The sequence below is a fragment of the Lissotriton vulgaris genome, chromosome 5 (assembly GCF_964263255.1).
Source record: "Lissotriton vulgaris chromosome 5, aLisVul1.2, whole genome shotgun sequence".
Classification (NCBI taxonomy): Eukaryota; Metazoa; Chordata; class Amphibia; order Caudata; family Salamandridae; genus Lissotriton; species Lissotriton vulgaris.
This window is the reverse complement of record NC_141693.1, coordinates 1,804,730,607-1,804,874,785: the sequence shown is the minus strand read 5'-3', so window position 1 is coordinate 1,804,874,785 and position 144,179 is coordinate 1,804,730,607. Positions and strand designations below refer to the sequence as shown.

At 43.8% G+C, this 144,179-nt stretch overlaps 2 pseudogenes across 1 annotated transcript; one reads left to right on the top strand and one right to left on the bottom strand.

Annotated features, from left to right (window-relative positions):
* Window positions 1-5,647: 5,647 nt before the first annotated feature.
* On the top strand, window positions 5,648-6,365 carry LOC147717231 (uncharacterized; annotated as a pseudogene).
* Window positions 6,366-35,298: 28,933 nt separating this feature from the next.
* LOC147717230 (keratin, type I cytoskeletal 19-like) lies at window positions 35,299-140,765 on the bottom strand (annotated as a pseudogene). The gene is made up of 8 exons (XR_015296067.1): window positions 139,973-140,765; window positions 60,917-60,999; window positions 53,585-53,741; window positions 48,920-49,081; window positions 48,684-48,809; window positions 42,521-42,741; window positions 37,382-37,416; window positions 35,299-36,038 (listed from the first exon to the last, which is right to left on the bottom strand). The product of XR_015296067.1 is annotated as a keratin, type I cytoskeletal 19-like (transcript).
* Between the last annotated feature and the right edge of the window lie 3,414 nt (window positions 140,766-144,179).

Here is a 144,179-nt window from a genome sequence, read left to right as displayed (position 1 = left end):
GATAGTTCACCATTAACAAGTAAGGATGCTGATGGGTTCTTATACAAGAGTTTGATTGTGCGTCTAAATTTGCTACCTAAATTGAATTTTTCCAATACTTCTGATAGATAAACCCAATTTACTCTATCAAATGCCTTAGTGGCATCCAAGGTCATTACAGCTAGAGGTAGTGATGTCACCGTCGCCATATCAATAGCACCTATATGGTCATATGTCAGTTCATATAACTGACGTCCCCTTACAAATCCTTTTTGATCTGTGTGCAAGATGTTTGTTGCAGCTACACCCAACCTATTCGCAAGTACAGAAGTAAATATTTTGTAGTCTGTATTAAGAATGGAAATTGGTCTATAAGACCCACAGTTCAGCGCTGATTTGCCTGGTTTTAATATCAATGTAATTGATGCACTATCCCATGATTTAGGGGGGGGCATCCCTTCAAGGAGGATTTTATTGAAAAGCTCAGTCAAAAAAGGAATAATGACTGAAGATAGGGCTTTATAGATTTCAGATGGCAAACCATCAGGGCCTGAGGCTTTACCCTTTTTACTACTGGCCACAACACGCTTAACTTCCTCTTGTGAGATCGAGCATCTAGTTTATTGCTTTGTTCTGATGTCAGAGTGGGGAGAGAGACTTCCGCTAGCCAATCTTCAACCTGCTTTGGCTCCACCTGAATATCCTCACAATAAATGTTACAAAAAAAGTCACGGAGCGTTCTCCTAATATCCACATCAGTAGAAACTGTGATGCCGTCAGTCATGATAGAATTAATGTTATTACGGACTAGCTCAGTCTTTGATTTACATGCAAGCAATTTACTGGCACCTTCGCCATATTCGAAGTGTGCCAGTTTGCTGGCTTCCCATCTCTCCTGAACCCTAGTATTTAATATCAAGCTTAATTCTCCTTTCAAGATGGTCATTTTATTCTGCTTTTCTTGGGCCGTAGGAGAGCTGGGATCAGAGTGTCTTATTATATCTGCTTGAAGATTAGCTAACTCTGATTCCAGTGAGTTTACTGCTACTCTATAGATTTTGTTCTTATAGGATACTTTGTTCTTTATCTGGCCCCTTAAGAACGCCTTAAGTGCATCCCATATAACGTCTGGAGAGGCTTATCTTATATTATCATCCAGAAAAAACTGGACCTCAATCTTAAGGGCATCGATGATATTAGATGATGAGAGTAGTGAACGGTCAAACGACCAATTGCTTGGTCGCTTCTTTGGAAACCCTTCCAGGTCTAAGAGAATTGCTGCATGATCTGAAAGATGAAAGGGTAAATGGGATACTGATTTAACCTGGTGTACTAAAGATTGACTGATCAGGATAAAATCGATACGAGATTGATGATGATACCTGTAATTCCGAAAAGTGACTCCTCTTTGTTGACCATGCATTGTTCTCCAGATATCATTATAACCTAACTGCTTCATATTGTCCTGCAAGTATGCCCTTGTTTTGGACAGGACTTTGGCTCTATTGGATGGAGATTTATCCATTACAGGATCTAGTACTATATTAAAGTCTCCTGCTAGGATAACTGGATCGGGGTATGAATATAGATGTGAAAAAAGAACTTTCAATGCTGATGGATCATCCTGATTAGGACCATAGTATCCTGTAATAGTTATTGGAGCACCATATATTATGGCTGACACTATTGCCCATCGTCCTCTTGGGTCTACTAGTTTCGAAATCAGTCTTGCTTTAATTGACTTTCTAAATAAGATTGCTACACCTCTAGTATGTGTTGTTTGTGTTGTGTTTATGCAGGCATCAATCCATCTATTTCTCTTAACCCATATCTGTATTTCTGGATCGGTCAAATGTGTCTCCTGAAGTACTATGATCTGTGCGGTTGAATCTCGAAGATATTGCATGATGTTATTTTTCCTGGGGCAAGTCCGTAGACCATTAGTATTCCAGGAGAGAATAGATAATTTACTCATAATTGCTTATTAATATAGTAATTCCATTTCTTCAGTCCTACCACTCCCCCCCAACAAGAAGGCTCTGTCGTGCATATACCCCTACTAGAAACAGTTATAGCTAAGACAGCTCTTGTTAGTGACCATATTAAACAAAAAACCAAAATACCACGAAAAAAAGGACTCTTTTTTTATTTTCTCCTCTGCAACCCCCCCCCCCCCCCCCAGTGCCCCTGACTACCTCCCCCCACCCCCTGGGAAACCCTTGTTTTATCTATCTGGAAAAATCCAGAAGATCGCACTCTGTTGTGAACTCCCTGTCTAGTGATGGTCGGAAAAAAAAAACAATAGGATGGATAGAATGGATAGAGTAGTCACCCCTAAGGAATATGTCCAAACTAACAATGTGCTCTTTACCAGAACCTTTCGTTATATTCATATGTGTAGTGCACTACTTTATTATGTGTTTTAGCAACCGAACTTAGATTTTTTTTTTTCCTTTTCTACTTATTATAGCTTATACACTTTTTTTTTTCTTTTTTTCTTCTTTTTGGAACTATTTCTTTATTTATGTGTATAGACTTTTTTTTTCCCTTCACCTCTCTCTTTTCTTGACTTTTCTATGTCTATTGAGATTCCATTTTTCTGTTATCCTACCTCTAATTTCTTGCCCCCCTTTCTCCTTTTTCTCTACCTATAGTGAGCAGTAGCTCATCCGCTGCTTGCACTGATCTTATATTGTGCATAGTATTGTTATACATTACTCTCAATGCGGAGGGAAAAACCAATTGAGCAGTTGCACCGTAGCTTCTGAAAGCCTCCAACCTTTTTCCAAACTCCCATTGTTTGTCTAATGTTGTTCTAGACAGATCCGATCTTACTTGAAAATTGAAACCTTTTGCCGTGACAGTTTTCTGTTTTAAGGCCAGATTAAGAATAGTTTCTTTAAGGGAGTATGTCTGGAAATTGACCAGAATTTTTCTGGCCTTGGTTCTTTGAGGATTTTTCCTAAAAGGCTCTCTGTGTATGCGCTGAATATCTAACGATAGTTCTTCTTCAGATTGATCAAGTCTTAGCGCCTCCTTCAGTAGCGAGATAACAAACTGCTTGATATTTGAGCCTTCTTTATCCTCTGGAACATTCATTAGACGAAGGTTATTTCTGCGAGCATTATTCTCAAGCGTCTCCATCTGCTCTGAAAGAATTTGGTCTTCTTTTCTAAGCGTGACGATATTGGATTTAGCCTCATCTAAATGTATGGACAGGCCTGTCACTCTATCCTCCAATGTCTCTGTTCTCATTGATAGTTCACTTAATTTCTTGTCTAAGCTTTCACAAAAGCACCTAATGTCTGCTTGGTTAGCTGCTGAGGTTTCAAATCCCTTTTTAATATCCACTGATAGAGAAGTAAACATCTCCTGAAAAGACGCCTGCAAAGTAGTGATCAATTCTGCATTAGTGGCTGTAATTCCTTGTGTGGGATCCTGTGTGGAATCCTGCACACCTGTGGAATCCTGTAGACTTAAGCCAGCTAATGAGGTCAGCGCAAGAGGGGGAGCCAATGGGGGTGCCAAAACCAAGGCCAGAGGTGGCAGTTGTCTTGATGGATTCTCTGAATTACAGCCATCCATCACTCCTGCTCCAGGGTTCGTGGACATATCAGAGCCCCCCGTCGCCATCTCTAATGGAGAGTCGTTTTTATTAATCAAATCCTCGGAGTTTATTGGACCCTTAAATTCCATCTTGCCTTCCGGGATCTTTTCTGAACTGTCTGACAGTAGTACTACTTGTGGTACTACTTTAAAGTAAGACCTCAATGATGGTGTAATTCTAGAGACTGAGGTAGCGTTCTGACTCTTGGATGCTTTCAACCCTTTGGCTGATTTGCGCGTGTATACACGTTTTGCTTTAACCTGCCCGGTTAGATATGAGGAGGACTCTTTTTTGTCACTGAAAAAATGACCTGCAGTAGAACTGTGCACTCTCTTAGTTTCCCCTGTTTTAATTACCGATCCAACATCACATCCTAGACCGGCTTCAAGATCCGCTGTAGGTAAGCTCGAGTCGCACAATGTAGCAATGGTATCCCGCGACAGCGTTATTTTATTTTTATTTTTATCTCTGCTTTTACATTTACTTAATGCCCCCTTGCTGACCATGGCTTTACACAGATCACCTTTCGAGTGATTAGCTGTTACTTTCTCGGCATCGCTACCACTACCTCCGCTTTCCCTTAGCTCCCTCTGCCCCTGGAAATACACTGCTTCTCCTACCTTCGTCGTTTTCTCGCCCGGTAATATGGGCGTCTCCACTTCAGTGACTGCAACTATCCCCCGGCGTCCGGGAAGCAAGCCACGGATTCGGCACCCCCGTCTTAGCTCCAGGGCGGCCAAGCTCCACAGCAGGTCGCTTCTCGACGGTAGGATATGCTCACAGCCTGCGGAGCTTGCAGAGACAGGCTTCTTGTAACAAACCAGGTGAGCCGGGTAAGCGCTCTCCACCGCCGCAGCACTCGCGCTCGCCTTTGCTAAGGAACACGTCCACTCGAATCCCATCGGTAATATGTATAGCGCTGATACCGCTTGCAAGATTCACCCGAGGTGTCGGGGGCTCGTAGTGTAGATTTACCACCTAGTAAACCGCATTAAAGCCGACCAGATTCAGCGCGAACACGACGATCCGGGAGAACACACACGGAGCGCTGCAGCGGCTCAAGCGGCCGCCGCCATGTTTCCCCAAGCCTTGGATAGCTTGCATCATTACATCAGCTTCCCTGCAACGCACGCAGAACTACTCAGGACCAAGACAGACTTTTATCACATGGCACATTTCCCCAACGTAATTGGCTGTATTGATGGCACCCACATACCAATATGTCCACCTGCTACCACAGAGTACATTTATAGGAACAAGAAGTCCACCCACACCATAAATGTACAGGTAATCTGTGATGCAAAGTACATCATCACGGACATAGTTGCCAAGTTTCCTGGAAGTACCCACGACTCATACATCTTCCTAAACAGTGGGATCTACACACGCCTGACAGCGGGGGAATTTGGCAAAGGATACCTGCTAGGTAAAACACTGTGTGACACTCTCTTGATACATATTGCAGATGTATGTGTATGTGTGGATGAGTAATGTCTTTTTCTGTTAGGTATAGGGGATAGTGCATATCATCTTTCATCCTTACTCCCTACCTCAACCCTTCAAACCCCAGCCAGAGGAGATACAACAGGGCACACAAATCTACCAGGAACATTGTGGAGCGCACCTTTGTGCTGTGAAAAAGCAGCTTCCGCTGCCTCCACAAAAGTGGAGGGGCACGCCAGTATACACCAGTGACCTGCTGCAAGATGATTGCAACCTGTGCAATGTTGCACAACCTTGCCATGAAGAAGGGCACCGAGGTGGAATTATCTGATTATGAGGACCATGATAAAGAACAAGCACTACCTGAACCCAACACTGCTGGAGTACCAACACCAACAGATGGCAGACACAGATGGAAGAGATCACACACAACTACTTTTAAGTAAGTAAAGAGACACATACAGGTGGAGTATGCACCAACGTACTTTAATTCTGTCACTACACAGGTTTCTAAAGCACAATGGTGCAACACAATTTATATACATTCAATGATGTTAGTCCTGGGTCACTTCCCCATTAACTGAACTACTCATTTGCGTCCATGCCTACCACTGCCAGATGTTTGTGGCTGGCTGTCTTCACTTGGCATTTGGGCTGTTGCCTCACCGTGGCGCCTGCTGCTCCTCCGTGTCTCTACGACAAGGGGGCTTGCCATGCTGCTCCTACTTGTGCTCCCTTCACTCTCTGGCACATCCAGAGCAGCAGTTTGTGCTGTTTGTGCATTTATCAGCACCTCAACAGCACTGGTCATCCTAGCAATGCCCCTAGACACCTCATTACTATTTTGCGTGAGCCCCTCCTGCATGTTTATGCATCTCCTGCATAGCAGGGAAGTGGCTGTGGTCAGGCGGTTGATGGCTTTATTTTGTTGCTACGCACGCTGCTTCTCCTTGCCCCTTGATGACATTTCCTGATCTAGTTTGGTGCACAGAAGCTGCACCGATTGTGACATATCACACATCCCTGCAGCCGTCTCCATGTTGACATCAACTAGTTCTCTGATGCCCTTCCCTATGTCTTCCATATTGTTGTTTAGGTTCCTCATTTGGCGTTGGACAGACATGATGGCCTTTTCCTACATCCTTTGGATTTTGACCATGTTCCCCTCCAGGCCACAGAACACACTGGGACCCTCCACACATGCAGCTACACTGCTTTCTCGGAGCCTGCGGCGTCTGGTACCAGTATGGGCCACCTCTGCACTGGACTGCAGTGTGGCAGAGCTACCTTCCCCAGGCAAGGTGTGTGTGTCTTCCCCCTCCATGTCACCTGCTGATGATTCCATTTCCAATAGTGGGGCAACAACATGCCTCCTGCTCTGTTGTGATGCAGGTGTTGTCACAGGCAGTGATGCAGGCATTTCTGGAGATGACAGTAACAGAGGGGATTGTGTATGTTCAGGGGACCCCTGCAACTCTGGAGCCATTTCTGTGTCTTGGGATGGTTACTGTGCACTTGGTGCACCTGTGTCCTCTGATACATTCTGTGCACTTGGACCTGGCTCCTGACTCTCATCCCTCTCTGGTGCTGTGCCTTCAGTCTCCCGGGAACGCCTGTGAGATGTCTCATCTGTGGACATATGAGGGTACATTAGCTAAGCGCTACTGCCTCACAGCCACTACAATTAAATAATTTTCACTTGAACAATGTACATGTTGCCTGCGCTTCATTCTGTCTGGAATCATTTCCCTAACTTGGTACTTGCTGTGCTGTATGACATTGTCTTTCATTTACTGACTACATGTCCCATAATGTATTGCTCCTGTATAGTGCTAGCTTTACTGGACTGGGGTTCACTTAGCCACTTAGGGTAAAGGGAAGGATGGTGGTGTGCTGTGCATGCGTCTTACCTTTTCTGCTGGCAGCTCTGGCTGAGCTGTCTACATCTCCCACTCCGCAGACGCTTTCAGGTTCTATTGTTGAGCCCACCATCTCCTCCAGGTCAGTAAGGGGGGTTGCTGGGTTCTTCCCTCCACTAGTTTTGCTTGCCTGCTTGTGGTGTTCAGCAATTTTTTTTGTCAGGCTCCTGAGGTCGTACCACCTCTTTGTAAGGTCCTCTATATCTCTAGGAGTCACTCCAACTGCATTCACTTTTTTTTTAATGTCCAGCCAAATTTTCCTTTTGGCAGATTCAGCCACAGTGAGGGACTGCCTGCCAAACAGCTTTTGCTGCTCCTTCACCACCTCCTCAACAAGGACCTGCAGCTCCATGCTGCTGAATTTTAGTTTCCTCTTCCTCTCTGGCTGATCTTTGTCTGTGCTGCTTGCCATTTTTCCAATTTAAAAGTGCACAACACTCTTTATGCTGCTCAGGGACTCAGCTCAGCCCCAACTGCCTCTCCAGAAGCTTCTAATTAGTTGCAGCTGCCTGTGTAGCCACTTCCTGGTAGGGAGGGGGAGGGTGGTAGCACCTGATTGGCTGCCTGATTCAGTTTCACTTTTCTTTGCTTTCCGATTCGATATTTACCGAATCAGTATTTACCGAATCGGTATTTCCAATTTCCAATTCATTTCTATGGGCCAAAAGGCCCATAGGAATGAATGGGGAATACCGATTCGCTAAATACCGATTCTGTAAATACCGAACCGGTAAATACCGAATAGCCAATTCCGAATTGTACAGATTCGGTACAAAATACCAATTTTTTACCTACATTGCATTTACCGACTCATAGATACCGTATCGGTAAAATTTGGTATTTAAGAGTCGGTAAATTGCAATTACCTACATCTAGCCCCAAATGCTATAAAATTCAGAAATTGTAAATCACTAGAGCAGAGTCTCCTAAACTGTTAATTTAAAACTTCATGCGGGCAAGAATAGATTAACGTCATATGGAAATAACAAAATAGTTGATATTGACAGATTTGCACTGTGTATGGAAAACTAAATCTAGTGATCCATTTCAATTGATACACAAATATCAGCGTGTAAATGTCAGGAAGGGCGATAACTGATGCAAGTTTGATACTGCCCCTTTCCCAAAGGCTAATGTAGACCATAATTAGGAGTAACCCGAAATTTGTGGAAAGGCCAAAGCAAGGTGTAGCCATAACCCGTATAAGTTCCTAAATATTGAAATGTAAAGAGGTATGGCCCGCATGCTGGGAATAGTAGTCCAATCAAGCAAAATTAAAACTTGGAACCCTATTAGTTTCCACGCTCGAAAATTGTACGAGCAGGATGAAAAAGGTGTTGAAATATAAAGGGAGATTTATAATAATTTAAACAGACACATATTGTAGCATAAAGGGTGAGAGTTCAAATGACGTGACCAAACACATAGGAGCCAATTATGATGTCGGGCGGATTGCCTCCGCCAGGCTGGCGGTGGGCTCAACCGGCGGCCTGGCGGAGGCAATCCGCCTGACATCCATGTCCTTATTCCCCCCCGCCAGATTAGGATGGCGGGGGCCATCTGTACTGCCCCTCTGGTAGCGCAGAAAATATCACACCACATCCCTTCAGTTGAAGAAATCAGAGGCCAGAGGGGATTTCAAGGTAGGTAACTTGCTTTATTTAAAATGTCACAGCATGATGCCAGCAAAAGTCTGGGTCGCTTCATATATATATATATATATATATATATATATATATATATATATATATATATATATATATATATATTTAAAGTTATTTTCACCCCAAGTGCTCGAAGTGGATTATTGTTATATTTTGTTTCTGTTTGTGCATTTAAATGTCTATCGATTTTGTGTTATGTATTATTATACATGTGTGTCGTGGTTTGCTAAGGTCATGTTATTAATGTATGTATATTCAGTTGGTTTGTCCTGTGACTCACTTTTGGATTGTAATGTTTGTATTGTTTGCCATTCTTTGAGCCCTGGTTAAGTTCCCAGTGTGGGAATGAAATGCGTTGGCTGAGCATCTCAATTTACTGAATTTTAAATCTTGAAATATAAAGAACTTTATATATTTTCATACTACTATTTGTCTATTGGACTTCTTTGATCTGCGCACCCCCACCTCACTTTTAACAATTCTTTATCTGGAACACAGAAACGCTAAACAACGGCTGGCTTTGGGGTTGACAGCGCAGAAACATCACCTATTGGAAATGGCATGAGGTGCTGAACTACAGGTCCGCCGTTGTTTCTTAGGACTTTCGTTTAACTGGGCCTTCTAGCACTCATTGCTATCCTTGAAATTATTGGTACCATGTCACGCTTTGATGATAAAAGGGAGGAAATGGCACAGGACATCTTTGGGAAAAATGCCACAATACCGCAGTCAGAACAAAACATGCAAAGCACATCAGGATTACATGCCCTATTTGTTAACACCTTCCGAGCGTCGAACGTTCAGCGCCCAGTGCTGAACGTTCGAATAACGAATGCTGGCCCGTCGGCCAACGGTCGTGCGCAGCACTGGCAAGGTAGTGCTTGTGACGACCGTTGGCCGACGGCAGCACTTAAAGGGTTAAGTTAGAGCACCTCAAAAAGCAAGAACTATCCCGATGGTGGGATGGGGTAACCCTCCAACAATACATTGACAACAAGAAGACACCTAGAGGGTGCTGCATTTTAATCTTTCCCACCTTTGAGGACCTTAGTGATGGCCTCCTGAAAGAATGGGAGGCGAATCTTGAGGGAGCATCCTTGGTGATGATGCAAATATTGATCAGGCATGCCATAAAGAAAGGAGCAAAACTTCTATCTGAGATTGAGGCAATAGAAAACGAGTTTGAAGCCTTTGAGAATAAGGACCTAATTGACAAGAACTATGATATCTTGAAGAATGTCATTGAGGGGCTTCAGAAATATCTAAAACAGAGAATGATGCATAAACGGTAAGATCAAGGGCGATGACAAGGACTACAGGGAGAGACACATCTATACATTTGCAAAAAAGTTCAACAATATTACAGGCAATAGGAAAAGGGTGGGAGAGGAGAGCGAGGAATTGAGATCAGCTAACAGCATATCAATATCCTCAACAAGCAGTGTATCTTCTAACAATTCCCCTGGTGAGCGCCCTTTAGGGGAAGGTACAACCGGTTTCCAGAGGGAGTTGGCCAGACTAAGAATCAGTGGAAACCAGGCAAAGACGTTACCACCAAAAAAAACAAGGAGAGGGGGCCCAGGGCAAAGGGAAGCGGCAGAAGAAACTACTGAGGACAGCCTCAGAAGTCAGTGAGAACGAGGACCAAACAGAGATAAGATCTAGTTCAGGCAATCACGTCCCCCAGGGATACTTCATGGGTTGTTTGGATTTAGAAATTGTCAACCTTTCAAGTAAAATTCTTGACTTTGATGAAAAGATTTTACTGTGTAAGGGGTTGAGCTTTTGTCCCACCTAGGATGGTGAATTTGTTAATATTCATGTAGATTTCTTTAAATTCTCAAGAGCTCTGAAATCAAAAGATTTTTTTAATGACAAAATGACGTTTAGAAATACATCTGTTGACAATGCTGAACAAACTGAATACACCATATCAGAAGTCAAAAATGTACACTGTCTGTTATCGTTGGGAGATGGGGAGGAAGTGGACATACAATCAATCCTAGAGGAGTTGAATATAAGTGAAAATCTTATGGATGATAGTGGTCTACGACCAAAATCCAGATTTACACCCACTATTTACCATCGTAACATTGATCTTTTTACTGTGAGAGTAAGTGAAGGTCTTTTCAAAATGGAGAAACTCAACCGATCCAGATTCAAGCCCAAATACAATTTGACATCAGGGAAGAGAAAGGCACTTACTAGGCTTAGGTAGGACAAGGAAATAGTCATCACAGAGGCAGATGAGGGTGGTAACGTTGCTGTCATGAATTCAGTTGACTACATTGGAGAAATTGAACGACAACTGAGTGATGCCCAGTGCTATGAAAAAATAGGCTTCAAACCTATTTGGCAGCTGACCTCGGATATTAAAATTAAACTGACAGAGTATAGGGATATATGCTTACTTAATGAACAGGAGTACAGGTATCTTAGCGTGGACAATACTAGGTTCCCTTGTATATACATCCTCCCCAAAGTACACAAGAAAGGTGATTTCCCCCCCCCGGGAGACCATACATCTCTGCGGTGGGCTCACCTACGGAGAGACTCTTTGAGTTCATTGACCTCAAACTACAAAGACATGTTCTTAACCTGCCGTCCTACATTCAGGACAGCAAGGACATATTGTCCAAATTTAAAGACTTCACTTGGTATGATAAAAGTATGTTTGTGACCCTTGATGTCACAAGTCTGTATACCTGCATCCAGCATATATTTGGACTCATGGCTTCCAGATTCTACTTGGACATAGAGGGGACGGATTGCTATGAGCATAACAAAATGATCATGGAAATGATGTAGTGGTCCTCTCCAGGAACTACTTCCTACATGATGGCACTTGGTACCACCAGAGGAGGGGTACGGCCATGGGCTCCAGGTTTGCTCCCTCTTATGCCTGCCTCTTTATGGGGTGGTACGAGCGGGGGCATGCCTGGACTAGATGTGCCTCCCCCTGGACAGAGCACATTGCATTCTGGGGGAGGTACATTGATGATATGATCTGGCTGTGGTCAGGGACAGAGGTCTCTCTCTTGGAATATTTTCAGTATTTGAACACCAATCCCTACATCGCGAACTGACTATCGAATGCCACAGAGAGAGTATCAACTTTCTAGACTTGCACTTCTATGTTAAGGATGGTACAGTACAAAGCACACTCTACCACAAAGAAACCGCCAGCAATGCTGTTCTCCATGCCAGTAGTGCACATGCCAGCTCCACAATTAAGAGCATCCCTTATGGAGAAATGATCCATATCCAACGTAACTGTAGTGAAGAATGCAGCTTTAGGAGCAATATCTGGCATGCTCTTGGCAAGGCGATATAACAAGAGGACCCTTGACACTGCTGAGAGTAGAGCTCTGGCTATCACCAGAGAATAGACACTGGAGATAGACAGAAGGACCAATGACAGGAGAAGAACGAATGACATCAGATTTATTACACAATACATCACTCACAGTGATGTGATTTTCAGATTACTAGCAAACAATTGCCATTTGCTGCAGGAGAACCTTAGCCTCTGTGACACAATCAGACGAAATACATCAGTAACATATAGAAGAGGCAACACACTTAGGGATGAACTATGCCCAAGCTATGTTACATCAGGAAGGAAGAAAGGGGCCAACTGACTACCTGCTAAACCAAAAGGATTCTACACATGCAGCTCCTGCAATATCTGTGAGTTTAGTGTGAACAAAATTAAGAACTTTAGCTACAATGGATCAGCCAATTACTATATCACCAAATGTGTGAACTGTAACACCACAGTCGTGGTATATGTGATTGGTTTGTAGTGTAGTTCCTATATTCCCAATAGGCTCTGCGCATTGGAATAATATATCCTATAGATTAGACGTAGGACTGAGGTGGAGTAGGTCTCTATCGAATATACTAGACTTAATTGTGTGTGCCAGCCAAATCGGAGGTCACTAGAAACTTTCTCGAATTCACAAGAAAGGATTAGTCTCTGACAACAGCATAAACATGAGAACTTTGTTTCCCCAAGATAAAACGTATCTTCAGAGTCGTGGAAACAATAGATATTTCACTCAGTCAATCGTGCATGCTTCGTTTCACTAGAGGTGCAGAGAAAGTAGAAAGACAGGTGTTTTCAATAAAAGGTTTTATTGAACAATCTTATTTCTCAAGCATAAGAAATGAACTGCTACAATAGTAAAACTGTTTATAAAATATAATGCGTACAGTATAAATAGTAGAACAAAATAATGCTGTAAGAGCATTGTATGGTTCCTAAACTATAGATAGATACATACATAAATAACAGAGGCTAAAAAGTACTCAACTAGTGCTTCTAAAATACGCCTACCCCGGTGTACCTAACCTAAGCTTAGTACGAGGGAGGAAGTAAGTGAGGTGTAGCATAAATGTAGTATTCTTTTGCCAAGACTTAGTTTAGAATGGAGAAGGTCGGTCTTGAGACTCAATTTCCCAACAACCCGCAAGGGTAGCTTGGAAACACTGGAGCTGGATTTCTCGGAAGGAGAAAAGACAGTGTCTCTCTCAGTGCGTCTGCTGGAGGGTCGGCTTCCTTCGGCACTTGCTGTAGCAGGGCGCGTCCGGCAAGTAGATAGTCGAACTGCTCCAAACCACCATGTGTTTGCTTGGGCGAGTGTGGGCATATTTATACCTTGAAGGTGCCGAGTTTGACGTAAAGGTGGACATAATAACGTCACCAAAGAGTCTCAGTTCTTTGAAAACTCCATGAGTTCTTCGATAAATCAATATTCAAGCAAGGGGAAGTCCCTGACTGCTGAAGGTGGGTTTTTCCAAGAAATCGTTGTGGATTTTCGGAACTAGTGGAAGTACCCTGCCGTATTTGGACTGCATGAGCTATGCCTAAATATGGTTCTGATTTCTATTCCTATATGGTGATTTATACCTATATAAGGGCATGATTTGGGAAACTTACAATAGGGTCCTAAAATGATACATAACACCCACTCTAGGTTATTATGTTCATCTACATTTAAGCACTAAAACATATAATCTAGAGCATGTGTTTACAACCCCCAAAATATCATATAAAATGCATTTGAAATGGTTGTACACGAAAATTTTAGCATTTTGTACAGTAAACATTTAAGGGAAATTACTTCATTGTAAGCATATGATATGATATTAGCAATGCTAACTGAATGAATCATGAAAATTACATTTATGAAATGGCTCTTAGTTACAGAAGAAAAAGTCGAGACCATCCCTTAGCAGAATATACAAGCTGTTTTGGTTTGTGGATTAGGCTAATATTGTTTCTTAGAAAGTGTTCAAGGAATTCTTGTTCTCTAAGAATAGTTCTACTTTAAGCAGATTACTTTGTGCCAAAGTTCAGTCTGTTTTGGAAAAAATTAAATCAAATTGTAGTGAAGTAGAGTTCCAAATATGGAAGCTTTTATCTTGAAAAAGTGAAGGTCGAATTTCAGAGTTCGAAAGAACGCTGTGTGCTAATTTCAAAAGTTATTCTCGGTGTCAGGAGAAAACATTAAGTCATCAAGGCTGGCAAAGAAATTGTCTACCACAGTAGATGAAAGTTAGACTACGTAATTAAGAAGGTCAATTGTGCACAGATGCAAAGCATCGCCGTCAGCCGCGTTAGCAATGTTCATATCAGATGGTACCTGTGTGCCTGTTGGTCCGCGTATCTCATCTCCAGTTGGATTTGCCGGTGAGATCTCAATGAATGCCGTCATCAGGATTGGTAGCCGTTGGGGGCAACACAACACATGAGCCATTACCGGACCCAGTAATGCGTCAGCATCCGTTAGCATAACCAATGGTAGTGTTAGACAGACATCTAACACGCATTCCTCTCCACAAAGCAGGCATCGTAGAACAAGTAAGATGCAATGTTGCCAGATTGGTCTGAACGACAGGAACCATGTGGTATTCAGATCTCTCAAACGAGCCAAGCCAAGGATCTGTGTTATTCTGTCACGGTACCTCATAGCCTACAGCGCATTTTCCATGCTGGCTTGGGTATCGCTGGTGGCCGGATTTGCCATAACGGAGCAGGAGGAATAAAAATAAGATCCCTGCTACGAGTCCCAAAATGAGAGGCAGTCCGCCGAACACAGAGTGGACGAAGTTAGGAAAAATGCCCAGGACTGCTTCAAAGGGTGCTAACAGTCCAGAAAAAATCATCTTAAATACATGTGCAATACTGCTGGTATCAGACATGTTAAGATACGACCTAACATTTCTGCGAAATGTACTGGGCAGTTTGTTGATAATAATGCATGTATCTCTGCAGAAGTCCTTGCAACTTGCAGATCATATGTCTCTCTGGACGAGGTCAGTGGCACAGTTTTTTGCAAAAGAATGGCTTTCATTCTGCTTAAAGTATCAATTCATATAGAATAGATGTTCAGTGAAGGCCATAGCGGCGACTCCCCGTCTGTCTTGGTTTTAGGAAACAATACTTGCATACAGCAAGTGACCCTGGCTGACACAGTAATGAGATAGCTTATTCCTGGCATCATTCCACAACAGCTGTGATCATTTAACATAACATAGCTACCATTGAAAAGCTGCCTGAAAATTGGATCTATCACCGCTATGGGTGAACCCTGCAGGTGGTAGGAAAGGTTATTGGAAGAACCTTCGCAGGCTCCGTGTAAATTAATACTTTGACACAATAGATACCGCTTAGTGAGTTTTCACAATTTTTACCACTAATAAATACTTCCTTTCCCCCACTCCAACATTTGTGTGTGTATGGTAAATCCCAGGTCGACTTAATGTATTCTTTACCCAACCTTTCATACAGGCCTGCTGGTATGTGTCTTAAGCAATACTGAAACTGGAAAGTCGTCACTGGTATCGTGATGGTGCCATGTATTATCCATTCAACTGATGGTTTCTCAGAAACGGTCAATGGTAATCTCTCCAGTTTTTCAATGCTCAGCACCGTATAGTCTGCTCCCCTCTGTGCCAACGAGATTGGTTTATCTGTAAGGTTAAATACAGCAAATAATGACGTAGTGTTGATTAAACGCCAGGGCATGTAGCTTGAAAGAAGGTTTTGTAACGTCCAGCCTAATAGCATTATAGAACGTAATTAAGACTGGCCATGTTGTAGCATTAGCAAGTCCTGTTCCATTATGTCTATGGCAGATGATACAATGCTGTCCAAAGAATATATTCTGGACGACAGAGTTGTTAACCCATTGTCAACTACAGAGAGTGATTTCTCTAAATAAATACGATCAATTTCTCGTATTCTTTCAGCTGATTCCATTTGCGTGACTTTCCAAGCTTCATTGTAAGCAGCGTATATACCGGCGAATATGAAACGTTTATGACGTGGATTACGAGGTCCGAGTAAGAATTCTCGTAAATCAACGCCATCTTTGAGCAAAGATAAGTGTTGTTTTAGGTCTGCAAGTTTGGATCTTTGTAGCCATTCAAGGCACAGTTTTCCTGCACTGTAAGTTGTTATTATCCCTGGATGTTGTCTTTGGATATATCTTGGATCTGGATGAGTTACTGTGAACCTTCGGGTCTTGTTCAGGAATCTATCTTGACAGTTATTTGTGTCTGTGGGCCAGAATAACTTTTTTTCCATTCAGGATTTGTTCTGTTCTGTTGTAAAATATAATTTACGTCTACCTCCGCATCTGAAGTTAAATTACTATCAGGTGTGGGCTTAAGTATGGACTGTATGTTTAAATCTTTTATCTTAGCAATGCCAAGACAAGATGTCTGTTGAACAGTGTCATTTAAAAACATCATTTGTTCTGGGATGATGCAGGCTCTGAACAATGCTTCTCAACCTTGAACCTGCCAGTCTTTTGTGCACCAAACAGATTTTGTCTCAATGTTGTCTTTCCAAAAGTCAAAGGCTAAATTGGACAATTGAGCATAAAAGGCAGCAGAATAAATGTGTTTAGTATTTGTCAACATACTTTTCATGCCTGTCTTATTCAAATTTTTAAAGAAAAAACTTTCTGGGTTTGTAATATTAAAACCTGTGAAATATGTACATTTTCGAAGAAACGTTTTAGAACTACCTTTTGGAGGTGTTGGACAATGTTCCTATTGATTATAAGTTAAAACATTTCTAGGGTTTGCAGATTTATGCGAGTAATGATGGCCAAAATGATTAAAACAATACATTTCTTCATAATTTGTTGAACCTTCTAAGTGTTCATGTTTTGTAAATTTTGCTGACATTTCTAAGTCTGCCATCATGTTATTAACAGTCTAAAAATGCCAATCATCAGAAAATGTGCTTGGTGAGACAAAATCACTCAAGGAAACCTTAAATTGATGAGGAATCTTTAGCAGCTCAACAGGGCCATAAATGGCATAATCATTTGTATCCCATGCTATTCCACCAGGAAGTGAGACCGCTGTGATGTTCACTGATGACAGGTCTCGTTGTTCACGATGAGATGATTTGTGTGGCTTCAGGAGCAAGTTGATATTCTTACTTGCTGTGTCCTTTTAATGTGCTTTCTATCTATCAGCTTTCCCAGACTAAAAACAAGAATGAGCCTTAGCAGGAGATAAAGTACACCTAACACAATCCAAAGTTCAACCCATGGTAAAACCAGATATGTATTTGTAAGCTCTTGACCAAGTTCCTTTACTTTTTCCTTGAAAGATTTCTTTGCTGGCGTAGTTTCAGGTTCACTAGGATCCTCAGAAAAGTTATCGAAGTTGATAAAATAGCCAGAGGCAGTTCTGTTAATTGTTGTATTGCGTCCGGATTCTTTGAAATTGCTGGAGTTGCTTGTTCCCTTGACATGTTTGTATAGTCAGATGCTGCATCATTGTAGACGGGAGTTTCTTGACGAACTGTTATTTGGGTATCAAAAGGCACAAGTTCCATGGCTTTGTTGCATAGTCCTTCTTTTCTCAATGCAGGTTAATCAAAGGTGATAAGTCTTTCAGTTTGAACCTCTTGGATTGTAGCAAGATTTGGTCGTCTTGGGAGTTCACTCGGCCTACTACTTATTATCGGCCACATGGTGTGGTTGGACCCGGTCGAGGGACACGACACGATTCTCCTTTTTTCCAGCAAGGGGCGGCAGTAACACTGATCTTGTTCCGTAGATTGCTAAGACAGGAACTGGTTTTCTGTAAGAAGGCCCAAATTCCTTCTTATCCGCTATTTTCTCCCTGACCAGATCCCCAATCTTTGGAATCCAGACAGGTCTTGCTGGGACAGGTGGTTTTCCTTCAGTGGTCATTTGTTTGTCGCTGGTATTGCTTAGACTTCTTCTTGTTTCATTTAAGTCCTGTAAAACCGCCAAACGATCTTTGATATCAATGGGTTTTTGTTCCACCACTGAAGTTTGACGATCGATGTCTTTAACCAACATTCTAGTACCAAAAAGGATTTCATATGGAGTGATTCCACCCAGAGAATTTCTTGGCAGGTTATCAAGACTATGTTGGACATTTATTAGATGTTTGACCCACCCATCACCCGAACCTAATACCCTAACTGTTATAGATTGCTTTATGTCACGCTTTTTTCTCTCCACTACCAAATTTTCCCTCAGGATGGAATGAACTCGAAAATCGCAATGCAACGCCCAAGCTGGCCATGGCCTCCTTGTAAGCCCTAGAGCTAAACGCAGGACCCTGGTCAGAATGTAGTGTGCCGATTGCGTGTGTGCCGATAAAGACTCGCAAATCTTTTATAACAGTTCGAGAGTCAGCTGAGTGCTGAGGCCACATCCAAATGAATCTCGTCTTAATTTTTGTGGGACCGCATTCGTCCATGGTGACGTCTGCGTGTAGAAAGCCTAATGCTGTCTAACAGCGGTGTCTGTACTGGGCTGGCTACGTTGTAGTCAGGAATCTGATGGTGTGCAAAGCTGTGGTCTTTGTAGCAGACATCACAATTAATTCCGAATTCGGAAATGTGGAGACTCATCCCAGGCCACCAGTACACCTTTTCTAGTTCTACTAGAGATTTTCAGATCCCTTGATGTATCAGACCCTCTCCCATATGTGCTTCAAAAACGAGAGCACCTCTCCGGTTCCTGTTTGGAATTACCCTATCCCCTACTCCAGGAATTAGAGCAAAAGGAACATAGGGGCATATTATCAAGGGGGTTTATCTCCGCTTTTTTGGCTTTAAAAGCCAAGAAAGCGGAGATAAAATGATCTCCCTATTACCTAGCTGCCGCTAACACCAGTTAGCGACAGCTAGTAGGAGATAGCGACCATCTTGGGCCCCACTTTGCATGTCAGTGATATTTATCACTAATGAGATGCAAAGTGGGCGTGCCAAGATGCTAGAGACTGAAAACAGTCGCTAACATCGCTATCTCCTATTACCAACTTTTGGAGATATTCGCGCTAAGCGGGAATATCTCCAAAAGCTAACACCTGCCCTGAGCAGTTCTTAGCCATGTTATCCAATGGGAGGTGGATAACATGGCTAAGAGCATTAGCTCGCTAATGCATGAATATCGCTGACTTTTCAGCGATATTCATGCTTTGCGGCGATTTTTACCGCATTTGCGTTAAACCTTGGTAATACCAAGGTTTATTTGCGGTAAAAATCGCCGCAGCGCTGCGGTAAATTTTTGTCTCTAACCAAGCAATAGCGATAATTATCGCTATTGCTTGGTAATATGCCCCAGAGTTTGCATCAATTATGTATGTATACTCGAGTGGATAATTTAGAGGTAACGTGGCTCCACTGCCTTTGCTCGTGGCATTGACAGCGAGCATGGTTTCACCGTCTATCGTTGTTTTCAAAGGATTGATTGTAGCTACGGAAGCCGTTTTCACAGCTTCATTAGCCAATGAATTCCTTTCAACGTGAACGCCATCATGGTGATGAATCAGTGTATGAATCACGTGAGTATTTTGTAGTTCTTTCTGTAAAAGAACTACTTGTTCCCAAAGCATTTTATACTTGATTGTGCCACCTTTTCCATATTTAAAACCATTTTGAACCCAGTTCTGCAGATATTCATTGTAAGATTGAACGCAGTAATACAAGTCGCACACTATGACTGTGGGGAATTCGCGATCGATATTTTCAAGTGCCATCTTGAATGCCTGTAGTTCAGCTCGCTGAGCTGTACAGTCTCCGAGAGATTGCGTTTTTGTGACCATAGGTCTGAATTTACCATCGTGCCAGCGATCTTTAACAATCGCGCACGCAGCACTGTAAGCTTGTTAACCCCCAATCGCGGGCTGTACTGATCCATCTGTATATATTATACAGCCGTAATGTTCTAAAGGTAGAATTTCAGTAGGCAGAGGACATTCTTGTTCGTATTGGAGAAATTCCTGTGTCTGCAAGTAAGGGTCAAAAACGTATTCAACATCTGTTGCATCAAGAGAATTAACCCATTGTATCCATCTCGGATGTAGAGCTTTTGCATTTGGAATGCTTTCCTTCATCACTGCCTCTAAGGCAGGTACAGGTGTAACGATTTTAATGCGTTTACCCTATGCGAGGGCTCTCTCCTTTGCTACAGCAGTCTGAACCCCTGTCAGATTTTTTTCTGTTGAAGTGAGTTTCATTTCAGCTTGTGTGTACAAGTGTGATTTGTAAGCTATTGGTACCTTTTCACCATCATTAAAGGTTAGGTATGTGAATCCGCATCATCCAGGGATGATTCAGAATAACAAGGTTACGTGCATTGTTGCATGTTTGTAAGTGTGTTGTTGCCAACATGTCTGTTTGTACTGAACTCAAAATTTCTGTGTGTTTTTGAGTCCAATTAGTTGGTTTGAAATCAGGTTTGATTAGATCGTAGAGAGGTTTCCCTTTCTGCGTAATTCAGAATGTAAGTTCTTCCGAAGTTTAGGAATCCTAGAATTGACTATAGGTTTTTCAGCGTTTTTGGAGTTTGGAGCAGCGCACATTTTTCTAAAATGTTTGCTGCCAGGCTTTTGCCTTCACTCGAAAGTTCGTATACCAAGAATAGGAGATTGAGGTGGGCAATTCTGGACTTTTTAAAGTTTAATTTATACCCTTCTGAGGCGAACCCAAGTATTATGGTGTTCACCCTGTTCAAGTGCCTGTCCAAATCATCACCTGTAAGATAGATGTCATCGACATAAGATAATGCCTCATCATCAAACATTTGTAGTCACTCTGTTACTCTGGCTGAAAATAATCCTGGACTATTCTTGAATCCCTGGGGGAGACAACAAAATTGTCGCTGTGTCCCCATGATTGAGAAAACGGTCAAGTACCTGCTTTATTATTATTATTATTAAAAGAGATTTGGTACCGTGCACATACACCAATTGGTTTCTTGGCGCTCAAGACCAGGCAGGAGAAGAACATTCAGGGTCAGGGCAGCTAACCGTACACCAGACGGAACAGGTGGGTTTTCAAAGAACTGCGAAAACAACAATAGTCGGTGGACAGACGAATAACAAGAGGGAGGGAGTTCCAGGTAGCGGGAGCAAGAAAAGAGAAACAAGCACCCCCATGTTTTTTACGATTGAACCTGGGAGTAATCAGAAGATTATGAGCCGAAGATCTGAGGAGACGGGGAGGAACATAGGCGTGCAAACAAGAGGAGATAAAGGCAGGGGCACAGGTAAGCAGGGATTTAAAAATGGTACAGGCCATTTTAAAAACACACCGTTGCGCAACTGGGAGCCAGTGTAGAGTCTTCAGCAGAGGGGTGACATGCTGATGTTTAGGTTGCTGAAAGATTAGTCTGGCTGCCTGGTTCTGAACCAGTTGGAGTCGGGAAAGGTGACAGGCAGGAACCCCCACGTATAGACAGTTGGCATAGTCTAGACGTGAGGTGATGAGGGTGAGGATAACAAGAATAAGGGCCTCTTGGGATAAAAACCTGTGAATCTTCCCGATTCGGCGGAGATGGAAAAAACAGGCCGAAGTGACGGTGTTGATGTGTGGCCGCATCGAGAGGTCACTAGAAATGGTAACCCCCAAGCTCTTCACGGTGTTCACTGGACAAGGAGGGGAACCCAGAGCGGTAGGCCAAAAGTTGGGAGACCAGGGAGTGAGAGGACCGCCGGTCACCACCAGCTTCGTTTTGCTTGGATTGAGCTTTAATTGGCTAAGGTTCATCCACTCATAGATGAAGAGCATGGCATTTTGAAAATTGGAACAAGAAGAAGGAGAAGAATTGATAGGAAAAATAAGCTGCAGATCGTCTGCGTAATTGAAAGCAGTAACTGAAAACTGACGAAGAGAGACAAGAAGGGGCTGCATATAAAGATTGAACAAAAGCGGGGACAAAGCAGAACCCTGGGGGACACCACAAGAAAGAGAAGATAGAGGGGCAGAGAAAGAGGAAAGGCTTTCTGGTGCAATGTTTTGACAGAAGAAACCGTTTGAAATGTCTAATGTCGTTTTGTAATTTTTGCGCACAATGTTATTCATCAGTGCTGCACTGTGTGCATTTTGTACTGCAAAAGTTTTGCTACAAGAGTTTAAATGTCTGTAGTCCAAAACTAGACGATATGTATTGTCTGGTTTGGAGACAGGAAACAAAGCATTGTTCATTGATGAGGTGCATGTTTCAATCACTCCCTGATATTCAAGTTGATCTAAGATCTCCCTGACTTGCTTTTTAGCTTCCTGCTTTACTGGATACTGCCTCCGAGCAGTAGGTTGATTTTTTAACTGGATTTTGTGGTGTGGAGAGTCGTCATCCCATCCCACATGATTTTTATATAATGCTGGAGCCTGGGCAACAGCCCATTTTCTGGCATAGGTGTATTTTTTATGAACAGGAATATGATTAGAGAAGGCTGGCATAATGATCTCTTCGCCATGTGGGCACTCCCTGACAAATTCAGGTGGCCAGTCTTTTTCAGCTAGAAGGATGTCATAACCCTTAGATAATTTTTCCCAAAATAGTGCTTTTATTTTTCTAGTTATATCACCCTCTATTCGAAGTGTTACTTCATATAACTTATGGGGTACACTAACCCTATTGTCGGCAGTTTCAACCTCAATGTATTCATTCAGATCCACTGTCTCCAGATGATCTTTCAGGATTCTGTGAGCTATGGTGACCTCTGCTGCGCTGTCCAACATTGTCTGGGCCCACTCCCCGTTCTTAAGTTGTGTCCTCAAGATCCTTGGCATGTTTGATTTTTAGACTTGCTACTTTCTTTTTGGAGAATTGGCTTTTCTTATTTTTTGGAACGTGTTGTTCGTCTTTGGACTTCACGCATTCTTCTTTGTGTTCTGATCGTCCTCTTCTCTCGGATTTCTGCAAGGAAGTCTGGCAGGTACGAGAGGATCGTGTATCAGTATCTTGCTATCTATCAGGTTTTCTCAAATTCTCCCTATTTCTAAGGTTATATCTCTTCTCAGAGTGCTCCTTTTGAGGAGATCTACCCCTGGACTGAGAACGATTTTCTTTAGGAAATGATTGTCTACTATTTTCCCATTTCTTTTTAGGAGTAGTTAGATTGTTTTTGATAAAAACTTTTTCAGGATTTTCTGTTAGTTCAGGCTTTACAGGTCTCCCTCCCAAACTAACTCTTCCTAGTTCTTCATAGGCTTTTTCAATAATTCTGGCAAGTTCATACGGTTGCTCAGTAATATCAAGTTCTTTTAATTTTTGGTGGATTGCCACTGATGCTGCTTCACCTTTAATGTTAGCTAATAAGATAGCTGAAACCTGTTTGAAATCTTTCAGTAATTTCATACCTAGATTCAAGGCCGGTTCTGGACCGTATTCATTTTGAATCTGTCTCAGAACGTCTGGTATTACCGCCATAGACGGGACACCATGTATTTTTGTGTAGATTGAAGCAAAGACTGTACCCCAAGTGTCACAGTCCTCTACGTTTGGTGCAATCCCCATTTGTAAACAGATTGTTCGAATCCTGTGTTTCTCATGAGGTGTACTATCAGGAAATACTGCTTCTAATTGAGTAATTTTCTGGGCTAACCAGAACGGAATTTGTTCCCTTTTTGTGGGCAACTTACGATTACTGACTGTATAGTCTGTGGTGTGATTTTGTTTGTGTTCCCCTGATGAGGGGTGTTCTGTGGAATTCTAATAGCAGGTTGGACTGTTAAGATCCGCATGACATATTGTACCAATTGTCTATGTATTTTAATTAATTGTTTTAGCTGAGCTAACAGTTCTGGTCCTGTCATTTTTTCAATGTCAGGATGTGGTGTATAGCTGGCTAATACCGGCCATTTATCTCATGGTCTACCTAGTGGACCGAGCCTGGTAATGTGATTTTGTTGTTGTAGGGCGCCATTAAACCAGAGCTGATGCTCTTGGTAAGTTAGTGGAATTTCAACGTCCTCGAAAGGAACGTAGTTCGCTGGATGTTCCTCTATCTTATAGAAGTGGAACACATGTGCTGTTGGATTTGCCTGTGGAAAGACAATCCATGAGTAGAATACCTCTGTCTACCGATAGTCATGTGCCTCTATGACAAATATGACTCTACCACCTCTCGATGATAGGCCATTTTCTATAAGCTTAATAGCTATAGATTTCCTCACGTTTTCCGGTATGATTATAGCATCCAGGTCATTTTGTTGGAGAACTGTCTCGTCTAAACCTGGCCGGTTGTAGTCCTTGCAGCTCCACGGTTCTCTTTGTCGCTATCTTGCATTTTATTGCAAGTTTTGAAGAGAAAGTTTTAAGGAAATAAAGATAAGGGGCACAATATTTTGGAACACTGTATCTTTACACGTTGAACAATACCAAAAAATAATACATAGGATTTTTCGTCCTACTCAGTTTAAGGCGGATATTTTATCCTTTAACCCACTCCAGACGTCTATTGGAGTTTTTATAGGATAAAAGGGGTCTCTGTGAAAAGCACGACTGAGTTACTTTAGTATCTAGGGTTAAATTAGTGCCTTACCAAACGTTGGGCGCCATGTAGTGTAGTTCCTATATTCCCAATAGGCTCTGCGCATTGGAATAATATATCCTATAGATTAGATGTAGGACTGAGGTCGACTAGGCCTCTATCGAATATACTAGACTTAATTGTGTGGGCCAGTTAGCTCAGAGGTCACTAGAAACTTTCTCGAATTCACAAGAAGGGATTAGTCTCTGACAACTGCATAAACATGACAACTTTGTTTCCCCAAGATAAAACGTATCTTCAGAGTCGTGGAAACAATAGATAGATATTTCACTCAGTCAATCGTGCATGCTTCGTATCACTAGAGGTGCAGAGAAAGTAGAAAGACTGGCGTTTTCAATAAAAGGTTTTATTGAACAATCTTATTTCTCAAGCATAAGAAATGAACTGCTAGAATAGTAAAACTGTTAGTAAAATATAATGCGTACAGTATAAATAGTAGAATAAAAAAATACTGTAAGAGCATTGTATGGTTCCTAAACTATAGATAGATACATACATAAATAACAGAGGCTAAAAAGTACTCAACTAGTGCTTCTAAAATACGCCTACCCCGGTGTACCTAACCTAAGCTTAGTACAAGGGAGGAAGTAAGTGAGGTGTAGCATAAATGTAGTATTCTTTTGCCAAGAATCTGCTCAAGATTTCTCTAAGGGTCTAATCAGCCCCATAACTTAGTTTAGAATGGAGAAGGTCAGTCTCGAGACGCGATTTCCCAACAACCCGCAAGGGTAGCTTGGAAACACTGGAGCTGGATTTCTCGGCAGGAGAAAAGACAGCGTCTCTTTCAGTGCGTCTGCTGGAGGGTCGGCTTCCTTCGGCACTTGCTGCAGGAGGGAGCGTCGGGCAAGTAGATAGTAGACCTGCTCCAAACCACTGTATGTTTGCTTGGGTGAGTGTGGGCATATTTATACCTCGAAGGTGCCGAGTTTGACGTAAAGGTGGACATAATAACGTCACCAAAGAGTCTCAGTTCTTTGAAAACTCCATGAGTTCTTGGATAAATCAATATTCAAGCAAGGGGAAGTCCCTGACTGCTGAAGGCGTTTTTTTCCAAGAAATCATTGTGGATTTTCGGAACTAGTAGCCCTGCCGTATTTGGACTGCAGAAGCTATACCTAAATATGGTTCTGATTTCTATGCCTATATAAGGATATGGTGATTTATACCTATATAAGGGCATGAATCGGGAAACTTACAATAGGGTCCTAAAATGATACATAACAGGTTGTCCTTGTGGCATGATTTATGTGGGAAACACCAAGAGGAGCTTGAAGATAAGCATACAAGAACATAGGAGAGTGATCAGTAAGGGGGATCTGAGGTACCCTATGGCAGAGCACTATTGCAAGCATCATCAAGGTGATCCCTCCTTTTGGTTCCATGCCATTGATCATATCGAGATGGGAGCAAGTGGGGGGGGGGGAGGGGGGTAACAGGGAACTCCGTCTAATGCAACAAGAATCCAAATGGGTTTGTAAATTAAGTAGCATTAGTCAAGGTTTCAACACTGACAATGAAATGCATTACTTCTTAGGAAGTGGTCGAAGAGGACTAGTTGTTGTGCATAGATCTTGAACTATCGTTTTATCTACTGCAAACTTCCAAGGTTATTCCTAGTGTAAGATACATCCATCTACATGAGATCATTGCTGTATTCCAAAAATTGCCCAGTTCTGTGATGTTACAAAATGTGACTGTATCTAAATGAAGGAAAGGGGTTTGTACTTTACATTTCTACAACATTCTACATGTGGCACGTAAGGGAATGGATTGTCATTCTCATACCGTTTTTGAAAATTGTTTTTGCCTATTTTGTAGTTTTCACAACATCCTAATTGAAAATCTTGGAATATCCACTGACTATTTATATATTATTTATCTTTTAATCTGTGGACTTGTGATACTTCATTTCTCTTCTGCTTCAAAATCAATTTTTCTGCAACACCCCAGGTGGGCACAAAACTACCATACTTGATTTGAACCCTCACTGTTCGTTCCCTAAATTAGCTTTTCTGCAACACTCTGAGTGGGGACAAAAATAACATAAATTCGTTCCAATCTACATTTCGAGTAAGTTTTCAATGCTAAACATTTTACTGATTACAACATCTCAACCTAATTTCTTAGACTATATATGGAGACCCTCTGTACCTAATTTTTTTTAATCAACTATGGATCCATAAAACACTATGGGGCTGATTCCGATCTGGGTCAGAAAGCAATCTGACAGAGCCGGATCCTGGGTGTTTTCCGACCAATCCGGACTCCTGCAGTCCAACCGAGCGAGTACGATGCGGCCGTATGCTGTCGAGGTCGGTTCGGTTGGACTTCCATAGAAGTCATGGGTTCCCATTGACTGAATGGGTACGCCGCGGACAAGTGAGCCCCCTACAGTGGGTACGCGTCGATGCCATCAGCACCATACATACCTGTGTTGGGGAGATCCATGGGTCTCCCCCTGTGTCTGAGTCGTAAGTCCGCGGGTAACAGGGGGTCTGACACGAACCCCGAAATCCAACTCTGGGAGCTGTTGCGAGTCGAATGCTCCGACTCGATCCGGCTGTCCGAATCGAGCATCGTACTAGCTCAGCCGTGAAAAGTCTCCATTGCGCGCCACGGTTTGCTTGTGACCGAGTCGCATGGAGTGGTTCGGACCCGAAAACGATTCCGACTGAGATTTCGCGCTTGTTCACATCGTACTTCGACATCCGGACCCGTGTATGACTCTGATGGAAATTCAGCCCCCGAAACGGACCCGCTAATGCCAAACCCGATTCGACGCCCTTCCGACCGAGATTGGAACCGGCCCCTATGTGTTTGCTCATGTCATTTGAACTCTCACCCTTTATGCTACCATATGTGTCTGTTTACGTTATTATAAATCTCCCTTTATATTTCAACACCTTTCTCATCCTGCTTGTACAATTTTCGAGTGTGGAAACTAATTGGGTTCCAAGTTTAAATTTTACACAATTGGACTTCTTGTCCCAGTGTGCGGGCCTTACTTCTTTAAATTTCAATATTTAGGAACTTATACGTGTTATGGCTACACCTTGGCCTTTCCACAAATTTCGGGTAACTCCAAATTACGGTCTACATTAGACTTTCAGAAAGGGGCAGTATCGAACTTGCATCAGTTATCGCCCTTCCTGACATTTACACATTGATATTCGTCTATCAATTCAAATGGATCACTAGATTTAGTTTTCTATAAACAGTGCAAATCTGTCAATATCATCTATTTCCGGTATTTCCATATGACGTTAATCCATTCTGGCCCACCATGAAGTTTTAAATTAACAGTTTGGGAGACTCCACTCTAGTTACTTTCAATTTCTGAATTTTATAGCATTTGGTATCTTTTTCACGGGGTTCAGTTTTCAGTTTAATATTCCCCGTTCTCTGAACGTACAGCCATACATCTAGCCATTTGAAATGTATTCTTGTCTACTTTAATGTTGCTCCTAGCAATTTAAATATGGCGGCCAGTTTTTCCTTCACGTTTTCGAACACAGGGTGGTTCTTCTCTCATTATTTCTGGAAACAGACCCTACAGGATTGGATATTTCCAACCCGTAGGAGGAGCGTATTTGGGTATTTGAATGGCTGGTGGGATCTACTGTTGTGCACACGGTGGAAGAGATCGGGACGCTGTTCCTCAAGGTAAGAGACTTATGGCCAGTCGGTGTTCTTTTTGAGTGGCTGAATATGGGGACTGATAACTGTTGCTTTGTTGCTTTGAGCACCCACCTTTACTGGACTGGGAGGTTTAACTATTACTTTTGGTTTAGGCGTTACGGAGGGGTTTAAACATAAACATCCATGCCGCCTAGTGCCCGTGGTTCTAGGTGCACTGAGCGGGATACATGGCAGGGGTTGACAAATTGTTTTTATATTCACAAGTAAGGGGGAACGGTAACACCACTATTATTTAACTTGCCATGATATCCATGCCTTCAGGCTATCTAATGATATGATAATCATAATGTCAATAAGTCTTCTATTCAATATCACACGGAGGTGGTAATCGACCGCCGTGACAAGCCTGTCAGTTATAGGGTTGGCTTTTAGACTCCTATTGACTAACACATGGGGAAACATTAACGCCTTAACAACAATGTTGTTGGGGGACTAGTAATTCTGGACAACTGCCACTGGGTTTTTAGCAGTATACTCCTGTGGCTTGTTAAGAAAACTTATTGTGTGGTCTTTTTATTAGTTCACAGTTTTTTTCATAAGATGATTGGATACTGCTTGGGGTTCTCCATAGCCTACAGAGGAATGAATTGAATAATGGCTCTTGCTCCTCTCTGAAATATATGGTTAGGATTGTTTATTCATACAATTTTAATTTATTTTGCATGTGGCGCCGTTGAGTTTGATTATGCTTTTACTTATGACTTTTCCTTTATTCGATAGACATATACTTGCAGGATTTATCATACCTGCCAGCGATTTTTGGATGGTTCCAGAAGACTTCACTGGACCAAAACAAATACGGTCGTTTATGGAACTTATGCCTTCACATTACCTAGCTTGAAGGTACGTGGTTGGCGGGAATTTGTTTAGCTTTGTGTTAGTGCTCCCATCTTATTCAGATGTTTTTATTAGTGACTTGGTAATACTCATGGTTTCCAAATACTAATTTAGAATTAAATTTAATTCAACAGGTTTCCCCTTTAAAGCTGAAATAGCACCTGATATTCTATTCAAGAGTTGCCATTTGTTTTCGTCGCTCTTTCTGACCACATTTCTGATTTACTGAATCCCATTGATACTGTTCTCGTAGGTATATATCCCTGTTTTGTTCCCTGCACAGTTTCATTGAAGTTTAGATCAATATTCTTGAATATCTTTAAATAACTGTGCCTCCATTCCAAACCCCTCGCCACATTAATTCAAGTCACATGGAGAAGTTGGTGAACGTTTTTTGTCCTTGATTGGTTTTCATACATTTGAGTGATCCCCCTTTAGCCTTACATGTCACATCTGCCCTCGACTTGTACAGCTCCAAAGTCCTTGATACTATTCTGCCTTTTTTTTCTGACATTGAATATTTTTTTTTTACCAGGTGGATACATGGACATAATTGGACTCAGACTAAGGGGAGCACCTACAGTTCGTGTTATGCTCACACAGTCCTTTTCAAGTCAGCACATTCCAGCGTTTATTTTCATTGGTATGTATCTACTGTGGCTTACTGTCTCCCTTGGTACGCTCCAGACCTGTTTTTGATATGTTTGTAATTTTTTTATGTTACGTGTTTCTTTCTTACAAATTAGACTACCATAATGGTTGCGTCCCCTTTAAATACTGGTATGCTCCAAAGCCCGCTAAATACTTTTCACAGCTTTCTTTCATCTTTTGTGTGCATTTCTGCTTAAGGACTGGAATACTTTTAAGCCCACTTATACCTACCTTGATGAACTCACGCTCTATCTTTTTCCAGATTCTCATCACAGTTTTCTATCATCTTCTGTGTGCATTTCTGCTTGAGGACTGGTATGCTTCTAAGACTGTAAATACGGGGCAGATTTATGAGTTCTGGCGCATCTCTGCAAATCAGCAGGGATGCGCCAGAACAGATGCGTCATGCAATTCCCTCCTTGCGGCACCACAGATGTGCCGCATTTACAATGCGGCGCACAATGGTGCAAGGAAGGGCAGATGTGTGACGCATCTTGTGGTGTACGGGCGTCGCATTGCTGGAGCAGCGTCGCAAGTGCGACGCAACTCCTGCAATGTACAGAGGCCACCCATTCATAACGTGGTGCGTCACTCCTTACACCTTCTTCAAGCAGGCGTAAGGATTTGACGCAGCAGCCTCGTAAAACTGACTCAGTGAAATCTTGTGGATTTCACTGCGTCAGTTTTACGGGGCTTTCCTACGAGGGAACGCCCACCCTGCGACAGAACGCCCACATGAAACCTGACGCAGGTTTCATGTGGCGCAGGGCTTTACAACGTGACGCATCTGCCTAGATGCGTCACGTTGTAAATAGGTCGCAGGGATGCGCCACGTTTCCGTGCCGTTGCGTCACGCAACGGCGGCGTAAACGTGGCGCAAGTCCGTCATAAATCTGCCCCTTGCAAGTATGATCTACACACACTATATCCCTTTCCATATTTTCATCACAGGTTTCTGGTATTCCTTGTTCACAGTTCTGCTTATATATATATATATAGCGATATTTTTTTAAAGTCATTGTCACCCCAAGTGCTCACAGTGGATTATAGTTATTTCTTGTTTCTGTTGGTGCATTTAAATGTCTATCTATGTTGTGTTATGTAGTATTATACATGTGTGTCGTGGTTTGGTAAGGTTATGTTATTAATGTATGCATATTCAGTTGGTTTGTCCTGTGCCTCACTTTTGGATTGTAAGGTTTGTATTGTTTGACATTCTTTCAGCCCTGATGAAGTTCCCAGTGTGGGAATGAAATGCATTGGCTAAGCATCTCAATTTTAAAACTTGAAAAATAAAGAACTTTATATATTTTCATGCTACTTTTTGTCTATTGGACTTCTTTCATCTGCGCACCCCCACCTCGCCTTTAACTAGTGACCAATGTAATGTCTAGGGACTTCTATTGTCAGGGCCCCAATTGACGCCAAATGCCTGTTCCTGATGTTACAGGTATACTCGGTAGTGGCTGGCACTGGTGGTGGGAGTGACCAAGAGCAACATTGCAAGGCAATGGGGGACGCAGCTTCCGCTGTCGGTCACAGAGTGGGAAATGGACTTAGACTGGTGCCAGAGGGTGGAGTGCGTGGTATACAGTAGCAGGGGATGCCCTTAGAAATTGGCAAGCATACCGAGGGTTAAATGTGCACCTGTGATTACCCACAGGATGGACGTGGGAATCCCTGTGCTGGGTGAATGGGGAGAGGCTACTACTGTCACCTACTGGCTTGATCAATGTTATGATTTTTTATGCTTTTATACACCTCATGTGTGAGGCCAAGTCATGCCTACATGTAGCAGTTATGTCATATTGTACTCCTGTGCCCACTTTGTACTGTCAGATCATAAGCTTTGCTATGAACATGTTTAATAAAAAGAGTTTTAAAAACAAATAAAAAAAGAGAATACCCACACCGATCCTTGGGAATCGACCTGATGCTCTTTAATTGTACCACAATGTTGTCAAATTATTTGGAAACTTGATTTACAAGCTTAAATTCCTATTTTCTGAATTGCTGAAGTTACGTTTCCTGTATACCATTTAACTGCACAAATGGTTTAGTGTAGCAGGCTACATTTGTTTACAACCTGTGTATACACTTGCACCACAAACAGTACAATTTTAAAAACACCAGCTGTCAAGCCCTGTACCTCAGCTGCGACATACTAAACATGAAACAGTTTGTTTTTCCTATGCATCATATGTAAGCGTGAAGCACACATGCAAAGCTGGTAAAATGTGTACATTTTTAAATCTTACTCAACTGTTATGCCTGCCACAAGAAGGCTTTTTGGTGCAACTTCCTGTCTGAAAATGTTAGTAGATAGGTAGTTGCGTCTAAAACCCATTGGTGGTTGCATGGGAGCATCCATATTCCATTTAAGGTGCACCCTCATAACGTAACGTAGCGCAAGTATCTCAGTACTACTTTGTTTCATTGCAGGCTACCTTCCAATACAAATCATGACTTGTGTCGGAAAGCAATTCCAACCACACCGCGTTGTGCTAGGGATGCAAACTTGATGTAAATTGTTGGTAAATCTGGGCCTTCCTATGTATTGTGAAATTTTTAAACAAAAAAAACCCACAAAGTTGTGAAGGGAAAATATGCAACTTTATGCACCACTGATATTGATACAGTTATACATTATGCATGTTTTCGCAAGGGAACATACATGAACTTCCAAAAGTAGCAATCTGCATAAATGTGCAACGATAGACAGTGGAGCAAATTCTCAAAAGCATTTATTAGTATGGAAAGTAGTACTCTTATGTACCTTACAACCCTCCCAATTAGCAAAAGTGTAAACACTGCAGAAAGCTTTCTATTGGAACTAGTTGTTTATAAATAGAACCAGAATATTTACGTTTTATTGCCATGGATGATTTGGGGTCAATTTACAAATGTGTATACAGAATAGAATAGGAGAGCTCTTTTATGTACTTTTACATGCTTTTGTGTATTGGACCTCACATGTGAAAGTTTGTGAATCTGAAGATTTTCCCACTACCATGGAGGTAAAATGGCCATTTAAATAAACTTCATTAAGGCATAACTAAAACATTTATATGCATGGTGTGTGACCTTAAATGTGTTTGAAATATCTAAAGATGATTTTAAACTAAAAAGCATGTAATTCTACACATTTTGTATTACAATATTTCACATAAAACTGTCGTTGAAACAATATTTATTTATTGAAATATGAGTTGGACACATCCCTTAGACACCAATCTATAACTGGAACACAATAAGACTGTGTAAATAAAGCAACAAAAACATGTAAAGTGTTGTTTTAAAGAAGGCCCTTTCAGTATGCTACAATGAGATGTTATTGGTGGATTGACTCATTTTATTTTGAATGTCCTTTGCCAAATGAGGGGGTGCTGAGATCTCCTTATTTCTGTTATACACCCCATACTTTAATCTAATGTTTCATTTTGGTACTACTATGGGCCATTTATTATAAATTCAGCAGATAGTTAGTCTATAGATTGCTCCAACCCCAGCTCAGGTGCACAGAATTTAACTACAGATCTTTCCTGAAATGTTATGGTTTTTGAGTGAGGAAGGTAATGTAAATCGATACTTGGGTAAAGGTAAGTTTGTTCATTTCCACTGTGCAAAAATCAATGGAAACTGGGTATGATCCATTTCTGCTTTTGGTTGTGTAATGGAAGGTCAGCAGACACAAAGGGCCTGATTCACAAAGGTAAGTATACATGTGAATATCTACTCACATGTAGATCTACTCCTACACTATGGTGTAACTGTCCACCTTTTAAGGCATTCACCATTTCTGAGTGGAGAGTTAAACCTAGATGTAGAATTACTTGTGTTCGCCCCCATAAGTGATAGTTTGAAGTCTGCTACAACAGAAAAGATGTAAAGTTACAAGGGAATTTTAAATTAAATAATTTTTTGCAAATATATTTGAATTTATAATAAATATATTAAGTAATATTGGCCTCGCACTAATCAAATAAAATGTTACAGCAGAAAGATTCCTCAAATTAAATGTATATTAAATAGTAACTTAATTTAAATATATGTATTTATTGTATAAAATGTATTTTTTTAAACAGTAATTTAAAAACGTACCCACATTATTGAGTAATTATTTCCTGTTTCATCACCAATCCCCCTGACACTCTAACATTTATTGTAAACAGGTATACTTACATCTGCAGAGATCTCTGCTACCATGTGAATAAATAGGAGAGCCAGAAGTCCAGATGTCTCCAGCCATAGGTTTTTGACTTGCATTTTGTATTACTTGGGTATTATTAATTGAGTACCATTTTACATATTGTAAAATGAAGGTTAGGAATTAGTCCCAAAGTGTCTGAGATTATATTAATTTCTTGAGCAATATAGTGACCACAAGGGTGTTTATCATTCCTTGGCAGTTAAATGCCAGTTTACCGGGATTAAAAGAATGTTATCTTAGCACTTCCACCAGAGAACTTAATGAATATATTGTGATGCACAATTCTATGCCAATATCCCACTAGATGCCTCCATTGTTGGCACTTAGTTTTGAAAAAGATAAGTAACAATATGTTGTAAGGGATGGTGGACTGGAGAGTTGGATGTACATTGTTTACATAAGGTGCAATTTAGCACACTAGGCACTGCCAATATAGTGCACATAAGCTGCTATTAGATCTGAGCCATTATTAGGCATCAAATACCACCTGATGACGAGGAACATGTTCTTATAATTACACAGGGTTGCAGAAAATTGTTAAAGGCAGTTGACATTTTGTTGACTAAGAGCTATCGGCAAGTTACATGAAACATGGACTACCATCTTCTGAATCTGAGAAAAAACATAGCATCAATTTATGCAGGATTTTTTTCACTTTGCTTCTATGGCATGTCAGCCTTTCCATGGAAATAGATGTTTCAATGGGGGATAGCCCTGAGCCATACTTTAAAGTGTAGGGGAAATTCACTGAAAAGAAAAAAATTTAGAGCTCTTCCCCATTTCTGGATGCACAATAGTAATCCAGAATAAGGATTCCAGAATTTCCCTTTCATTTGATAAGTAATTTCTATTGTGACCTTATTCACTGAGTGTCTGCTTTGTATGCGAGGGTTTTTTAAGTGTCAAATGGCAACAGAGTTGGGGGTGTGAGAGATGTAGGATTCTGTTTGTAGAAGTAAGGATTAGGTCTTACTTCTCCCTGTGATATAGGAGGATCTTTAAATAAATGAGTGACCTCTTAGAATTCTTTGCCTTAATGATGACTTATAAGATATACTCACATTGTATTCATTATAGACACGTAGGTACAAGTTTACAATAGTTATTGTTTAAAGTCTAATATATTTATGGAGTTTAATTTTAAATGTCGTCCATGCTTTATTTTTCCACACCTAGGACTTGGGATTTGCTGGTGCTTCTGGCCTTATAAATACATTATTATTGACACTAATACTTCTACAACTACTATTACTAATACTAATGCCAAAGTTCTTTTGATTTGTTGAACCAGAGTACATGTCAAATTTAAGTGGATCTTTGAGATGCTACCAACCCCTGGGTGCAATGGCATCTTTTAATCTAAAAATTAGAATACTGGAATCCAGAAAAATAAAGCTCAGAATGCAATATAGTTAAATAAAACACTCATGATTTTGATTTGCACAAGATGAAAACAACTCTTTATTAAACATAAGAAGATCATCTATGAAAACTTGGAACTTTCACATATTTTTTTTCAAAGAATGTACACAGTTGCAAGGAGAGTACTGTGAATTAAGCCTTGCTACTAGCCCATTGCTTTAACCCTGTGACCTTTATAAGAGTATTCTAAATGTATTGAACACTTAAACTTTGCATACATCATCACGTCTATGATAGGCAAAAAAACTCAGTAGGCAGCTTTCACTTTTAACCTGGAGTCTACCCAAAGCCAGCTAAACCTATCCTTACATTCTTTACAGTTCTTTTTAATACAAGTGGACAAGCATTGAGATCCCATGCAACATGTCCTCAAAATTGGTAGTAGAAAAATGAAAATAGTTGGTGTACAATTAATTTGAGATCCAAGTGGCGCAGACATCAAAAGCTCCTTTGACAGTGTCATTGATCACAAATTATATAAAAGCCGGTATCTACATGTTGGCCCTTGAAGGGGGAGTTTGCTGCTTGCTCACAATTAGATAAGTGGAATATTTTTCTTGGGTCTAGTTGAAATGTTTTATGGATAATTTTGCACCATCTTCTACTGCATCGTCTTTCAGGGCAGGCTCAGCTGCTATGCCCTGTCTTAAATGTGTTCAGTATTGCTCGTCTTGGGATGAAATCACTTTTCCATCAATTACCTTGGACATGAATAGTAGATGAGCTGGTTTTCAAGGTGGAGCTGGAAAAACCCTTAGTTCCTAGGAAATTAAAAAATGTTTAATAATCACAAAGTAGGTAAACAAATTCATCAATTACACATATAATTACCATTGGAATTTACTCTCCATCCCTCCTTAAATTGCATAAATATCATAATTTCACAATTACACATATATAATGTCGACAATCTCTGTATTTAGTAAACTAAAGTCATAAACGGGGTGTGGATAACTGGATCACTGTATTGAAAGTATAAGTACTCTATGTAGGGGCATCTCCCAAACTACTCCGGGAGACATAGTTTATTACGAATGCGGTACAACGTATTCCATTACAAAGCGGTTGTGACAACTACTGCGTTATTTCAACGTGAACCTTTACATCACAAGTCGTTACAACGACTTGCTGTAGGGGGCACACAGGTGTTGGCTTTACAATCCAATGCATTCCCTGCTATTGCACAAACTGGAGTATGAATAGTAAATATTACTATTCCTAAGTCCAGCGAGCCACCTACAGCAAATCGTAGTAACAACTTGCGATGTAATGGTTTGCCTTGAAACAACGCAGTTGGTGTAACGACTGCATTGTAATGGAATGCATTGTAGCGCATTCGTAGTGAAGAGACATATTCAACTGCTCTGCATCTGGAGAAAGGTGGGTGTTCTGTTGCCAGTTGTAGCACAAATAATGATGAAGGTCAATGTTCTTTTGCATTCCATTCATGGGACTTTAAATCTTGCCCGGGAAAAGCCTGTATTGCTAGTATCTTTAAACATTAGGCATGAGTAGAATGTAGTTATGTGACGTGACAAGCAGACCACGTACTTACTACTTTAAATAAAGTGTCAAAATGCATTTTATTCTGCCTAGGGCACTACAGGTAGAAACAGGTAATCTTTGGTTGTTATCTTTGCTTCTAAATGTATAGGAAATTCTACATTCTGAGCACATTAGTCACTGAACCGACCGCAGCAGGTGGAAAAGAAAGTATGCAGATATGTCAAAGTGGAACAGATTTATAATTCTATAGTAAGATGTGTTTCTGACATCACATTTAAAGGGAAACATACTTTGAAATATGAGGCATTTAAACATAGCTCTGTACATACCGACCATTGCTTAATAGCCTTTTATGGAGTGAGCCAGAATAAGCTACTTATAGATTTACTAAGATGGTCAAGGGGCTCTCAACAGTCCATACAAATGGGTAGCTTATGTCCCATATCTGTCAAACCCAATATCTCGGGCAGGAGCCTTGCTGGCCCTGAAAATGCAGCAGCATTCTTAGAAAATCTACCCATTTACAACGGCAGAGAGTTTCTGCCAACTCCACCACATCCCTGCAACCAATAACATGTTGTTCAATAAAGCCCCTCACCTCCTGCTACAGATGCAGATGTCCACGCTGCAGATCTGTGGAAAAAATGATGATTTTAGTGTTGAGGAAGAATCAGTAAACATTTACCTATTCCAGACGCTTTGCTTTTATAAAACCTAATGTGTCGTAAACTAATCTGGCATCCTTTAAAGATGATTTTGCTAACTGTTATGTTCTAGATATGTCACAATGCAGGATTCAAAACGTTTTAGAATACTTCCATATGGTACTTTTAGTTTCAGTTTGACCATCATAATTTTGAAAGCTCAGTTGTGTAGACAGGCGTCATTTTGAATATATGATAACTAATATAGCTCTCAGCATTTTAACCGCTTCGCCGCGGCGGCTTTTCCCGCTGTGCGCGGCATTTTTAAAAATCCCGCGTAACGTGACAAAGCCAGCTCGTCATCCGCGCAGCGCAGGTAACGCCCATGACGAGCTGGCTTTGTCATCCGCGGGGAAGGGGTTAACTGAAATGCAAATGGGCATATTGAAATTTTGTCCACCAATCAGAATTCTGAGAGATCAATCAGAAATCTGAACAACCAATCAGACTTCTAAGTGTCCAATTACAATTTGCAGTGACCAATCAGAGCTCTGAGTGTCCAATTCCATATCTGAGCACCACTTAAAAATTTCCTGCATTAATGTTTCAAAAACTTAGAAGTCCTAAAGAATTAAAATGGCCAGTGTACCATTTATTTGCATATTCATATTGCAAATACAGACCCAAAATCAATCATTTAACAAAATTATGACTTTTAGTGAGCAAAGGTATTAGTTTAGAATAATTTCAATAAATTGGAAAATACTTTTAAATCTATTTGCTCAAGTCCAAATCCCCTTAAGATATGCTCATGTATGTTTGCATTCCCAGCTAATATTCATTTGTTCATTGTTTTCCTGATGCGGTTTCGGGCACCAGAGAGTGAGATTCACCCCCGAGACACACGCAATAGATGCGAGAGGCCACTGAGCCATACTAGATCAACCCAAGGATACCCCTGCTTTGATCTTTAAACCGTCCCCCTTCCCCTCTGTCTTGAGAAAGACCCGCCGTGACCACCTACAGGGGCACACAAGGGTCGAAACGTCGACGAATCCATAGGTTCAGAATCACCAGGATTCCCATAGCAAAGGAATCCTCGGGTGAGATCAAACCATCATCTGACCAAACCCTAATTGTACCTGTATATACATCTGTATAGATTTATTTCCCGCACTGTATATATTATCCTGTTCACTGAGCACCCATTCAAAAAAAGTCACAAAATTGTTTATCACGGTCTTGCTATATATGTATGAATTAATTTACGAATGAAGTAATTCAGTTTTGTAAAGAAGCAAACATGTATTAAAATGTACAATACAATACTTTTGAACATATAACTTTGTTCTTCCGTGTTTTGAGCAATTGATTTCTCACTAAACACTATTCCCTGTATCAGAGAGCTGATTTGTTTTTACTTGCATCTATGAGCATTGTTCAAATAACCTGTCTTACCCAACATAACCAATTTTTTGTTTAACTGTTACATACCCAGGTTCTGAGGGACACCGGGTCACCCCTTTTTTGTAAATTATCATTGTTTTCATAAAGCCACATCATGAATATTGATATTTGTTTGCCTACTTTAGTCCAGCAACTGCTTAGACTATCTATGAAGGGAAATCATATTGTCCATCCAATTAGAATTTAAAGGGTGCCCCTTCTGCCATCACACGTGCCAACCCATTGTCTGCACACTTACATTTAACATTTCTAAGTTCTACTTACATTCTTTTCACCTTGCATGTCATTTGTCTATATTATTTTTTATCCACATTATGGTGGCACAAAGTGCTGGACATAGTGAATCAGGAGAAAATAAAATCGTTTTACATTTTTATGCAACCCAGATTTGTTGAGGTTTTTTAAATGTTCACAACTGCACACCAGAAAGCTGGCAGGACTCTAAACACTCCCCAAAATGCCTCTTATGCTCATAGAAAACATTCTCAATCGTACATAAACTACCAGCAAAGATAATGAAACATCCTGCAACACAGGGCTAGTTAGACTTTCAAAAAATGTAATGGGTTGAGTGGCAGTCTGTGAGTTAGCAGAGTTATTTACTAATCAGATATTGTTAATAATAATAGCATTATGTATGTTTTTGTGAGCCACTATTGTGAATATTTGGATTCTAAACCCAGTAATTTAGTGCGATGACATAGCCAAAGTTGTTGACAAAAGCTGTGATTAGGTCATAACAAATTCTCTGAGAGGCTGTCAGAGCAGGGATGGAAAGCAGTGAGCACAGCTGCTGGAGAAGAGTGAAGGGAAGGCAGAGAGGGGTGAGGGTGGACGATGGTTTTGGGGGCCATACATAGCATAACATTATAGATGGATAAATAGTGAAATGCAGTGATATTTTTCACATTGAGGTTCTGAGTGACTTCATAGACAACGCAGGGTTCGTGCTGTTTCTCTTATGCAACTCAGAACTCTTCGGTGAAAAACATCCCTGTAATTCACAGCTACCCATCTATAACTATATATTAACTGATCAAGGAACACACTTCACAAATGACCTGCTTTATTAATAGATGTTAACTTTATCTAAAGATAGCAGGCTATCCTGGTGTTGCTTGTACTGTAAAATGTGTGCTACAAGTCACACTGCCTGCTGCAGATATATCAATCCATTGAGGTTTGTACATAGAAACAAGACTGCAAACTAGCAGGTATAACTGAGATATTTGATGCAGGTGCATGTTGTGTGTACAGTTAAGGTCCTGAACTAGTATTTGCAACAGCTGCATAAACCTACTGAGATAAAAGTGGTCACATAATTTAAAGTGCAAAACATGTTTAATAGGCTCTTTCTTCTGCAAAGATGGCATGAGTGGCCAAGGCCAGTGTTATTACAAAATGGCAGTCGTAGTAGCAGTAACATCACAGAGTTGACCCTTTCTCTGACCTTTAGCCCCTCAGCTGCCTCTGCAGCCGGGCAGTGGAAGTTCATTGAGTGAAAACTACAGAAAGGTAGAGGGATCTCAGAGCCCGCTTTACTCCTGTACCTGCTGCCGCCTTCATGACCCATGAGACCAGAAGTAGGAAGCATGGTACCTTAGGACATCCTTGGAGTGCCAGCTGCTACCCCCGACTACACCTAATTGGTGAGTGGAGCAGAATCAGTCACGTGCATGCAGTGCCTGACTATGCCGAGCATCCATGCCAGCAACATAAAATGAGGGTTACTGTCTCTAAGGTGCTGAGAGGCTTTCTAAGAAAGTAGTTCTCTTTGTTTAAGCATGTGTGTGCATGTATTATAACCCAAATGCCCTTTTCCTCAGACCTTGTATTCAGGTCTCTCCTAAGTCATCTTACACTGAGCAGTGCTTTCATCACAGAATTTTAAGGATCAGGGATTTTCAGAAAGCAAAGTGATGTACATTTCTTGCAAGACAGTGAATGCTAATGTGTTATTCCCAGTTTATCCTGGAGAGTTTTGTATTCCACGTTTCACTGTTTGTACTGTTTTGACACTTGACACATTTTGACTAATCTTCCATTGACTGCTGTAAAATGATCACGTAATATGGGTAGATATTAATTCAGTTGTACACACTTACGTGTTCATTTTGTGCAGCATTAATTGCGTCTTTTGTGACTATATATGCATAACAATGTGTCAGAATGAAAAGTAATGACTGAGTAGAAACGAATGTCTGAGTCTTAAAGTACAAATGTTGGGACAGGGCGGGTCTGCTGCATGATTTGAAGGCCGTGTACGTCTACCCTGTGTTCGCCAGAGTTCTGAGACGGATTTAGAACTTTTAGCCACCAGAACACACAAGAATCATGCCTGTATGCTGATAGGCGGGCTCTTTGTGACATGGAGTGTGACAAAGTGCTTGGCTCGGTGGACCTGGGTGTCACACCAGGTGCGCTTTCCCTCACTTAGTAGGACTTCTATGAGCTCACAGGAGTGAAGAGGACTGGCTGCTCTTAGGGCCAGAACAGGCCTTTTTACCGGTCACCTGCACTGGCAGGGTTCCCAGCTGGTCTCCACTGTTTTAGATGGTTTGTCGGGTCCCTGAACCTGGGTTCTTCTCTAGATTTATGTAGGATATGAATGTTGCACACTAAGCATGGAGTGCATGGGCTGGGGTACAAGAGAGCATCCTCCATACATGGCAAATAAAATAAAAAACCTAGACATGCTGTATAAAACGTGTAACCATATTAGGCTCGAGACACAACATTGCTTGAAAGCCAAGATGACAAACCTTCTCTTGTTATGCTTCTAGGTCTGGACTTCCCTTCTCCACCAGATTTCACAAAGTCTAGTGCTTTTTAGGAAGGAACTGAGGGGCATATTACCAAGGGCATTCTCGCTGCTTTAAGTGGCAATCATTTTATCGCCCTATTACCTAGCTGTCGCTAACACCAGTTAGGGACAGCTAGTAAACAAGATTGCAAAAAAGAAATTTTGTCCGATCATCTTGGGGCCCACTTTGCATGTCAGCGATAATTATCGCTAATGACATGCAAAGTGGGCGTGCCAAGATGTCAGCGACTGGAAACAGTCGCTAACATCGCTATCTCCTATTACCTACTTTTGGAAATATTCGCGCTAAGCGCGAATATCTCCAAAAGCGAACGACTGCCCAGAGCAGTTCTTAGCCATGTTATCCAACGGTAGGTGGATAACATGGCTAAGAGCATTAGCTCGGTAATGCATGAATATCGCGGACTTTTCAGCGATATTCATGCATTTCGGCCGATTTTTATCGCTTAGGAGATAAACCTTGATAATAGCAAGGTTTCTAAGCGATAAAAATAGGCGAAGCACGGCGATAAAATTATAGCCGCTAACCAAGCTTAGCGATAATTATCGCTTATTCTTGGTAATATGCTCCTGAATTTCCTCCGGTTCAAGCAGCAACAAAACCCCATGTAACCACACGACTGCTCCCAATGTGATCACCCTTGTTCAGACTTCTTCCATTCTCTCCCTATTCCCACCATTGTGGAGCATGGCCGTGCTTTGTAGGTATGTTTGTGCATATAACACCCCATATTAGACATAAGATTGTCTTTTTGGTGCAGTCTAACATGGTGTCCTATAAAGCAATCGCACTGTCACTTACTTGGCATCCTGGCCGTCCAGTAGCTGCTGGTACGCATCGATTTCCATCTCCAATCGGTTCTTTACATCCAGGAGCGCCTTGTACTCCAGGTTCTGATGTTCCATGTTGCCCCGGAGGTCTATGAGCTGAGCTTCGTAATGGCTGATTTTAGACTGCATTTGCTGGAGCTGTGCTGAATAGCCGCCTTCTGTTTCAGCCAGTGAGGCTTCTAGGCCCTTTTTCTGATGGTTCAAAAAGAAAGTTAATAATATAATCTAAGTTTCCGTTCACATGACGTCAAGCAGCCAAAGAGGGTGATCTATCTGTATTCCAGATCCAGTATTTCTTGATAAAACAGGATCAGTTTCACTCATTACTAGAAAGTAATGATATCAAAAGATAGGGTTTTAAATTTTCAGGATCTATAGGTGCTCAAGCACAATTAACGTAATACGTATTTGTCAACAGTAATGGTGCAAGCAGGGAGGGGAGATCCATAAAGACCCCTCAATTTAAAGTGTGAAAAAATCGCCCTTATCAACATGAACACAAAGTCCTGCGCACTCAAACAGAATATAAATAATAATGTGACAGTAAACAGGATTGCAAAAAAGAAATTTTGTCCAACGTCGTTTTCATGGAGGTTCATATATCTCTCCTTTTTATTAGGTCATCAAATCAGCAATAATATACAGCCAGCCGACACGTGTTTTGTTGTAGGACTGTACACACACAGTAACTACAACTCATTAGGGCTGGAAAATACAAAAAGATGATCTAAGTCGCAAGCTAGCGAACACACGTCTAAAAGTACTTATGTCATACAGTCTATACCGAAAAGTGACATCTTAGTCGGCAATCACCTCCGTATGTGGAACCCCTAAAAGCTAAATTTACAATTGTATTCAAAAGTCTGTCAATGAGTCTGAAAAGACCCGAAAGTTATTATACAAATCAAAGACCGTGACACGGGTGGTCTTTTCACTCTATGCTGCTATATACAATAATATCAACTTTCTTTGATGTGTATAATACCTTTCGGTCTGACCTAATAAAAAGGAGAGATATATGAACCTCCATGAAAACGACGTTGGACAAAATATCTTTTTTGCAATCTTGTTTACTGTCACATTGTTGTTTATATTCTGTTTGAGTGCGCAGGACTTTGTGTTCATGTTTACTAGAAAGTAAGGTAGATCAAGGGCTCAATTTAAAATTTTGTTTGCGGGGAGGAGTGATGAATACTTATTTGAACGATTCTCTTTGCTTGCGGTGAATTCTCCAGCAGAATCACCTCTAAAATACTGTACCCTGGGAAGATCGAATTTTTGCAGAGGATTCCTCACTGCTAGCAAATACTCCAAAAGAAGATTTAAAGATTTCACCCAACCCTGCATCAGGCTCTTATTGACAGGCGTGCATCAGATTACAGAGGAGACATAGAAAGAGGGAACAACAAGGAGAAATTAACCCTTTCGATGCTCATGACGAGCTGAGCTCGTCATGAGGCACGGTTGAGCTGTGGTTATGATGAGCTGAGCTCGTCATGAAACCATAGAATTCAAGCAAGTTCAGCACAGGAGGGGAAAAGTCACAGCAGCCAAGGTGTTAAGACATTTCTCCTCGTTATGCCTCACCTGAAAAGGCGTAGCATTTTGATGCATTTCCAGATCTAGCAGTAATAATAAATCTAGGAACGCTCAAAAATCCATGTGTGGATGCAGAGGGATAGTCATGCTTCACCCATGTAATGCCTCCCTAGGTTAGGGTAAGGCTGTGTTGTGTTACTCCAGATTTACCAAGCAACAGGGGGCCATACAAGGTGGCCTTGCATGACCTGATAAATTGAACTTAAGAGTTGTGTCGCTCTTCCGCCCGGTTGGCTTAAGAACGTCAAAACACTTTGAAAAATATGGCCCTAGGTATTGAAAGCAAAAGTCTGACCCTAAATAGTGGAATTAACTACACCAAATAATAAAGAGAAAGGTCAAAGATCAGCTTAGTTTTATGAAGTTAGAATGTGGAGAGTCTGTGGAATACAATAAACATATAGAGTCAGAAGGTCTGTTAAACAACGTAGCTGAGTCTATGAGGTCCTAATGAAGTGATCCTTTTGGATTGCACTGAACCAGGCCAAGTGGTCACGAGACACAGATATGTGTAAGATGTCCTATCAGCCCACCCATTCGGCGGAGCATCGTCATGTAGGACACCTAACCAGGGTGGTGAGTCCAAGCCCAGTGAATTGGCCAGACATCACACACTACTGGTCCATCATGAAAAAGTGTCCGTGCCACTGAGTGGTGCTGAAAAAGTGCAGTGCAAAACAAGGAATAAAGAATAAGTGATCTAAAATGACGGTCGAGGCAAAGAAAATTATTTTTAATGAAGATATTCACCAAGACGTCAGATTAAAAAGAAGTGTATAACAGTGTGAAAAAAATCACTGTGATGCTTTGCTATGTTGTAAATTGGGCCAACATGTTTCTGCCGAAGGTGAAACTACACCGGCATTCTTCAGGGCCAAATTGGATGTTGCTACTGCAAAGATACACTCATACAATATATGCAAAAGTGAAACAAAAACAAAAGGGACAGACCAAATTGTTTGTTAAAGACCTGTCCAAACTATTGGTGTGGTCATATAGACCATCCTACCATGTCCTCCAGATCAGGAGTTGATAGAGGACGTACTCCTAGAAATGGGAAACAAAAAAGAGACAAAAATGTTGTCCATACAACAATCATAATAGACTATTCACAAAATCAGAACCAATAAATAAACTCAGCTAAGCCAGTCCATAATAGGACAACAGCATGTTATATAGGTATCTAATTAAAGTAACCCATCAGTCATTGCTGAACATTAATTTCAAACAAGTATGAGAGGACTTACCCAGCAGTATGTGGGAGTCAAACCTCACCTCACCCGGCAACGGCTCGGAGATTGAGGCCCCGCTCTGTGCACAGAAAATAAAAATATCATCCTGAGTTGACTCAGAAGTCTGTAGTCAATGTCAGGTTGTACCACTGTGCATATGAAAAACTGAATGTGTGACTGTCCTTACCGAACACTGCCCCATGGAGGATAAGGAATAGACTGACTAATAGACAAAGTTAGTGACTAGTGACTGGCTAGCACAGTCATACTGAAATGAACACCCTAATAGATCTAGTGCCTACACTATGATAATAAAGTTAGTTAAATACTCCTACCCTCAATGAGCCAAGCAAAAGTGTGTAAAGTATGGCTCAGGGATGATACTTCCAAAGAAGTGGGTCTAAGTTAAAAGCGACCCCTGTCCTGTATTCATCTGTAAGAGTATGCAAGGTAAAGTGAGCCTGGAACTGACTCCCTAATCAATTGTTAAAGAAGGAATAGGAAGAGCTCAGTTGTAAGGTTATGGCTGCAATTAGCGTCTACCTATAAGGAGAATGACCTGAAAATGAGCTAGGCATGGAAAGGAGGATCACAAAACATGGCAGTGTGCAGCAAAGTCTAAGCTACTCACCTCTCCGTCGGTACCCCAAGGCTGAAACCTAAGCCGAAGGGGAGGCAACGAGGAGAGGTGAGATTCATGTCTTTATACCCTGTGTGATTGGGTAAGAGGCCGCAGCTGTGTACCTATCGCAGCTACCGGTGTTGCGAGGACAAGCCCTTTGCGCATGCGCGGCTGAGTGACGCTACACACCACTGTGTGTGCAATACCGGGCATGCGCGATGCAGTACCTCGAGCCAGTGCCCGCGAGCGCTGGTAGAGGAGCAGCGCACGCGCAGAGGAAACCCGGGCTGGTGTATAGAACGCCTCGGGATCCTCGCTAATGCGCGCATGTTAAGTTATGCAAAACCACTTAAAGTTGTTAGGAGTAGCAAGTAACCAAACAGATGGCGTAGCGCTGTTTCACTATAGTAAACCAACCAGTCGCACCTGGAAAACGAGGGGTTCTCAGTCGGCGGCCGCATGGATGGCACGGTGAATAACAGCTAGCAACTAGCATGGCCATGTGTGTTATCGTCCCTTAAGTAAAACAAAGTATCCTAAGGAGACAGTGAGCATCAGAGTACCTGTAATGGCAATGGTATAGATGGCTACAGACCAAAATGGATCAATACACTCTATAGATATAAGGACACTAAAGTGTATGAGAAACCAGGATCAACACCCAGATGTAGCGGAAGGGATCCCAGTGAGGCACAGTGAGGCACAAGGGTTCTGACATATAACAATGATCCTTGGCTATACCCTCGGAAGAATCTATCAGGGATATAAGGGATGGCGCGACAGGAGTCTATCCTAGTGCTGTCATGTTATGGGTTATCAAATTACCAACTGGCGCTATACTCTATCTAGTAAATGTATTGGGTCTGAAGGATAACTGATAGTGTTTTGACCTACTGGAGATGTGATGGGTCAATTTCAAACGTAAGCTGCACTATACCAGATTGCTACAGTGAGTCTGTATCATGTAAAGTTTTAGTGGAGCCAACTAGTAGTGTGTAGAGTCATAAATAGAAGAAGGCATCCCCAAGCGGCTCACAGCTGGTTAGATAGACACCCAGGGTATATTATCATTCAGACCTGAGATGTCAGTTTTCAATTTAAAAATCCAGCGTTGTTCCTTGATGAAAAGAAACCTTGAGATGTCCGTGATGTGCGGTGGGATGAATGGTTGTTCCAAAACAACCCACCTCAAGTCTTCAGCTTTATGCTTTTTAATCAAGAAGTGGTTCGTTAGACAGGTGGACTGTTTGTTACACCGTATTGTACTCTTATGCTCGCTAATACGGGACTTCACTTTCCTGGTGGTATGTCCAATATAAGCCAGACCACACGGACATGTGATCTTGTAGATCACTCTCTCCGAGTTACAGTTGGTATGCTTAAGCAACTTCCATGGTCTAACAGTACCAATGTCAACGGAGAGCGTCTTACTGGTCTGGGGGCACGACGCACAGTTACCACAGGGGTGGTGCCCTTGAACTGGAGTGGTATTCCAAATGGTATCAAGGGTGGTGGTGATGTCCTTCTTTTGTGTCCGTGGTCTTGTGTGGACCAGTGCGTCCCTGATACTAGATCCTCGTTTGAAGGCAAAAAGAGGCCTGGGTATAGCTCCAGCAACCGTGTTCAAGATTTTCCAATGTTTCAGGATTATCCTCTTGACCCTGTTGGATCTGGTGCTGAAGGTGTGTACCATCGTGATCCTTTCGGATGGTGTTTTATTGTGTCGATGTTCGATCAAAGCCTCACGATTGTTATTAAAGGCTCTCTTATTGGCCCGGCGTATCAATTGATTAGGGTAATGTCGCTCCTTCAGGTTGCTTGCTAATTCCCTCGCATGTTGTTCATATAGCTGGTTTGAAGAACAGTTTCTCCGAACCCTGAGAAATTGACCCACTGGCAAATTGTCCCGTAATGACTGTGGGTGGAAACTCCGGTATGACAAGAGGGAGTTGCGTGCCATAGGTTTCTTATATAAACGGCTCTGAAGCCCTCCCTCCTCAGGAAAAATTAGGAGATCCAGAAATGGTAGCTGTTCTTTACTGTACTCCACAGTGAAACGGAGAAATCGATTCCTTGAGTTAAGCCACGTGTGGAAGTCGGTTATCTCTTCACAGTTGCCCCTCCATATGACGATGATGTCATCTATGTACCGGCGCCAAAGCAACACCTTGCCAAGGTAAGGGTTGCTGGTGTTCAGGACATGGTCTTGCTCGAACTGATGCATATAGAGGTTTGCCAAACTGGGGGCGAAGACACTCCCCATTGATGTCCCCGAGACTTGGAGATAAAGGTCATCCTGGTACTGGAAGTAATTCTCCATCATAGCCAGTCTAGCACACTCCATGATGAAAGGTATAGGAGTGATGGTCTCTGGTGGTTTAGACTCCAGTAGAAGTCGAATGCAATCAAGGGTCTCTTGCTGTGGGATGCAAGTATACAGAGACTCAACGTCGAAACTCACCAAAAAGTCGGTCTCGACGTTGAACTCAGACTCTGCAAGAAGACGAAGGACATCACCAGTGTCCTGAAGATACGTAGGAGTCTCCTTAACCAGAGGTTTTAAAAAGACATCCACGAACGTTGAGAGCGGCTCGAGTAGAGACCCAATTCCCGAGATTATGGGTCGCCCCGGAGGTGGTCTCTTCTCTTTGTGTATCTCTTTGTGTGAGTCTGTGGAATACCCTGTTGAACTCAGTCTGCAGCTCTAGTTCCAATCCCTGCAAACTGCGTCTTATTTCGACGATCTCGCTCTTCCCAGATTGCATCTGCTCAACATTGGCCCCAACTTCTTTCCGCAACTGTTCACTCTATAAACCAGAGAGATGGAAGGGAGGCATGAAAAAGCAAAAGAGGCAGGCAACAGCTAATAAGGCATCTCATGTTTTAGAGGACATTATTTAGAAGTTTATCAACTTACACTCGCAATGAACCTCGCTTCAGCTTCTCTCCGGCTCTTGTCCGCCATGAACTCGTACTGTTCTCTCATTTCTGAGAGGACCTTGGTGAGGTCGGCTCCTGGAACAGCATCCATCTCCACAGTGACCATTCCAGCCGCATGTGTTTGCATTTCACTCATCTCCTAAAAATAACACCAATATTCAGTATTACCGAAACCTTTAAGAATCAATTATGCTTTTTCATGAAAGCTGGAATGGCTCACTGGCTGATAGTGAACAACTGGTGTATTGTGCCAATCATTTAACATTGTATTAAAAATACTGCCTACTTTAGGCTGGAAATCATTAGGGAATTCATCTGAAAGTCTTATTTTATGTAGGATTTCTAAATGGTTGGTCTCAGGGTGCACGCCTTTTGAAAAAAATCACAGATTGCACTGGTATCCCAATTCAATATGCTGAATCTATATTTTTATGCAGACTGTAAGCAAATAGATAAGGCCCCTCTGCATAAACTGATAACCTTTAACCCTTCATAGGAATTTAAAATCAACGTATATGATAAGAATGTTCATCAATATTACTGTTTACTACAAATTCTCATAACCAATCTAGAAATGACAAACCAGTCATTTGAGTCGATATGCCAGCAGCCACAACTGCTTCTTCATGGAGCACCACATAATGCCCTTAGAGGGCAATTTTTGTGTGTGATATCTGTGGAAGGGGCGGGGGCACCGCCAAAGATTTTATTAGTGTTGTGGAGGGGGGGCTGCATCCATGACGATGACCCCAGGAGAACCTACCATATTTTTTCAAACCATTGCCTGGGCTGGAGCTTTAACTCTACAGCTGGGAATGAAGAGCCATTTAGGGTCTGGTTTTATGGTTGCATTTTATGTGGCCTGAAGATATTCCAAAAATACACAAGGATCTCTTGTAGTTGTTCTTACAATTGAATTCTTGGAATGAAAATATTAAAATAATGAGTCAGAGATATGTTTGTTTTATTATGTATCTGAGAATTAATTCATACATTTTATCCTCAAAATGTAATAACAACTATTTTTTTAGAGGAGTCGCATACATTTTTTTAAATAAAAGTTTAATAAATATTTTTAACCCCTTCCATGCTCATGACAAGCTCAGCTCGTCATGCAGTACAGTGCTCCTGTGCTCATGACGAGCTGAGCTCGTCATGAACAATGGGAAAAACAGGCATGCAGCACCTTGGGAAAATACCTTTGGCATTGAAGGTGTTAAGTAAGCAATAATATTACACATTGCATTATGTATATTAATTAAATATACATTTAAATAAAATTATTCATGATTTTAGAAGATGAAAGGTCTGCTTTGTGTATATTGATATGCTCACCCCTTGATAAAGCAATATGCTCACTTTTACATTTTAGTGCTGCAGAAGCCATGCGTCATGTAGAGTTGGCAGCAAAGAGGCCAGGTCTTGCAGCCAACCACACACTGCACCGTGTACAGGGGCTTGACTGCCTCCAGGAGGTGTTGTATGTCCCTGAGCCAAATGTATTTGGGGGTCTCCTGTTCGGAACAGTTTTGAATTTATGATCCAATTTCAACTCTTATATGCCATCTTTGGCCAGGCCAGTGACAGTGCACAGGCACACTTGTCCAAATTTTAAATATGTTTACGTCTAATAATCAGGGATAGTTACATGTGTTTTCAATATTGTAACACAGCAGCAGACCACTAACATTACTATAAATATTGTCTGTGATACCCTGCCATTTCTCATATGTGAGGTCCTGTTTTGATCAAAAAGAACTTTTTTATGAATGTTGCATTAATCATAAGCAAAACATTTCTATGCAAAATGTCTCTAATAGACTCTCACACATCACCCACATTAAAACAAATCAAAAGAAAATGGTATTTAAAACAATATGTTTAAGAATTATTCAAGGTCATCATGGCAAGACTCTCTGCAAAACAGAGCTGGTGCTATCAGGGGGCTCCTTGAAAGACTGCGGCCCTGGGCCAGAGCCCACTCTGCCCATGCCTTAAAACATCCGTGTCCTTGAGGGCGACAGCTCTGCGATGCAGGGGGGGTTGATGTCCGTGAGGGGTTAGCAAAAGGGCCTGGCCTGCAGCCAACCCCCAGTCAAGCATGGCCAAAACTTGTGCGCAGCAGGGGCTTCGCTGCCCACTGGAGTAGGATGCAGGGCCTGGCATTTACACTACATATTACATTACTCAAGGAGTCTTTAATGACATTATTGATAATATTACTGCAATATTTGCAATTACATTTTTAATGAGGAAACTGTGTATGGTGGGGGCATAAGCTATAGCTACTTAGGGCATGAGTTATAGTTACTTGAGATAACTATAACTGATGAATTTCAGTGGTTTTGCATGTTTAAAACAACACGTTTTAACCGATATGCCAACCTAACTATAACATCATTTTAACCAGTTTTTTCAGTGAAAATATATGTGTATGTATATATGTATATATAACATCCAATGCTCACCCTCCATCGAAAGTAAGCGGGACACAGCTCCGGATTCAGAACAGGTAGGAATTTTATTGAAACCTACAGCACTTTCCCTTGCAGTCCGTGATGCGCTTTTGTTGTGTGGGCAGACGCGTTTCTGGCCGTCATGGCCGTCTTCAGTGCCAATGTCACAGGCTGCTAGCAATTCGTGTGGGCTTTGGATTGCTGACCCCTCCTTTTAGGACAGTCCTACACCTCATTGGGGGGACCCCTCCCTCTAGGGCGGTCTCACGGCTCCACCTCCCCTCTGCAGGTGTTTGTGCTTGTAGCTCCTGGCAGACTGCATCTTGGGATGTGTAGTTCAGTGTGGCTTCCCTGCTTAATAGCGGAGTCCCAAACATCCTGAGATGTCCCCTTCACTTGGCACTGCTCCATACATCCTAGCAGTGTAGCCAGGAAAGTGTTGTTCCGTCACCACCTGTGTCTTTATCCTATCAGGTAGCGCAATGCTACCTCCTCTCTCCCCATCGCGAAAACTATATGTATGTATGTATGTATATATATATATATATATATATATATATATATATATATATATATATATATATATATATATATTCTCATATAAGTGTGACAATTCAGATTATTTCAAGAGTGGCTTTGGGGACAGGTTTTAGTAATTTTTAATATATATTGAATTAATAAACAACTGTTGTTCTGCTCATCTCCGAATTAAACAAACAGCACTATCATGTGGCAGACTTTCATAGGTGCTAGTGTTGACAATTAAGTGGTGGTGCCGAGCACTGGAAACCACACTCTCAAATTAAGCACTAGTGTTGTCCCGGAGACTGAGAGACCCAATAAAGATTGGTACAGTTGCAACCAAGTAGAAGTACAGCCTTCTGCTTTTCACATCATTTTAAGCATAAGCTAAAGTGCAGAAAGGCAATGTGCTACTTGATCCAAGGAAACCCCGGCTGATACAGACGATGAGAGCCCCCCCACTCCTCCGGAAGTGCAGGTCAGGAAGAAGAGAAGCACAGTGAGGAGAAGCCCCCAGCCAGAAGGCAAAAGATCTGGTAATGTAATGCTAATTGGAGATAGTGGCTAGAGTTACTAATAAAGTTAAAGGTTTTGAGCGGCTGCTTCTAAAGAAAAGAAAAGTGACGGCTCTTCCACTAAGGCAGTGGGGCTTCCCACCCCAGCTCTTGGAGCAGTGAAAAAGGGATAATAACATCATAAAACAGAAGTTATTTTATTTTTAGCGGCGCTTGGAGCAAAGATAGGGCAGGCGGGGCTGGGTTCCCCGTGTCACAGTAGTGGGCTGGCCAAACAGTTATGCACACTTTGCATGTTCACCACCATCTGTATTATACAGCCTGGATGGAGAACATGCACAGGCTGTCAGTCCCCTTCTGAGTGCCGAACCATGGTGCTCACACCAATCACAACGCTGCTGTGATGGTGATAGCCGCGTTGTGATTGACTTAGGGGTGCCTGGGAGCCTGGGTGCTTCCGGGAGCCAGAACAGCAGTAGGACAGAGAAGAGGCTGTGGCTGGTGACCGGGCGGCGACAAGCAGGTAAGTCTTTTTTTTCTATCCAAAACACTCCTCCCCGCCCCTGTCCACATGCCACAGTTCCATACCAGCCGCTACTGGGAAAGAGGAACATATTTTGCTAATTACAAAGATTAATGCAGAGTAAGCAGTTTAGAGCAGCCCAACAAGAAAGACAGGGCTAACTCCTAAGTGGTAAAACCATAACACGGCAGGAAATTGATAAGGTTTATTGAGAATGGGCAGAGTTCTTTGCCCTAAGCCCACCAAGCACATATGGTTAAACATGGGAGACACCATAAAGAGTTGCCCATTATCACAAACGTCCTTCTCTGAAGGACACCTGGGCAATAGAGAACTTGGGGACATGTGAAGAAAAATGTACTGCATGGTAACTTGATCAACTCAAATGGATCTGCCTAGCCACTGATATCAAGGTAAGTTCTCATTTCAAAATACTGCAATGCTGACCCAAGACAAATTTCTTCAGAATGGGTTTTAACTCAACAGCAGTGTGTATCATATTGAAAGCAAAATAAAACTTCATGCAAGTTTTAAGATTCCTTCCAATTGATCTACAGTAAAATCCAGAGAACGTCTTTGCTAAATAGTATCTGCCTCTCATGATGTACGCACACTCTGTACATTACCTCCTCATGGTTTTTCTTGAAGTAAGCAAGTTCTTCTTTCAGGTTCTCGATCTGTAACTCCAGGTTGGATCTGGACAGAGTGACTTCGTCCATGACTCTGCGCAGACCATTGATATCAGCCTCAATGCCCTGGCGCATGGCCACCTCCGTCTCATACCTTATGGAACAAAAGAAAATGCTCATCCATTGAAGTCCATTTTGCACCTGAAACGCCTACTTTGCTTGCCTGTTTTGTTTGCCTTCCGAAGCTTCATTTCCCATTAGATGTCATCTGTCATGATCATTTGGCATTCATCTACCTATTACATTACAGAGATGAATGCAGACTAAAACAAAATGCTACCTAACTAAATGGTTCCATCATAGAAGAAGAGACTTACTAGTGAAAACGAGGAGAACATTTAGATGACAAAAATGGAACATAGAATTGGTGTTAATGACAACAAGCATTCCGCTACATATGACTTTATGTCATACAGGATTATTTAATGGTCCATCAAGTCACCAAGTTGGCAATGGACATCACCTCACTCTTGCTGGAATAAGACCGCCAATCATGCTAAGAAACCTCCACTAACACTGTCAATGGCTTGCTCTGTAGGGGGATTATTTCTGAAAAGAAAACAACTTATGACACTGACACAGATTTCCACCAGTGCTTGGGGGTCATTTCAGTAACTTCCTACTCAGGACTGTTAGGCTTTCTAAAGTACATTCATCAGCGCCCCATTGGAAAGATGCCCATCCTCCCACCTCGACAGGACAACCATTGTTTTATAGTAGATGCCTCACACCAGCCAATCTCTAAATGACCCCAATGGTCTGTAATCATTGTATTCATTTTAGTGACTATGTATGATGGAAGAATTACTTGGATCTTAAGGGATTATTATTAGGATTAGTAGTAACAGTAGTATTAAAAGTAGAAGAAGCATTCAACTTTTGACCTACCACAATGCGATCGCATACACAGAGACAGGATTTACCTTTGAGTCCTTTATTTTTGTATCTAGTTAAAAACTATGGCCATATGAAAAACTTATTTCAACCACCATATTTGGCATAATTCATAATGTTGCAGTTTACTGAAATGTGTAATGTACCCACTCCCCCAATGATAACACTTTGTAATTTTTGAAAGATCCAGAACTGACTTAAAACCAGTTCTGCTTATCCCTACACCTTCAGACTTGGAATACAGATCTTGAACTGAAAGAGCTAACGAGCCCTGATTCTGAAGACAAAAGCCTGCCACTGAGCCCAGGAAGGACAGGTGTTAACTGTTAACCACTTAGATGGGCTTAGCTATCTTTGAGAGGACAGGAACAGCTGGCAGAATGAAGGACAGCCTTACCACTTCCTCTTTTGATTTGAGATGCTGGGGTGGGGCTTCTCATATTAATTCCCAAGATTTTCTGACAGCTAGCCTCCAGTCACTCAGGGAGAGAAGCAGATTGAACCCCTTCAGGTGGTAGAAGAACTTATTTAAATATCAGAGTGGCTAAGAAGCTGAAGAAAGGCCCATTTGGTGGCAGAAGGGTTCTTCTTCCAGAATGGGCCAAAAGGAAAATAAGACCCAAGGGAAACCTTTAATGTTTTTTTTCAGACTCTCATCCACTCTAGTAGTAGCATGCATCATCACTGGGTCACACCCTGGTCCTCTAAACCAAAATGGGCTCAACCATGTTCTAGGAAACACTTTTGATATTTCCTAACAGTAGTTTTATAAGATAATAGGACCTCAGGGTTACCAAGGTTTCTCTTTAACATAGGGTGCCCTTGGTATGGTTAAAAACTAGAACATATGGGTGTGAGTGGGAAATAATGTCACTGCACCCTCTGTTTAGAATGTATCCATTCGGCCACTATGGGTCTCTGGTTTTCATCAAGACTAATAATCTGTCCTAGAAAATTCTATACTGATTGTCCTGTCCCTAACAGTCTCGATGAACAATATTTACATATAAAGCATGCAATTAGGCATACTGGCCCTTAGGTATTCAGAATAAATACTTTGGGCTTCATTCAGAAGGGCCTGCTATTCCTGAGACCATGGGGTGAAATATTTAATAGTTGTAAAATTCACCTCTCCATGATGGATTCCACACTTTGGAATGGGACATAGTACAGTGTTCTGTGTGTTTCCCCTGTTGCGAGGTGTGAACCTGAAATATTTCATATCCCCCCACATAAATTTCCCCATGTTTAGCTGGCAGAAAATGTAAAATAAAAAAACATTGGGTGGAGGAATTCCATGGACAATCTTGTTTGCTTACAAAATCCTGTTTCCACACAAAAGACGATTATCAAGCCAAACAGATTCAGAGCCTTTAACTTGAAGCGCTATGCAACGAATTTGACAGTCTATATATATATTTTTAATTAGTACTCAAAGTAGATCTGCCACTTTTTCAAAGACCTGGTTACATCAGTGAAGTACAGAAGTCATTTTTGCAGTCATGTTGGGATCTTATTATGACCTGACAAGAACTTTCCTACTGTCGTGTGGTTCCTAAGAGTCCCCTAGGACCTGTACGTTTTGGATGACCTAAACTGAGGGCTTGGTGTCCCAACCACTTCTGGACAACCCCACAGGATATGTCAGCAGTTAGACCAACTGGCTCCACAGTGGTGTAGGTAGTCTCTGGCAACCACTGAACATGATAACCCCGATTGCTCAGGGATCGTGGAAAACAGTACAGTACATTATGCTCAGACACTTGTGCTTGCTTTCACTCAGAAAATACACAGGATGGTGATTAGGACATTTCAATAAGTAATTATTGGTCCAGCGACATCCTTGTGTACAACATATGTGCTGCGACAAATCAAGAGACAGAACCGTACGAAAGAGATGGCTAGTGCCAATATAGTAAACAGTAGATACATTTCTACCATAGTGCCAATAATAAGATGAACATAAGCAGTTCAGATAAAAACAGTAGCACTTGCATATTACTAAAATGCGCGCCCTAAGTAATTTTACTAAAATGTACCTGGCCTAACCTGATTATGTAGGTGTTTGTGTGTATAGCTATGTGTATCTGTAGCCAAGAAACCCAGAGGGATGAACCAGCCCCTTCACCCGATGGTTGGGAATGAAGGACCCCGTCTCTGCATTGAGGATGACAACCTGCAAGAGATGTCAGACAGCTGCTTGTCGGAGATTCGGCATGCAGGACCCCTGCCTCAGCTTGCAAGAAATTCTCCTATAATTTTTCGGGGGGAGTGAGTGTCTTTTACACTAAAATGGTCACTCCAGGTTTTTTCTAAAATCAATATGTTTAAGAAACAATCATGAGTGTTATGAAAACAATCATAAATGTTTTGAAAACAATCACTAATGTTTTTCCAAACAAATGTGATCATGCACAGCTGGCTGTTGGCCATGGATAAAAAAAAGTGGTGACCCTTACACAGAATAATTCTGTTGTGCCTGGAGACATGTTTATGTAGTCTGGTGCAGGGATTGTGATAGAATACCGAGAGCCTGCTGTCAAAGAGACAAGAGGAAGGTACTAGGTAAAAGGTCACCTGTTTAGAATCACTATTGTCGTGTGGATTGGACTAGTATGTAAATATGAGGTATACATGATGAGACCATCCTAAAAGACATGACACCAATTCCTCTTCAAAAGGTCAACAAGGTCAGCTAGATAATGATGAAGCTAACGCTATTAAAAAGGCATAAACATCTTTTACAATAAAACATACTAAAAGAACTGAAAAAGCTGGAAAAATGTCCTTCAGTCATTCTTCCCTAAAAACCATTCAAAAGGTCCTCTAAACTTGTATATAGTGCATTTATTGCACTGAGCACCGTGAAAGCCATGAAGCTCAGTTAGGGCCGAGAAGAAAAATAAAACAAAGTCAGTTCTGACCTTCAATTTGGTAAATGTTTAAAAAGTTCCCAAATGTTTCCCAGCACAGGAGAGGCCAGAGTGTTTTAGGAATCCTGTGCTGAAGACTCAAAATCGCTGAGCATCGTACCCGCAGATGGCAGTCCCTCAAGCGCTCCGTCCATCATCTCCTTGTGTTTGCTTTGTTCGCCCTAAGTTGGCAGGGTATGCCCAGACGTGGATCCCTTGCTCACTTTGCCAATGGATTCAAGCTAGCCTGGCTGATGAGGGATGTTAGCCTGAAACCGGTCCCAGGATGTTTGTTTCTGGTCCAGGGAAGACATGGCTGGCCGTTCGGGCTGGAATGTTCCCATGAGGCACAGGGTCAAGGCTGATTTGCAAATAGCTATGTCTGAACTGGGGTGGCGCAGTGAGCTAAAGAACGAGGATAGATTCAACCCAGATCTGTGACTGGGGGTGGGTGTCTGAAAAGTTTCAGCACTCCGTCCATCATCTACTTGTGTTTACTTATTCCCTCAAGAACTTCCAGTATCATATCCAAGCTACTAGGTAAAAGGTCACCTGTTTAGAATCGTTATTGTCGTGTGGATGGGACAAGTATGTAAAAATGCAGTATACATGATGAGACCATCCTAAAAGACATGACACTACTTGTGGTTGTGATTAAAACTTCTTGATTAACAGTTTATCCAACTCTTACCTAACTATAAGTAAGATTGATTCTGATGCTAACTTATTTTCTAAAATAAACACCTAAGTATGAGTTAAGAATTTGTAACATAGTTGGAAGGAAGCCTCAAAGAGATTCCTTTACACTTTGTAATCTCTGTCTTGCAACAAGTGAACTATGGTCCACATTGAGCTCTAAATGTTAGTTCTATTGGATTAACATTGGAACACTGTTTTCTACAATGGTAGACATTTTGAGATGAAGAGCAGTCTCCACAATCTGTGGAACAGGGATTCTTCACTCTTCGTAATAGCTATCTGTCGCAAAAGCTCACACCATTCTTCTCAGTAAATACTGTCATAAGATGTCCAGTGAAGTGGTATTTCTTTACATGTGGTAACCCTGGCTAGTCTAATAATTGTGTTATACTAAACTCAAACTTAAAATAAAATAATTGTGTTATTCTGTATCTGGTTTAATTTTTACACCACCACCACCCTTTAGCTAGTTTAGGCATGTCTGAATAATTAAACTACCACTACTCTGTATCAGATCAATGGAAAACATGCAGGTTCAACTTTGCGAATTGTGACTGACTCCAATAACTTCAGGATTTGCGAATACATTGATATAGGGGTGGACGGAACTTGCAGAGTTTCACTTCATAGATTTGCGTGGAATTACATAAAAACTCTGCAAGATTCTGCTGAGCTCAGCTAACGGGCTGGCCACTTTGCAATTTAGAGGCAGTAGTGTTGGGGTGCCTCCTCTACTAATGTGGAGGAGCGTCACCCCACTGGTCTCAGAGCAAGAAAAAGGAAAAATAAAGTGATAAGAACATCGTTATTATCATTTTATTTTTGGGAGCGATGGGGCTGGGTTAGGACGGCAGGGAGAGGAGTGGTTAATGTACTCAAGTGTGCATGACGGTTTGGCCTGCAGTCTTGAACCGCCCAAACAGTCATGCACACTTTGCATGTTCTCCACCAGGCTCTAATGCACAGCCTGATGGGGAACATGTAATGGCTCCCAGCCGCCCGTCTGAACGCTGAACCACGGCACTCAGACAAATCACACCACTGCTTTGAGGTTAAGGTGAGCTATGGGGTACCCCAAGAGACATCTCTCCCCCCCCCCCACTTATTCAACATCTATATCCACCCTTTGGACAGATCCCTTAAGAGGTTTGAAGTAAACATCTTTAACTACGTGAATGATATGCAACTGCTGTTCGCGGTTGACGACAGTGATGCAGCTAGACTGCACTTTCAAAACACCATGCGATTCATCAGGGGATGGATGAATGAGAACCAACTGAAACGTAACTCAGACAAAACTGAGATAGTCCTCACTAAGAGTAGAATGGTATGTTGGAACCCGGGGCGGTGCGCTAGAGAAATAGGCTCCCCTCCGTCTCCGAAAAGGGCAGTAAAAAGCTTCGGTGTGATCATCGACGAGGATCAATCATATAAACAGCAGGTCAGTGCAGTAACCTCAGCTTGTTTTCTGCAACTACGCCGGATAAAAAAGATTAGGAAATTCCTGATGAGAGAGGCCTTGATCCAAGTAATCTTGGCACTGGTTATGGCCAGACTGGACTGCGTGAACGCTCTCCATCTGAACGTCCTGTAATCCCTCTTGCGCAAGCTTCAATTAATTCAACACCAGACTGCTAGGCTGATAGTTCAGCTTCCAAGAGAGAGGGGGATCTATCACACAGGTGACTAGGGACCTGCATTGGCTGCCGGTGGCACAGAAATGCATATATAAGTCAGGCTGCAAGGTGTTCAAGACACTGCACTTGAGATGCCAAGGCTTAATGAAAGCTCGCATTGTAAAATACTGTCCGACGGGAGAACTACAATCACTTCACCTTCACTACTTGGTCACCCCTACCTACAAGAAACTCAGGATTGGAGGTCGTAGGTTCTCTATTGCACCCCTCGCTTCTGGAACACACTTCCATTGGAAATGAGGCAAGTATCCAACATTTAGGCAACTTCTACAGACATGGTTGTTTACACAGGCTTATAAATAGTAGGGATCCCTGAATTTCCATTACCTAGAGCCTTGAGACCAACCCGGTGATCGTGCGCTCTATAAATAACCAATAACATAACATAACATAACATAACATAACATTGCAGCGTTGTGATTGGCTAAGGGGAGCCTGTGTGCTTCCTGCTTCCAGGACTCATCAGGAAGCAAAGCTGAGGAGTAATGACAGCCATGAGAAGGTAAGTGTTTTATTTTTATTTCTGTTTTGTTCCCGCCGCCCCTGTTCCCTGCCAGCTATCACTGAGTAATGTGAGCAGCGCTGAAAAATCAGCGATAATGTCACATGTAGTGCACAAGAGGGCACTGCAATTTAAGTTGGTTTTGCTGCCGCTCGTGGCGAAAATCTCCTCGAGAAGCAGCCCTCAGTTTATGATCGCTCATGACTGAACTTGACAGTCCACATTAGAAAATGGCATTAGGAGACGCTAAATCTCACTCGCATTTCTGGAGCCTCGCAGGAAAAATTCTGCCACGCTGGGATTGATGGAACTCTACGCTGCAAGATTGGCATGGTGTTTCCAAATTCCGCGAATTCTCTGGGCGGATAAAACAGTCCGCCCACCCCTAGCCTGATACCAGTCTGGCAGATTCTTGTCACTCTCCCTGATCTTAGTGCATAAACATAATGTTTGATACTGCTCAAATATTAAATATTCCTTAGTCTCACACCATCCTTTTTTTTTTTACTTTTAGCATATCTGTGTACAATTCATGTGAATTCATAAATTATATAAATACACTCACTTCTGTTTGAAATCATTAACAGCCAGCTGAATATTGTCCACCTGAAGAATTGCCCTGTATTTGTTGGCGGTCGATTCAAAAATCTGAAAAGAAGCAGAAAGCAGAGATGAGCAGTACTTTTTAGGAGCATCTTGCAAAACACTCTCATTCATGCCCCAGGTCCACGTTGGATATGAGATAGGAAGTCACAATATGTGGGTGTTTCAGGGCACTAGGCGGTTCCCCAATTATGGTCACTTTAATTTTGGTGGTGGAGCCACCTTTATGAATAATTTGCTTAATGTCCCCAAGCACTGGATTTTTTCTCCTAATGTATAGAGGACATAGCACAGTTTTTTTTTATCTCAGACCAAAATAACTTATATGGCAGTTTCAGTCAGAAAGGCTGTGTGTGGAAAGGAGAGGGATCCCAATATTGGGCGTCCACTTCAATGCCATTTCCACCAACATTGGGTTTGCCAAAAGGAAGTTTGTGGTGAAGGAGACTGCTGGTAGCTGGTAACTGTGTTCCTGGGACCTCCACATTTCCCTACACTCAGAATGAGAACAAAAGAAATCCCATGACAACTGCTCCTGAGTGGGCCACATAGACTGTGCTAAATTAGTGGTAACCTCATAGATTACTAAAACACCAAAACTGGGTAGGTCCCATAGATTGTTGAATAATTGACTTTAATATCTTGGGGGCTACAGGTATGCTGCTTCTGGAGTCTAGCCTCTAAATATCTATGTAAACCTGCTGTACGGAGAGCGTCATCTCCTTGGTTCACACAACACACCTGGATGGACGAGATAGTGAGAGGCCAATACCTTATCTTCTCTAGCTCATCAACTCTACATCGAAGAGATGTCTCTTAAAGGCACTCAAATTGATGCGTATCTATTGATTATGGCAATACCTTTCACTTGTTCTCTCGCCTCTCCCTCTATTGACTCCATAAAATACACCAACTTCTCTCAAGCTGTCATGCTCGCCAATCCCACATCTCTTCTAACCTTCCCAGCATTCTGCACCCTCAACCTCCTTCTCCATTGCCATGCCCAACCTTGCCTACTTCCCGCCCCCAAAACATTCTATCTTATACCTGATCCTATTCTCTCTCTAACTTTAAAAATCTCCCATCCTTCTGCTCTAAATAACTCTGCACAAAGAACAATCTAACTTCCCATATTGTCACTGTTCCACCCACATCTGCCACCACTCCCATCTTCCTCATGTTCCTCTAGCCTCCCCTCTCAAATGGATCACTGCGGAGCCCCTCGCTCATAAACAGCCTCCCTTGTTCCATAATGCTGCACCACTCTGAACCATTCCCTTCTCACCCTCACCAAAAACTCAGCCAGCCACTCCCTCTCAAGAAAGAGTCAACATCACACACACCAATACTACCTACTATGTTACTATGATGTTGTATGACTGCCTACCTTCTCTTCTTGTCTACTGCCACATCATGGCCCCAACTCTCGCGCACACCAAAGCTTCTCTGCAACACCACCTTTCTCTCCCTCACCATCTCTGTTGGCCCCTTTTCCAGACCCAGCCATGAATGTAACACCATTGGATGGCCTCCTTACTCGCATCACCTCCCCCGTTGTCCCCATTCAATTGAATCCTTTCGCATAGCCTGCTACAACTTGTAGGTGACGCTTGGGACCCTGTGTACTAAGCAGTTGCAAATTGCATTTCAACGTTTTGCAACTACTATAATATATTGCTTACTAACCAATGTAGTAAAGATTTGCCGAATGATCACAGAATGACTTGTCAATGTAACATTCATTAGGCAGGATTCAATTACTACCATTCATGTGATTGTACTCCAAAACAGAAAAAAAATTCAAATGCAACGGGAGTTCCTTAAAGAAATCGCGGATACTTTTAACAAAAAAAACTTTTTCAGTTTTGGAAAACTTCAGGGGGAGGAGTCAGTGTTCCCATAAGAACTCACCTTACTGACTCCCCCTGAGGCTGCCACCTCAATTCACAAAGGGGAATGGTTCCAAGAGGGATCCTTCCCCTTTGCCAATCAGTTATTGCCCCAACCTGGCAGTCGGTAATCAGTTAACGGTTTGCGACCAAAATTGCGATTTCAAACCATTGATATGTATGTCAATAAACCACAATTTGGAAGTGAAGCCCTTGTCACCCCCTCCCAAATTGCACCTTAGTCATTTTTTTCTAAACAAATTTTGTTATTCGGAAAAATACTCCTGAATCACAAATTGGCTGAATTCATATGGAAAAGTTTTTGTGGTACCAAATCCTACGTTCTATAGAAAAAGAGGCTTTGCCATTGTACAACGGGCACTTCAATTTTACAGCACTCAATAACGACAAGTAGGAACAATTGCCTGCACCAGAGGTTTTCATCCAGACACTAACTACAGTTTCCTTCAGGAACGTAAAACGTACATTGAAGTATAGAGTTTGAAACCTTTTTTTAAAGCTTTGAACGTACAGTAGCCCTAGCAATGGCAGATGTAAGGTATTTCAAATTTTTCAGGAGCTGCAGATCATCAGGAGCAGAAGCTACATTGGAATTCAGGGAGCTGTGCGAGGATATGTTTGAGTTCTGGAACACCCAGTGGGGCTGATTATGTCAGGTGGAGTGTATCCCTAGATAGGAAACAGCTCTGACTGACCACTAATGGCCTGGTGTTCCTCCAACCAGATTTCTTGGCTGCTATCTCGTCTGACCTGATGTATCCAGTCATGAAGATCTTTTGGTGCAGGGAAACCTTGTTTCTGGTCCCTTGTTTTCTTTGGCAAGAGGGGAGCTACCCCTCCACTGCTTCCTTTTATCATCTGCTCAAAGCGGGAGATTGATGGGAGCGTGGAACCCCTTGGAATATGGATGATATGTAAAATCCAACACTGTAATTCTGTGTCCATGCACTTGTTTCACTTGTCAAGTGGTCTAACTTTTAATAGGTGGAGTTGAATAGGACACGTGATGTTACAACGCAAACATTTACAGCGCATGCCTTTACAATGCGTTTTTTACATTGCAACATCCATTACAACGCATGATTTTACAACGCATGCAATCACAACGCATTTTTAGAAACTGCATTTACATTGAAGGGTAAGTTTTGGATAGTGTAGGGGCTTTTGTTTGCAGCGGAAGATGGCGGCGTGATGGCAGATTGTTTGTCTTCATCTGAGGGGAGTTTCTTCTGCTCTCTAAATGCTGAAGGAACTGGGGCACTAAGGCTGGTATCTCCAGAACCGGGCCAGAAAATATATTGCGTGGAGCTTCCAGGCTCAATAGTTCCTGGATCGGTGACATTAGCAAACCAAGAATGGCCCCATAGGCATCCCTCATGGACACCATCCTGGACACTCGTAATGGAAGCCTAAGGAAAGTTTTCTTTGAATAAATATCTGTTGCCTGCACCAAACACTACAGTGGTGACCAACGTGTATCTTACAAATATATGGCATGTGATAATGTGCTAAGTGATGTGATGAGTTTCTAAACTATGTGATGTGATGCTGTTAAGAGATCAGATGTGACAGTATGCAATGAGACCTAATGTGGTACTATGCTAAAAGATGATCCACTGTGAAGTGATACAATGCTAAGAGAGGTTATGTCATGCTTTATTATGAAATGTGATGCAATGCAATGCTAATTTTAAGGGATGGTATTTTGCAGTGGGAGCTGCTACTAAAGGGTGGTGGGGGAATAATACAAATTAAATAGAAAAGACTTACGTGACTCTGCTGGCCACCTCGGTGCTCCTCTGCCGGCCACCTCGGTGGTCCTCTGCCACGCAGGACACAGAACAGGCTCTCAGACACCCCCACCCAACCCTGCAGCTGCTCCCAATGCTATACCAAGCATGATAGAAGCGTCGGGATAGGGCTGAGGGGGCTGGTATGACACTCTCTCAGGCACAGGGAGTCTGTGCCATTTCTCCACCTGGCTGTAGAATACAGCTGGGGTGGAAAAACCTAAGTGCGCATGTGGGTTATGCCATCCTAAGGCAGCTGGCCAAACCGACACACACACTTACAGTGCCCTCCACGTGGCCCAACCCCACCCTAAACTGGCATAGGCTCAGTCAGTAAAATAAAATGATAATAAACTATTTTATTATCAGTTTATTTTTACTGGCTTGCAGTGGGGCGAAACTCCTCCGCCATTACGAGGATCCACTCCTGGGCATTTGATGCCATTAATAATAGATGTGATGTAATGTAATACAATGCTGTGATGCCCTTGGCCTGATTACAAGTTGCACGCTACTGGGTAACAGTAAAACACATCTGATTTGTATATCATTGTGATGTAAATCTGAACCAGGATCTTTCAAATACAAATAAAACCCCATGGAATGGGGGATAATCTTGTAGAACCAATTTGTCAGTCATCAAGACACACAGAATTCCTAATTCCATGCGATTCTACCCCCTACTTTGAGCAGAATTGGGGCTCATGTGATGTTATGATATGATGTAATGCTATTTCTGACATGATTTGATGCTCACAAATATGATACAATGCTCTGCCGGAGATATAATGCGACTTGATATAATACTATGCAAAGAGATGTCTTTCAATGTTGTGATAAGAGATGTGATGTTATTCTCTGTTAAATTAGGTTATAGAATTTTACATAATTGCCATATAAATATCTATGGGATTGATCCTTTACATGTGGCCCACTCCTAGATACCACCAACGTGTGCAATTCTTGCTTAGGCTTGAATGAAGATAATGATTGTAACTTGTACACATTTCCATCACTTAAGTAATTATTATTTATGAAGTCTGTCTACAACATATAAGTCTACTTGAAAGTCTCTTAGACTCCAGACATCCAATGCCATAATCACTGCCTACACATCATACACGTCTGGATCTCAAGTACCAACTCTAGGGTCAAAACCAACAAAACAAACTCATAACTACTGGCCAAAAACAAGAAGTACCAACTGCTCCAATTCTGGCTCAATACAAAGAACCTGGAGGGATTTGAACCCCAACTTTCACCCAAGGCCAAAGGACACTGATTCATCCTGAACATCAATCTCATCTTGAAGTAAATCAAAGTTCTGGTATCGGGTATCTCTGGAGAGAGACACGGCTCCTTCCAGGAAGCAACTTCAGAACTGCACTTGAAAGGTTTGTACTCCTGCATCTGAATGGTGACAATGCTCTGATCTGCAGCTGACCAGGCTCCATAAGGACCCCCAAGAAATGGCATTTTATATGCCACAATATGCCTTATGAAGGACCTGGAGAAATATGGCCATTTCACTCCCAACTTGATGGAACGCATTTACATGACGTCATTCACTCTTGGTACATTTTTGCTCAGGGCAAAAGGAGCAGCAAGCTATGTATGAGTAATCGCTCGCCCACTGAGAGCTGTGATAAGAGGCATGAATGCAATGCAACGCCTGCGGCCTCTTTTCTCAGAACACATGACTTCATCAATGTTGCACTCTAGAAAGGAAAGGTAGATTATGTAGGCAGCATGTCCAGCGCCTATACTGCAAGTAAAGGATTGTGTCTCGAGACTTGAATAGTAAAGACTTCTAGTGTCACTCACTGCGAGTGAGGCTCACACATTTGGAGATCTGGTTGAGCTTTCATTCACAACAGGCAAAATGCCACCTTTCATAAGAAAGGGTAGAACAGGAACTCCCAATGCAACTCTTCAAAGCTTTGATGAGTGCAAAGCAGCTCCTGGGAGCTGTAATGTTTCAGATGAAATTACACTAGAATGGAAGGTCCCTTGCACACACCCTAAATTTAAGTGAAAATACGTATTGGAAACATCATAGTCCTGCTACATTAACATTTTGAAAGATATGAGCAAGCCTCTTTAATTATATGGCAGGGAAGGATAAGGGTTATCTCAATTGTGTGGCAGGACGTAAATTATGTAGCATAATACAGCACTTTTTGTGATCATATTATTTCATTAATCTGTAATAGTATTACCTAATTATTTTGTAATTATTGTTGACATATTACCAGTTTCTGGATAGAGGTGTCATCTCATTAGAACCAGTTTAACACCCAAATACAACAATAAGCCCTCCCTAAAGTTTTAGAGAAGCATGTTAACAAAGCCCCAAAAAACACATTGAAGAGGGGAAGCTTCTTCATGAATCTCAGTCCAGCTTCAGGGCAAATTGTAGCATGGAGTCCACTCTGTTAGACGTGACAGAGTTCATCAGGGGAAAGTTAGATGATGGAGGCAAGGCTGTTCTGATATTGCTAGATCTGTCAGCGGCCTTTGATACGGTCCCACATGAAAGGCTATAAAACAAACTTAAAAACATCGGCCTGGGTGGGACCGCCCTAGCGTGGATGTCCTCCTACTTGGGTAACAGATCCCAGGATATCTGGCTCCCTCCATTTTCTTCTCCGCTGCCAGCCACTAACATTGGGGTCCCTCAGGGTTCCATTCTTAGCCCTACCCTCTTCAATATTTATCTTGCCCTACTGGCATTAATGGTAGAAGAAGAGGGCACAAAAATTGTCTGTTATGCTGACAACACTCAGCTTATTTTCTCTTGTGATAAAGGCTCTGACTTTGATGGACCAAAGATCAAGTCCTGCCTCACGAAGGTCTTCATCTGGCTCAAAGAGCGAATAAACTTCAAAGCTTTGATCATCTTTTTTAAAGCGTTCCACAAAGTTGGAGCAGGGCATTTAATCAAATGAGTGAACCATTACTTCACATCTAGACCCTTAAGTTCTTCCAATGCTAACCTGGCCATTGTGCCAAAAAGGCGTCTTGTACACACTGGAGGTAGATCCTTTGACTTTCTGGGCGCGGAACTGTGGAATAGTCTTCCGGAATCTTTGAGGCTTAACACAGACCTTCATTCCTTTAGAAAGAATCTAACAAAAATGGTATCTCATTAACCCTAAAAAGCTGACTTTCCTTGTCCTTCTAGTACAGCTGACCTGTCCTTTTTATTTTAAGTCCTCCCGCATGGCACTTTTGCAACACCCCTTTCTATAGTGATTTGGCTTCTTCCCTAAAGGCAGATGCACTTTCCCCAGCAGGGTTAGGGCCAAAGGTCCTTGCAGAGCTACTTAGCCATCAGATGGTTGGGCTTTCGGCCCCACAAGGAAGGCATCATCCATGGGAAGACAGTACAGCTAGCCCCTTTCCCAGCAGGCAGTTTCTCCCTTTCTCCAGAAAGTCCTCAGTCCCTCTAGTATGGGTCTTTCCCAGGTTGCCCTCTCCTTCGACTGGCTTTGGTGCGCTTGTAAATCACACTCTTTCTTTTGGTTGGATCCTGTCACTGGTCCATGAGAATATTGGCACCTTCACCTGGGGTTGTACCTATTTTGGACATATACAACAATGTGCATTCAACTGGTCCACCTCTGGCACAGATCTCAAGCAGTTCCTGACATTTTGTTTATCACTCCCAGACTAGTAGCCCACTGTCTTTTCTCTGTAGTCTGAGCATGATAATGGGTGGGGCTATTGGATACCTATCAAGGAGATCAAAAACAGAGGCATATAAGAGGCAGAAGTTTTCTCACACAGCTACCTCTCAAACTTCTGATGCAAGAATGGAGCAAGAAAGGGACAAGGGCTCGCCTTCTACTTCAGAGAGAGACCTGTGTGTGTGCAGTGGTTTGGCAAAATCATACGAAAGGGAGGGGAAGGTACGTCCCATTGGCAAGCAGGTCTGTAGGTAGAACGTTGTATATTAGATCAGTGACCGATAATTTTTAATCATAGCAGAGATAATGTTTGACAAAAATGGCGTGTCCTAAGTATAATTTACAAAAATAGTGTAATTGTGTGTAAATTGTACATTATTAACAGCAATTTGACATCTATATATAAAAAAACGAAAGTATCTCTGTTTGTCCTTTATGCATTACTAAACCATTCATCCGATCGGCATGAAACTTTGGGAAGTTGGTGAGTACACTCCCGCGAAGGTTTCTGGCAAAAATAAATAAATAAATAAATACAATTTGTTAAAAGTTGTTGAGTACACTCCTGCGAAGGTTTCTTGCAAAAAAAAGAAAACATTGTTAAATATCGGCCCCTCAGCCCCCCAGGGCCCTCATAATCTTTCCAATACTGAACGTTTACAGTTTCCGGTGTGACTCGCTTTTGCAATGACCATCAACAAAGCACAATCGCTGCAAGTGTGTGGACTAGATTTGGAGAATCCGTGCTTCTCACATGGACAACTGTATGTGGCCAGCTCACGCATCAGAAAACCTTCTGATTTATTCGTGTACGCACCAGACGGAAAAAACAAAAAATACTGTGTATCCACAAGCACTCGAATAAATAAACAGAAGTAAAACAACACTTTAAAATGTTTTCAATATTAAAATGAATAAGTTTCAATAAAAATGACACAATGTAAATTGAATGTTATCATAACAAGTTTCCTTAAATTTCCTTTCTTCTGAAATCACAGCAACGCGCAGGGGGTAAGCTAGTATTTTTACAAATTACATTTAAGATATGATATTTCTGTTAGATGACTGCAAGTAACATGTGAATGGGGTTCCAATGAATGTTGGTTGTAAAGCTGGAGCAGGTTGTTGACAAGCAATTCAAAGGTATGTGGATTAGAGGTGTGAGAAATTCGCATAATTTGCATTATTCATGAAAATTTGGAAAAAATTTGCAAAATTACAAGTAAATAGGTGAAATGCAAATTAGACATTATGTGCTATATTTTAATGCAAAAAGCATCATACCGTCATTCTTCATGCAAGAATGCATTTAAACACAGCATTAAAAACAACAGCCACTGCAGTTATGTTTTTGGGATGCGTTTGCTGTAAATTTTCCTAAATATGGTGCATAATTATGATAAGTGTCTTAATGGTGTAATTTCAAGAATTTCAAGTGTAATTGCAAGAGCATCACAAAATTCCCAAATTTAGCCAAAATACTGTACCATGTTTTAAATTTCACCAAGGCCTAACATCTTAAAACCTGGCTCTTTAACCAGTAACATCTTATAACCCTCGTAATCTGAAATATGCTAATATTAGCGCCGAGACGCCGTAAGGCATTTGCGGGCTTTAGAAATTTTAAAAATAAATAAATAAATAAATAAATGAATGTGGTTTCTGAGGAAGGAGGGCATCAAAACTAGGACATTACCTAGATCTCAAAGTCTCATAAGAATTTGAAGAGGATGGGGTGATGAATCATATCAAAGGCAACAGAGAGATCCAGAAGTATCAGTAACGCACTTCCATTTTTGTCCACTTGAGTGTTTCTGTCCTCCATTGTGATGATGATAGAAGATTCTGTTCCATGCACAAGGTACACACATCTGACCATCAGTCAAATACTCCTTAATGTAGTCATTGAGCTAATGGAATACAACTTGTTCAAGTAATTCAGTCTGGAAAGTAGGCGCAAGTCGAGACCGTCATTCCGCCAGCGCAGTCTGCTGAGATTTCCCTACTCCGTGCTCTGCTGAGAACGCGGAGTAGGGGAAAAAACTCCGGCTCAGCAGCAGAGCGGAGTTAGCTAGCCCACCCCCACTAAATTAGTCCCCCTCCTCCACCCTGCATAAATTAAAGTAACGTTCAACATAATTTAAAAAGAATGAAAATAACTTACCTTATTGCGGCGTCACCGGGTTGTCCTCCTCCTTGCATACATCTTGCACAAACTGTGCATGCTGTACGTTATTCTAATTTATATGGGGTGAAGGCGGGTGGCGGAGCAGTGTTTCCCCCCAACTCCGTGGAAGTATACGTATCAGCACTCGCAAAGCTCCGCCCGGGGTTACTGGAAAGGGCATGCAGAAGTCCTGATTCTCTGACTAGATTGTCAACTTTACACAAAAACCTAAATAGGGAATATTTTCATGTGATTTGGGTATGTCCATTCAAAAATAAAATGTTGGGCATGGCACAGATAAACACTGTAGGAAGTGACAAAAATGGCTTGAAAATAACTTTTGGGTAACTGGAGGCAACATAATTCATATGATAAATGTCACAAAGCTTCAGAAACCATCAAAGAATAGTAGTGGCAGTGACAGAGGTGGAGTCAAGCTGTGATCCTGGGAGCAGGCTAAAGCTGTGGTGAGGGAGGATTAGAGACCAAAACCATTTATGTCAAAGATATCTGTGATAGTGAAGGGTTCAAAAGTGTTGAGTAGAGATGGATTACATCATGCTTGTTTCTTGGTTTTGTAATTCAGACAAGATTTGGTGTTGATCAACTGGATAGAGAGAGGGAATGATAGAGTGTGTCTTATTCCAGTCCCAGAGGTTAAAGAAGATGTTTCCTTAGAGGTGGCAGGTGAAAAATGATGAGTGGGGGAGAAATGTCACCCTAACATAAGGGATTCGCATTAAGGGGCAAACTCTGCCAGAAATGTTAGAACTGAGGGTGCAGAGCTGTAGGTGTAGGCGAACCCAACGCCATTTTGTTGAGTCTGCCCTTAATGATGATTTTATAGCATTGTATTGATACATGGAAAAAAGGCATTTTGTCATCCCCAAGCCAGGTATTGATAATGTAATAGGCAGCACTAGAGGTTTACGATCAGTGAGAAAGTGATGCTTATACTTTCAAAATTACACATCAAATTTGGCTTGATCCACAGACAACCTCAAGAGGACCTGTTGGATTTGGATTCAATTGAGAAAGGGGTTGGGGACATGGAGAGGGAGATTTTGGGTGGAGTGGAAGGAGGGGGGAGATGGGTCAAGAAGACGTAAGAGAAGAGATGTCAGACTTTTTTTAATGAAGCAAGGGAAGTAGCAATTTGATTTAGTCAGGAAAGGATGATAACTGGAGTAGTGACAGGAAGATGAGTAGGGTTCTAGGAGAGCTTTTTGGATTTCCTGAGGAGCATATACATGTGATAGTTGTGGAGAGAATAGAGTTGGCATGTCTTAGGTCATACTGTGGCAGCATGAAAGGGAAGAGTTGGGATGCAGAGGGGCATGTCAGCTCTGATGTGTATGTAAACTTGAGAGGGATTGATTGGGTGGACAGGGTGGAAAGTAACAAGGAGCAGTGTATGAAACAGCAGTCTGAGGGAAATACAAAAGGTGTTCAGGATTAGTTGGGATGCACGTAACAAGAAGAGACAGGGAAAGATGAAGGGGGAACTGCTGAGAAAAGGGGGCACAGTAGATTTACCATTGGATAGTTGATGGATTTGTTGCTTTGACAGAGTTGTAAAAGAAAAAAAACATAGGGGTTGTTAGACAGGTGAGTGGGAAGGAGAGTCAGACAATTACATATTTTAGGTGAGTAGGTGATTATGGGGAAGATGGAGAGGGGGTGGAGTGTGATGGTTAACTAAGTCAATGAGATAGAGAAAAAGGAAGGGGGTAGGCTAGGGTATTGGTGATAATTTAGGGGTTAATAGAAGAAGATGGGGTAACTGTTCTGGTATTCCCAGGATAGGATTTTGCACTTGTATTTTGATACATTTGAGCATTCCAGACCAAACCGATTCCTAGATATCACTCACATAGTCCACATGAGGGGGGAATGGGACCTGTAGTACCACTCTTTCACATTGTACTACCATTGAACATCACATACTAACCTCACCGTGGCATTACAAGCCTAGCACTGCATCAACATTTAATACTTCAACACTATCCTCGCCCACTACCATTCCAGCACCACCATCTACCGTGTCAACATCCCTACACTACTCTCCCTGGACCTGATTTCCCACTACAGCACCTCACAACCTCCACGCCACTGCATACCACCTTCCATCACTACAAAGTATCTCAATGCATTACACTATAACCCGGAGCCCTACATCACTAATACAATATTGATCTCACTTGAGAATTGTCGCCTAAAGAAACGTGGGAGCAGCCACCACCACCACAAAACCACACACCAGCAATTACACCTCTATCTCTGAGCAGCACACATCCACTCTTACACCAGTCTACTCCCACCCAGTGTAATACCAATGAACTCCGACACCAGACAACCACACTATCAAACTCATATGTCGCCATGCAGAAGAAAATTAATTTGATTTTGTCTGGTATGGAATCCAACGTAATCAGTATTTTCACAAATGTAAAAAAAAATAAACACAAATCATTTAAAATCTGTGAATATTTGAGGGAGTTATTGAAGGGTGTTGCTGATGAATACGAATTAGAATCTGTCTAAAATTATGAAATATAAAGACATTGTCAGAGTGCGGGGGCGGGATTTTGATCGCTAACTTATCACCTTTGATCTAAACCCCGTTCTGGTCGACTGAACCTTTGTTGCCTGTCTTTGAGGAAAGAAGGTGCATCTCTTACCAGGTTAGTTCAATCAATAATGGACTCCGCTCGGAAGAACCACAAACAACTTCTAGCTTTCAAGGATTTATTATAAAGTAAGGGTAAGTTGTAAGTACAAGCATCTCAGCATAATATTCACCAGATACATGGGTACGATTACATACATGTGCTCTCTGAAAACCCTCAGACGAGCAAAGAAGACTACCAAAACTAGCTCCAATATTAATAGAGCTGCCAGCATGGACACATATTGTGATCTCTCGATCATTTACAGGCGGAGTAAAAGGTCAGGTTAGGCTGTCCCTACCCTGCTCTGGATGGTATCCCTACTTAACAGAATCCCAACCTACCAAAAGGTGTCAGCGGTGAATGACTCCCTAGGGAGATCACCCACTCTTAGTCTCTAGATGAAAACCTATAATCGCCGGTCATGACCCCTCTCTGCCTACCCATCCGCTCTCTAAAGGGTCCTCAGGCGTCTGCTCTAACTCCACCCAGGGGTGCTGTCCCTAATACAAAAACACAATCTCATTTGAGACACCCCTCGAGAGACGCCCCTCACGTGATGTAGCTTCTGGCTTTTTCCATGGGTTTCTTCATTGAGGCCTCGTGTGTTAGAGTTGACCTTGCTTCTCAGACTCTTCTCCGGCCCGCTGATACCCCTCAAACATTCCTAAACCCTCCTCCAGGTCTGGTTCATTTCCCCGAACAACCTTCTATTCATTCCGCATATAATTGGATCCCCCTTCCCATTTGTAGACAGACATCTGCAGCCAGGATCCCAATTCTCATAAACTTCTAACAGAAGTTTGCAACATTTTGTCTCGGCGCACTTGGCTCATACTAATACGTGTAAATCAAACATGGCTAAACATTTCAGGCCTACAACATTTCTCATAGTGATTATATTCTTCAAATCCTTCATTAATCGACATCATGTTAATAGTCTGCTTTATGATTATATAAACACATCTTATTCAATATAAACCTATTACATACCTAACTACTAAATATCTTTTAGTGCAACCCACGTCGTGAAAATGAATACCTTTCCCAAACCCTTTCTGCTCTGGCCCTGAGGCCTACTCCGTTCTGTGCTTACAGCATGTCATTCTTTCAATTTAGCAGCCACACGACATGGGTTCAGGATTAATCACGTCTAATAAGGTTATACATGTGTATACATTTCTGCATTAGTTCCACTTCTACATAAATCTCTGGATTAACTACACATTTCGGAATATAAGTGAATATAATGTTAGCACTCATGGCATTTCTCTTCATGATAGTGCGTACTACGTGTAAGTGTGATGCACTGCTACAATTCGTTCAGTTTGCGCTCTCTCAGTTCCCCCCTTTGATGACCTCCAGGGGTCATCACTAACATTTAAACTGAACTAATTGCTAATGTTCCTCGCTTCTGTGTTTCCAGAGCCCTCAGGCTCCTATACTGATTGTCTTGTATTGCAGCTAATCTCTGTAGCTGTTCTCTCTGGGCTCTCTCCAATCTCTTTGATCTATACCATTTGTATGCCCTCACCAATCCCCACAACATGATCACACAGATCAATATTATGATGATAGGTTTCAGCACATACCACACGAAGCTCTTTCCCAAGTTGGCGAACCAACCTCCAACGTCACCCATTCCATGGCCCACCTTTTCCCAAACATTTTCTCTACTTAGGTCTTCGATCTCCTTGTGGATATTAGTTATATTCATGATAACTTTCTCCAGGGGCTTTGAATTGTCTGGAATGTAGGTACAACATTCCTGGACCTTCAAAGCCTTACAGACTCCGCCCTCCTTTGCTAGCAGGACGTCTAATGCAAGACGGTTTTGGAGTACCATGGCCCTTATCGATTGCATCTCTCCTTCCACCAGCATTAAGGACCTTGCAGTGCTAGCAGACAACCTATCTACGACTGTTGCCAGTCGTCTAATTTTGACATCATTGAGGATCAGTCCTAAAAGAGGAAATACGGCTCCAAATACATCTCCAACCATTTCCGCATCTCCCAGGTCTCTTCTCCCCCTTACTGAAGCCTTGCCCTCGATGATCTCTAAGTCTTGGGCATGGTATATTTTGGGGAAGATAATTGCCAAATAACATGAGCCATACCAGTTGTCAGGCAGTCTCACGTAAGCATTTCTTCCACACACAAAATATACATTTGGAATCACTTGCATTCCCTTCAAGAAATCCTTGGTATAATATTCTAAATTGAAAGCATGTTCACAACTGACTTCTCCTACGTATACATTTTCATAATACGTTTTGGCTCTGTGAAGACATAACTTTCCTCTCTGCGCTTTATCCAAAGCTATTGGACCACTACTACCCTTTCTCTTGTGTGCCTTCTCTTCCTCGGTCCAATCTGTTTTCCATTGTCCTGATTTTTTCAAAATCTTCTGCCTTCTGTATCGATCATCCACCTGCCCTATAAACTTTTTCTCGACCTCTGACACCTTGCATGTCAAATTATTTCTGCGGGCATGTGAAGTATCTAAGGTAATCCAAGGAATGAAAAACTTGGCCAATCTGTCTTCACTCTTCCAGTAGTCCCATTTATTCATTTGCTTGTAATTTGGGACTTCTGGTAACACTGAATCATAATTGGAGAAATAGTATTCAAAACTATCTCTCCCATAAAATATACTAAGCAACAAGCTACATGTAATGCCATAAGTCAGCGGGAGGTGATGGTATCTAATGCCTTCATCTACAGACGCCGGCAACTGCATGCAAACATAGCAGTCCTTAACCTCCATGGCATCCACGTATTCGTACAGAAGTTTAGCATAAGCGTTTGACCTAAAGTCACCTTGGGACTCATCCATATGTAATCTGCGGGCTTCTGCTGCTAATAACGCCTTTTCCTGTATACTTTCTCCTTTCTCACCAGCAACAGTGGGTTTTGGTGTCACCACAGACTTCTCATCTGGTACCCTTGCCTCCCCCTCATGTCCCACTACATATGAAACTGTTACGACTAAAGCTATTAGAAGTATCACTCCTACAATTAGTGTGCCTATTATACATTTGGCCCTATGATTCGGGGTGCCTGCTTCCATCTCGTCAGACGGTAGGATTCTCTTTCTTATTTCAACACAAAGCTCTTTTCTTCTCGTCCCTTTACAGTCTCTTTTGTTCTTTCAGTCTTTCGAACCCCACAACTGGAAGCTGGCAACTCCTTTGCAAAAGTCTTTAAAAGCTTCAACACAGACAACCCTAGCCCTTCTCCGTCAACTTATGGGAAGGTCCCTAAGAATTTCTGCTTCCGAGGCGCTAGGTAATCTTCTTTTTCTTCTTTATTTACAAAAAGTCTTTAAGCATCCACAATCAGGCTTGGGCCTGCGGCTTGAACGGCATAGTTCAATATTTCCAGGCGAAGAGTGTGCTCTTCATGGCTTGTTATCTTTGTTCCAAAGTCAGGGAATTGCAATTCTGTGAAAAACATGTGCTTTAACTTACTGAGGCGGGGAGGGCTGGGGAGTGTGAAAGTTAGTGACCCTTCTGCTTCGACTCCGGGTACTAACAGCTGTACTTCCACTGTGATGATGGGCTCAGAACTGGACACCACCACCACTCGTATCCTCCCTGTCTCCCGTTCCAAAGACATTTGTCGCCAGATATGTCCACTCAGGAGTGGCGTATCTTCTGCTAGGCACACGTACTCTTCTTGACCTTCTTAGATCTGGTGCTTCAGAGCCCTGCGCACCTTCTTCCTGGTCTGAGTCTTCCGATACCGGAGCAAGGGTTCTCTCTGGAGTTGACCTCAGGCTAGAACTCCGTCTTTGTGGCCAAGTAGCTTCTCCACGTACCCTTCTGCTCCTTCTCCTTCTGGTCTGTTCACGCTCCCTTTCAGACTGGTCGGTCTCTGATTCGGTCTCCCAGCTACTTTCTCCTTCAGTAGCGTCGTCTGTTCCGCTGTTGTACTGACCGTCCTCAGCTTGGTCAGACTCGTTCCCTGCTTCTTCAGGCACCTCTACAGCTTGGCTAGCCCCCTCTATGGCTTCTCGGTCCACAGCTGGACTTCTATCCGAGAGAGGAGCTGTTTCTTCCAGAGGTGCTGGAACCCTCCGCGTATGTGACGCGTGGATCCAATTGGGCAGGCCTCCCACCTTCACTGCGGTGTTCGTGATCAGGATGATCTGGTAGGGTCCCCTCCAGCGAACATCCAGGCAGCTTCTTCTCACGTGCTTTCGCACAAGCACCCAGTCTCCAGGGTACAGGTCATGGCACGGCTCCTGGCACGACGGAACTTCGGCAGCCTGCACCTGAAGGGACACAGAATGAATGGCGTCAGACAGCCCCTTACAATAGTCCAGGATCATATCATCTGTGATGTTTAACAATGCAGCAGTTGGTACAGATGGCAGCCTCATTGCTCTCCCCATTAACACCTCGTGAGGTGACAATCCCGTTCTTCTGTCTGGGGTACTACGGAGGCTCATAAGGACCAATGGCAGAGCATCAGGCCAACTCAGGGACGTTGATGAACACATCTTAGCAATTCGAGCTTTTATGGTGCTATTTATCTGCTCCACGATTCCTGATGCTTCTGGTCGGTAACTACAATGCAATTTCTGGTCTATATTCAGGGCTGCACAAATCATCTTCACAAGCTCGCTGTTGAAATGCGTCCCCCTATCTGATTCCAAAGAGGCCGGCACCCCGAACCTGGGGATGAGTTCCCTGAGAAGTAACTTGGCTACTGTGAGGGTGTCACACCTACGTGTAGGGTATGCCTCGACCCATCTGGAAAATACGCAAACAACCACCAAAACATAACGTAGGCGGTTGCACCTTGGCAATTCGATAAAATCTAACTGCATCCTATTGAATGGACCTCCAGACCTCCCTATGTGGCTCAGTGCAACTGGTGTTTTCTTCCCTACATTCAGCTGCTGACAGGTCACACAACGTTGGCACACTGCTTCGGCTGCTACTCTAAACTTAGGGTTATACCAGGTTTGCCTGAATACCCTCAGCATGGCGTCTCTCCCTAAGTGTACTGGACCATGGATCTGTCTAGCCATTGGGCTCACCAGCTCATTGGGTAACACTGCCCTTCCATCTGCCGAGACCCAGAAGTGAGCCTCACCCACCACACATCCTGCCTTTTCCCATGTCTGCTTTTCAACCTCGGGTGCGTTATCTTGCATGCACTTCAGCTCATCCCAAGTGTCGACAGTTTCCAATATCATGGCTAATTCAGTTCTTACATTTATTCCACCCACTTCCACCTCGGTGAAAGAGTATCCCTGCTCCGCGCAGTACCTCGCAACTTCGTCGGCATATCTATTGCCTTGTGACACGAAGTCCATATTTCGAGTATGAGCGGTGCACTTCACGACTGCAATCCCTGCTGGACATTGCAAAGCTTCTAGCAGTAGACGCACAAACTCTCCATTTCGAATGGGAGAGCCTGAAGACGTCATGTAACCTCTCTGAGACCATAACTGCCCGTAATCATGAACTACCCCGTAACCGTATTGGCTGTCGGTGTATATGGTGACTCGAATTTGGTTGCTTGCCAGGCAGGCACGCGTTAATGCAATAATCTCGGCTACCTGAGCGGAGTGTACTCCTTCCAGGCATCCAGCTTCCACAATTCCAGAAATCGTACAAACAGCGTAAGCTGCTCTCAACTGCCCAACTCCGTCTCTTACACATGAGCCATCAACAAAGAAAATTTCATCGGGGTCAGTCAGTGGCTCATCCACGATGTCGGGTCTCGGTTTGGTGCATAGTTCAGTCACATCGAGGCAATCATGGTCTGTACATTCATCATCATCGATATCATTTGGGAGAGGCATCAAGGTAGCAGGGTTCAAAACAGAGCATCTCTTGAGGGTCACGTTCTCTGCAGCAAGAATGACTTGCTCATAGCGCGTGAGCCTGCTATTGGTCAGATGCTGTGTTTTGGTCCTGGTCATCAATAGTTCAACAGAATGGGGCACGTACACCTCTAACGGATGCCCCATTACAATGTTCTCACACCTCTCGATACTGACACCTGTTGCGGCAACGGATTTGAGACATCCGGGCAACGCTGCGGCTACTGGGTCTAACGTAGCCGAGAAATAGGCAACTGGTCTACGGGCATTCCCGTGAATTTGGACCAACACAGATAACGCACAACCCTCTCTCTCACAACAGTAAAGCAAGAATGGTTTATCGTAATCAGGCATTCCCAGAGCAGGAGCACGACACAGGTCCTCTCTCAGCTGCAGGAACGCCATCAAACAGTCTTTGTCCCATGGTACCGGATCACTCACCTCCTTGTGCGTCAGTTTCTGCAAGGGTTTTGCTTTCAGTGAAAAGTTTGCGATCCACTGTCGGCAATAACCCACCATCCCTAGAAACATCCTGACTTCTCTCTGTGTCTTTGGCGCATTCATTTTCATGATCGCCTCTATTCTGTCTGGTGACACTTTTCGTTTACCCTTCTCTATTCTGTGCCCCAAGTACTGCACTTCTGTCAAGCAGTACTGCAGTTTTCCCGGGGACACCTTGTGCCCATTTACAGCTAGGTGATTTAGCAAAGCAATGGAATCCTCCCTGCAAGCTTCCTCTGTCTCTGACGCCACAAGGAGATCGTCTATGTACTGGACCAGAACTGACTTCTGGGGCAGTACCAGACTTTCAAGATTCTTCTTCAATAGCTGGTTAAAGATCGATGGGCTTTCTGTATACCCCTGGGGGATACGACACCATGTTAATACGCGATTTTCCAGCTTAAAAGCGAAAAGGAAATGGCTATCCTCATCCAATGGGATCGAAAAGAAGGCCTGGCAAAGGTCAATCACAGTGAACCACTCAGCTTGGAACGGTATCTGAAACAATATCACGGATGGATTCGGTACCACTGGACAACATGAGACAACTATGTTATTAATCTTTCGGAGGTCCTGCACTATTCGGAATTTCCCATTTGGTTTCTGCAAGCCCATAATCGGGGAGTTACATGGACTACCCACGATTTCCTTCAGTATTCCCTGCTTAATCATGGACTCGATCACGGGCTTTATACCTGCAATCGTTTCTGGAGTCAATTTATATTGGGGTGTTCTTGGAAACTCAGCGTGCGGTTTCACTACTATTTTCACTGGGTCTACTCCCTTGACCAGTCCGATCTCTTCCCCAGTGAAATCCCACACTTCTGGTGCTACGGTCTCTCTCAGATCCCATGGGAGCTCATCCACGGTCAAAGTGGGATACAGCTCCACACATATTCTGGAATTTGCGACCTTGAAGTCCGCATCGTCATCATTGGTCAACACCTCCACTCCTTGAGGTGTACAATATATTGTGCAATTCAATTTACACAAAAGGTCTCTTCCTAACAGACATACAGGACTAGAATCGCAAACCACAAACTGATGCTCATCGCTGTATTTCCCTATTTTCACCTGTACTGGTTCTGTCAATTGGCTAGTCAGTCTCCTGTTTGCGACCCCCACCACTTGTATAGTCTCTCCAGACATGGGCAGGCCTGGAACTGCGGCTGATCTTATCGTGGATCGAGTGGCTCCTGTGTCCACTAGGAAGGTCGTGGGGCACCCTGCCACTTCTGCCTCTACGTAGGGTCCCCTTTGGTCCACATCTAAGGCTGCCCCGAGGGTGCAGTCTTCTCTTTCTACTCTCTGTCCTGTTAGCGGATCGATGTAATAGCATTCCTCTCCTCCTACAAACAGGGGCATCTGTCTATATGTCTTACCCATTGTCCCTACTCTGGGTGGCTGGGGGAACTGGGCTCGCGGAGGTGGAGTCCCCCCTTTGAGCACCTTTCCTTGGTAGGGTATAACCCCTCTCGCTGGAGTTCTCTGAACCTCTTCCTCCTCTATCTCCTGTTCCCCGATTTCAACGTTGTAGGGACACTCGCGTTTCCAATGCCCCACCTCGTTACACTGGTGGCACCGAGTCGTTTTCTTTAATGCGGCTATATCCACCCTTGGTCTAAAGGTGGAGTTCTCCTCATTGCCCTTGTTCTGGCTATACTGTTTCTTACCCCCAGTTCCTGTTCCCTGTTGCTGTTGCTGCTGTCCACCCTTACCCGCAACCTGCATCTGCACCACCATCAGTTTTTCTTTTAACTTCTTTGCCTTGGAATCTATCTCATCACAGCAGTACCTGGCATATCTCAAGATTTCATCTAAAGGTTTGTTTTGCCAACAAATTAAGTGTTGCTGAATCATTAAGCTAATATCCGGTCTTAGACCCAGGACAAACTTAGACACGAACTGCCCAATGTCTTTCGGGTCCATTACATCCAACCCACTATATTGTTTAAACGCTTTCAGCAATCTCTCGTAAAATTCATGAACAGTCTCCTTGGGTTCCTGTCTAGTTCGATCTATTTTGACCCAATCTATGTCCTGCACTGGCACCTTGTCTTTCAGCCAAGTCATCACTCTCTCGTATTTTACCATTACTGTCTCGGACGGCCCATTAGTCTTCGCATCCCTTTCTGGTTCTGCTGTGGGCCACTCGGCGCTAACCTTACATGCGGTCCACAGGTCTCCCGGTACCACTATATCAAATAGTGTATTCAGATCTATCCACAGTACCTTGGAGATTTTCACGAACCTCTCCACTTGCTTATACCACTCAACGGGGTTCTCCCTTAAGTTTGGGAAAGAGTTAGTAAAGGCTGCTAAGTCCCCCCTACTCCATGGCACATGCACATAGTTCCCATTTGCAACCTCACGCAAAGGGTATGCCTCTACTCTTTGTAATCCTCCTGGTGTCATACCAAGCATGCTTCTCCTGACGGTCCCCTTCTTGGACCACCTTTCCTCCCACTTATCCAGTGCCCTCCACGTTCTTATTCCCGTGATCAGTTCCCTTATGTGTGTTTTCAATCCTATTGTTCTTCTCTCATCTAAGTCTCGATCTGAGTAATGTAGCCTGTGGTTACCCTGTAACGCTTTAGTCCGTGACAGGTCCACCATATATTTGCCTGCTAGTTCAACTAATTTCTCATGGATCGCTCTCGCCTTCCGGGTGATGTCCTTTGCCATGAACAGTATTTCATCCTGCTCATACATCTCCATTCTTTCTAGGGGCAAGATACCATCCACCATGTCATCCAGATCTGACTTTAAACTGGCGACATCGAGTCTCTTGGCTTTTATCTCTGCTCGCAGTATGTCTTTTGAGGGGGGTTCACTGGCCTCTCTGCCATCCCAACTCCGAGCCCTACGCTTGGGCTCCGGAGAGTTAAGGAGAGCCCTACCTTCCTCCCATCTCTCTAAATCCCACGCTCGGCCATCCTGCCTGGGGAGGTGATGAAACACAGGCCTGCTTCCCCCTATCCCATTTTGTCCATTCTCTTTGGCTCCCCTTCCTTCATGGCAAGGTTCACCGTGGTTCTCTACCCTGCCCTCATTCTCTCGTAGTCTAGTGTCACTCAGTATCTGGTAAGATCCTTCCCGGTTCCCCATATCCCCGGGACTGCGTTCCTGTCCGTAATCACAGGGATCTTGGCGAGACCTCTCGCAACTCCCGTTCTGTCCACTATTCCCAGACACATAGTGGGTGCACTTGAAACTGTTTCTATACTCCTGCGTCCTCCGGTCTCCTTCACTGTGTATTGCGCGAGACACCCCCCCACACTCGGGGCCCCTGTTTTCCAGGTCTGGCCTCCCTCTTATTCTGCTAGGGCAAGTGTCCCCTCTCCTGTCCTGTTCCTTCCCGTCCCACTCTGGACTGCTTTCACCAGCCCCACAGTGAGTCCGGGTCCTACTATCCTGGCTTTCCCTACCAGCTTCCGCTGTTATGATGCTCTTGTGAGCCTCTACGGCCTCGTCCCACTTCCTCATGTACTCACTTAGCTCCTGGAAGGATTTTCGTCCTGATCCCCTCAGATCCTCCGGCCTTCTAGGGCCCCCCGGATCTCCTGTCTGATCACATGCCGTATTTACTGGGGTGCTCCACTCTCTCGGTCTTGGCAACTGACTTGGGGAGTTAATCGTATCGTTCCTCCTAGCCATCCCTGCTCTTTCCCTGTCCCTCCGTACCTGTTCCTCCCTTCTAGCTCTTTCTGGGTCATAAATCGATACTATAGGGCCTATAGTAACAGGTACTTGCAGGGCATCTGGTAGTGCGTAAGATGTGGCACACTCCGTTTCCGGCCGTTGTACCACAAACCTTCCGACCACCTGCTGCACCGGACTAGGTTGGGGCAGGTCCTTCTTTGCAGTGGGATCCCAATCAGTACTGGGAAGCGGTCCATTCTCCCCTATGCTGGCCCCCCCCTCCTTTTCTGTCTCGTCTTTTCCTGTTTCTTTGTGATACGGGGGTGGCCTATCTGTCAGTAACCTATTTATCAGGCTGTCATCTGTCTCGCTCTCTTCATCTTCTTCTAATGGACTTTTGTTCTCTGGCATTTCTAACACTGGGTACAGTTTATTTACTTCAATGTTATGCACTCTCCATCTTTTAGCATCCGCATCCCATTTGGCATCCTGCACTGCTCTTACCGATCGTTTCACCCTTTCTTGTCGTCTATTCAGGTTCCTCTCGTGCGCTGCCCTAATCCATGCATTGAGAGCTTCAAACTGGGTTGGTCTAGGCATGGGTCTTATTGAGGTCATGACTGCTTTCAATCTATGTAGCACCTCTAATCTGAACGTCCCATACTTTGGAAACGTCAGTTCCTCATTTCCCTCTGTAATCTTACTCCATTCTGATATCCACATTATCGTATGGAGCCCAACATTTGCCGCCATATAATAAGCCGGCGTACCCTCCGGCAGGGCTTCTTCCCCTTCATAAGATCTCCGCCTCTCCCTTTTAAACACCGCTCTTAACCATTTAAAACACTTCATGATTATACGCACAATTTCCAGCCTCACTATTCTGTTTACTTCCTGATGACAATCCACCAATCCTAGCGCGGCTTTGCTAGCTGGCCTATCACAGCGCGGTCTTGCTCCGGCCGGCCAATCCCAGCGCGGCACTTCCTGACGTCACTCGTCTCCGCTTTGCAGCAGCACCCCTCCTTTTTCAACTCGTCTCCCGGTCATGCATGCGTCCCATTCATACGCCGAAAAATGACTACTTCCGACCAAGCCGTCACTTCTCTTGACTGTACGTCCACAGTCTATCTGTAATTGTCATACCAATTGACGAAACGTCCTCCGTCTCTCTGATAGGTTGCTTACACACAGTAACTTCCGACCAGCGTCCGTTACTCACACACTCACTCTTACGTTCCCCCTATCACGGTCCTGCGGGCGATCAATGGTACCTCATGACCCCCTTCACTCTGGTTTGACAATTACTCTGGATGTCCGATACACCCGAACCACTTAAGCTCGCCTTGAACTTAAGATTTTCACCGGTTGCGCGCGCTCACAACCTGTTCCACAATCACTCTACAGGCATTCAACTCCGCCAGACATTACAACATAGATACAGCACAAAAACACCGCAATCTAACACGCATGACCCTTTATACTCACTCTCGACCGATACTGCTGCTTTTCTGTCTTACGTCATCCGGACCTTCTTCGGCGGGCGGTTCTTCCGATCATCGATCTCTAGGGACCTTGGGGTAATCTAACCTGGCCTAGGTCACCTTCCTCAAGAAGACAACCATCCTCTATAGCTACCAACTGCGGGGGCGGGATTTTGATCGCTAACTTATCACATTTGATCTAAACCCCGTTCTGGTCGACTGAACCTTTGTTGCCTGTCTTTGAGGAAAGAAGGTGCATCTCTTACCAGGTTAGTTCAATCAATAATGGACTCCGCTCGGAAGAACCACAAACAACTTCTAGCTTTCAAGGATTTATTATAAAGTAAGGGTAAGTTGTAAGTACAAGCATCTCAGCATAATATTCACCAGATACATGGGTACGATTACATACATGTGCTCTCTGAAAACCCTCAGACGAGCAAAGAAGACTACCAAAACTAGCTCCAATATTAATAGAGCTGCCAGCATGGACACATATTGTGATCTCTCGATCATTTACAGGCGGAGTAAAAGGTCAGGTTAGGCTGTCCCTACCCTGCTCTGGATGGTATCCCTACTTAACAGAATCCCAACCTACCAAAAGGTGTCAGCGGTGAATGACTCCCTAGGGAGATCACCCACTCTTAGTCTCTAGATGAAAACCTATAATCGCCGGTCATGACCCCTCTCTGCCTACCCATCCGCTCTCTAAAGGGTCCTCAGGCGTCTGCTCTAACTCCACCCAGGGGTGCTGTCCCTAATACAAAAACACAATCTCATTTGAGACGCCCCTCGAGAGACGCCCCTCACGTGATGTAGCTTCTGGCTTTTTCCATGGGTTTCTTCATTGAGGCCTCGTGCGTTAGAGTTGACCTTGCTTCTCAGACTCTTCTCCGGCCCGCTGATACCCCTCAAACATTCCTAAACCCTCCTCCAGGTCTGGTTCATTTCCCCGAACAACCTTCTATTCATTCCGCATATAATTGGATCCCCCTTCCCATTTGTAGACAGACATCTGCAGCCAGGATCCCAATTCTCATAAACTTCTAACAGAAGTTTGCAACATTTTGTCTCGGCGCACTTGGCTCATACTAATACGTGTAAATCAAACATGGCTAAACATTTCAGGCCTACAACATTTCTCATAGTGATTATATTCTTCAAATCCTTCATTAATCGACATCATGTTAATAGTCTGCTTTATGATTATATAAACACATCTTATTCAATATAAACCTATTACATACCTAACTACTAAATATCTTTTAGTGCAACCCACGTTGTGAAAATGAATACCTTTCCCAAACCCTTTCTGCTCTGGCCCTGAGGCCTACTCCGTTCTGTGCTTACAGCATGTCATTCTTTCAATTTAGCAGCCACACGACATGGGTTCAGGATTAATCACGTCTAATAAGGTTATACATGTGTATACATTTCTGCATTAGTTCCACTTCTACATAAATCTCTGGATTAACTACACATTTCGGAATATAAGTGAATATAATGTTAGCACTCATGGCATTTCTCTTCATGATAGTGCGTACTACGTGTAAGTGTGATGCACTGCTACAATTCGTTCAGTTTGCGCTCTCTCAAGAGTAATAAAGTGAGAAAGTACATGAACACGTTCGATTATTACTAGGTGAGTGGAAAGTTGCCCAACTTTGTGAAGCTTTTCTTAAAATGTCACCAACCTAATGAAGTTGCAAAGGTTTTTTGTATGGTAGTGGTTAAAAGGTTCTTTAAAATTCCGTTTTTGTTGAGGATTCCCATCAAAAATAGGTTTGTGGGAAAATCCTACAAAAACATGTTTGTACAGGAAATTCTAATTTCGAGTGCAGTTCACCTTCACAAAATTGTGAAGACTGTCATTTCGACAGATTCCATTGAAAGTAATTTCAATTTTATAATAACAAACAATATAAAGAATTTCTGAAAAAATCACTGCTGGATTTGCAGATCAGAATAATGTATTGCTGCAGAAAGAATTTTAATGTCAGAATGTGAGAACATATAGCGCTCTAGTTTGTAACCGTTGGTTATCAATGCAGAAAATGCAAAAGGGTATGAGGACTCATGTTACAGAAACTTGGTTCTGAGGCATAGTATAGGGACAACGATGTTGCACTGTTTCACACCTTGTGCAAGGTGGAGGGTACAAGTGTTGGATCAGTTTGTCTTACAGAAAAAAAACTACATGAGGGCATAAAAAGAAGGCATTGAATGTGGGGGGAAATGCAAAACATATATAACATATTTATGCGAGGAATATCAATCAATCAATCAATACATATTTGTACAGAGCTGCTATTCACACGTGAGGCTATCCAGGCGCTAGATTTTTGGGCCCAATTGAAAAGCCAAGTCTTGAGTCTCTTCCTGAATCCTGCCAGGCAGGGTGATGTCCAGAGGTGGAGTGGAAGGCTGTGCTAGGACTTGGTAGTGAGGTAGGAGAAGGAACTGCCTCCATTGTGGCTTTGGTGGATGAGCTGTGTCAGTGCAAGGGCAAGGTGTGCGGACTGAAGGTCTTGAGGTGTGGAATTTCAGACAGTGGTTGATGTATGGTGGTCCTTAGTTGTGGAAAGCTTGATAGTTATGTGCTAACATCTTGAATTGGTAGCTTATCTGGATGGGGAACCAGTGGAAGTTCCTGAAAAGGAGTGAACTCGGGCCGTTTGGGTAGTTTGAGGATGAGTCTGGCCACTGAGCTCTGTATCTGGAGTTTCCTCATGAGTTGGGTGGTGGTTTCTGCGTATAGAGCATTGCTGTAATCCAGCCGGCTGGTGACTAGGGCTTGAGTGACGGTTTTCCTCATGCAGATGGGGAGTCATTTGAAGATTCTTCGGGCATGTGGAGAGTGTGGAAGCAGGCGGAGGTGACTGAGTTGATCTGTTATTTCGTGGTGAGTTTGCTGTCCAGGATGATGCCAAGGTTGTGGATGTGATATGTTGGTGTGAGGGTGGGTCCAAGTTCGTCAGGCAACCCGGTGTCGGTCCATGCAGAGGCGTTGTTCCCAAAAATTCAGCACTTTGGTCTTGTCCGTGTTGAGCTTCAGACTGTTGGTCTTCATTCAGTTGGCGACACTCTTCATGTAGATGTGGAACTTGGTCCTTGATGTGGAGGGTCTGCTGAGAGCAAGAGGACGTGCTAGGTGTCGTCGGCGTAGGATATGATGTCGAGATCATGGTTTCTGACAATGTCGGCTAGAGGTGTCATGTAGGTTTTGAAGAGGGCAGCGCTGAGGGTTGAACTTTGAGGGACGTTGCAGATGCTCTTTGGGTCGGAGGCGAAGGGAGGTAGGCGGATTCTCAGAGTCCATCCTGTGAGGAAGGATGCGATCCATTTGAGGATATCTCCATAGATCCTGATGTGGTGCAATCTCTTGATAAGCATGTGGTGGAATATGGTGTTGAACGCAGCAGAGAGGTAAAGGATGATTAGGGCCGCCAATTCTCCTCTGTGGAGGAGGGTGCGGATGTCATCAGTGGCTGCAATCGGGGTGGTATCAGTGCAGTGGTTGGCACAGAAGTCAGCTTGAGAGGAGTTAAGCAGGTTATTTCTCTCCAGGTGTTCGGTGAGCTGATGGTTGATTGCCTTCACAAGGTCTTTGGCTTGGAAAGGGAGCAATGAGATGGGGCGGTAGTTCTGGAGTTCGCTGTGGTCGGTGAAGGGTTTCTTGAGGAGAGGTCTGACTTCTGTGTGTTTCCATGCTTTGGGAAGGTGGCAGTGGAGATGGACGCTTTGGGGATGTTGGTCACCTGGTGACTGATATCCTTGTTTCCAAGTTTGAAGCAGTGGGTGCTCCTGAATGGATGGAGTTCATGATGGCTTTGGTGTTCTGTGTGGTGAGCTGTTCCTATGCGGTGAGTAAATGTTCCGGATAACATTTGTAGGAGTGAGTAGGCTGTAAAGGCCAGTGGGTTGGGGTTTAAAGTTCCTGTAGATGGTGGATATCTTGCGAAAATGGTTCTCAAGATTGTCGCAGAGTTCCTGTGAAAGGGAGCTGGTATTCTCAGTGGCCGTTGAGTGGAAAACTCTCTGGCAATGTTAAAGAGTTCCTTGGTGTGGTTGGCGCTTGCTTTGATGTGTTTATGAGGTGTTGACGGTATTTGTTGACAGCTGACTTGAAGGTGCCTTGGTGTATGGTGTCTCTGCTGGTGCGCCATATTTTCTCCAGTTGTTTGAAGCTGCGTTTCATTGTCCTGACTTCTGGTGAGTACCAGCTGGCTTGTTTGGTGGATCTGCAAGTCTTGGCTTGGTGGCACAATTGCTGATCCAGTTAGTGAAGTTCTGCACTACATGTTCTAGGTGGGATGCTGGGCTGGGATTGGTGTTGAGGGTCTCCTTCCGTTGGGTCTGTGTCATTTGCTCCAGGAGCAGAAGGAGGAGTTGGGAGGTCTGGTGGTGGTGGTGCACGGCGAGCCTGATGCGGTTGAAGTGGACAATGGTGTGGTTGGTCCAGGTGACCTCTGCGATATGACTGTATTTGACTCTGTCTCTGGCCTTGTCAGGTCAAGAGTGTTTCCTGCGCTATGTATGGGGTTGGTGACCAGCTGGGTGAGGCCAATATTGATCATGTGTTCCAAGAGATTTGGGGCCATATGCAGGTAGCCCATATTTCGGCCGTTACCGACCGGTATTTAGGGTTTGAGATGTAGGAAGCAGGTTTAAGGATTCGGTAATTACCGGTTCCTTAAGGAATCGGTAAAATACCGATTCCTTAACCGAATCCAAAAAGCTATGTAGGAGGCACTCAAGAGAGTGCCTTCTTGCATTCCTGATTCGCTATTTACCACCAACTACAAGTTGGTGGTAAATATCGAAAACATTTAAAAAACAATGTTGTGCTTTTTTAAAAGTGCCATGTGGCAGACATGCATGCCCTTAGGGCATGTATGTGGGCCACATGTGCACACATGTACGATTCAGGGGTGCAACAGGGTGTCTATATGACACCCTGCCACCCTTGAATATGTGCCCCCTATTACCGATTCGGTATTTACCGAATCAGTAATAGTAAATGGCTTCCCATTCATTCCTATGGGCCTCCAGGCCCATAGGAATGAATGGGAATTACCGAATCGGTAAAAACTGATTCTTAAATACCGAATTGTTCCGATTCGGTAATATTTACCGAATTGTTTCCTACATACCATTTAAATGGTTCTGAAATACCGAATCGGTAAAATTTGGCATTTTATAATCTGTAAATGTAGATTACCTACATATGGCCCTTGATGTCTGTTGGGATGTCGAGGTGGCAGTTGAGGTTGCCCCGGAAGATGTAGTGCTTGAACTCGATGGCTACTGGGATGCTAAAGTCAGTGATGGCGTCGCAAAAGCCAAGGCGAGGTTCTGGGGATCTGTTGGCGAGAATGTCTCTGATGGTCGTTCTGCCATTGGTGTGGCGTTGTAAGTGAAGGGGTTCCCTGATCGGTTTGGTGTCGTCTCTGGTGGTGGTGCAGAGGATTGTTTCTTTGTGGATGATGGCGATGCCTGCTCCGTGTTTATTGGGGCGGTCACTGTGTTTCAACTTCTAGCTGTTGGGTGGTGATGTCAGGGGTGGAGAAGGGATAGAGCCAGATCCCTGTGATTAAGGTCACGTTGGGGGCGAGGGTGGTGAATAGAAATATTAGCAAATAAATCCAAGTGTGGGAATTACTTTGTAAATTGATTTACATTATTATTGATAGGTATGTCACAAATAATTTTTCCTCAAACTTTGTATCGTATTTGAAAAGTGGTAAAATGTTTGTTGTCAATTTCTTAGATTTTAAAAACAACATAAAAAGTGTAAAATCAATTAGAAGTTCTTTTGCAATGGAGAAACAAGTATGAACTGGCCATACTGGAATCTGGAGAAACTTCTGGAAGGCTGGGCTAAAGAGAGATGCTTTCAGGCTGGGTCGGACTGGCCTGTAGGGCAATCAGGCCGCGCATGATGGGCTGGTCTGACAGAGCAGTGTGTTGGGCGTTTTTGTTTAGCAGTTTATGGGAAGGTGTTATGGGCAGGTGGGCCTTTATTTTCTTTTCTTTTTTACTGTTCATTTACCCAATAGCACCACAAGTATTGCCTGCAGCAAACACAAATGCATGCCATCTCTCATAGCTTGCAAAATACCTATACTACATTTGTTTACAAGTTCAAAACTAGCCTGATTTGCAAATGTGAACAACTTTCTTAGCTATTGGGTTCGCTAATGGGGCTACTTCTTTTTTTATGCCAGGGCCTACTTTTTGTTTTAGTCTGACCCTGCTTTCAGTGCTGGCACCCATGCATACCTGCAGACAATAATTAGGGGCACATTTTACATGCACAAAAATGATTTTCTGCTATGAAGAAATAATTCTCCTTTGTAACCATGTGTCACACCATGGAGTACCGAATTGTTTCATTACCATCTCTTCCGTACTATGCGCAAAATTATTTTTTTAAATCCTAATCGCAATTTAAAAATGGAATAATGAATAGGACCACAGCAAAAAGGCCCCCTGGTTCAACGATGACCTCAAGAAATCCAAAATGCTATGCCGCACTCTCGAGAAAACATGGAGAAAAAACCCAACCACCGGCAACATGACCACCTTCAAGGCAGCCACCCGCAAACACCACCAGCTGATCCGAGCCACCAAGAAATCAGCACTCAAGAATCGACTCGACAACAACGCCCATAACAGCAAGGAACTATTCAACATCGTCAAAGAATTCACCAACCCCACTGCAGCCTCAAACGACATCACTCCCTCCCAAGACCTCTGCGAATCGTTATCCTCCTTCTTCTACAACAAAATTGCTGACATACATAACAGCTTCGAAAACAGCTCCAACAAACAATCCTCTCCAACCCCCGCAGAACCTAAACCGCCCTCTAACAACCTCAGCGCCTGGAACCCAATCACCACCGAAGGCACCATCCGCCTAATGAACTCCATCCACTCTGGCTCGCCAACTGACCCCTGTCCCCACCACATCTTCAACAAAGCAGACTCCATCATCGCACCCCATCTCCGTGATGTCATCAACTGCTCCTTCATCTCTGCCACCTTCCCAGAAAGCCGGAAACATGCCGAAGTCAGCGCCCTCCTGAAGAAACCCACAGCAGACCCCTCTGAACTCAAAAACTACCGCCCCATATCCCTCCTCCAATTCCCGGCCAAAGTCATTGAGAAAGCCGTCAATAGCCAACTCGCCGCCTTCCTTGAATCCAACAACTCCCTCGACCCCTCATAGTCAGGCTTTCGAGCCAAACACAGCACTGAAACCTCCCTCATCGCAGCAACAGACGACATCCGAACACTACTGGACAACGGAGAAACAGTGGCCCTCATTCTACTCGACCTCTCCGCCGCCTTCGACACTGTTTGTCACAGCACACTCATAAAACGCCTCAGCAACATCGGCATAAAAGGAAAAGCCTTGGACTGGATCATCTCGTTCCTAGCTGGGAGAACTCAGAGAGTCCGACTTCCCCCGTTCAAATCAGAGGCCACCGAAGTCATCTGCGGTGTACCACAAGGATCATCACTCAGTCCCACCCTCTTCAACGTTTACATGAGTCCACTCGCTTCCATCGCGCGTCAACACAACCTCAACATCATCTCCTACGCAGACGACACCCAGCTAATCCTCTCACTCACCAAAGACCCCAACACCGCCAAAACCAATCTTCGCGAAGGCATGAAAGAAGTAGCCGTATAGATGAAAGACAGCCGCCTTAAACTTAACTCAGACAAAACGGAAGTGCTCATCCTAGGATCAACCCCCTCTACCTGGGACGACTCATGGTGGCCTTCGGATCTGGGCTCAGCACCCATACCCACGGACCACGCACGTAACCTTGGCTTCATCCTAGACTCTTCACTCTCGATGACCAATCAAGTCAACGCCGTCTCATCCTCCTGCTTCAACGTACTTTGTATGCTCAAAAAAATCTTCCACTGGATCCCCGCCGAGACAAGAAAGACTGTCACCCACGCACTGGTTACGAGTCGACTAGACTACGGAAACACCCTCTACGCCAGAATTACAGCCAAATTACAGAAAAAACTCCAACGCATCCAAAACGCATCAGCGAGACTCATTTTGGACATCCCTCGCCAAGATCACATTACCGGCCACCTGAAAGACCTCCACTGGCTTCCCGTCAACAAGAGAATAACATTCCGTCTCCTCACCCACGCACACAAGGCCCTCTACAAACTAGGTCCCGAATGCCTCAACACTCGACTATCCTTCTACACACCCACCCGCCAACTGAGATCCTCCAATCAAGGCCTCGCCGCAGTTCCGCGTATCCAAAGATCCACCATGGAAGGTAAATCCTTCTCCTACTTGGCGGCCAAGACCTGGAACTCACTCCCCACTCACCTCCGCCTTACACAGAACCACATCTCCTTCAGAAAAGAACTTAAAACCTGGCTATTCAATAAATAATGAACCCCCTCCCCAAGCGCCTTGAGACCCTCTGGGTGAGTAGTGCGCTATATAAATTCTTGAACTTGAACTTGAACTATTCTCTGTTAAATATAATTTTGATGAATTTGCAATACAATCCATTATCTAAATGATTGGCAGATTTAAAAAAGTATTTTTTTCTAGTTGAAATGGATCAAAAGTTATGCACACAGTGGCAGGCCATTTGTAAAGCTTAACTGGTCAGCTTTCAGTTGCTAATTATTTTATGTAAGTCTTATACTGAGTGAAACCTTTGCCTCATGTTAAACGCGTGTAGAATGACAAAATAAGCAATATTGCCGGAACAAAAGCTGCATTATGCTTCAAGATTTGATCAACCAGGCCACATTTTTTGATACCTATGTAAGGAACGTCACTCTCCCGGGTCCTCCTGAAAAGGGCTGGACACTCTCACTGGGGTTAAAACATTTTAAAGGGCTGATTTTAACTCCTTGCTTTAGGGAAGTGGGTGTGTCAGATAATGATGCGGTAATACTGGAAAGTGCGGGCCGCTAAATCTAAGGTTCGTGTCAAACCTCTAATCCTTGGCTAAGAAACCTTTTGTATAAGGGGTTAAACTAAAAGCTGGCCGTGCTCTTTCTAAAAGGAATTTCTAGAACTTTAATGGGCCCTCGTCAACTTTGACCTTTTTTCCCTGGGTGCGGAGCAGTTCTTGATAACAAAACCTGCTCCACACTGGCAACGCCCTCTGTGAAAAGCATAAATGATGAGCTGGACTGCGGATGTCCAGACCCTGTTGCAAGCACTGTATTACATTTTATTGCTTTCCTTATTGGCGCTATGGCTTACTTTTCAAGACCAGGCCATGATTGGGTTACAAAGCTCCCCAATCCGCATGTCTATTTGAAAACCATTGCCGGGGAAGTATTTGAAGATACTACCCTGCACAGCGTATTTTTGGACATGCCTCGTCCTTTAGCGGGAGCTACTCCTCCCGAAGTTTTTAGGTCTCGCCTGTGCAGCGCGCATGCGCTGCATGGGATACCTCTAGCAATCGATTCCCTTTTTCTACCAAAAATATGCATGTGTTGCATTGATTTGAATGGCGACGCATGCACGTTTGGCGATTCCCTTGCGGGAGCGAGCTTTGAAACCATCTGTTTGTATTTAACAGATGGTTTCAAAGCCTGCTCCCGTAAGGGAAACCGGCGCAGGCCCCCTCCTCTCTCCCCTCCCCCTGCCGCCTCCTTTCAGCAGGAGGCACGCGTTCTTGTTTGTTCATAGTGCAGCACTCGATTCACGATCAGCGCAATTTAGTGTGTGCCAGACGATTGGCAGCCCGTTGCTGCTTTTAAGGAGGCCGTTCTCCGCTCCTTATTGAAACCGCATTCTACACTCAACCTTGTTGCTGCTTTTAATGAAGCCGCTCTGCCTCCGTATTGAAAGCACACTCTACACATAAATGGCGGCAGCAAAATCCCTAGCTTCTGTTGCCGAGCACCACGGCCCTCCCTTACCCACTTTTGAATCCAGGAGATCACTACAGATGTGATCAACTCCATACCGCCAGCTGCTAAGACGAGGGCTTTACCGCTGCCTCCAAGAAAGCTGAATAGAACATCATGGTCGGTGATTGAGGGAAGGAGGGTGGGTGAAACAGTTAGGAAGGGAGAGCCCCTTAGATTCTTTGATAAACAGAAGGCTCTGCAGTCATAATTTGAGCAAGTGCTCACCGAGGGTCAGGCAGAGCTAGCTCACATTACTACTCTCACAGCCCCAACAACGAGCTTAAGGACACAGGACTGTAACGCATTAGTAAACTGACAATGCAATTGCAGTTACTTCACTGACTCGTCAATAAATAAACACCCCCTGATCTGGACCTGTCTGCAGTGCAGATATTTCAACAAGACTCACGTTACTAAGCAAAGAGGCTCAGCCACAGACTTAGGGGACATGGGCAGTGCACACATTCCAGCAGTCTGGCCAATTGGGGGAGCCCCAGAGGGCTCTCACTTTCTCCACTTCCTATCCAGTCCCCTCCTTCCGCTCGCCACCCTCATTTACACCGCACTCTGTCCAGTTCAGAATCAAAACTCTCCACCCTCCTCTAGCTCTGTTTGTGTTCTGTTTCATGCATCCCTACTGCGGGGCTCACCTTCTACACTTTCCTCCCATCTGCCTTCCTTCGTTCCTGGCCTCATTTGCTGCGTTTTCTGTCCATAATCCTCTCTAAGCTAAGAACCCTAATTTAGTCTGTCAGTCGACTCCTGCCTTCCAATGCCGCCCTTTCCTCTTTTTTCAAGCTCTTTTATTTGTAACTATTTAAAATGTGTTACCTTTAAAGGGTATGCCAGGTTATATTTTCGGGGAAAACCAAAATGAATATTTCACAGACCTCAAAGAGTGAAAGAATACGCATGATGACTAAGTCACTGTGGACAATAACACATTTTGTATTCTGCAGCTTATATTTGGATGCTTTTGCACAATTACAAATTTATTTTGGGTAGTTGTAATTAGACAACCTTCACAAATAAAATTGACAGCACGAGGGCAAACTAAAAACAACGACCACTTTCCATAACACACACCGGCCTTAGGTGCTTATACCATGCTAAGCAGGGGCAACTCCGCCGTAGGAGCGAGTGAGCATCACCCCACTGAAATGCCCCATGAACCCCAGAAACGAAAAATAAAACAATCATTTATAACCATTTAATCTTTCATCCTCCTGTCCAGAACCGGGTGTCAGGACATGGCGGAGGCTGCTGAGTGGCAGCAGGGAGGAGTGGTGGGCAGAGGGCTGCATTTGCACTGTTTAAAGTATGCACGTCTCTTTGGCCAGCCCTCATGCAATGGCCAGCCAGATATGTGCACTTTAAACCTCTCAACTAGAGCAGGCCTCCAGTGCGCTGGGCAGCACCGAGTAAGGCCACTCTCTCCAATCAGGGCACTGCTGACATGTTGGATGTGAGCAGGGCCAGGATTGGTCAAGGGATTTGCAGCATCCAGTACCTCCTTGGGATTGAAGAGGTTCAGGTAAGTGTTTGATATTTTAATGTAATTTTGCGTGTGCGCTGGCTTGCTCCCCTTCCCCGTGAATGTCATCCACCACTGTCGCTAAGTTGACGTTCAATTCTGTGATTGCACTTTTTAACGTCATTGACTTTAAATCCGAGCAAGTCGCATCTGTGACATTTGCACTTTTTTTTTTACAATTGTTCCAGCTACATTCGGAATTTGTGTACACTTAGGCAAGTAAACATATGCTAACCATAATACATTATTCTGTGGTGGGGGTACGAAAGTCACTTATTTTTTTAGGCACAGATAGATAAGTCACTTGCCCAGAATCAGAGGATGTTGCGGAGGGGATGCCGTTCCTGCTTCTCTTTTATGTCTCTTGTACATCGTTATATCGCTGTGGTGTTATTGCAGGGTAAAATAATGAGAAAACAATACATAAAAATAAGCATAGACTTTGTGGTGTTTGCTGCTAAGTACATCACATTGATAGAAGCATTGGCATAGCCAATAGGTCTCGCCTTTGGGACCTTATAAGTGCTTAGACATGCAACAGTTGATGTTGTTGCACCAAGGATATTGTGCAGCATAATTAAACACTTATAAGGTCCCAAAGGCGAGACCTATTGGCTATGCCAATGCTTGTTTCAATGGTGTTGGTGCTGGGTTAGGCAGTGCTGGCTCCGATCCCTCGTCCGTCTTTGCTTTCAGTGACAAGCAGACAATGCAAAACCTTAACGAACTAATAACGGTGCACACCCCAGGGCAGTCCAATATAGAGCTCATGTTCAAGATCCTTGAATGTTATGACAAGAAGGTGCGGGCCGGGGAGTCAGAGACGGACCAGATAGGGGCTCGCAGGGAACACCTACCGAGGGCGGCAACACCAGGGTGCACAAAGCAAAAGTCAGCCAAAGTTACACACGGCAATTGGCAGATGTGTATTGAACCCCCCAACAGAGGGAAGAGGGGTGGATCGAGTAAGAGGTGAAAGAGAAGAGCAGGCAACAACCCCTCGACTTGAACCCATCCACCCCCACCAACATTTCAGGTGTCCCAGCCGCAAGTATGGTAGAAAGGTAGAATTTCGGAGACAACACAGAAAGGATACCCAGAGAAAAGTGTAACCTAGGAAGAAGAGCTGCTCAAACAGTGTCCTTGGGGTGGTACATGGTGGGGGCACTTGGAGCAGGCGAGTGGCCAGCAAGGTTTCAGGGCAGGCAGTATGGCACTTGTAGCCCGGTCCGGCCGCCCACATAGATGGGTAGCAAGGGAAGCCTAGAATCCGCAAACAATGAGACACCTGCGAAGAGGCCATTGCTCAGGGTTAGTGCTGTCAACCAGTGATAGGGGTCAACAAAACAGGAAAACGTTTTGATATTGACAAATGTGATGTTTATCAAATATGCATGGGGATTGCGAATGACCAATCAATAAGTTGCAAAATGTATGATCCATGTATTTGATATAAACCATAACCTTTATGTATCATAAAAAGTTCCCATTATGATTTAAGAGGAGGGTTTACACTGTGTGGCCAAGAAGGGTAGCGTTAACTCGCACTTCTTTGAGGGGTTCAGGCAGTAGCAGTCGGCGGTGGGAGTAGCTGCCGGGCGGTGACGTGGGGAGGGGCAGGGTGGGGGGGGTAGTAATCTATGGATTACGAAGGATTACAGGTATAAAAACATATATAAAAATAAAACGAATTTCGTTACACGCACTGCATCCCCAAATGTGAAGCCGTGCATGCAACAACATTTGTTTTATTTATATGTTTACTTACATGTAATCCTCCGTAATCCATAGATTACTACCCCCACCCTGCCCCTCCCCCTCCCCACATCACCACCCAGCAGCTACTCCCACCACCGACCACTACTGGGTACAGGGGAATGTCTGAGTACACCGCCCCTCTACGGAACAACGCCCACCTCTACAAGAGCATCAATGAGCAGGTACTGTAGTGGAAATGACTTCAACAGGAAGAAGGTGATAGCTGTAAGAACGCTCCTCATGCGTTTGCAGACCACCATGTTTCTTGGGGCGGAACTTGAAGTGTTGTTTAAAGCAGCTGATGGAGCGAGCTTTAGAAAATATTTTATTCTAGCTCGTGATGTCATACTCTCATAACATGAACTAATCAATTAATGAGCTGTTGCATGATTTGTTTAATTAACACAACCTAGATTAAGTTTGCACCACACATGAACACGCGGGAAACTAATTACATGTGCTCTTGTTGCATTTGCAAGTCTGTTTTTGTAACACATTATTAATATTGTCCTGTTTGTTATGTCTGTCCTATTGTCTTTGTCACTATTAATATGCAGCTGATCATTCATGGCATGTGCTTTTATATGTGCTTACATGTATGTCCTATGTTGTGTTTGTCTGTCTGTGTATTATTTAATCATCTTTTTACTCTTTCAGAAACATAAAGCTGGATTACATGAAGAATGGTAGTTATTTTATGTGTTGCTTTATTTGTTTGCTTTTGCTAAATGTCTTTTATTAGTGGGTTAATTAATAATTAGCAAGGGACTGGGTGGTACAGAAGGGTTTGCTTTACCTGAATTAATTATTCTTTTGTGTTTGTTTAAATAATAGTTTTCTGAAAAAGTGACGCAAGCTAAAAGTGGCGCAGTGACGCAATCAGAAGCGGCGCAGAAAAGGCCTGCTGTTGTTGAAAGCCACATGAGACAACTTTATTTTGAAGTGGAAGAAAAGCCTTTTATTGTGAAATGGTTTAAAAAAAGAACTGCAAAAGGCACTCTGTGGAGTGGGTTTGGATGTGCCACGGAAAGCTCAGAACGGTCAGGCTTAAGGTTGAAAGGAAGAGACGTGACAAGATTTTGTATTGCTTGAACATTTTTGCTACAAAATGTAGCACACTAAGGAACTGTCGCCAGGATTCTGTGCATGAACAATGGCTCTGTGTAAAGCCTGGTCTCGTGGTGGAAGATGTCACAGTTTACTGTGGCGTGAGGTGATTCAGCCAATGAAGAGCCAGAATTCAGCTAATGGAATGTGAAAAATAGTTAGCTCAGCTTAATTTAGGGTATAAGAATAGGCTTTAGCTGCAGATTTTTGGCTTACGCTCTTGATTCCAGAAGGACGTGTTCTGCTGTCCGATGATTACATGTAAGGAAAGTAACTTTTTAAGATTTTGTTTTCAGGCGATGAGGGTAGAGACAGAGAGTTAGTTAGGTTTTGGAAATGCTCTTTTTCACTTATTTCTGCTAATGAATAATATTTTCTTGAATTAAGCTCTCTTTATAAAATGCTGAATAAAACTTTCTTATGACTTTTTCTAATGCTTGCTTAATAAAGTTCCAAACCTAAGTTTTCTTAAATATGTTTTAATAAACTTTTTAAAATGACAAGCTGGTCTTGTTTATTGTAGATAGTTTATTGCTTAAAGTCATACAACATAATGATCCATTCACCTCACTCTTTATGTTTTATGGGCCTGTTATTGATTGGTAAGTGTAAGTGTGATAGTGGATTATGACATCATTTATAAAGAATTTTAGTAGCTGCGCTTCATCACAGCTTTTAAGAGGAGCGCGTTGGAGAGGTGAGTGTGTACTAAGATGCCTTTGTTAGCATTCACTCCGTAGAGCTGCTGCATGGAAGTGTCTTAACTCCTTCGATGCTCATGACAAGCTCAGCTCGTCATGAGGTACACCTCTTGTGTGCTCATGACGAGCTGAGCTCCTCATGACCACACCCGTTTTTATTGCTGTCCAGCACAGCAGAGGAATATCTGCAGCATCCATGTGGTTAAGATATTCATTCATTCATGGTATAGGCACTGCAAAACCTGTCAGGAATCACTGCCTTCCAAGTCTGTCCTCTATTTCTATCTAGAGCACAGCATTCTTATTATACAAAGCCTGGGTTCATTGCGGTATGTATCAGCTGAAAGAGTCCTTACACATTACTTGTCTTTCATACCAATTGTCCAATGCGGAATTAAACCCTGTGGCGGCCCCTAGGCAGTCGAAATGTCAGGTCTCCCTCACAAATTATCTCCTAACACCCAATGCACCTGATTTTGATACAAACTGCCAGCTGCCAGAAGGTGAGCTTTTAAGAGAAAAACGTATGTGAATCTGATATCTCTAGTTTAAGTACTTTAAGTTGTTAATGGGTAGATTACATTAATACAGTATTTTCTCTAGCGTCTTTAATGTAAAAGTTTTGTTTCTTTGAGTTGACTAAATTTTTTCTATCTTTTAGAAGCAATATTTGAGAAAGCTTGATTTTAATTTTCTTTCAAGATCAAACTTTGCACTTTAATAATTCTGCTAATCACAATCTTGAATCAGAGAATTTTCGGCTGGTATTAAGGGTCCGCAGTGTAGAAGACAATAGCATAGTCTAGATGTTACAGCACAAGTGCGATTATTTTGTGAATATGATGAACAATGTCTGATAAAGGGAAGTGGGATGAGGTATTTTAAAATAATCTTGGTTTGAGGGCTGCGATTGAGGCTAAAGTCCGGAGTTACTCCAAGACTTTTGCTTTCTCTTTAGATGAGGTGGTGGCAAGTTCTCCAGTTAACCAGTGGATGGGAATCATGTGTGATCAAGATCTGCACAGAAGTTTTAGAAGGATCTAGGTGTCTGTTCCTACACTGAATCACAGCAACGACAGAGCACTCTGGCTTGCCAAAATGAATTGGAAAAATGGGCGATATGAGAGTAGTTTGAGAAGATGGAGGAAATCCAATCTAGGACCTTGACCTGGATGACAATGTCTTAGAAGCTTGTGAAGAGAGAGCGGTGGTGAACACTGTCAAGGGCAGAAGAGAGGTCCAGAAATATATGGGTTGGTGTTTCAGTGTGGTTCATTTGAGTCTTGTTGTCATGCACTGTTATGAGAATGGAAGAATCATTGCCACAGCTAAAGTGTCAGCCAATTTGGGACGCAGTGAGCCTGCAGTTCAATGCGATCATTGAGTTAAATGAATACAATTCTTTCCATCAGGGTATCCGAGAGTTGAGACGCAGTTGTCTGGATTATTTGAGTTGAGTATAGACTATGTCAAAAAATCCTGAATCAGGTCTTCGTCTCATGTGGGTCAGTCGGCTCAGTGGTATGGTGTATGGTACAAAATGCTGCAGGGAAAAATAACAGTGGTGCATAGGCAATCAGTGATCATGAATTACAAGTAGAGGTGACAAGCTTCATGATAATAGATAGTGAAAGCTAGTGTCAAATAGTTTCAAATAGTGCCAGACAGTGAAAGTAAGACCTGAAAATGCTAAAGGCAGGGGTCAGGGGTGGAGTCCAATTGCAAGAATGAGGGTTGCTAATGATGTGTTGAGGTGAAATTTGAGACGGAAAGTTTTCTTGTCAAGAAGATTAGCCAATGTATTGGTGCAAAAGTGTGAAGTTTTGATGGGTTCTACTGTACTTGAATATCAGCTCGGAGAAGACCTTAAGAAGTTCCATCTAGGTGCAGCTAGAGTTGGTGATATGGAGAGTATAATGTTCCAGTACACATCTTGATTGATGTGTGATTTGTGCAGCATTTTCTCTGCTGTTCTTCAATTTTTATTCCAAGATTCAAAACTTTGATAACAGTTTGGAGACTTTTTGATAAACCATTTTATGCAATAGTGGCTGAAGAAGTTTCACGGATGTTTGAGCAATAGTAAGAACGAAAGGCATCTGCAATCCTTTGAAAGTGATTGGTGTTTATGTTGAGGCAGAGGTATGTGGTGTTTCAGCCAAGGTTTTATCTCTGGAGTAGCTCAGAGTGCTACAATTTGAGGTTCATATATATTCACACACACACACACACACATATATATATATGTGTGTGTTTGTATAGATATATAAATATATAGACGCTGCTAATCATCAATAAGATGCAACCATACTGTAACACAAGACAGCACCCTTTCACGAAACACAACTGCAAGTTATAGTTGGTAAATAACACATTAAGACGGAATAACCCACAAACACAGTCATATTATACAGTTATGCAACATTACACCTATAAAAAAACAAATCAACCCAGCAGCACTACAACATGACATACGGCAATAATAAAACCACAAAATGTCATAGCAACACACATCTTCAATTACAAAATAGTAGCAAAACAAGAAACGATTAAAATGCAAAACAGCAGATCTACACATAACATAACAATACAACAACAAAACCCATAACAATACACAACTATACAACGCATAGCGTACAACACAAGAAAAACAACTTAAATAATATCACCACACAACAATAACAGAAACACATCAGAACTCAAAATATTACAAATCAATACAAGACCAGTAGACCACAACAAAACAACAACACAGCAGCACCTCAACAAACCCACACACAACACACTGCATGAAAAGTACACATCACCCCAACCTCTAAAACAGCACAACAGCACTGGAACACACAGAACTTCACAATGAACAATTACATACACTACAATATAAAACAATAATAGCACCAAATCAAATACCTACAACACACATATCACTACACAGGCAATATCAGAACAACGCATACATTACAAAAAATACAACAGAGCACACAACATCAAAACACAAAACAACACAACAATATCTAATATTAATACAAGCAGCCAATGTGCAACCCAACAACAATAATACAACAACAAGAAACAGCATAACAACTGCAATAACACATTCCATGACAACACAGCATCGACGATACAGCAGAACAATTGCTACAAAACAACCCATTAGAGTAACAACAATGTTATAATAGCAACACTAAAACACAATAACAGCACTGTGCTACTCTGGAACCCATAAAGGCTTATTGGTGAATTAGTATAGTGGAATATAGAAATTGAGAAGTGAACATGTTAATCTGTTATTTTGATTGAAAAGGATTGTGGAGGGACAGAAGAGTGAGATTCTTTTTTTTGCGGTCATAGCAATAGGAGGAGGCTTTTGAATGAGTAAAAAGGGGTGTTGGAGGGGAAGAGTCAGAGAGAAGAGTTTATAAAGGTTTGTTTTGGGGATCTATAAAGTAAAAAGAGGCGTCAGATGATGCAAGGAGGGGTAGAGTAGGAGAGATTAAAGAGGTATGTTTTCACTCAAAAGTACATGTCCAACTTTTTAAATACACTGCACCCTCCACTATTGTCAATTTAGGGGCCTACCTTAGATGTGATCTATATGTATCAAAAAGGAAGGTTTGGGCCTGGCAAAAGGTTTATTTCGCCAGGTCAAAATGGCAGCTTAAAACTGTGCCCACACGGTACTTAAGTGGGTGGCACAATAAGTGCTGCAGGTCTACTAGTAGCTTTCACTTTACAGGCCCTGGGTATATGTAGTGACACTTGACTAGAGACTTACAAGTAAATTACATTTGTCAGTTGGGTGTAAGACAATTTTACCATATTGAAAGAAAAGGGCACAAGTACTTTAGCACTGGTTAGCAGGGATAAAGCACACACATTCAATGCTACTAGTGTGCCTGTAGCCTTACTTACTGAGGAGGAATACAGGAGCTGCACCCTCCACTCCAGGGGCTGAAGTGACTCCAAATGGCAGATGACTGACCTGCTTTTTCTGAGCTACAGTGACATAACAAGCTACATAGGCATCCCTTCATCTTCCCAACTGACCTGCTGCCTTGCAGCTTCTTCGGAACCTAAGTTCACGTGATTCATCTTTGACCAGGACTTCGCATCCCAAGCCCTTCGACTAAAGCATCCTCGATGAAAATGCAGGCTTTGCATTGTAGCCTTGCAGCCCCTCGGAACCACGGCTGTGTGACGCATCTTGAACACAGGATCTCACAAAGCTCCACAACCAGGCTTTCAGGTGTTTTATTTAGTTGGCCTAACTTGGCTCCATCGTGGTTGGCCTGAACTTGTGACTTTGTCCCAGCCCGGCGTGACCAGATAACCACAGTTGGCACTTTATGTTTCTAGGAACTGTTTTCAGATAAACCTTTAATATTGCATATCTCTGGTTCTACTGATTGGTTTCTCTCGTTTTGGTCTCAAATAGTTTGTAACATTTTACTCTATCTTTCCAAATTGGTGTGGGACTTTCCATCTGTTGTGTTTTCACTTTATTACTGTTTGAAGTGTTGCATAAATACTTTACACATTGCCTCTAGGTTAATCCTGACTGCTTGTGTGCGAAGCTACCAGAGACTTGAGAACAGTCATTTGTGTGGTGTGCTTGTGTCTCACCATGACACAGATTGTTTAGGGTTTCATCCACATAAACCAGTAAGCCAATTTCCAATAGTAATCACAAGGACAGTGATAATAGTAAGTTAAACTCCCTCCTACAAAGGACCTTTCACATAGCAAATGAAAAGTTAATCCTACAGACTTTGGTGTGTCAGCTCATGATCAATATGTATTTGGATAAAATACTGAGTTTTAAATATGAAGATACAGAAATATCAGAAAAAAATATTGTGTTACAAAAATATGATGCAGAAATATAGTTGACAAGAATATTGTGTTTTTTTAGGATGTAAGGCAATACTCATTAGGATTGCTCTGCATTAATGACTAATATTTTAAATACTAAGGGGTCGATTAGGATCGCGGACGGAATTGCGTCCGTCCGCGACCCCAGAGCAGGAGGGAACCTCCGCATGGCATGCGGAGTTCCCTCCTGTGCAATTAGGATGTGACCGCCACCCTGGCGGTCACATACTCTATTTTTAACATTGCGGCGGGTGCAGCTTCAAGCTGCACCCGCGGCAATGTTAAAAATGCACGCATTACATTTGCATGCAGAAAGAGGCAGGCACCGCGCGGTGCCTGCCGCTTTCTGCATGCAAATGCAGGGGGGTACCATAGGTACCCCCCATGTGCACCCCCCACCCCCCCTTCACCTAGGGGGCCCGCAACGGGCCCCCGCAGTGAAGTTCCGTATGCTTTTCCACGGCGGAAAACCCGCCGCGGAAAAGCATAATTTACTGGCCATCCTAATATGGTGGACGGTGTCTGGAAGACACCGTCACCATATTAGAGCTTTTCCGCCGCGGTTGTAATCCGACCGCGGCGGAAAAGCTGCGGACGGAAACCAGGACCCACCAGCCATCCTAATCTGGCGGTGGGTCTTTGGTCAGTCCGCTGCGGTTTTTCCGCATCCTCGGGGCCGGCGGTGGCTTCCGCCGGCCCCGAGGATGCGGAAAAACCGCAATCATAATGACCCCCTAATTGTGCAACCGTGGATATTGTGTTTATAATGATAAGCATGGTTGATAATAGAAGAACGGTGGAGTATTTCCTCCATATTCATGGAGTATAATATTTGCATAAAAAACACAATCATAATGGAGATTGGTAAAGATTGAAAAAGGCAGTAAACTTGCAGAAACATGTCTTTTTGACCTTGAAAAACCGAATGCACTAAACATTGGATAATCTCTCTCCCTCGAGAGCAGTGTATCGTTTTACGAAGGGAGTTGTGGCAATAAACACACATATGAGTGTATGTTTTTATATGAGTTAATATATACCCGTGGATATTTTGTTAATAATGACAAGCATGGTTGCTAATAGAAGAACTGTGGAGTATTTCCTCCATATTCATGGAGTATGATTTTTGCATAAAAAACGCAATCATAATGGAGATTGGTAAAGATTGAAAAAGGCAGTAAACTTGCAGAAACATGTCTTTTTGACCTTGAAAAACCGAATGCAATAAAGATTGGATAATCTCTCTCCCTCGAGTGCAGTGTATCGTTTTATGCAGGGAGTTGTGGCAATAAACACACATATGTGTGTGTGTTTTTATATGACTTTATATATATATTTAAACTTTATATGACTTCATATATATAAACTCATATAAAAACACACACACTTATGTATGGTTATTGCCACAACTCCCTTTGTAAAACGATAAACTGCACTCGAAGGAGAGAGATTATCCAATCTTTATTGCATTCAGTTTTTCAAGGTGAAAAAGACGTGTTTCTGCAAGTTTACTGCCTTTTTCAATCTTTACCAATCTCCATTATGATTGCATTTTTATGCAAATATCATACTCCATGAATATGGAGGAAATACTCTACCTTTCTTCTATTAGCAACCATGTTTGTCATTATGAACAAAATATCCACGGTTGCACAATTAGTATTTAAAATATTAGTCATTAATGTAGGCAATCTTAATGCATATTGCCTTGTCTCCTAAAAAAAACCACAATATTCTTGTCAACTATATTTCTGCATCATGATATTTTTGTAACACAATATTTTTTTCCGATATTTCTGTATCTTATTATTTAAAACTCTCTTTTTTATCCAAATATATATTGATCATGAGCTGACATACCAAAGTCTGTAGGATTAACTTTTCATTTGCTATGTGAAAGGCCCTTTGGTAGCTTCGCACACAAGCAGTCAGGCTTAACCTAGAGGCAATGTGTAAAGTATTTATGCAACACTTCAAACAGTAATAAAATGAAAACAAAACAGATGGAAAGTCCCACACCAATTTGGAAAGATAGAGTGAAATGTTACACATTATTTGAGACCAAAACGAGAGAAAACCTATCAGTAGAACCAGAGATATGCAATCTTAAAGGTTTATGTGAAAACAGTTCCTTGAAACATAAAGTGCCCACTGTGGTTATCTGGTCACGCCGGACTGGGACAAAGTCACAAGTTCAGGCCAACCACAATGGAGCCAAATTAGGCCAACTGAATAAAACACCTGAAAGCCTGGTTGTGGAGCTTTGTGAGATCCTGTGTTGAAGATGCGTCACACAGCCGTGGTTCCGAGGCGCTGCAGGGCTACAATGCAAAGTCCTGCATTTTCATTGAGGATGCTTTAGTCGAAGGGCTTGGGATGCGAAGTCCTGCGTCAAAGATGAATCGCGTGAACTTAGGTTCCGAAGAAGCTGCAAGGCAGCAGGTCAGCTGGGAAGATAAAGAGATGCCTATGGAGCTTGCTATGTCCCTGTAGCTCAGAACAGGAGGTCAGTCATCTGCCCTTTTGAGTCACTTCATACCCCTGGAGTGGAGGGTGCAGCTCCTGTATTCCTCTTCAGTAAGCAGGACAGCAGGCTACAGGCACACTAGTAGCATTGAATGTGTGTGCTTTATCCCTGCTAACCAGTGCTAAAGTGCTTGTGGCCTCTTCTTTCAATATGGTAAAATTGTCTTACACCCAACTGACAAATGTAATTTACTTGTAAGTCTCTAGTAAAGTGGCATTACATGTACCCAGGGCCTACAAAGTAAAAGCAACTAGTGGAACGGCAGCACTTATTGTGCCACCCACTTAAGTAGCCCTTTCAAACACATCTCAGGTCTGCCTTTGTACCGCGTGGGCACAGTTTTAAGCTGACATTTTGACCTGGCAAAATAAACCTTTTGCCAGGCCCAAACCTTCCTTTTTAATACATATAGATCAAATCTAGGGTAGGCCACTAAATTGCCAATAGTGGAGGGTGCAGTGTATTTAAAAAGTTGGACATGTACTTTTGAGTTTTACATGACCTGGTAGTATGGTACTAAAAGAACTCTTAAATTCATATTTCACTTCTGCAAGGCTTACCTCTCCCATAGGATATTTTGGGTTACCTTATTACATTTAATAAGTGATAACTTTCAATTGGGAGAAGATAGGAACATCAAGTTTGGTTGGTGTCTTGAGAAATTGCAATTAAAAATCTTCTTTAATGGTAGAGTCAGATTTTTTGTTACAATTTAGAAAATGCCTGTTTTTGAAAGTTGGTATTTTCCTACTCTAACTATTTGGTGCCTTCAGTCGGTTCCTGGGCCACATGACTGAGTGTAGGTGTCAGTTGGTCTTTTGTATGGCTCCCAGATCAGACAGTGAGACAAAGGGGGAATACGTGTTGGCAGGATGGACCATCTCTGACTTGATAAAGGGCTGAGATGTTACCTATTACATTTACGCATCACAAAAACTCTGCCTGAGCACACTCACAAAGGGTTTGACTCTAGTCTTTTGTGCCACCAGACAATCTGAGTCCAGGGCAGAGAATCGGGAAGTTTGACGCACCTCTGGGCGTAGAAACCTCTAAAACCTTTTTCTACTTCAAACCTGGCACAAGTTATAAATATTGGACCCTCAGACCCAACTCTTCAGTACACCTGTGGATAGTACAGAAGAAAGACCGCTGTGCTACTCTACTACGAGATGGACCGCTACTCTGCTACAAGATCGACTGCTACTCTGCTGCCCTACTTTCAGAGAAGAAAGATTAGATCTGCACCCTTCTTCTCAAGTTGAGGTGACTCCAAGAGTCAGCTGACTGATCACCTGTTCTGAGCTATGGAGACAAAACAAAGTCCAGAGGCCTCCCTGCATCTGCCCAGCTGACCAACTTCCTGGCCCTGCAACCAGACCTGCCTAAACCATGCCGGCCTAAGCTGGAGGGTGTTCTTGATCCCGAAGAGTTGTCCCTCAGGTCTTGGACAACTGTGAATGGGCCTGTTTGTGTTAAAAGCTTCCCACCTCCCAACATGAAGCTCCAGTGAACTTGTCTCTTCCTGCTTTTACAACTACCAGTGAAGACCGGGAACATGAAATCTGCTCTACGCGCTTCGCAGTGACAGCCCCCGGTGACGAATACACAAATTTCCAGCAAAGAAGCAAAGACCGCCCTCGATACCCAACAGGATCTTTATGCTACAGCACTGATCTTCCGTGATTCTGGGCCTGTTCTTCATGACACAGTGACGACCATCTGCAATGCTCTCTCTGCTCCTCGTGATCCCTTCCACTGGAAGCGTAACTTTTCGCACAAGGTAACTTTTTCAGCTGGGCTAACCAGTTCTCTTTATCCAGCCTGTTCTTCAACCCAGTCGGCCTGAATTTGTGACTTTCAACCAGCCTTGCATAACAAGAAAGATGCAAGTAGCGCTTTGTGCTTTTAGGCTCCACCTGAACTTTTTAAAATTGCATATCTCCGGATCTACTGATTGGATTTTGTAATTTTATTGTCAAATAATTTGCTAAACTTTACTCTATTTTTCTAAATTGTTGTGGGATTTTTCTTGTGTTTTCACTATACTACTGTTTGAAGTGCTGCATACATACTCTACACATTGCCTCTAAATTAAGCCTGACTACTTTTTTGACAAACTACCACAGGATTAAGCACAAACTAATATGGGATTTGCTTGTTTTTCACCCTGACAAGAATTGTGGTTGCTGCTTGAATAGCGCTTCACCCCCTCAACTAGTAACCCAGTTTCCTACACTTCTTCTTTCTATAAATAAAACATAAGGACCGGATGTCAAAACTAAAGTTCACTAAATGTCAATGCCACAGCATGCTCCCAAATGGAAACTTCCTTTTGCATAACAGGACCTCAGTGTTGTGACTTGATTGTTGCCATACACCCTTTCCTTAGTTACATTGTTTCTACTGCTCAGCAAGGATGAGTGTTGGAATGCTTAATGATGTAGTAGAATGTGGAATGCTTGGTGATGTCATGGGATGCCTAGGTGTCTGGTGAGGTACTGAGTGTCAGTTGGAGTGTGCAGGCTGAGCAGCAGAGAGGCTACTCCTGGTGGGGCTAAATGTCATATCTTCTATTTACTTATCATCTTGATAACTTGTAACTAAATCTTAATAAATCATCATCTAGAATCGACTCTACCGCAACCAGTGGCTTCTGTTACATTACAACTCTAAGCTTAAGTAGTTATCTTTGTGCGCTGTGCACTGAGATAAAATCTCAAAATATCAAGGGCATTGTATCTTATTATTATTTACTCTTTTTTTGTAGTTTTTGTAGTTTTTGGTAGCATGTATCCAAGGCGGTGTTGTAGCAGAATACTGACAAACGGTACAGGTGTGAACAGTGTGGCCAACATGATGAGCATATCATTGTTAATTGTGGTTTAACAAGTATCAAAATAGTATATATATGTACTTTACATTAACAGTCAATATCATCACAGCACCAATAGCTGGGTGTGGTGGATAGGTGCCAAAAGACACTGTACTAGCAGCTCATATGCGAAAGTTGTACTGCAATGGAATTAGGAGTCAAACATCTATGTTTCAAATACTCCATAGTCTTTAAGAAAAATCTTTTTATTGATAACTAATTAAAACATAGCACACCACATGAATAAATTCCAGGCGACCCCCCCACATGTTGCGGTTTCTCTACTATCCAGTTCACAGCTATGCATGACACAATATTTAGCCTCATTGTGGGGAAAAATATATATCTATATGTTTGCATCTGCCAAATAAGTGAATCAATCCCATATTCTCCTCCAAACTATCTCAGACCCCCTGAGTTAACTAGGCCTGCTCTGACCAAAACTGCTTGCTCCGTGCCTGGAACACCTCTCCCTTTAGAAATCTATTAAAGCTTGACCCCATGATCTGCAGTGCCCTCTTTGACAAATAATGGGAAAACAGCTGTGAAAAGCCTCTGAATCTTGCAGGTTGGCTTAAACTTGCTCTCTGGTCCCTTGTGCCCTTGTACCCTTGTATTGCTCTCTGTCTCTGGGCCTGCATGACACTTTTATTTGTATATGTACTACCATATTTGGCCTTGGCCACATCATATGATTTTACTGATGACTGCACTTTATACCCTATATATTCTCCTGTGACTATCCATGAGGGGCAGAAGAAGCTTGTTCCAAGACGTGACACTGTGTCTGCATTCTGCCTTGGCATGCCAATAAACGGACAAAGGTGCCAGAAAATTTCCTGTGTTTTGTGGCAGCTGGGGTCTATTTGCTTTGCGCCGCTCTGAGGAGGGTTGGAGGATTTATTGCCCAACTTAATGGATTTATTACCCAACACTCATCTCTAGTTCCCCCGGTTCCAGTGACAGTCCTGGCAGGTGGCCGCTATGTGATCCAGTCCGGTTTTTTGTCCCTTCAGTACTCCCCGCCAATGCCCCATCAACCCATACGGTCTGATCTCCTTCTGCCAATCCCTCCATACTGTCCATATTTTCTGACATTTCTGTGGGCACTCCCTCCCCTGATAAACAGATTCTTCTGCTTGCCTGCACCAGTCCATGTTCCTGTGGCATTGCTCTATACTTGGTGGCGGCAGCACACACCATTGTCAGACTAGGTCTCTCATTACTACTATGAGGGCCTCATTGCAGAAGAGCAATGGAAATTCTAGTAGTGTTTGGCCCAAATGCCCAAGGACACTAGCATTGGGGTCAGGTCAATCATATGTCCTGTGATTCTTGACAGACCAGTTCATAGCTGTGCCCAGAAGAACTGGATTCGTGGACACCTCAACAGTGTGTGCACTATTGTCCCCTCTTCCCTCACCCACTACTTTTCTATTACACCCATCCTATATAAACTAGTCCCTGTAAAACAGTCACAAGGCAAGATCTTTAATTGAATCAAATAGAACCCTGTACTTACAGGGTGTCTACCTACCTATATGCAATTGTCATCTCCATCCTACCCAGGTCTTGTTCCCATTTTTCCGTGAGGAGATCCAACGGGTGCTGGTAGTTACACAGCAGCGTCTTATACATTTCAGATATAGCATGTCTGTGTATAGGGGCTGCCAGCAATGTTTACTCTAACAGGGCTTCATCTGGCAGCTCCCTCAGCTTCTCAATGTGCTGTACAAGTGTGTGTTTCAACTCCAAGTAACTCTTGGAACTGTCTATCTGCCAACTCATAGTGCTGCTGGAGCTCCTCTAATGACACCATTTCAGCACCCTCTCAGGCGTCTTCTATTTTTGATATTTCCAATAGTCCCTTCAGGATTGTCAGCTCTAGTAAAAAGTCTGAATCCCACAGAGGTATCTTGAGTGTCACCTTTGCCCCGCATCCCATCTCCCTAGTTCTTTTGTCCATTGCCCTAACCACAATCTCGGTCAGTGATGGTGGCCTTGTGATGTGGCCCCTGCAGTATAACTTAGTAATATAGCCCCTCTGCCCCATAGCTGTCCTATCTGCCCTTATGGCTGTTCTTGTTGGTAGGTAAATGGCAATTCATTTACCACCTCCAGCTGGGTCCTCCAATAGTGCAGGTTCATATTAGGCAGGACTATTTCCCCATCATATGGTCCTTACATTGTCGTGTCAGTTTCTGTAGTGCTATTCTGGGTTTTCCTCCATCTCACAGATGCCTTCCGCTTTCCCAAGAAAAGGCATCTAGGACTTTGCACAGTTATTCTGCAACATATCTGGAAACGTAATGAGGGATATCATCTTGTACAAGGCCATCCTACCCATCAATGACAGGGGAAGGGTTCTCCAAACGCCAACATCTCCTCTATGTATCCGTCCAGTATCCTGCCAAAATTACACAGCTGGAACTCGGCCCGGTCCCTTGTGATGTCTATTCTCTGATACATAAATCACTCCGGTGACCACCCTAAGGGCATCATCCACCCGAACGGCCTCCGCTACTGCGTTAGCAGGAATAAGATCAACTTAGAGTATAGCACAAATATCTTTAGTATGTCCAGAATGTTGGGATTGATTGATCTGGGAACGCCAGATGGAGGAGGTCAATTGCACAAAGATGGAGGAGGAGGTCATTTACATGAAGAGAAATCACATCCTCCCAGTTGAGATCCCAACACAGGCCCCTCACCAAGGTACAATTCGCCAGTGGCTTCAGTGCCAGCACAAAATGTAATTGAGGTAGGAAACAGTCCTGGTGTGTCCACCTTCCAAGGCAGAATTCATCCAACAGGGTCCCATTTAATTTCACTCTTGCCATCTGGGCAATATACGCAAACCACTTCATTTCAGATGGCATGTGTGACAATTGTTGGTAATGTTCAACAATGGGAGCAGTTATGATGTTACAGTGAATACGTGACTGATGTTGGAGGATACGTCGTTTGATTTCTTGCGTCATTTTGCCAATGTATGTTAAAGAACAGGGACACTGTATACAGTACACCACATTTTTAGTTAGAAAGTTAGAATGTTGTTGTAATGTTATTTGTCTCCCATTTATAAGGCAGCTTTTCACTGAGTTAGTAGTTGCACAAGCAGCACAATTCCCGCAGGGGTAGTGTCCTATTACTGGTGCTAATCCCCATAAATTGGTTCTTGTATTGGGTCCTTGATCCTTGTAGGCCCTAACTAGAGGGTCTCGTAAATTCCTGGCTCTCTTAAAGGTGAAAAGGGGTACTTCGAGCTGTGGTTTAACCTTCCTAATGAGGTGCCAGTTTTTTCTTATTATTTTCTTTACTTGGTTGGACTCAGTGCCATATGTCATTACACAAGTGATAGGGTGTGTTGAATTCTCAGCCTCAGATTAACGTCCATCTTTCTGTAAGAGAGCTTGACGGTCATAATACCATGCCCGTTTCATGGCATGCTAGACCAGTCTGTACAGATATGATCTTATGACCAATTTGGATTGCAGAATTTTTGCCTCCCTGAAGAAATCCTCCCTTTTGGTGCAGTTACGTCTGATATGTAAAAACTGCCCAAAAGGGAGGTTATCACGTATGTTTTGTGGATGGTGACTGTTATATTTTAACAACGTATTTCTGGCCGTGGGCTTAGTATATAAACACATAGATAAAGCACCCTCATTATGCATAATTCTCAAGTCAAGGAAACTAATAGAGCTTTGTTACTTTCCATGGTGAATTTTAGATTGGGATCTTTTTGGTTCAACCATACATGGAAAGTATTTAGTTCATCATGTGACCCTTCCCACACAATATACACATCATCGATGTATCTTAAATAACTGTGTCGGTGGGAACTGAGAGTCCAACCAAATAAAGAAGATAATAAGAAAAAAACTGGCACCTCATTAGGAAGGTTAAACAACAGCTCGAAGTACCCCGTTTCACCTTTAAGAGAGCCAGGAATTTACGAGACCATCTAGTTAGGGCCTAAAAGGATCAAGGACCCAGTGCAACTACTAACTCAGTGAAAGCTGCCTTATAAATGGGAGATAAATAACATTTCGACAACATTCTAACTGTCTAACAAAAAAAGTGATGTACTGTATACAGTGTCCCTGTTCTTTAGCATACATTGGCAAAACGACGCAAGAAATCAAAAGACGTATCCTCCAACATCAGTCACATATTCGCTGTAACATCATTACTGCTCCCCTTGTTGAACATTACCAACAATTGTCACACATGCCATCTGAAATGAAGTGATTTGTGATTGAAGTTGTTAAGAACACAAAAAGGCGACAGAATGTTGACAGTCTGCTCACACAGAAAGAAAACAATTTGGTTGTGTAACACAGTGGAAAATGGATTGAACTCTTTGATCGAATGGCATACATTAGCTACACTGTGATGACTTTAGGGATTGATGCACAAATCCCACCATATGTAGGATCTGTGGTCATTCATGCATGATATTGTTTGTCCTTTTCTCTCGCAGTGCTGTACACCTTGAGAATTACATATCGAGTTTTGGGATCCATCTGAGCCATCCTAATGAGTGCTTCCACACTGTTCAGTTTATTTTATATCATGGTGGCATTTTGGATCTTTTAGTCCTGTACTGATGTACATTGTTTAGTTTTTAACTTTGATATTAGTGTCTCTAGCACTTTTAACTGTTTCAGTTAAAGACTATTGGGATTTCTTGCATTCAGTTTACTTCGGATCAGCTGGTTATTACTACTCTGCCGCTTCGAATCCATTGAGATGTCTGGTGCTTTGGCCCGTTTCAAGATGGCCCTTTCAGTTACATGTGCGATTACGTCATCGCGCACACATCGTCCTTTATTATTGAGACACTGTTGGCCCCAAGCCTTTTATTGCACTATGGAGTATTTGTAGATAGTTTGGAATTATATTTAGAACTCTATCCTTATGGGTCCACTGGCCTTCACTTGACAAAGGTTTTACCTACCTTCATCTAGCGACTTTATGTATTTGGTTCATTTAAAGATGGCCGCTACAGTTGTGGGCGCGATAACGTAATCGCGCATTCAGCGTCTCTTATTAGTGAAGCTCTGTTTATTAGACGCCACTCTTAAACTTTTTAGTAGGGCGTCCTTGGACCAAGGGCTACAGGTTCGTGATACAAGTAAGTGCTCTCAGCATTTTATAAGCACTGTTACTACGTTATTGTGGCCCCAGATATCCTTTTAGTGACAGTTTGTTGCTTGGTATTTTATAGGTGACCTCTGGGTTGATTCCTACGTGAGTAATCTTGCACACTTTTAATCCTCATGGGTGCACATACTGATTGGTGGCTTCATTTAAATTGCTCACTGAAGCTTACTTCATTTCTGTTCGGTTATGTTTATAGGTTACACGATGTCTGATTTTCTAGACATGTGAGTAATGCCGTTAAATTGTTGAATTATTTCAGAGTGTCCTTAGTGACTCACCTCCTTGACGCGTGTATACTAGTTCTTTTTCATTTAGACTCGCTGTGTAAATACTCACCCTTGGATTGATTTCCATTTTCTCCTCTATAAGTGAAAACCGAGTGAGTCCCTTTTTTCAGTTTTATAGGTTTTATAGGTTCTTAAGTCTGTCAGTTTGGTAATGCTCGCTTTTTTGTCACTTTGACTACTGCACATTTTTGGTGTTGGGTGGCATGTTAGTGATTAGTTTGGGTTGACACCAGTGGTGTTCCTCACTGTTGTTTTCCTTGTGTGTTGAGCAGACAAAACTTTTTAGTCACAGGAATGACATGTATTGTTTCTTACTACATTAGATGTATATGTGCAACTCTTCCGTCCTGAAGATGGTCCCAAGGATCTGGTACACCAACAGGGAACCGAAACGTCGACGTCCAACACGGCTCCGCATATTTGTTGATTTCACAGTTTGTAAATGAGACTATATGCTGTGTTTAATTTCCATCAATATGGTGTTTTGATTACCCATAACTCAGGCGAAAGGTGTTCTGTATACTACTGTCAATAATGTATGAACTTCAGTAGTTTGTTTGTTGCCAGCCACTAATTGATGATGTTCCAAGTGGATTAAAATATACCTTTTTGATATATTCCGGTATATGTGCATATATTCCCTGTGGTTATATATACTAATTGATCATGAATGTGACGCTTACACAAATTAGAAATAATCTTTAAATGTTTCCTCTAGGGACACCTTGTTATTTTGTTATTGAATATACCCAGACTCAATGGGATTATTGGGTAGCTCTGTTGTATCTAGTATTGTCCTTGATCCCAGCATTTGTCCTTCTCTGCCTTCCATCTGTCCAAGCGCTCTTCCACTTCCCTTATTTCTTTGCATCTCTCGAGGCATTTGACTCTGGTATGTGCTCTCAGCTGTCTTCTTATTACTGCTTTGTATGCCTCCAAGATCATGGTACCCATTTGGACTGAGCCCATGTTTTCCTTAAAATATAGGTCAGTGGGCTCTGCCGAAAATGTCTTGTTTTCCTGCTTGTGAGCACTCAGGAATCCAGTCTTCACTCCTTATTCCCACTTGTACTGGGCACTGTACATGATTCAGAGGGTTTTACAGAAAGTTAAGAGAGGGAAATGCCTTCTAGTGCTGGTAACTCCATTTTAGGTGTCTGAGGCTTGGTTTCCAATGCTCTTGAAACTCGCATGCAAAATACTATTTTATCTACCTGCGAGAGGGACTGTTGATAGACGTAGATGGAGAGGAAAATCCTTTACTTCAGGCAGAGGCTTTTAAACTCCTTGCCTGGAAAGTGTAAGGAGATCTTCAGGTGTGTGAGACCTTTAGAGAAAGGCAGAGGAATTATTCAAGGAATCCTGGGAACCAGGTACTCAATTTAGGTTTAAACAAATTTGGAAACTTTGGGTATGTATGTGCTTGGAAAGGAGTTTGGATCTCGTGGAGGCACCTAAAGTAGAAGTGGGTAATTTCCCAGTGGAACAATTTGAGAGCGGTTTTAGTTGTTAAAGAGTAAATTGGTACAGATTAGCGGTGCTTGCTGGACGCAGTCAGGTTGAAGTGTTGGTAAGACTGAATTGGTTTGAAGAGTACTAAAAACAATCAGATTGATTATCGCAAGGTATGAGGTTCTGTGGGATGTCAATATGGTATTATCTTTGTTGAAATCATGGCCAATTAATAGATATTAGGTTAGCATCTCTGTTATGTTTAATTTCGAGCTGCAGAGTTTCAAGTGTGAAAGCTTTGGAGGTGAGTTACAGAATGTATGACCCTTTTGTAGTAATGTTTGATATTACTAAAAGAACTAAGACTGTGTCTGAAACAATTTTTTATCCAAACTTCGAAGCATGCAAGAAACCTTGTGTAGTGTATTGTATGAAGGAGTATGGTTTTGGAATTGCAGAGTTTAGACCTGCTGGCGTAAAACAATTAAACTCATTTGTAAAACTATCCAAAGCTGTGATATAGCTACTGTAATAGACTATGCAACAACAGGTATTCATTTACAAAGATTTACAACTCATTCTATGAGAGGTGCAGTGGCTAACTAAGCCTTTTGAAAAAGTGGGAGATTGGAACGCATTATGAGAGCAGCTGATTGGTCGAATGCTGCTGATATGCAATACATTCTTGCAAGTGATGGAGCAGGGGAAAGTAAAAAAAATGTGTGTACCCCTTGTAAAGTCATTCTCTCATAACCGTAATGATATTAATTGCGTGAAGCATGTAAACCAGTCAACTGAAAGCACGTGAAATAGACACTTCACGTGGGAAAACGAACTGCTGTTTTGCAAAACATTAATGTGCTAATAAAAACAATGAGAAAGAGGGGAGCACGGTTCGTGCTCCGCTCCAAGTCGTACAGCGTTGAAAGGATATGCCATCCAATTTCATGTTTCCACATATAATTTATTCCATTTTGATCCAAATGTATTCCTTTTAATGTCTCACTATTTACGAAGCTTTACGTTTTCAAATCCATAAACATGCTTTATCCTGCGTTTTGTATGCTTCCCATATTCTAAATGTGCCCATCCAGGCCTCCTTAAGAATACGAACAAAATGAAAGATTCTTTCAAAACAGCATCTCTTTATTGGCACCCAATGCATTTCGGGCTTGTAATAGCCCTTCGTCAGGGGTTACTGCAATGAAAACATTTCAAACAAAGGCACATCGTTACTATATTATCCTTCATTAAGCCTCTCCATTTTATCATATTTGCAATTGATTAGTTATGTAAAACAATATCACCATCCAGGCGACCGAAAACCACCCCAAATTAGTCTGAATTACTGACCCTGTGTTCCCAACCAATAAAGCTTCCCCCCTGAACTGTGCTCTGTTCCTTACAAAATAGCGCCAAACATGTGCCTTCAAACTTTCACATCCATGTCACTAACCACGCACTCTCATACTTACTCACTCAGCATGCATATATAAACTCTTTAAACATTACCTACGCATTTTACCAAGCACCTCCTTACTCTCGCTAGTCATTCTCCTTGCTCACTCTCTACCTTCAACCTGTGTTCGCACCATGCTCACATTTCCTTTACTACATAAAAACAATGAGTCATACTAACATAGAGCTGTGATATTGCAGATATAACTGAATAAAAGTGTTTTTGTGCTTATGATAGAGAAGTTTTGTGGCAAAAATAAATGCAGATGGTGAGTAAATAGTGCTCATTTGTTCGCTTTTGCTAGGTAACTCCTAACGGGGAAAAATTTAGAATGGTGGGAGGAAAACAGTAGGGCTTGATTTCTATATCTTATTTATGTTGTGTTTGTTTTCATACTAGTTACCATTGTGGCATGCGTGGCCTAGTCTGAAAGTGGCTGTTTAAACGAGAAGGTGGAAAAGCATCCAAAGATGGCCCCCACGCATGTGCGAAGTAAATGGCCAGTTTGAGTGCATGGCCTATGCTCTGAGTAAGAGATGTCAAGGCCAGCCTGGCCTATGAACGGGAAGTTGTGCCAAAGGATACTTGCTTGTAAAAGCCTAGGAAAGGAAGAAGTGGAAACTTAACTATTTAAAATGGCTACATGAGAGTGAACAAAAAGTATAAATGCGAACATTAAGTCATGAGAAAACCTTGGGAAATGACAATGCAAAATCGTGAACTGGTTTGAATGAGGAGAACATGAGGTGATCATCACCACCCCTCTAATGGACCAGTGAGAAATGAGTGCAGACCCTAAAGGTTTCAATTTTGGGTTTAGCTAGTTAGTGAAAAGGGTATAAAAGTTTGCATGAAAAAGGGAAAAGGTTGGGTGTCGTGGACATTATTGCGCACCACAACATGTTGTCGGTTTGAACAATTTTGTGGTGCGAGAGACTTTGAACCTGGGAACCTGTTCTATGCAGTTCTGTCATGTTTCTTGTATGTTCCTTTCTTACATGTATTTAATACATTTTAGAATGTGCTTGCCTAATACGTTTTGCAATATGAGAAATTTCTTTCCTAAAAGAATCTAGATAAAGTTCTGAAAATTATAAACCCGAGTCTGTTTTTATTAAAATAAAAGTCATGATAATCAAGTGCTAGGAAATTATGGGAATATTGTGATTGAGCTGGACTTAATCATCATCAACTAATTCCTACTAGTTGGTCCATCGACCAAATAGCGGAGTACCTTGATGTTTTATTCCTTATGACTGTTGAATATTTGAAATGTATATAATGTATAGAAATAGTGTGTAGGTTAATGAGGTACCCCGCTTATCCAGCAGCTCGCCTTCTTCCCACTGATTCAGGGGCAGTGTTTTCTTGTATGTGAATGTGTGACTCGCGGTGCTATTGGCTCCACTGTTGAGTAAAGTACGTGGCACCTGGGTTAGTGAGACGAGTATGACGTTTGTTTGAAAGCCGCGCTGCATCACAGGCATATGGCAAATGCGGTGCTAGAGAGCTACCAACATGCTTAATGATAGCCTCTGTTCTTGTAATGAAAAAGCAATTCTCCAAATAAAGTGCCTATAGAGTCTGAATTTCATTAAAGACACAGAGGTTTGCATTATCCCATCCTTTACTCCCTCTGTTTACAGGGATACATATGTAAATAAGCGTGTATATAATTGGATTTTTTTAAAATATGATTTATTATAATTTGATTTGATGATTAGGTTGTATGAAGATAATATTTATCAACTTTTCTTCTTTCAGAGAACAATCAATGAGAACACTGTGGGGGAGGATGAGAGCTAGTGTTATAAAGAAGGAAGGTGTACAAGGATGAGAATTTGTAAATAAAGGAGAGGCACAAGATTTTGCATTCAAAAAAGGAAGATGATTCTGTGAAGGGACTTTTTATATGTGGAGTAAGGTTCTAGTTCTGGTTTGTTAATGTCTTGTAATGTGTTCTTTAAAATGCTGCATGAAGTAGCAATAAAAGATTAATGTATAATGCTAGCCTCCGTGTGTTTAAGGAAATTCAGATTCACTAGGCACTGCATTTGGAGAATTGTTATTTCGTCCCACCTCTCAAGACAGTGAGACCAGCTCGACTACCCCCTTCACATCCCAAATAAAAGTGGCATTCCTGAGGCCTCTATGACTGCTCCAATCGGGCTTGCTCTTTATCTCTTCACTTTGCCCTATTGAATTGAATCATTCTGCCTTTTACAAGTATGTAGACAACATTTAATTCCTACTGAAACTGGATATCAGATGTCAGCTGCACAAAATGCAGATCCTTTCATGACTGGATGTCAAGAAAACATCTGACACTAATTGTGGGAAAACTGAAATACCCAATTGCAGAGACATCGGGCCACATGAGGCCCATAGTGCTATCACACCCGGGCTAAGTCAATGCACTCTGTACTTGTGAATTTCAATCCCTGTTTCTAGGCTACAAGTTGTGAATGAACGTCTTTTAAGGCCCTCTGCATCACACATTGTGTTCTACATGGGATAGACTAGACTTCATTAAGTGAAAAATACAAGTAATATTTAAAGGTAAACCATTTGTTCAAAGTGGCAGTTCTGAATCAAAATATCAACATAGAAATCATAAATTGGAAGTTTACACTTCTACATCTTGACAGCAAAATGTCAGAAAGTACTTCTCGGTTCAGATAAACATAAAGAGATGCAATGTTCTTGAATGGGATGCTATTCCAAAAGATGGAATGTGATGATATATGATTTGATGACGAGCTGATATGTGTACTGTGAAACTTTCCTAAGAGGTGTGATGTGAGGGTATGAAACTATTTGGTAAGAGATGTGATACAAATTGATGCAATGCAGTGTGAAGAATGTGATATTAAACTAAGAGATTTCCTTCAATGAGAAACTATTCTAAGAGATTTGAGGCCGTATGTGTAGAATTTAGGGATTGTGATTTCCTAATTGTGATTCTTTGAGAATGGCAATTAGTAAATTTCAATTCCTAATGTACATAAAACAAGAAATTGGAAATAGCGATTCCTAATAGGGTCACAATAGACCTACCTCATGAACATTAATGAGGTAGGTCACAGTTTGCTACCCATTAGGAATTACAGCCATCACAGGAGACCATCATGTCTGTGATTGCTTTTTAGTAAATCAATCTTTTTCTTTTTTTAATACAGCATGTTTTCCTTAAAGTAAAATGGGATGTGTTTAAAAAGAAAAAAATGAAGCTTTAAGTTTAATTTTTTAAGAGTAGGCAGTGGTCCGTGAGCCGACTGCCTGCTCTTAAAAAATATTTGTATCAACATTTACAAAGAGGAAGGGGTCCCATGAGACCCCTTCCCATTTGTGAATGGTTACCACCACTCTTGAGGTGTTGGTAAAAAAATTATATTTTGCTACTGTCATTTGGTCACAAAACATTCATACATACCACTGCAAATCCATATTAGGAAGGGACACCCTAAACACTCCCCTTCCAAATACCGATTTGCACACCTAAATTCTGATTCGATAACAAGCTACCAAATCACAATTTGGCTTTTGTACATTTAAAAAACTTTTTGCGGTCGCAAATGGTTCGATTCTAAAAGTCGGGCCATTTTCAACTTCAAAAAAGGTTTTACATATGAACCTTGATCTGATGTGATGCTAAGTAATATAATGTCATGTAATGTCTTGAGATATGAGCAACGTCATGCAACGGTAAGATATATGCTGCAATACTATGCGGAGAACGGTATGGTTTGGTAAAAGTTGATATGTTCTCCCATGGAAGGAGATATTATGTGATGTGACGCAATGCTAAGGGATGTCAATTGATGTCATATGCTGTGGTATACTATGCTGTTAGAAATTGGATTTCTGGTTGGCTAGGGCAAGCGCCTATAGGCCTATACCTCATCAGCAGGGCATGATACATTATCAGCATACATATAATCAGCCCGGCACCATGGGACCATGCTTTGTATGGTACACATTTATCTTTGGTGAGGCAACAGTAAGGATGGCACCCCTTGTAGGCTCTCTGCCTACACCATGGAGGGCAGTAAATTATCGGGGCCTGTCTTGGGCTCGACCCGTAAGGCCCTCTTCCACCAGTGAGGGCTCAAGCAAAGCTTTATTCCCTTCACAAAAATTCCCCAGAGGGTGGGGGGACCTCACTGGGTCCCCCGCGAAGGTTTAGATCTGTTATTGGCAGTTGCGTCCGGGTGCAATGGGCTGGCGATGCGACCTCGAGGGATCCTGTTTCTGCCACGTCTGGCAGTGAGGGTACCCCCACCCACGGTCTCCTACCAGCGTAAAACCTCCGGTGGGGCCAGGGATCTCACTGATTGTAGGCCGGAAGTCAGCACGGGTCAGGTCCTCCCACCTGGACCCTTCTTGGGCGGTGACCACCACAAGGAAAAACAGCCCGATCAGGACTTGGAGCGAAGTGTCCTCTGACTTCGCTACTTTTGGCCCTACCTCCCAAGGACGTTGGCGTTGCTGGGTGACACAGTGGATTCCCCCAGGCCTCACCCACAACCAGGCTTCACTTGACTTCTGCCTACTTCCTGTCTCTCCACTGCGGGGCTGGTTGCTAGCCGGGAACCTTGGAACGGGCAGCCGCACTCAAACGGCAGCTCCTTACGGCAGGGGCTTCCTCAGTGCAGAAGTGCAGGGTAGGCCCCCGTCCGCCTTCTTATATCCCAAAACAATCCCAGTCAGAGATTCCTGCAGGTTTTGGCATGTCCTCGCAGCCCTGGGCCTCGTAGTGGTGCCCCGGCTGCCTACAGCTCTAAATGCGTCAGAGGGCACGCACGCACGCACGGGAGCGGGAGAACACGTTCAAAGACTTGGTTCTCCCCTCCGTGGCTCCAGCCATAAGCCAGAAGGAGGTGCTGTCCACGCTACAGGGCACCAAGCGCTCATCTCCTCACTGCTTTCTGCGTGCTGCAGGACATAATCCCCCAGGTCCTGAAGGCAGTGGATTAAGCGCCCACCACACGCTGAACCCCAAAGTTATGAGGGGCAGAGCTGGGCCCAGGCAGGCCAGCTCACAGGGCCCTCCTGCAGAAGGAAGTCCTTTGTGGCGGTTCCTCCTGGCGCCAGCAGTCCTCTTCATCTTCAAGTCCCAGTAAGCACACTGGCATGGGGTCACAGCCCCAATATTTATACCATGTTTTTGATATGCCCTGGCACAGAGCTTGGGGAACCAGTCTCAACTGGTTCTTTGGGGTACTGAAGTACTTTATATACCTTTGTCAGTTTAGGCTCAGGCCCCAGACACACCACAGGGGGGTGGAGTCGGGGCTACTCCTCCCACTACTCCAAATTAAGATCTGCCTATTCAGCTTAGCCCTGACTCACCCTGCCCCTCTGGAGCCACACACCTCACCAGCCCCTGTCACTCGAGAGCCAGACATGCAATACACATCAGGCAGGCAAAGACAACAGCACACAAAAAATGCCAACTTCTGAAAGTGGAATTTTAAAATAGTGATAATAAATATGCGCACACCATTACTAAGTATGGGCAAAATTTGCGAATTCGCGGTCCACGAATTTGTGCGAAATTGCAAAAAAAGTCCGCGAGTTCGCAAATTTTCCTGCGAACTTGCGGATTTTTGTGCCATTTGCACAAATATGTGACCAAAGTTACAGGCAACGTGTGCCTGTAAATTTGCCAGCGCGCCAAAAGGCGCCGAGGTCCCTTGAGTGAGCTGGCCATTATAGTGGGGATGGTAGGGAAGACGTTTCATACAGCTAGTGTGTGGTGGATGGGGCCAAACGGGTGGGGCTTCTATGCAAGTTCACATGCATCTTGTTTATAAAGGGTCAGAGACCGAGCAGAGCAGCACATGAGGAGAAAGCAGCCTCCTGGTCACAGGAGCTACACGGGGATGGCGCTCGGGAAACTCATGGATGCAAAAATACGTTTGGCACAGGACCCCAGAATCCTTCAGATGTCCAAGATAGCTCTGCTGCGCGTGTTGGTACAAAGCTATTCTGATCCTGCTCAGTGGGTTCAGGCACATGCAGCTGCTGCTGCTGGACAATGTCCCATCTCATACTAAACTGCCCATAAAGGCATATGCTGGCGCTGGGCCGTAAGGTGCAGTGGCATGCGGGTGATCCACGCCTGGTACATGCGCATTCCGGTGCCAGGGGGGACATGTGTTTATTGGTGCTGTGTAGCAAGTTATGACTTTACATTTTGACTGCACCAGATGGTGGTACCACCTACACAGATCAGGAGCATCCAGGCACCAGACTTCATGGTGCAAGAACATAATGGTGCTGTGCGGTACGGGGATATATGTACTGGGGCAGGGGGACACTTAGCACAATGTATGCTCACAACCAGAGGGCTCCCAGGCAATTGAGCACAAATGATTTTCACACTGAGAGGGCTCCGGGGCAGTTAAGCAGCACGGGGGCTCACACCCACTGGGCCCCAGGACAGTTCAGTAGCGCGTGGGCTCACAACCCCTGGGTAGCTCAGCAGCGCAGGTGCTCACACCCACAGTGCTCCCGGGCAGTTTAGCAGCGCCACTCTCTGGTTCATCACTGCCACCCTCTTGTTTATCCCTGCCACCCTCCGGTTCACCACTGCCACCCTCTGGTTCATCACTGCCACCCTCTGGCTCATCACTGCCACCCTCTGGTTCACCACTGTCACCTTCTGGTCCATCACTATCACCCTCTGGTTCATCACTGCCACCCTCTGGTTCACCACTGCCACCCTCTGGTTCACCACTGCCACCCTCTGGTTCATCAGTGCCACCCTCTGGTTCATCACGGTCACCCTCTGGTTCATCACTGCCACCCTCTGGTTCACCACTGGCACCCTCTGGTTCATCACTGCCACCCTCTGGTTCATCACTGCCACCCTCTAGTTCGCCACTGCCACCCTCTGGTTCATCACTGCCACCCTCTGGTTTGCCACTCCCACCCTCTGAATCATCACTGTCACCCTCTGGTTCATCACTGCCACTCTCTGGTTCATCATAGCACCCTCTGGTTCACCAGTGCCACCCTCTGGTTCATCACTGCCACCCTCTGGTTCATCACTGCCACCCTCTGGTTCACCTCTGCCACCCTCTGGTTCATCACTATCACCCTCTGGTTCATCACTGCCGCCCTCTGGTTCATCACAGCACCCTCTGGTTCATCACTGCCACCCTCTGGTTCATCACTGCCACCCTCTAGTTCGCCACTGCCACCCTCTGGTTCATCACTGCCACCCTCTGGTTTGCCACTCCCACCCTCTGAATCATCACTGTCACCCTCTGGTTCATCACTGCCACTCTCTGGTTCATCATAGCACCCTCTGGTTCACCAGTGCCACCCTCTGGTTCATCACTGCCACCCTCTGGTTCATCACTGCCACCCTCTGGTTCACGACACCGCCCTCTGGTTCATCACTGCCATCCTCTGGTTCATCACAGCACCCTCTGGTTCACCACTGCCACTCTCTGGTTCATCACTACCACCCTCTGGTTCATCACAGCTCCCTCTGGTTCACCACTGCCACCCTCTGGTTCATCACTACCACCCTCTGGTTCATCACAGCACCCTCTGGTTCACCACTGCCACCCTCAGGTTCACCACTGCCACCCTCTGGTTCATGACTGCCACCCTCTAGTTCATCACTGCCACCCTCTGGTTCATGACTGCCACCCTCTGGATCATCACAGTCACCCTCTGGTTCATCACTGCCACCCTCTGGTTCATCAATGCCACCCTCTGGTTCACCACTGCCACCCTCTGGTTCACCACTGCCACCCTCTGGTTCACCCTCTGGTTCACCACTGACACCCTCTAGTTCACCACTGACACCCTCTGGTTCACCCCTGCCACTGTCTGGTTCATCACAGCACCCTCTGGTTCACTCCTGTCACCCTCTGGTTCACCACTGTCACCCTCTGGTTCATCACTGCCACCCTCTGGTTCACCACTGCCACCCTCTGGTTCACCCCTGCCACCCTCTGGTTAATCACTGCCACCCTCTGGTTCATCACTGCCACCCTCTGGTTCACCACTGCCACCCTCTGGTTCACCCCTGCCACCATCTGGTTCATCACTGCCATCCTCTGGTTCATCACTGTCACCCTCTGGTTCACCACTGCCACCCTCTGTTTCATCACTGCCACCCTCTGGTTCACCACTGCCACCCTCTGGTTTATCACTGTCACCCTCTGGTTCATCACTGACACCCTCTGGATCACCACTGCCACCCTCTGGTTCATCACTGTCACCCTCTGGTTCATCACTGCCACCCTCTGGTTCATCACTGCCACCCTCTGGTTCATCACAGCACCCTCTGGTTCTCCACTGCCACCCTCTGGTTCACCACTGCCACCCTCTGGTTCATCACAGCACCCTCTTGTTCATCACTGTCACCCTCAGGTTCATCACTGCCACCCTCTGGTTCATCACTGCCACCCTCTAGTTCATCACAGCACCCTCTGGTTCTCCACTGCCACCCTCTGGTTCACCACTGCCACCCTCTGGTTCACCACAGCACCCTCTGGTTCACAACTGCACCTTCTGGTTCATCACAGCACCCTCTGGTTCACCACTGTAGATTATGGGGAGAAAGCAAACCTGCCCAGCCTCAACCGGAGGCTGGTTAATGTGTTACTGAATTTGAGCTTCAAGTCCGGCACCTGCTTCCTTATCTGTAAGTGCTTCCTGTTGTGGTTTAATTTTTGTGACAGCCTGGAGCATTGAGCCATACTTGTAACTATTCTCTGACCCTGCTTCAAGGGTCAGAGCAGGGTCAAAGAATAGTTGCAAGTAGGCAACAACTCTGAAGACACCGCTCAGGAAGCATTTACAGGGTTACAGCAGGTGCCCAAGTTGAAGTTAATTTCTTTGTAACCATTGTGTAAATGGTTACAAAGAAATTAGCTTCAACTTGGGCACCTGCTGTAACCCTGTAAGTGCTTCATGTACTTCAGTTTTTGAAAGTTCGTCCCGAACGCGATTTCGCTGATTTTTCTGCAATTTCGCGAGAATCACGGACCGCAAAATTGCAGAAAATCCGCAAATTCCGCGAACGGAACGGATTTTAGGCCCATGCTTAACCATTACGCATCATTTATTATTACTATTCCAAACATACCAAACTTGACCACGCTGCTCCTCTCAAATCAGGAATTACCACTGAAACACTTATCAGGGAATCCCCAATGCATTCCTATGAAAGGGGAGCCTCACAGTAGTGAGAAACCAAAATGGCTGTTTATCACTACCAGGACATGTTACACAATTAAGATACATGTCCTACCTTTTACCTACAATGCACCCATCCCATGGGGCTAGTTAGGGCCTACCTTAGGGGTGACTGACATGCAGTAAAAGGGGGGGTCACAGACGTGGCACCCACTTTATGTGTCACGTCACAGCTGCAGTAAACTCGCGCACAGGCCCTGTAATGGCAGAGGCCTGGGACAGGTTTGAAAGGCTACTTTGGTGGGTGGCGCAACCAGCGCTGCAAGCCCACCATTAGCACTTAATTTACTGGCCCTGGGTATCTGAGATACCACTTTATAAGGGACTGACAGGTAAATTAAATACGCCAAACAGGTGTAGACCAATCTTACCATGTTTACCACAGAGTGCACACGCACTTTAAACTGGACAGCATTGCTAAAGTGCCCAGTCCCAAAACCACCAACACCAGGTCAGAAAAAAGACTAGGAAGAAGGCAAAAAGTTCAGGGATGACCCCGCAAAAAGGGCCCAGTCCAACATATGTAATATAATTTTATATGACAGGAGTATATGTATCGCTGGGGTAATTCCTTGGTATGGATCGCTATTGACATACTATGTATATATTTTAGTAGAAGTTGTTCCTAGCTGTGACTGTTTGTGCCTGAATGCGGGTCATGCTCTATTCACTTAAACATATTCTGAGCATGTATGCATTAAACATTTAGATAGCTTATAATCTGCAAAATCACCTGTTGTAGTCTAGCTTAGACCTCAGCGTTTAATCAATATGTAAAAACAAGAAATTATTTTTCATGTCAAGAAGTAATACATAGGGGTTGGGTGGAATTTCTTATTCCGTCGGATCATTTGGAGGAATTGAGTAATTCCGCATTTTTTTTGTAATGAGGAATTACTAAAATATTCTACCCCTCACTAGCGGAAAAAATCTGCACTTTGGTTTTTTAAACAGGGCTGGAAGAGGGAGCAGTCCCTCTATGTCTGAAAACCACTGCAGATTAAGCTTTAATATGCAATGATTTTTAAACACAGAGGGAAAGCTCCCTCATCCAACCCTGTTTAAAAAAAACACTGACTGCACTGCTGTGCATACCCCTCGGTGTACTGCTTACATACTCTGCAGTAATCACTGCAGAATAAGTAAGGGCGCGAAAGTGTATGCACTGTAAGTGCACTTGCTATGTGACAGAGCTATTTCTTAGCCCAAATGTATCTTCGCATCGATTTTGGACACAAGTGTTAATTTTACACCAAGAAAATAGTTGCAAAATACCCACTCTACCCTGTGGCGGACTTCAGCGTAATCTCGTGGAATTTTAATGTAATTGTGGAATCACATTCCTCCAACTTTGCCCACCCCTAGTAATAAATTCATATAACATGTGCTTTATTTGTGCTTCAAACAATTGATGGAACCACCTTTCTCATAAAAGTGGCTTAACGAGAAACATTCACTGCTACTCTTTTAAAAGATATCGGAAAAGGGCCTAATTTAAAAACAAATGCTTACTATAGCATTGTAGTCTGCTGTAGAGGACTATAACAGAGGTAAAAGGCCCTAACGAACAAGTTACTTACCTTCAGTAATGCATTATTTGGTAGAGACTCTATCTAGCTGCAGATTCATTACCTTTGAATTCCCCAGGCATCAGGCTGGATCCGAAAAATTTTGCTGAGCAATACCCCTTGTGCGCTGTGCCATTCAGCTCTGCATGGCTCCATTCGGCTCCTTGTGACTTCATCGGCGTCTGTAGCGTCGGTTATGATGTGCGGTGCATATATAGGCACCACTCAAGCGATGACGTCCGTACTTTTTAATTTTTTCCATGCCAGAAGCGCAGAACCATGAAGTAACCGAATCAAACATGTGCAAAACTAGGGCCCTGAAAAGGGGAGTAACCCTAGCCCTACAATATTAACCCGCATAGAGGGGAGGCATGGGCGGGCTGTAGGGAATCTGCAGCTAGATAATGCATTACCGAAGGTAAGTAACTTGTTCATCTGATGGAGACTTCTAGCTCTAGATTCCTTACCTTTGCATTAAATACTCAAGCCATACTATCCCAGCGGTGGGCTGCGGACCAATATCCTATACTTGGAAGTCCTGCAGGACTGAGCGGGCAAAGTGCCCGTCCCACGGATCTAACCATTCAGTCAGTAGTGTTTTGCAAACATGTGCAAAGATGCCCATGTTGCAGCCTGACAGATGTCTTGGATTGGGACACCCCAAGCCAAGGAGACAGTCACATCCTTTCTCCATTTGAAATGGGATCTTAATCCCTCAGGGGGCTGCTTCTTCTCCAGGGCATTATAGATCTTGATGCAGGGAACAACTCAGCGAGAGATGTCCCTTTTCTGTACTGCCCTTCCCTTCTTCGCTCCCACGTACCCGACAAAGAGTTGGTCTTCCACCCAGAACTTTTTAGTGCGGTCAAGGTAGAATGACAACGCTCTTTGTGGGTCTAATCGGTGGAGCTGCTCCTCTTCCTTAGAGGGATGAGGGGGAGCATAGAAGGTGGACAAAGTTATGGACTGGCCCAGATGAAAAGGGGTCACAACTGTCAATAAAAAAGGATGCCCGGGTGTGAAGCACCACTTTGTCCAGAAAGGACATTAGATAAAAAGGCAAACAAGAGAACGCTGCAGCTCACTCACCCTCTGGGCCGATGTAATCGCCACCAAGATGGCTGTTTTTGTTTCAAATCTTTTTTATTTTCCACCAAATAACACACACTTCACAAGCCCATTAGATACACAGCGGTAAGCCTACAACCCTAACCAGGGCCGGCCGTGTAGGAAAACAGTGCGTGAGCTTCGCTGGGATTCCATGTAGAAAGATAGCTTGTACACAGCGTTGCTCCTACAACCCATAAGGGGCCGGCCGCATTCAATACTGCAAAGTGTAGGGTCAACTGGTTTTGCAGAAGGGTAAGCCCCGTAGGGCCCATCTTCAAAGCGAACAGGCAGCTAGTCTAAACTCAACACTCAACCCAACAGGGCCCAGGGCCCACAGAGCAGAAGAGACAGAAAAGAAAAGAATAGACAAAGAAAGGAGGTTGAGCGGGGAGAGGGAAGAACAGAGAGGTGAGAGCAAGAGCAACAGGCGCGGGGAAGGGGGAGGCGGGGCCACTCGTCCGACCCAGCGTCAGCAACGATGGGGCTACATTGCAGGGGGCCAATTATGGAAGCAGTCTGCTCGGATCAGGGGGGATAACAGCATCCTCAAACAGGCGCAGTGTCCTAAGCTTGGTGGGCAAATGACGAGCATGTTCAGCAGCACAAAGGTATTTAATCAGAGGCGGCCCGACAGCCTTGAAGCGAGTGTTGCTCGCCTGCAACCATGCAGTGAAAAGCTCCATTGTGAGGACATGCCATAAACGCAGAAACCAGGCTGCGATTGGAGGGGTTTCAGCTTTCTTCCAATACAGAGCTATGAGCTGTCTTGCAGCTCCCAACATTTGGAGCGCCAAGATCCAATCACTCCTGGTAAGGGCTTTCAGGCCAGCAGGTTTAACACCCAGCAGGATTGTGCTTGTGACCTCAGGCAAAGGGAATCCCAGGACCCTCCTGATATGGCTAAGGACCTTCTACCAGAATAAGGTCAGCGACGGGCATGACCACCAAATATGGATAAAATCCCTGGATGCAGATCGGCACCTCCAGCACAAGGGGGAGGTCGTAGGGAACATCTTATGAAGACGCTGGGGGTATAGTACCACTGGGTCATGAGCTTGTAGGCATTCTCTCGTTGCGGGATGCTACAGTACACTTTGGGGTTGTTCCGCCACACCCTACTCCACTGCGCAGGGGTAATGTCCGTGTCTGACGCTGCCTGCCATCTGCTCTGATAAGGATGCGAGGGTGACATTATTGGATGCTGCAAAATCTGGTATATCCGGGAAATAAACCCCTTAGATTCAACAGGATGCCGGGCCAACCGCTCAAAAGGGGTAAAAGCGCGAGTGGCCGCCTGATACACTTCCTCTTCAGACACCCAGTGCCTCAGCTGGGCATATTGCAACCTCGTCTCCAATGGTACACGGAACTCCTCCCTACATTGTGCAAAGGATTTAAGCCTGCACCCCTCAAATAAACCAGTGATTACCCTGCAGTCCCCTTGGATCCACTTAGCAAAGGCACGCTACTGGTGCGCCGGCGGGAAGGACGGATAACCCTCTATCGGGGTGTGGGGAGAGGGAAAGGTCATGAGACCCCTGCGTACAGCTACTTTATCCCATATGTCTAGCACCGTCCTAGTGGGCACCGCAATATAGGCACTCCTGGAGCGTGTCGCCCTATGGCGCCAGGGAAGGTCCCAGATGGTTCGCCCCGTCACTACCCTGTCCATGTGCAGCCATCCCTTCTTACTCTCCGTCACCCCCCACTCCACCACAAAACGAAGGTGCGAGGCCCAATAGTTGTCTACTAAGTTGGGACACGCCAGGCCCCCCCTATCCCTTGATTACATCAGAAGCTTCTGCGAAAAACGAGGATGTTTCCCGCCCCAGATGAAGTTTGTGAGGTCGCGCTGGATGGCTCGGATGCAACTGAGCGGGATAGGCGTTTGGATGCACTGAAATAAGTACAGAATTTTAGGGAGGACCGACATCTTGATGGCATTGAGTCTACCCAGCCACGATAGCACTAGGGGACGCCACTTCCACAAGTCCTCCAAAACCGACCGCAGGCACTCGCGCCAATTCACCTGCATCCATGTTTCCATAGACAGAGTCAACTGGAGGCCAAGGTAGCGGATGCCCTGGGAAACCCATTGATATGGCACGAGTGTCTCCAGGAGGGAAATCTCTTCCTTCGGGATGGTAAGGTTGAGGGCCCAGGACTTACTAGGATTTATCTTAAGGACAGAGGCCCACTCGAAGAGGTTCAGTGCTGCATGGAGCGCTGGAAGGGACTCCCTGGGGCGTGTTAGGGTGAGTATGAGGTCGTCCGCGAACAATGCCACCTTATTCTCAGAGCCACCCATGGAGATACCATGTATGTCAGGCACCTGACGAATCATCTCTGCCAATGGTTCCACCACCAGGGCAAATAGTAAGGGGGAGAGGGGGCACCCCTGCCTGGTACCCCTATGAATGGTGAATGGTGCCGAGAGACTTCCATTAATCCGAATCCTAGCCTGCCGAGCGATATATGGCGCCATGATTCGAGTAATCATGTTCTGGCCCAATCCAATTTTAGATAGGACCGCCTGCAGGAAAGCCCAGTCCACCCTATCAAACGCCTTCTCCGCATCCAGTGCCAGAAGGCAAGCCTGGATTTTCCAGTGGTGCACTTTCTCCACTAGGTGTGCGATTTTGCGCACGTTGTCCGCTCCCTGTCGGGATCAGATAAAGCCAACCTGTACCGGGTCGACGAGACCCGGCATATGGGGGTCCAAACGCTTCGCCAAAAGCTTGGTGTAAATTTTAAAATCCGTGTTCAGGAGGGCAATGGGGCGGTAGGATGCACACTGTGCGGGGTCCTTCCCCGGCTTCAGGATCAATGCTATCTCCGCCATACCCATGTCGCAGAACGGCCCCTCCATATCAGTAAATGGGTTGTACAACCGCAAGAGGTGAGGCCGAAGCTGTGACTGAAACATACAATAGAAAGCCAGGGGTAGACCATCTGGCCCCGGAGTCTTTCCATGGGGAAGGTCCCTCATGGCTGCCTTTACCTCTTCTTGGATGATGGGGCCTTCGAAGGTCTTTGCATGATGCGGGTGGAGCAGTGACCCCGTGTAATTGCTCAGGACGTCTGCCACCATCTACGGGGATGGCAGCTTCTCCCTGTACAGCGCAGAGTAGTAAGCCCAAAACGCCTCGCTCTTATCCCTCTCCGAGGTGACTCTCGTCCCGTCTGGAAGCTGGACATTGGCTATGTGATCCCTAGCTGCACGTGCTCGTAACCGCCTCGCTAGCAGCCTGCCCACCTTGTCCCCCACATCTCAATACGTCTGCTACAAGGCAAGCAAGGATTTCTCCGCCTTATTGGTGCGTAACAGACTAAGCTGTCCTCTGAGGTTGGCAAGCCGCTGCCTAGATGCCAGCGAGGTGCCACCCTGATTGCGCCGCTCTTCTAGCTTTATATCCTTTGCCAAACCATCCTCCAAGGCCCGAGCCGCGCGCGACCTCGCAATCGAGAGGGTGGTAATATGCCCCCGGATCGTTGCCTTGAAGGCATCCCAAACCACGGGGAAAGGCGTCTCTGGTAGGTCGTTGCTATCAAAGTAGGAATCAATGGCCGCCCTAATACTTTCCACATCGGCTGCATCCCGGAGGATACCCGGCCGCAGGCGCCACTTTGTCTCCCGAGCAGGGCAAGCCGCCGGGTCCTGTAGGAGCAGCTCGACATGCGCAAGATCCGATATTGAAATAGCAGACATAGAGGCGTCCAACACATCACGCAGGAGATCATGGGAGACGAATAAATAGTCGATACGGGAGTACGAGCAGTGGGCATGGGAGTAGAACAAATAGTCCCTCAATTCCGGGGAGTGGTAGCGCCACGCATCAAACAGCCCCAGCTCCGTCACTTGAGTACGCAGTGCGGAGGACATAGCCCCAGTTCCACTATAGGAGCTATCACTACGGTCCACTTCCGAGTCCCAGACCAAATTGAAATCCCCCCCCAAAATCAGCGAGGGACTTCCCTGCGGGACATGATCCTGCAGAAGCATCCGGAGGTACCGATCCCAAGAAGGCTGTTTTGATGGTTAACAGCCAGAGGGGACAATTGTGCAACGTCTCAAAGGGAGCGCATATCAGATAGGTGAGGACCAAATTAAGGTCCCACTGCGGCATGACAAAGGGCGTAAGTGTAAATAGGTGAGGCAGCCCTTTCAGAAATCTATGTACAATGGGAGATTTGAAGAGAGAGGGTTGGTCTGGCAGCCGCAAAAAAACAGACAGAGCAGAAAGATAACCCTTAAGAGTTCCCAAAGTAGAACCTGGTTGGGCAAGGGTTAGAATGAACAAAAGGACAGTAGGAAGGGAAGCAGAATGAGGGTCAATAGACCTTTCAGCACAGTATAATACACATTTCTGCCAACAGCAGGCATATACTGTCTTAGTGGAGGGCCGCCTGGCTGCCAGAACAACATTATAGACTTCAGGAGGAAGGTCATAACCTAACAACTGTCACTGCTCAATCCCCACGCATTCAGGCACAGAGTTGACAGGTTCCGGTGGAGAACCTTTCCCTGCTGCTGCGGCAGAAGATCCTCCTGAAGGGGCATCCTGAAGCTGTGGATACCAGACTCTCCTATCCCAGTCCGCAGCCACCAGAATGACTTGGGCCCGATCTCTCCTGATCTTCTTCAGAACCCTGGGCAAGGGTGGTATGGGCTGAAAGGCATACAGCAGGCCTGAGCTCCACTCATGACGAAAGGCGTCACCTAGCGATAGCTGCCCTGGAAACTCCAGCGTGCAGTACTGCTGACTTCTTTTCAGAGGTGAACAAATCTTACCAATCTTCTCCCCACTACTGAAAGAGAAATTGCGCCACCTCCGACTGGAGATGCCATTCGTGATCTGATAGCCATCGACGGCTGAGTTTGTCCTTGAACCTGACCAGGGACTAGTCTGCCTTTTACCAAAAAAGGCAGGTTCTATCAAAGGGCATGTCCATCAGATTAGCCTGGACATCTCCCGAGAAGCCAGTTGTTCGAAGCCTCAATGCCACTGTCATTAAAATTGACCTGCTCAGTGCATCGGTTGTATCTAAACCACACTGTATGGTGTATTGTGATGCATCTCTTCCATCTTTGACCACTTGAGATGGCACATCCCGGGCCTCCTCTGGGACCTGTGGCAGCACTTGCGCAACCATCTCCCAAAGTGAATGGGAGAAATGGTCCAATAAGCATGCGTTATTCATCAACTGCAATGTTAGGCTGGAGGAACAAAACAATTTCCTCCCTAATGCATCCAACCTCTTGGATTACCTATCTGGAGGGGCGTAGGGCTAATGTGCCCTGGGACGTAGAGGCCTGCACCACCACTTTCTTGGGAGGGGTGTTAGCTGAGGAACTTACAGTTGCCCAGAGCCGGTCTATGGCGGCATGCAATCGTCCTATACAAAGGAGCCCCTGTGCTAGGCTTGGACCACGTTCCAGACGTCTGTCAGTGTTTCATTAAAGGGTAAAAGGGGGTTGGAAGTGGAAGCACCTTGGACAGGAGATTAGTCCTGACCTGCACTGGGGGGGATCTCAAGTCCAAGGACCTCAGCTGCCCTCTTCACAACCATAGAATAGGATGCCCCCTCCTCTGAAGACACAGTTGGCTGAGAGAGCATGCCGGTATCTGGGGAGGTGTCCAGTCCACTGGCCTCCCAAAGTTCCCCATACCAGTCCAAGTTCTCCTCAGAGACATCCTGGTGTTCCAGAGGGTCCACAGACCCCTCCCATTCCTTTCCTGAGCCTAGCACATCCTCAAAGTGCTCAGGCGTCAACAGAGAACCTCTGGGTTCAATCAGCACCAGTATCGGCATTGAGGGAAGTCGTTCCGGCTCCGTGTCATCGGGGATGAGGATGGGGCTGGCACTGACGATGGGCAGTGGCAGCACCTTAGGCACCCCCTTTTGGTCTTATGCCTGGGAAGGTCGAGATGGCACAACCGGCATCGACCCCGATTGGATCCTTGAGGCACCACTGGCGCCGTGGCCAGAGCCGATGGCGTCGAACCCGATGGGACCCCTTCTGACTCTGTAGGGCCTGAAGGCTTGTCAGCAGGGTCATTCCACTGAAATACGTGGTGCATGCCCTTGTAAAAATCTTTTATTTGAGTGGAAGTCGCTCCGGCTGCCGGAAAGGGTGGGAGGCGCAAAGTCAACTCTGGCTCCGACTCTGCGGAACAGTGCCTAGAGCGTCGGTGCTCCTTACGTCTCTGGGTGATGGACGCCAGCCGAGGTGAAGGTGAAGCCCACTTGAACTTCCTCTTCTGCTTATCTCTCTTTCCTGAGTGTCCCGAGGACCTCGAGTGGGATGAAGAGGACTTAGGGCTCCAGGAGCAGTCCAGTGACCTCCTCTTCTTTTATTGAGTCATGCTTGCGCTCGAGACACCAGAGACAGACGCGGTGGGGATCGGTAACTGACATCATGCAGTGGCAAGCACCGCACAGCTTGAAACCTGTCTTCCTCAAAGACATCCCTCATGCACGAAGTGGAAAAAACATTCTCTGAATTTGACAGAAGTCGAGAAAAAACCTGCGAAAAAAGCCACTGCGGGGTAGCTCTTCCCGGATCAGCACTTAACTGGCGTGGAAAGTAAAGAACTGATGTCTGCATGCGTAGGTGGCGCCTACATAGGCACCGCGACGTCATAACCAACATCGACTACATCACGTGGAGCAGGATGGAGTAACCTGACGCTGCACACAAGGGGTATTACTCAGTAAAAGTTTTCAGATCCAGCTTGACGCCTGGGGAATTCAAAGGTAAGGAATCTGCAGCTCGTAGAAGTCTTTATGAGATCCCAAAAGCCTTCCACGAGGGCCAGGGCCTTTAACAACTGGTACAGCCCAAAGCAGAATGGCTATAAAACTATTAGAACCTTCCACCGACTGAGATTAGAATGCTCTAAAATAAAAATGGACAAAAAGAAAAACAAGCTCATAGAATGCTGGAGCAAAAGGCTGTACAAGCCATTGTTTACCCTGAGTCACTCGCTTGTCTTCAATGGAGTTGTCAACATTCTGGTGTTTCAAAAAACATTAATGCCAGTAAAATATAACATGGGCCAAAATGTACGTAATGTTTAGGGGTGGATGATAAATTCGGGTTCCCCAACAGAGTTGGTAGACTTTTGGCTATTCTGCGTTATGCATGTAACACAGAGTTCCGGGCAAATTATGCCAATTGCAGCGAGGCAAAATTTGTCAGGGCAGAACGAGTTCCCGGTGCTAAAAATCAGTGCAAGCAGCATGACCTGCCAGATTCTGCCTGTTGGAGAAACTCAGTGAGTTCCAGCCACCGCTAGTAATTTCCTTTTTTAGGGAAATTACACAAAATGACCAAAACTTTATGCCAATTACACAAAAATACCAATCTGGCATTTGTGCAATTTTTTGGAACGCAATGCATCCACGCGTTTTTTGCAGCATAAAATGTGCCCTGGCATTCATTTTGGATGTGAGGCATGTTCGCCTTGGATTTGAGACAGTGGCGTAACATTAGACTCTGTCGAGGCCCTGGCCTGAGATCGCCTGACATAGGGGCCGATTACGATGGCGGGCGGACTTTCGTGATGCAAAAGGGACCGACCGCCATAGGTACGGCGGTTCCGCACGACAAATTAGGATGCGTCCGCCGCACTGGCGGGCACAACCTGTATGTTTTCATTGTGGTGGGTGGCAGCACCCGCCACAATGTAAAAACACATGTTTTACATTTGAATGTACAACGTGGCAGGAACCGTGCGGTGCCTGCCACCTTGTACATGCAAAAGTAGGGGGGTACCATAGGTACTATAGGTACCCCCCATGTGCAGCAACCCACCCCCCACCCCCTGGGGGCCCTCCGCTTGTCTTTTTGAGGCAGAAACTCCGCCACAAAAGACAGGCATCCAAATACCCACGTCAGTGCCTGCACGACACCGCCTCCATTAACCCCCTGTACCTGGTCCCACAAGGCGGGCAGAACAGGCCCGCCTTGCGGGACCACGGCGGACGGTCTTTCCGTCCACCGCGGTACCTTTTCCCTTCCCACCGCCATCCTAATATGGCGGTGGAAATTTTAAGGTCGATGGCGGTGAATCCGCGACCGCCGGCCCGGCAGGCCTCACCGCCAGCCCGGCAGTCGCTGATTCACCGCCATCGTAATTGGCCCCTTAGTCCGGGGACACTGGGCCCCCTTTATGTACTTTGCAGGGGTGCACCCTCAAGTTTCCTTACACCATTGATCTGAGAATGCATGTTGCTCTAAAAACATCGCACAAGATTGTATGTGATGTGAGCAATAGCTGCTCGTATTCCGTATGCATGGGGCAATTCTCCATATAATATCTGAGAATTATGTAATGCAGGAGAATGACAATCTCGAGCATTTTGTGTACAAGTGCAAAGGGAACTGCCACAAATTACGCAAGAATACACCAAAGTAAGCAAAAGTTTTCTTGGGCCCAGAAATGTACAGAATGCTCTCAGTTTCCACCAATCTTACTCGAGCTTAAGTGATTGAATGTGTTTAAACCTGCGCAGTGAAATACAATATTTTCTTTTAAGTCTACCTGCTTGTACAAAAATCCGAGGTGACCTGTAGGCTACAGCTTACATAAAGACTACTGGAGAGGGGGCCGACCCAATATGAATCTATACCTAGGTGGCCTGATTTAGACAAATATGCTCATCGATGCATGATAGATTCATACTATTTAGCACAAATGTATGACTTTTTGTCAATACACAAAAACTACAAAGGAGTATGAATATAAACCTACAAAATAGTAGGCCTGCACCTGAGTTCCTGTCCTTGTGTATTTCAGTGAATTCTCTCTCTGGTGGTAAAATCGTGGAATTAGGCATGGCAGAATGTTGCAAAGCAATTTTTTCTTACATGTTGTCCATGGGGGAATCTTTTTCCTAATTAAGAACACTTTTACAATGCTACAATTTGCAGCAGTAGTTTTACTAATGTTTCTAGAGTAAGAAACTACTTACATAATCTTTATATTAACCCACATACATATGAGTTGGTCGTAGGTGTTTCCAGACTAACCCACCTACTCTCAAGCATGCTTTCTCCCCCATAAAAGTACAAAGGTGGAACACATCTCGAGAAGTCTTTTTTCCCCAGATGGGCACATCAAAGAGCCCAAGAGTTATCACACCAACCCTGTAATGGAGTTAGAGATGGAAGGCAAATGTTGAAGGTAGTTAGGTAGCTCTGAGTAGGGGTGGACAACGTTGCATAGCTTTTTCCCATTTTATGCATGTTATGTGGAAGTGAGTTATCATGTAAAAATCTAGACTTTTTTCACTTCTTTCCATCACAAGATCCCTGTTTATCACCATCTGTACATCAGCATAAATAATCTTGCATGCCTCTCCCTCACGAATGTCCACCTTCCAGAGTCTGTAAGTCATGCGGTGAACATGGCTAGCGCAGTGCAATAGCCCCTATTCTCACGAGACATTTCAGGCCTACACTAATGTGCCAACATCTCTTTACCACCATTCTATCCTGTGCCTTAGCAAGTGTTTGCAAAAACGTGCACGTGCGTATCTATTACTTCACCACAAAAAAATGTAGGAAACAGTCTCCATGGCCCTACGAAGTGAATACCAGCACAGGCAGATTAGAATATGGGCCTCAATGATACTTGCATTTAGCTAGCTCACGGTTTCCCCCTAGTGGTATAATTTCTACCAAAAAGCTGGGAAGATTGTTGAAGACTGGAAGTTCTACCTCTCCATAAGTGATAGTAGTTGCATGCCATACTATACCTTTGCTCGCAGCTCCTCAATGGTTTTGTAGAAGTGGTCGTGGTTCCGTTGAGCAGTGGTGGACGCGGACGCTCCCTGCTTGTCGTACCACTGGAGAATCCTGCGTTCCAGCTCTGCGTTGGCTTGCTCCAGGTTGTGCACCTTGTCCAGGTAACTGGCCAGGCGCTCGTTGAGGTTCTGCATGGTGTGCCTACTGCTGTTATCAAAGATGGAGGAGGATTCGCTGCCAGGCCAGCGACCAAAACTCCCGCTAAAGCCTTTGGATGAGTAGCCCCCGATGGAGGACGCCATGGAACCGGCCCAAGATGCACTGCGCCCAGCACTGGGCTTGTCAGCAGCATCCTCAATTAATTCCTCTTTGAAGGTTATCACTAATGGGGGTTCAACAATATGAGGGCAGACCATCGAAGCGCAGTCTTCCCCCGGTGTAGTGAAGAAAGCCATAGCGCAAAGAGGATCCGGGACAAGGGAAGAAGGAAGACGACGCGTTCAAGAGGTGCATCCAGACTCCAGCGCACTCTTTATGTTCTTCTCAGGGGGCGTTGCCAGTGGAACAGGTTTTCCTCCCAGGAAGTGCTTTGCGCCCTTCACGAAGAGGTCAAAGTTGACAGGGGTCCCATTGATCTTCTTTAAATTCCGTGGACGCAGAAGCACAGGCAATTAATTCTTCAACCCTGTTGACAAAAGATGCTTGCTCTGGGCTAGACCTTCGACACATGGCTCGGATTTCAGCAGCCCGCACCTTGTAGTAAACGAGAATCTGACACACCTACCTCCCTTTCTCGCGAAGGTAAGAACTAAAAGTCGCCCTGCAAAATGTTTTAATTCAAGGAAATTTTGGGGGCGTACTCTCTCTCCCTGGATAAAAACTACACTTCGTTTTTCATATGTAGCCCCGTGTCCACAGAAATCGTTGGCTTAAAACGTATTTTGGATTTCTGAGAATAGCCTCGTAAATACGCCAGTGCCTCACGAGCCGACAGGAGCCTGCAGCGTTCCTTCTCCCCGGCACTGAGTCGCGAGCTCGTGCCTGTAAATACATTCCCGTGTTATTCCCACATGATCGGCTTCAGGACTGGATTGTTCGAAAGTCTAGGAACACACCCATCTCTGGAAACTACCCTCTCGCCCCAACCTGCCAGGATTTGTTATGCTTCAATTTATGGCCCCTCGTCCTCCAAGACCTCTCTTTTGGTGTCATATTACAGACCGTGTGCACTTGTGTAAGAAGCATTGTCAAAGCCAATAGGTCTCGCCTACGCAAGAGCTATTGGCTTTGCCAATATGATTTAGCCATGCTGTACACCAGTTTGGTACCAGTTACGCATGGGTAAAAGACAGTGGTGTAAAGAAGGGTGGCGTGGAGTGGAGTGGAGTGGCATGGAGTGGCATGGAGAGTCGTGGAGTAGTGTAGAGTAGAGGTAGAGTAGATATAAGTATAGTGTCACGGAGTCGCAGTGTTGTGGAGTGTCATGGAGGGAGTAGAGTGGTGTAGACTGGAGTGGATTAGACTGGGGTAGAGTGTCAGAGTGGGGTAGAAGGTCATGGAGTGGCATAGACTGTTGCGAGTGGTGTAGATCAGAGTGGAGTGGCATGGAGGGTGTTCAGTAAAGTGGAGTAGAGTGTTGTAGAGTAGAGTGGAGTAGATTGTTGTAACATGGAGAGGCATAGAGTGTAGTAGTGTAGTAAAGTGGAATGGTGTACAGTGGCCTAGAGTGGGTTAGAGTGTCATAGAGTGGAGTGGCATAGAGTGTCAGAGTAGAGCAGCATAAAGTGCCATGGAGTGGAGTGGCGTAGAATGGAGTATTGGAGTGGCATAGAGTGAAGTGGATTCAAGTGGAATATCATGTTGTAGGATAGAGAGGAGTAAAGTGACATGGAGTGGTGTAGAGGGAGTTACGTAGAGCGTCTTAGAGGGGAGTACTGTCAGAGTGGCATAGAGTGGAGTAGAATGTTGTAGAGAAAGTGCCATAGAGTGGAGTAGAGTAAAGTAGAGTGAAGTAGAGTAGATTTAAGCATCATAGAGTGGAGTGTTGTTGAGTGGAGTAGTGTGGCCTAGAGTGAAGTGGCATAAAGTACACTGGTGCAGAGTAGATTTGCATAGAGTGCAGTGCCTTAGAGTGCATTGGTTTTGAGTAAAGTGGTGTAGAGTGTATTGGGTAGATTTCATTGGTTTGGAGTAGAGTGGCATAGAGCGCATGTGGTATAGAGTGGCGCAGCATAGAGTATAGTGGCAAAATGTGTATTGGTGTAGAGTGCAGTGGTATAGAGTAGAGAGACGTAGAGTACAGTGGTGCAGAGTAGAGCAGTGAAATATAGAGTGGAGTGGTGCAGCGTAGATTGCAGTGGCATAGAGTGCGATGGCATACAGTGGAGTGTTGCAGTGTGGAGTGGCGCAGGGTAAAGTGGACTGGTGTAGAGTAGATTGTTTCAAAGTAGAGTAAAGTGGTGCAGGGTAAAGTGGACTGGTGCAGGATAGAGTGGAGAGTTGTAGATTAGAGTGCAGTTGGGTAAAGCGCAGTGGCATAGAGTACAGTTGTACAGAGTAGATTACAGAGGCGTAGAGTGCATTGGCGTAGAGATGAATGGTGCAGAGTAGAATGCAGTGGCACAGAATGCAATGGTGTAGAGTAGCATAGAGTTCAGTGGCGTAGAGTGCAGTATAGCATAGTAGAGGGTTTTAGTGTGCAGTGGTGTAGAGTGCATTGGCATAGAGTGCAGTAGACCAGAGTAGAGTGTTGCACAGTAGTAGAGTGCTGTGGAGAGCAGTGGCATACAGTACAGTGGGGCATAGTAGAAAAGCGTGGCACAGAGTGCAGTGATGTAAAGCGCAATGTGTAGAGTGACGCAGTGTGCAACGGGCATAGAGTGTTGCAGAGAACAATACAGCGACGTAGAATGCAGTGGTGCAGAGTAGTTGGAGAAAATGGGCAGTGGTGTAGGGTGCATTAGCTTTGGGTAAAGTGGTGTAGAGTACATTGGGTAGCGAACAGTGGTTTCGAGAAGATTGGTGTAAAGTGGTGCAGCATAGAGTAGACTGGCATACAGTGCAGTGGCGTAGAGTAGAGTGCTGTAGAGTAGAGTTGTGCAGGATAATGTGAAATGGCATAGAGTAGTGGCGTTGAATGCACTGGCGTAGAGTAGAGTGGTGCAGAGTGTTGTGGAGAGACCTAGACTGGAGTGGTGTAGAGTGCAGTGGTGAAGAGTGCAGGCGTGCATATTAAAGTAGAGTGCATTGGCATAGAGTAGATTAGTGAAGAGTAGAGTACAGAGGTGCAGAGTGAAGTTGCAAAGAGGTCAGCGGGCAGAGAGGAGCAGCGCAGAGTAAAGTGGCAAAGAGTGCAATCTTGTAGAGTGCAGTGGTGTTGAGTAGAGTGGCTTAGAGTGCAGTGGTATTAAATGCAGTGGTGTAAAGTAGAGTGGTGCAGAGTAAAGTGGTGCAGAGAGCAGTGGTGTAGAGTACAGTGGTGCAGAATAGATAAGAGAGATGTAGAGTTCAGGTACAGAGTGCAGTACCTTAGAGTGCAGTGGCATTGAGTGCACTGGTGTAGAGTGCAGTGGCATAGAGTAGAATGTTGCAGAGAAGTATATAGGGTTTTATCGTGCAGTTGCGTAGACTGCATTGGTTTCAAGTAAAGTAGTGTACAGTGCAGTGGTGTAGAGAAGAGTGGAATAGTGCAGAGCTGAATATAGTGGTATACAGTGCAGTGTTGTAGAGTAGAGTGGCTTCGAGTATTGTAGTGCAGACTGAAGTGGCATAGAGTAGTGCGGTGCATAGTGAAGTTGAGTAGAGAGAAGAGCTAAAGGACAGTGGTGCAGAGTAGAATAGACTGAGTTAGAGTGAAACAGCTTAGAGTGCAATGGAGTATGGTGCAGTGGCAAAGTGTAGAGAGTTGCGGAGTAGTGTACAGTGGCATCCAATGCAGTGGTGTAGAGTTTATTGGTTTTCAGTAAAGTGGTGTAGAGTGCATTGGCATAGAGTGCATTGGTGTAGAGTGCAGTGGCATAGAGTAGATTGCTTCGGAATAGAGTGAAGTGGCATAGAGTGCAGTGTCATAGATTAGAGTGTAGTATGGTAAAGTGCAGTTGTGCAAAGTAGATGACAGTGGTTAAGCGTGTGTTGGCATAGAGTGCAGTGGCATAGAGTGGAGTGATTCAGAGTAGAGTGGTGTAAAGTGCATTGGCATAAAGTGGCAAAGAGAAGAGT